The following is a 137,575-nucleotide window of genomic DNA, read 5'->3' on the forward strand; positions in this document are numbered from 1 at the left end:
TCATGTTCTGCTCCAATCAATTTGATTTTGATGTACACCTCAAATTTTATTCTTTAATGAAAATTAACCCACATTAATTGACCTGTGGATTGGCGCCATTAAAATTATTGTTGCAGTACTGACAAACAATTGATGTTGATTAACTATGTGAAATAATAATAATTAATTTTTTTTGTCTTGATACATCACATTCTCAACAAATATATTAATTATTAAATTTACAACTTCTTCTATACGCACTTTTCGAAAATACCTTATTCTTTATTGTAATAGTCATATTCATGCTTGGCTTACCAAAACAAAAATTCGACCGTAACTTTCTCTAATATTTGATGATTTCCATTTAAATCATTTTATATAAAATTTGAATACATAATACTTAATTAGATTTCTCAACTAACTTACCCAAAGCCAAAGGCTGCAATATTTGGGTTAATCAATTTACGTGTAACATGTGATTCCAGATTTTATACACATCAAACTTCATCACTTTAATTATTCAAAAATAAAAATTTAGAACTTTTTCATTTTTATTTCCTACCTCTCACCATGTGCTTATTTCAATAAAATATTACCCAGCTATTTTTAAAAAACGGTTTGTATAATGATAATTGTGAAAATTAACTGAATTTAAAGAGACATCATTTTTGCCCCCTCAGGATTTTTGCCCAGGTCTTCACTAATTCAAGGGAATGGATCCCCTGCTGTGTCAAATAGCACAGCAAGGGCTGCAGTGTATAAAACGCAAGATTTAAAACATGAAACGCAGCTATTTAGTTTGATATGAATATTATATTCTTTGCCTTCCATTTATATTACTGTTATTAAAATTTTAAAAGCAAGACATTCATTTTCTTCAATTTTGCTCGTAGCCTCTCACCATAAATTACTTTTTAAAGTTATTTTAATCAGTACTAGTATCTTTCCTTTAATATAATTTCGGTAATTATTTATTTTAGGAGTGATTGTAATCAGAATATATAAGTTATATTAATTCATAGAAAGAGAGTTTTTTTTTTATTGGATTTAATGAAAGAACGAAAATGGTCCATGCATGATTACTAAATCATTACCGAAAAATAATTTATAAAATAATTGATCGTGAAACCAAAATTAAAGATGACAAGTACTCCTTATGAAAACGAATGTTAACAATAAAATAAATGGAATGCAAAGAATATAATATTCATATCAAACTAAATAGCTGCGTTTCATGCTTTATATCTTGCGTTTTATACACTGCAGTCCCCTGCTGTGCTATTTGCCACAGCAGGGATCCATTCCCCTAATCCAACAGGAAAAATATACTAGTATTTATTTTTCTTTCTTACCAATTTTCTACTACATAGAGACAATATTTAAGCAACAAATAGTATTTGACAAACCTACCATTCTTAATGTCAAATGAAGAATATTAGTGCGATAAAATATGTTGTTCTTTTTCCACTAAAAGCTCGATGCATAGAGAGGTTAGGTAAAACCGTAAAAGCATGCACATTTGACGAAATGTCTCGACTGTATTAAAAGTTATTGAATTATAGTGTTTATTAATTTTTAATTACATGTCCAAAATTTATTTTAATTTTCCAGTAAAAAGTTGTGAAGGGATAAAAAGATAGTAGTATCATTGATGCATTATAAGGGCGAAACCTTGTTCTTGTTGAAAACGAATGTACCAAAATTATAAAGAGAAATTGGTCTCTAAAACTATGAACTTTGTCTAAAATTTGGTATTTCCCATGAACTTTGAAATTGGTATATAATATCACAAACTTTGCATTTTGTTTGGTATTTCCCATGAACTTTGAAATTGATATATAATATCACAAACTTTGCATTTTGTTTGGTATTTCCCACGGCATATTTATTACTATATTTGACTAACTTACGAGGCTTTTATCATACTTGACACAATTAAATCATCGTGGTTTTCAACATGACTTTTTATGCTACATGTTATGAATTTAAAAAGTGGTTTCAAATATTATAAAACATATCACGGTTGCCTATGTTAAATAAGATTTTGATGAAAATATCTTATTTGAGTGAGTTCGGGAAATACCAAACAAAATGCAAAGTTCATGATATTATATACCAATTTCAAAGTTCATGGGAAATACCAAATTTTAGGCAAAGTTCATGGTTTTAGAGACCAATTTCCCAATTATAAATAAACAAAAGAATTTTTAGGATTCTTTTCTCAAATTGGGGACTAAAATGTTTTTTTAAGTTCAACCTATAAAATAAACTAAATCAGAGTTAGGAGCCTCAAGGCTATATAAACTTAAAAAAAAATTGAGCTATAAACTTAGTACAAAAAAAAAATCGAGCTATTGATTTGAGAGAATTTTAAATCCACTATATAAACTAATAGTTTGATGAAAAACTATAAATCAATTACGAAATACATAAATTGATATCATAATATATCAGAAAAAAATTGACACTACAAATTTTTTTCACGCGCTACACAAACATATTACAAATACAGTTGTAGTAGTATATTTTATTACTCCTAATATTACCTACTGACAACTTATTAATTTCAAATATCAATTCACGTGTAAAGCCAAGACAATATTCAGCTGTCAGTTTTTATACTGTTAATTTGAAACAATTTGCATGAAAACGCATTTTAATGAATAAATCTAAAGCAAAAATACATAAAAACTCAAATTTCTCAACTCCAAATAGTGTCTACGAAATCTTGATTGAAAAAAAAAAATTGATGCAAGAAAAGATGGAACCCAGTTTCAATAAAATCAAGGTTTTGGAACTTGGATTCAATATGAATAAATGAATCATCAAATGATCAAAAAGTCCATATCCCAAGTCCATGACCTAATATTTACTTCATTTTTTCATTTTTCCTTTTCTCCCAAAATTTTGATTATATATAACCGTTTTCAGATTGTATATTTATTCTACAGCAAATAAGAATAAAAAGAGTAAATTAGAGCATATTAGGAGGGACGGATGAGAACGATTCAAAATGGTACATGATAGGTACGTAGGCAGAGCAGTCCTACAGGCTACAGTGACTCTGCAACAAATGTTGTGCTTAATAGACAAGGGACGGATGAGAACGATTCAAAGTGGTAGATGATAGGTATGCAGGCAGAGCAGTCTTACAGTGACTCTGCAACAAATGTTGTGCTTAAAAGATAGTATTTGATGCATACATTTATTTAATTATTGGAGACACATATTTGGTGTCGAAACTGAGTAATTTGGATTACATTTTAATTATATAGTACTTACGATAGTAATAATAATGACATGTTTGGTATGGGTGATAACTCATTTAGGGATGAAATTATTGAAAAAAAATGACCATGCTTCTAGTATTTGATACGAGTAACTATTTTCATAATTACCTTGAGGGTAGAAATGGAAATAAGTGGAAGTAGCGAGGCAAAAAAGTAATAAGCGAAACAACGATTTCAAGGAAGAAAAATGGAAGGCGATAGTATAGAAGATGAGTAAGACACCATTATAAATTTATAATTTGTGACCAAAAAACATGAACAAAGCTGCCCACAATTTTTCCATTTTACTAGTAATTTTTAAGTAAGTGAGTATATATAATTTTGGGTTTCACTGTCATCCATTAAAAACCCTGGATCGATCAAAAAATTCCTCGATAAATTCCTTCAAAAACACTTCAACACTTAGTGAAACTCACTTTTGTCTATGTCAACAAAACCAAAAAAATGCGCCCTTCTCTTTCATTCATCCATTCCTGTCGTTTCGTCTACTTCATTTGATTTGAACATAAAAATACCCTCTCTCTCTCTCTCTCTCTCTCTCTCCCTGCCCGGTTATATATGTGACATTGGTGGATACAACTTACCAAAATACATTGGAATTTAGGGCCATTTAATAACTCTCTGTTTCGCATCGAATCTGGAGGGTTTTGAGGTTCTTGGTGTGACCCTTCTCATAAAGGTACAATCTTTGGATGTTTTATGCGAAAAAAATCCTATCTTTTTGCTGTTTTCAGATGGGATTTTGAGCTTGTTCTGAGATCTGTCTGTGCTAGCTATTGCTCTTCTTCATAGTTTGACGATTTGTTTGTATTGGTATGGGGTGTTTGGTAATTTTCCCTTATTGCTGCTGATATTGGGTGTTTGGTAACATTGGTTCATTTTTTAGAGAATGCAAAATTTTCAAGGTTTGGTGTGAAATTCTTGAAGTAGACGTTTGTTAAGTGAATAGTAAATAATGTAATCTCATTGGTGTGTTTAGCCCAAAGGGCTAAGGGTCTACAGCCTCTCTTCTTAATGTCTTTTCCTCTCTCTATATTCTTTGCCTCTTTATTGTGTGGCTGGATTTCATCTTTTTGTAAATAGCCTATGAAATGTGATGTGTACTTGTTTGGAAGCTTTTCAACGCTTAGTGTTGCTCAAATCTATTTATTGCTGCTTTTTGTTGTAAATCTACATTATCTCTCTCTTGTTTTAGATCTTCAGTTTTTAATCTTTGCTCTGAACAAGGATATTATAGTTTTTGTTGGTTCAATCCTTCTCAAACGTTTTGGAATCTATGGAAATACTCCATATATGTTTCTTGTGCTAGTTGAAAGAGCTTTTTCATTTCATTGGTTATTCAAATTAATTCAATTCTAGTACTATCTTGTGAGAAGATGTTGGTGTGAAGTGAGATATCATTCGTGTTATTGGTTCTTTGTTTTTTGTACCTATAGCAATGTAACAGAAGTTATAAAGGTTCTTGTGTATTTGCTTATCGAATATTTCTTCCGTAGGCTAAACGATGGAGGAGGAAATCTCATGGGTTAGTCATTGTATTGACAACGTCGACAGTGGCACTGTGGGATTTGATTCATTCTCGGATCTTAATGAAGAAACCAACAGGGACGTTACTGCGGTTTCTATGGATCTAGTTCTTCCCGATGATCTACTGGAACGGATATTAACCTATCTCCCCATTGCTAGCATCTTCAGGGCGGGTTGTGTGTGCAAAAGATGGCATGAGATAGTGACATCAAAGAGGTTTCTTTGGAACAATTCTCATGCATTGTTACACAAGCCTTGGTACTTCATGTTCACGAGCTCTGACGAACCAATTGGTTATGCATACGATCCCATTCTCCGAAAGTGGTACGGTATCGACCTTCCCTGCATTGAGAAATCCAACTGGTTCATTGCTTCATCGAGCGGACTAGTCTGCTTCATGGATAATGATAGCAGGAGCGAGCTGTATGTATGCAACCCGATCACCAAATCTTGCAAGGGGCTTGATGAGCCTCCTGGCCCTAAATTTCCAGACTACAGTGCTTTATCGGTCTCAGTCAACAGAGCGACTCAAAGTTACAACGTCTCGATTGTCAAATCCAAGCAGGTCCCTGAGAACTTCGTGCAGTGGGATCTCTCCATCCATCTCTACGATTCAGAAACGAGGGAGTGGCTGACGGATCTGACAGAGGTTTTAACAGGGTGGAGAGCCGGTGACGAGAGTGTGATATGTGACGGGGTATTATACTTCTTGATCTACTCCACCGGAGGCGGTGGTCCCGACAACCGCCACGGCCTTATCATGTATAACCTCAGAAGCCGGTCGCCTTATGGCCTGCTAATGAGGAGTTTCATCCCAGTGCCGTGTTCTCTAACATGCGGCCGCCTGATGAACCTGAATGAAAAGCTCGTGATGGTTGGAGGCATCGGGAAACACGACCGACCAGGCATCATCAAGGGCATCGGGATCTGGCTTCTGAAGGGGAGGGAGTGGCAGGAGATAGCCCGGATGCCCCATAAATACTTCCAAGGCTTCGGAGAGCTGGACGACGTCTTCGCCAGCAGTGGGACGGGCGATCTCGTATACATTCAGAGTTACGGGGCGCCCACGCTTCTTGTCTTCGATTTCAACCAGAAGCAGTGGAAGTGGTCTCAGAAATGCCCTGTGATCAAGAGGTTCCCCCTTCAGCTCTTCACCGGCTTCTGCTTCGAACCGAGACTTGAAATCGCACCCTAATCGACATCTAACATGAAGCAGCCATTGTTTGTGTAAGTTCAAAATATGCTTAGGTGAATGCTATGATTAAAATGTCCATGCCAAGATCATTATTCTTTACATTCACAGATATTGATTCACAAGTGGTGAAAATGTCAACATTATTGTCTGTATTTTTTTCCCACTGTGTTGGTGTCCTAAATCATAGATTGAAGAATTATCTGTTTTTCATTTCTTTTTCCCCCTGCTGTGTTTCACCTATTAATGGGTAGTAGTACATTATTGGGTATGGATGGTGTATCAGACTATCAGAGTGTTGTTCAACCTTTCATTGTGTGTTTTTGTGTGAGATAGAGGTAGTTCCATTCACTGCACATGGGGCTGCTGTCCTCACTAACTCTCTCTCTCTCACTCCATTTTAATTGAGGCATTGAAAATTATAATAATTATTATCATGATAATTTATATTACTTTATTATTCAAGAATAATAGAGTAGGGGCCTATATCCAGAGACATAGAATGTGGACCATTTCCTATCGAGCTCCAAATTGGGCTAGTTTTAAATGGGCCCAACAACTTCTTAAATGGGGTTCACTCCATTTTAAACTAGTGCCACTTTCACCGATTTTGTTGAAAGTTTTAAGCCATTCTTTGTTACTCCCTCCGTCCCCAAAGAATATACACTTTGAATTTGGCACAAATTTTAATATAAAATTGATAAATTAAGACAGATGTAAAGAGAAAAAGTAATTAAAGTATTGTTAGTGGATAATGGTTGAATGGGTCCCATCTCATTAAAGAGAAAAAAATCTTCCAAAATTAGAAAATGCATATTTTTGTAGGACGGAAGAGTATTTAAGTTTGCTAATTTTATAAAGGTTTAATAGCCGAAAATACATAAATTTTTATTCTGTAGCCAATCCTATAAAATTGAATTTCACCAAAATTAAATTCTAAGATGCCATGTTAGAATGTCTAACTACATCGAAATAGTGTCATTCATGTCCTAAAATACATAAAAATTTCAAATTACAATGTACTAAAAAAGGTTCACATAATCAATCATCAAACCAAAATCATTTGACGTGTTGAACACTAATTTTATCATATCATCTGCGCCTTATTTAAAAATGTAATTTGACATACCTCACTTGATGTTATTTTAGGAGAATACTTGAACGTGGGAAAATTGACTACACACTAAAAAATTTATGTAAGTATTTTTTTACACCACATTCAAAATTAATGGTAAATATCTAAATTGGCATATATAGTTGGTGTATTTTCAGCTGTTAGCCCTTTTTATTATGAATTCAAAGTTCATGAAATAAATTATATCTTCACCCACTTGAATAATTTAATTTCGAAATTTTTATGACGCATTACACAGAAGTATCTACAAATAAGTGAGAACCCGAATTGAAGTTTAAAATATGTTGATGGTATTGTCAACAAAATACAAATTACGAAATGAGGAAAAGACCAAAACTTGAATTTTAAGAGTCGTATTAAATATTGTAGGCGTGGAGGAGTGACAAATTAATGACATTAATCACCCAATATCTACCTATCTATATGTGATCTGATTCTAGCATATGGACCACACTGCTAAATTTACATGCAAATTTTTTGGTTTCGACAAAAAGTTCACCACGCCTTACCTTACTAATAAAGTGCATAACATACCATCTCACTTAATTTTGTCATTGTTTTAGCTACCTTAATCATTCTACACGTGTTCTACCTCACCATGCTATTGAATTTTGAATGTTTTCTATTGAAGTACTCTTTTTAAGAATGCAATAATGCTATGCGGCCACAATGTGACTGGCCACACAATAACAGTTTTGTAAATAATTGAAACAAATAATATTATAAAATAATAGTGTTAGATAGTGCTCAAGTATTTTTACATAATCACCCTTATCCTTCCAATTTTGAAGAAAGAATATATATTTAATAAAAATTTAAATTTGAAATCAATCTCTCTATACTAATTACAACTCCATTTAGTCTGTTCCACAAGAGTATGTACTTTCTAAATTTTTTATTTCTTATTATTTATAATAAGGTGAGACCCATTCTTCACTAATAATACTTTATTTACTTTTTTATTTCTTTCTCTCTCTTACTTTGCCTATTGTACGTTAAAATTCGTATCTAACCAAAAAATACGTACTCTTGTGAAACGGAGGGTGTATCATTTCCATTATATATGTAGTTAGCACACAATATTAATAATTATACTATATTCTATAAAATTATTTCAGTAATTGATAACATCAAAACATGAGAGTGTACTACTAGTCATACGAAATTTGCAAATTAATACAATAATTTATAAACAATTAAATGTGATAGTAATTATTACTATTACTATTATTAATATTTATTAATGTATGCTATTTGTCGTTGACTTTATTATAATAACATTATTTTTTAAATAATCATCAATTTCAAATGTTAAACTTTGTATTTTACTTTATATCACTAAATTTATACTATTAATTTATCATATACTATTAGTATTACAGAGTACTCCTATTATTTAGTGCAAAACGTGACACACACTTTTCAGACGTGTACAATAAAATGAATTTAAATATTTAATTATAATATTATATTATACTACATTTATTTAATATTCTTAATTTTTATTATAAATAAAATTCCGAGAAAATAAGAGTAACAAGTATAAAGCGTCCTCCACCGTGAAGGTGTTTGATAAAATAAAATAAAATAAAATAAAGTATAAAGCGTTATCGAAAGTTGAGGAAAATATTGATGGAAGAATTAAGGAAATGGGTAAAATAGTCTTGAATTTTTTTATTCTTTACGAGTGCATTAAATATGATTGAAAAGTCAAATTATGGTCAGCCATGATGTGGCCATTTAGCATCACTCTTAAGAATGACCTAACTAAAGTTCGAAGGAATCATAGTGTCTGAATTTTTAATTTATTTTTAAAATTAAACTTTTATATGGAAAAAATATTTTTACAACATGCATAAATCATGTGCTAAAGTCGAATATGGATGCCAATTAGGATAGTCCAGTGGATTTCTGATCAATCCTACTCGGTGTGCAGATTAATAGGACTAGAATTTTATCAGGTTAGAAATTTTCAACTCTAATCCTAAATGTTTGAATTTTGGACTAGTCCAACGAATTGATCGAGTTGCTAACGATAAAATTAAATGCACAATAATGAAAATTACTCATATTATAGAATATAAGACATTTAACTATGAGTATTTGAGATATTATATGCCTAAACTCGAATATGAATAAATACTAACGAAGAATGACATTTAATAATCTTGAGTCATTGAATGAATTAAAAATAAATTATGACATGGATCGTGTCATTGAACATCTATCTAATTTAAGATTTGTAAAACTAAAATTAAAAACAATCACATGTCATAATATTTCAAAGCATGTTTTATAAAAATTATCATTGGTTGTTAAATCAGTTGTTAAACTTAACAAAATATTAGTAATATACAATAATACATTTAGGTGCAATCTATCGGACTAATCTATTCAGATTCCAAATCAGCCTTACTCAGATTGCGAACTAATCAGGTACATTATAATTTTACGAGGCCAAAATTTTATTACTACTATTACAAATCCAATAAAATTAAAATTATATATAATTAATCCATAAATTTTTTAGTAGTATCATCGAAAACCTAGATTAAATGAAACAATAGAAGCATGAGATAAAAGCCGAAACTTTGTGAACACTGAAGCAAGACAAAGCAAAACAAAACACACGTGTCGAGTGGCCAACATTTTCTTACACAAAACCTCAGAAATCGTTCTTCCCCAAAATTGCCGATAAATGTCCCATCAGATTAAGTGCAGCTGAAGATGGTTAGGATGAACCCCACCCTAAATTGCTTTGCTCATCCGTAGCCATCGCATCCGCATGCATTCAAAGCGTTTCAATAAAGCCACCAAATTTCCCCCAAGAGTGCTGCTGCAATAAAGCGTTCACATGAGAGAGAGAAATCTTTAAGCTCGATCGAAGAGAGAAACAGTGATCAGCGCGTGTGCTTCTGTCAGTCACTGCGTGTGCGTGTGACCAAGAAATGTCGCCGCAGTCTAGTACCAATAATTCATAGAGAGAGAGAGAGAGAGGAAATGAAGAGGGAGGAAAAGGTAAAGGAGGAAGAGGAGAGGGAAAGGGAAAGGGGTGAATTAATGGTGGAAAAGCTGAAGCGCGGGATTTCGATAGGGAAAAGAGAGGGAAAATCCACTCCTTCTCCCACGTGGAAATTCGGCTTACTTCAATCTGACGGAACCCTAATTCCAGATTCTAATTTCCCCCCAAAGTTAACAACACTCTCTGCTAGGAAATTGGGTGCAAATCTGTGGGAGATGGAGCCCCAGCTCAACATCAACAAAAATGGGCCTATTTTGACCAATCACACTTTGCAAGATTTGGATGAGGCAGCATCACTGTCAAAACAGGTAAAATTCTTCAAACCTTGTTGTTTTCTTGATTGATTTCTACTGGAAATGTTACCCTTTTTGTCTCATCTTATTTCTTGATTAAACAAGTGCATAATATACATTAATATAGATAAACATTATAACTATGGGGCCACAAATTTGCACTCTTTATGTTGTTTTATCCCTATTCTACTTTTGCAACAATTGGGACCCCATTTTGTTTATGATTTGGTGATTTTCTGCTGCTTAATTGTTCAACTTGCTCTCTGTATGTGTTTGAAAATCCGGGAACCTTTCATGCTTCGATCTCGTTCAACTTACAAGACTATTCACATCTTTCACTGTTTTGATCCTAGTTTGGAGCTTGAGATTGCATCCAATCTGACAACTTGTGGTTGTAGCCTCTATAATTATTCTTACTTGCTATTTGCACAGGAGAAGAGCGGTATTAGTTTTAGGAAGCAGCTTGCATCTTCGCTGGCGCAGGATAATGCCAGAGTCGATGAAGCAGCTCTGTCCCCTGCCAGCTGCTCTAGCTCAATGGAGGTGGTTTTGATTGTATACTAATTATATAGATTGAAATGGAAATTGCATTTTGTTGCTCTTGCTTGTCCATGTTTGGTTTTAGTGATCTTGGTTAATTTGTCTTTACTTGCAGATGGCTCTTCCGCGTAGATCTGCAGTTAGTCCATTAAGCTCTGTAGTGTCAAATGGAAAATTTGGAGAGTCGAGTTATAGCCTCAAAACATCCACGGAGTTGCTTAAAGTGCTAAATAAAATTTGGAGCCTCGAAGAAAAGCATGCATTGGATATGTCGTTGGTGAGAGCTCTGAAGAGGGAACTGGAGCAAACCCAGGCACGAAATCAAGAACTGATGCAAGAGAAGAAAAGAGATCAGAGTGAAATCGATCATTTATTGGAGCAAATGACAGAGTACAAAGTTGCTCGAAAGAGGGAACAACAACGTATCAAGGATACAGTGAAGTTAGTCGAAGACAAGTTAGAGGATGAACTGAAATTAAGAAGACATTCAGAGAGTCGTCATCACAAGCTGGCCAAGGAGCTCTCGCAGATGAAATCATCGTTCTCTAATGTCTTGAGAGAACTTGATCGGGAGAGGAAAGCACGGATGCTGCTAGAAGACCTCTGTGATGAGTTTGCCAAAGGGATTAGAGATTATGAGCAAGAAGTACGCCTCGTTAAACAAAAATGTGGCAAGGATCAGATTGGAAGGGAACAAAATGACCGATTAATTCTTCACATTTCTGAAGCCTGGTTGGATGAACGAGCGCAGATGAAGCTAGCAGATGCTAGCAACGTTTCATTACAACAATCTGCTTTGGACAAGTTATGCATCGAGATTGAATCCTTTCTTCGAGAGAAACAATCCGATCATTCTGGAACTAATGTTGATGTGTCCACAAAGACGCCCTCTCAGAGCCGTGCACTTCCACATTCTCTGGAGTCTTTTCATTTGAACGAGCCTGCAAGCGCTCCTTGGCAAGTGAACGATGAAGACGACTCTATTGGAATGACCAGCCATCGTCCTCATCTTTCTAGAGGGTATAGTTTGAAGCAAGCGAACGAGGAATTAGCCTCTGATGGTCGTAACAAGGAAACAATGAGACCAAGAGCAGGCAACGAGAAGCAACATTCACGGAGGGGATCATCAGATCCGTCCTGCTCCCATATTCAGCTAGACGATGAGAAGCATCACCAACAAGTGAACGAGGGATCAACGAAAACCAGAAACACAAACTCATATGACATGGGTCATCACCCGATGCCCAAGAAAGGCGAAATCTTGCAACGATCTACTCGGGAAGGAAGGACAAGAGCAAGTGATGCTGATATGAGTCTTGGGCATCGCGTGGACCCATCCAGAAAGTGGAAGTCTGAGGTATCAGCGGGAGATCCCGAGATCTCCGAGTCGTGTGGGAGATGGGAAAACGGTGCAAGACCAAATACGTTGAAGGCGAAGCTGATGGAAGCAAGGCTAGAAGGGCAGCAGCCTCGTTCTTCCAAAGGCTTGTCGAAAGTTGACTAAATCGAAAGTTGACTAAACAATGCCACATTTGTAGATTCAGCAACTATGTTCATGAAGAAATCATTTTGACAATTTTGATGGAGTACTCTGTAATAATGTATAAACAGTTGTGTAATTTTAGTTTTTTATTTAAAAAAAAAAAATACTACTACTACTAACTATTATCTGCAGAAAAAATAAGATTGGGCTAACCCACCGACATACAATTGGAAAGCCCAAGGCCCATAATATAAGCCTGAATACACCATATCTCGTGACTTGAAACTTGGAAAGTTTGGCTCTCTCTTTCCTTCTACACCGTCTCTCTCTCTAAAGTAAACCTTCTCGCTTTGGAAGAATTGAGCAAACGACTATTGTTGGATAGCAAGGGAGAGAAATTACCAAAAGAGGAGAAACAATCAGCCGTCGGATCTAGGGTTTTTACTTGGCCGAGATGCCGAAGAACAAGGGGAAGGGAGGCAAGAATCGGAAGAGAGGGAAGAACGAGGCCGACGACGAGAAGAGGGAATTGGTTTTCAAGGAAGATGGGCAGGAATACGCGCAGGTCATGCGCATGCTTGGAAACGGCCGCTGCGAGGCCACCTGCATCGACGGCGTCAAGCGCCTCTGTCACATCCGGGGGAAGATGCACAAGAAGGTTTGGATCGCCGCCGGCGATATTATCCTCGTCGGTCTCCGCGATTATCAGGTACTACTGCAAATTTCAATCTTTATTTATGTGATTTATTTTATTTCTTGATCTTGACTGTGGGGCGTCTTGTAATTTGGATGATTTTATCATCTGTTGATTAAATTAGTTGTCTCAGCTTTGTTCGGTTTCAAGTTTTTTTACTGTTATTGATCATTGTGCTGTCAAAATTTACTCTTTTAATTGTAAGTTTTACTCTTATATTTTGATGTTTACCTTTTAATTGTAAGTTTTCTGTTGAATACTGACGATCTGAGAGGAAGACTGTTTTATGAAAGTAGTGTGGAAAGTTTAAGTGTTTATGTTCTTTTTCTTACTTAAACTGCTGATTATTTATTTTTGTATCCATGAATGGAGATTTTTTTCCATCTTCGCGTTTATTCCTTTTTGTGATAGTGTTTGATTCTCTGTTGTGGATTTAGATGGAGCCTTGGTAGATAGTCAAAACATGCTTCTTTTTCATTGATATTATTCTATAAATCCAATTATGCTTGTTTTTTCTAAGAATAAGAATGCAATTATGCTTGTTGTTCCGTATTAGCTCCATCATCTAGTGTTGCTTGCTTGCTAGCTAAAGCCTCTGCTTTTGAAAGGTGTCTATGTCTATTTATACCCAAATTTGCAATGCTTTAAGTTCTAGATGGATTGAGTGGTAAAGAGGCAATAAGAAATTAAGACTGCTTACTGATGCTTGTTTATCATGTTCTTGCTTTTACTATCTGCTTGTGTGCTTATAGTGTCTTATTTGGTTTAATCTTTGTAAGTTGGGTTCGATTTGCTCACCTGACCTCTTTTTGGTTGCTACTAGGATGACAAGGCTGATGTGATCCTCAAGTACATGCCAGATGAAGCTAGGTTGCTGAAGGCCTATGGCGAACTGCCCGAGAACACGAGGCTCAATGAGGGTATTGCTGGAGGACTTGATGAGGAGGACGATGGCCCTGGTGATGATTACATTGAATTCGAGGACGAAGACATAGACAAACTCTAAAGAGCTTCTGAGAATTGTAATCCTATCTATTTTATTTTTGTTTCTAAGGTATAGCATTTTGCTTTATACAATAGTAAGTACTAAGTTAGAGGATTGTTATCTACTATGTAGTTTGATGAGAATTTGTGTGGATTTCTCTGTACTGTTATTTTGGTTGATGCAATAATAGTGAGATATATAATCCACATTGTCTCTCATCTTAGAATCAAATTCAACACAAATAAAAAAAAGGAAGCCATTCATTAGAATATGATGAAGGGAAAAATGCATACATATGTCCTATTCTATATTACAACACCAGATCTCTCTGATACAGCATATATTATGCATATATATATATATATATTAAGATGTCACTGGTCTGAGGCTGAGATGAATGTAATAAACACTGCAAGCTTCTATTCAGTTCCAGCAAGCTTCTTTTTTATTGATTCTATCTCTTCTGACAGTTCCTTTCTACTTCTCTGCAAGAGTGAAACATTCCTTAAGCTATGCATCAATTACCAGAGAATACAACTTAATACAAATGTATTTTGAGAGGATTGATTGGGTAGTGTACCTTGAAGAGCAGGTAACGGTACACAAACCACACGGTGTATCCAAGCCCGACCAACTCCATGATCTTGGGAAGCTGATGACGAGTATTCATAGAAACAAGCGACGTGTAAGTCAAAAGGGAGATAAATTAACCATGAGAAAAGAACCAACACAGAAAAATGGTGCAGCTACATGTTTTCCTAGCAGAACCTACCAATGGAACCCTGTTAATTGCCCCAACAACTGTGGAAGTTAACCAAATTGCAACAATTGATCCACCACCATACAGAATCACAGTAGTTTTGTTTTCAACAGCATCCCACTGATCAAGAACCATCATCAAACAGTGAGAGGTCAGAAGCATCAAGTATTGAAGAATTGTTGGGATAGTGTGTTATCTACCTTTTCTTTGAGGTCATTGAACAATTCATTGGTATCAAGAGAGCTCTCCTCTGATGAAGATGCCTTGACGAGGAGCTGGGAAGACCTCCTAGACTCTGTTTACAACGGCAGCACCCCAACTTCAGCAACAATTATATCAAGCCAAAAACTCCATTGAATATAATCAGAGCAAGTTAGTCATCACATTGAAAAGTACATTGCAAAAGTAATAAGTGAAGTTTAGCAAGTAGTGGTTCCTATCCCTACATCTTGTAACTCCAGGGAGAAGTCGAAAAGTTTGCAGGTCATGGTGCATCAAAAACAGCAACGCAAAAGTAGTAAGTGGAGTTTCTAATGCATCACGGCCTGAAATTTTTTGACTCCCCCATGGAATTTGATAATACATCAAACTATCTAATGTATCAAGACCTACAAATTGGTAAGGTTGGAATGTGGGTATTTTATTATACATTCATATACAATGTACAACAAAGTTGATTGATTCAAAAAGAGTTATTTTATGACTGAGCCAAAAAACTACACTGTTTTAATCAGTGATTTCCATGAACATTTTCAAGAAACCTTGCACAATTGCACATTATACAAAATTTCCCACATAATTAAAAAAATGAATTTTATTACTAGTTGTGACTGCATCCATTTTCAAGAAACAAACAAAACTAACAATATTCAATAATCCAAGTACATAATCCAAGTATAAAACAAACAAAAGACAGTCAATAATAAATACAGAGTAAAACTAAAATCCCCAATTCCACAACAGGTCAAGAACAATAATGATAAAGATTGGACCATTGAGTAGCTTGAAGGGAGTGGCGGAAAGGGTAGGACGTTGGGGCAAGGAGCAGAAGACGGCGGCAGGTCTGGCGGCGGGGAGGCGGTGGAGCAAGATAGGGGTGGCCGCCATGGAAGTGGAAGCTGCCGCTGCCATTTTGGGCTAAAGCTCAGGGAAGTGTGATTTCGGCAAATGCTAAGAAAATGGTGGCTTTTGCTAATATTGCTAAGCCTCTCTTTCTTTATCTCCAAACATTTTATCGAAAATGAAGTTTTAGGGATATCCACAACAATTTTCAGGGGTCAATGTTGACATGGCTCCATTGGCTGACACGTGGATAATTCAAGCTTTCTCATTGGTTCGTTTCCTATCTTGATAATATGGTAAATGAATTTGTTAATTAACATACTTCATTACAAAATTTGAAAAGTGTGATTTTTTTTTTAATACTAACAGTGGTTTTCAATTTCCTAGATAAAATAATACTATCAAGATATAATCTAAGATTAAGTTGAGAGATTATTTTAAGAGATTAGCGAGCACAAACTTACAAGGAGAGGAGCGCAGTCGAGAAGCTAGCGAAGCCGGACAAGCGCTATGATCGGAGTCCCTACGGCATATTGAGTCGGAGGAGGAGTTCCTCGCCCATATTCAGGACATCTGTTTCGCTTTGACTAATTATCTCATGATTATCTATTTAGAATTAAGTTGTGGAAATGAATCTTATAAACCAAACACACTACATATTTAATTTTGTGATACAATTTTGCAAACCGAACAACCTCATAGCTAACACAATCGTAACACCGCTAATTATAACATCTCGCTAACATTTTTCTTTAAATTGAATACACTTTGTATATATTTCTCCTATATACATATTTGTAGTGTACACACACAAAATAGAGGATATAAGTGGAAGTGAATTAACCAAAGCCACTAATCCAACTAACATTATTGGGATTGATCAAAGTGAAACAGTAGGACCGAACCAGCTGAAAGCCCATTAACTTTTGAGCTGAAGTTATTGGGCTTGAGCTCTGTAAATCATAAATATACGAGTTTCTTCTTTAATGATTTTCGATGGAAATTCCTCTGTATGTATAATAGCAAAAGACTAAGAGTGGTAGTAGTATCTAGTGTCTAATGTCTGATGTCTATGATATTGAATTATCCCAAGTCCCAAACAAATAAGTACAACATCATTCGAAATTAAAACTTTAGCAGGAAAAGTATATAAAGTATCTTTATTGGTAAATATACTCACATCATTTTTCTCTTTAAATTTTTCTAATACTTCTATAAATTTAAACACAACCATACGATGTTTCCCCTCTCAAGTCTCAAGTAATAATAGGAGGGAAGTAGAGTAACAACAGCCACAACATAAACGAGAATAATTATTGATTACTCCAACTATTTTGAAAAGAAAAAATAAGCACTTAATAAGCATTTTTTTTCCTTTTTAGAAAAGAGCATATTTAACACGAATTATTAATAGGCAGAAATTCAGGTAAATGATCTAAATAATGAGTAAGCATTAGATGATGGGCATATATATGGAGACAAAATCATATGCAGTGGTCTCACTATTTCAAGATATGGGACACGTCATCCCATTCCAACGATTCCTTCTCCGCCACGTCCTCCGCCGGCACAGTTCTCTCATCTCAATTCTAAGCATATGCTCCCGCATAAAATAAGGTTAATGAACTCATGTAAAACTAAAATATACTCCCCCGTCCCGGAGTATTAGACTCACTTCTTTTGGGCACATGATTTAAGGAATTGATATTTAAATAGTTGAAGTAGAGAGAGTAAAGTATGAGAGAGGAAAAAAGTAGGGGAGAGAAGAGAGAAAAAAGTAGGTGGAGAATAAAATAAGATAGATGCTTTTTGCTAAAAAACTCATTTTTCTAATATGTTGGGACATCCCAAAAGAGAAAGGTGATCTAATACCTTGGGACAGAGGGAGTACCATTTAACATAAATATGTGTATTCATTGATTTGCTTAAAACATAAGACCATCCGCATCCCTGTCTCTTATCCGTCTCTTAACCGTCTCATCTCTTAACTATTCATCGGACGACGACGACGGCGAGAGTCTGTTCGTGGTAGCGGGGCCACTTCCTCGGCTTCGGGGAGCTCGTGCGAACCAACACTGCTGCTGTACTCACCGGAAGAGTTGATCTTCGTCCGCTTCCAGCCTGATTCGACACCAATCGCAAACTTTTGCGATTCCTTGACCACGAGAAAGGCCCCCCACTGGTCAAACTCTTTGATCCCCAACTCTTTGTTGGGGTACTGGGAGAAGGTTTGTCTCCGCACATCATCCTCAGACATGCCGCTGCTTACCATGCGCATGTTGTTTTGGTAGAGGGCGGCAAAACGACTGAGCTTAGGCCTCAACCGGAGCCACTGTTTCCGGCATTGCTCGGGGATACGAGGCTTCGCCCCAGGCGGTTTGATGGTGCAGTAGGCGGCACTGATGCGATGCCACATTCGGTCAACATACTGGTTCGCTCCGACGTAGGGATCCTCTACAACATCGATCCATGCCTTCGCAAGCGCGACATTTTTCACACGGTCCAGATCGTCCTCCTCTCAGTCTCATCCTCACCCTCCTCCTCCTCTGCCCCCGTGTGTGAGGAAGAGCTCGGGACTTTGCCCTTGCCCCTACCCCCGCTCCTGGCCTTGGCCTTGCCTTTGCTCCTGCCCCTTGCAGGCCCCGCCTCCTGGGGAGTCTCACGGATTGGCGATAGCCCCAGATCCTCAAAAGAGAAAGTCTCGATGCCGGCGTACTGAATCTCCGGAACAGAAGAAGGGGAGTCATCGGCCAACAAATCTATATATGGCCGATAGACAGATTCCCTAGGCGTCCTTGGGCTCCTGTGCTGCATCGACCCACTCACCGACATATTTGGCGGCGTACCGCCCATCCCCACTGCCCCGGGCATCATCCCTCCCACCCTCGCCATATTTGGCGGCATACCGCCCATCCCCGCTGCCCCTGGCATAGTCCCACCCATCCCCGCCATATTTGGCGGCATACCGCCCATCCCCGCAGTCCCACCCATCCCCGACATATTTGCCAGCATACCCGCTGCCCCCGGCATCATCTGACCCATTTGACTCATCCAAGTGTACATATTGTAGAACATTTGGGGAGTCATCGCCGACATACCGCCCATCCCCGCCATCTGGGGATTCATCCCCGCAAAATTTCCCTCCGATCCGATGGGAATCGAGGGTGTGTTCCCTCCGCTCGTGGTGGGGGAGTTTCTATTGTACTCCGTTGTAGTAGAAATGAAATTTGTAGAGAGAGAGAAACTTGTCAACACAAGTGGTGTGAATGAAATGAAGTTGAGGGAGCCCTATTTATACAGTTTATTTAAAATAAAATAAAAAATAAAATAAAATGTCGGACGTCCGATCGGGACGTCCGACCTTCGCCACAGTGGCGGACGTCCGATCGGACGTCGACGGGAGGGGCGAGGCCATCGTAGGGGCACACGGGACGGGCGTGGGCGGTCGTCCCGCCCACTATGGCGCCCGTCAGGTCGCCCGTCCGCGACGGGCGAGTGGGAAGGGCGACGGTGGAGACACCCTAAGAGACATCACCTGCATCCCTCCATCTCTTAACCATCTCTTAACTATTCATTCAATTTAATTTTTTATTTTTAATTCCAACAAATTCAATTAATAAAAACACACTTCATTAAATAAAATAAAATTACAATTTAAATACCTAAAAAAATAAAAAAGACATAATTAAAAAACTAGAACTTACAAATTGCACATTTAAACTCAAATAAAAAAAATGGAGGCAATGAAGCAGAAGAAGGAGTTCTCTAGTGACGATCATCTAACAGTTGCCAAATTTTGCTTAAATGTGCTCCATTAGATCCTCCTGGAGTTAGGCGTGGGCGGTAGAATCATGTGTCCTTGCCCGAATAGACAACCGCTCTTGCAAAGACGGATGCACTCCGGTTCGAGGCGGACTACTTGCGGTTGAGCTTCCCGGGGTTTCAGGGTCGAACCAATTTCCCGCCTCAGGTCCTTCGTTGGCGACAATCATGTTGTGCAAGATTATGCACGTATACATGATGTCGACCATATTCTCCATAAACCACTGTCGAGCCGGGGCTTTGATAATGTTGAATCGAGCTTGGAGAACCCCGAACGCTCTCTCCACATCCTTGCGAGCAGACTCTTGCTTTTGCGCAAAAAGAGACTGTTTTTCGTCCGCATGCCTGTTGAACGTCTTCACGAAGGTTGGCCACTTCGGATAGATACCGTCGGCAAGATAGTACCCCATTTTATACTGGCGATTGTTAGCGATGAAGTTGATGGCTGACGCTTTACCATTCAGAACTTCAGCGAAGAGGTCGGAGTTGTTGAGCACGTTGACGTCGTTGTTCGAGCCGGGGACCCCGAAATACGCATGCCAAATTCATAGCCGGTAGTCGGCGACGACCTCGAGTATAACGGTAAGGTGGGTGCCTTTGTGGCCACTCGTGTATGACCCCCTCAACGCCACAGGGCAATTCTTCCATTGCCAATGCATGCAATCGACACTCCCGAGCATCCCGGGGAATCCGTGCACTTGTTCATGAAGTCGGAGCAGAAACTGACAATCTGCGGTGGTTGGCTTCTTCAGAAATTCGTCGGTGAAGGCTGCCCGGACGCCTTTGCAGAAGTTCAACAAACAAAGTCTCCCAGTGGATTCTCCGACGTGCAGGTATTCGTCGAACGAATCCTCCGTTTGTCCAGTAGCAAGCTGACGGATTGCCGCAATACATTTCTGGAGCGTCGTGTGGCTAGGACTAGGGCTGGGTCGATACGATATACCGTATCAAAAATTTTGCTTCGTTATCATACCGAAAATATTGATATGAAAGAATTTCATATCGTTATTGTTTCGAAAGTTTCGGTTTGGAAAAAAACTATACCGTTACCGTTTCAAAATTTCGGTATATCGTACCGAACTTCGGTATGCCGTTCTGAACGGTATATCGATATTTCGTACGATATACCGAAACTTTATACCATTTCGAATACCTGTATACCAAAAAATATAATTTCAAAACCGAAAAATAAAACCAAAATTAATATAATTTTAACATAATAAAATAAACATTGTCCACATCTTTATAATCAAAAAATATATAATTAAGTTATATGGATATATTTATGATTTAAACTTTTAATCTTAAAAAGTTAAATTATATTATTATTATTATTATTATTATTATTACTATTATTATTATTATTATTATTATTATTATTATTATCATCATCATCATCATCATCATCATCATCATCATTATCATTATCATCATCATCATCATTATCATCGGTATAAACGGTATAAATGATATGTATCGATAATTCGATACGCTTTGATTTTCGATATATTTCGGTATACCGATAATATCGATATATATCGTATATTCGATATAAAACGGTATACCGCGGTATAAGAAAATTTATATCGTTATCATACCGAAACCTCTCGATACGGTCTTGTATCGTACCGAAAGTTTCGGTATACCGAAAATTCGATATTTTTCAATACGATACGATCGATATACCGTTTTTTCGGTATATTTACCCAGCCCTAGCTAGGACGGCCAACAGCGTCGAACCTTTCTCTGAAGTACTCTTCCCGTCCTGCCAATGTATTCGCGATATGCAAAAATAGCGCACGTGACATACGGAAACGGCGACGGAAGTAGATATCTCCCCATACCGGGTTTGGACTGAAGTAATCACGTTCCAACTTTGCGGCGGCTTCCTCCCGCTTACGATGGATGTAAGTCCGGGCGTCGCCTTTGAGGAGGCGCGGTGGCTTCCTCCTCCCTACGTCGATCTTCTTCTAGCGATTCTTCCAATATTCGACGCATTTGCTCAAATGGATCCATAATGGATTAAATTTGGGAGAAGAAAAAAAATAAAGGAATGATTTTATAGAAGTGATTGGAGAGGAAAGAAAGAGAGATGAGAGAATAGATGTGTGTTTGTGTGTAAAATGGAGAATGAAGAAGAGTATATATAGAATAAAAAAAAAAATTAAAATATGACCGTTGAACGGTCATATTACCGTTTTTTTTTTAAAAAAAAAAATCGAAAATTTGTTTTTTTTTAAAAAAAAATGAATTATGACGTCATAATTCCGACGCCCACTCGCGGGTCGGCGAGTGGGCGTCACGCCAGTCGGGCGCGTGCCTCGCGAGCTCGAGGCCGGCCTCGCCGGGACGCGTCACGCGTCGAGACAGCTGCGTCTCGTCTCGACGAGACGTAGCCCGCATCGCGCAGCGATGCGGATGCCCTAACACATCGCAGGTTCAAAACTGGGCAGAAAAGTATTAGTATTAATTTTAGTGGAAGAGATCCTATTTGGACACGTGGTGCATTTGGGATTTCGAAATGTAGCGTGTGTTTTCTGAAACAATGTGTTAGACAAGATGTGCAAGGTCTTGACTCCTGCATCGCTCCACTGCAATTTTAGTGCATCCATAATGTTATTTATGTAACCATGAATCAGCAGGTGACACGTGGAAGATGAGGTGTCAAAGTTGCTGACTGGATTTGTTGAGTTGGTTAAGCTCATTCCAACGATGCATATATAAGAAAGGAATAAGCTGCAGAGTTTTCAGTTAGAATACACACACATCATCAAGAGGGGAAGAAGCATCGACAAGAGAGAGTTTTTGATTCTTCATGAGAGTTGGAGAGTTGATACTTATTTGTACTGTGCGATTCTTGAGTGAAGAAGTGTATGAGAGTTGTAATCTGATATCATAGTGAATCTTTTCTCCTCTGTCCGTGGACGTAGGCTCATTGAGCCGAACCATGTAATTCGCCGTGCATCTTTACTTGATTTCTTGGTTTTCTTGTTTCAATCGCAAGCTCCAACTTTAACACATAAAATCATGGAGAATCTCTAATTTTCATACCTCATCTGACTAGTTACTTCATCGTCTCTCACTTAGTGAAATATTTTTTCGACACAAAATTAAAGAAAATTGGAGTTTTGTTAGTTACTTGGATGAGAATAAAGTAAGAAGAGAAATAAAATAGAGAAAAATAGAAAGAGAATAAAAAAAAATGACTCATTTCACTTAAGGCATAAAAAAAAAACAGATCATCACTTAGCAGTTAGTACGAGACATGATGAGTAGTACGAGAGTCAAAAACCAACCATCATCATTTTTTTTAATTCACCTCTATTTATAATAATTTTCAATTTCTTCCTCTCTTCGTCTTTCAGCATGTGTCCTACTTTAATCTGATAATATAAGTTAGTCCACTGCTAAAAATAGTAATAGTAAAAAATAAAATGAGATAATTAATAAACACGGTCCAAAATTGAAAACTGTACCCATAATATAGAGGATAGATGCAGTATTTATTAGAAACTAGATGATTGAAATTTTGAGATATTATTAAATTAAATAAAAGGATACTACATTCTTTAAAGCTTGAATATTATCCGCCCAAGCTAATATAGAAGGAGAAATATGAACCCAACAAGTCAATATGGTTGCGGTGACTAACATGTCTCCATTCTGTTTAACTTTTATACTCCATTTGTCTTATAGTAAATGTCACACTTGAAAACTGACACAAAATTTTAGAAAGTGTTATTTTGTGTGTTAAGTGAAAAGTGAAAATAATATATTTATATTAATGTGAGAGAACTTTTTTTAAATTTAAAAATATAACATCTTTTATAGGATAAATTTAAAATGAAAGAATGGCATCTCCCATGGGACCAAAGAAGTATTTATTATTTTCAGATTAAATTAATGAAAATGATGGTGAAATGCATTAATCACTTCAAAGATAAATAAGCATACGAAAAGAGTAGCACAACTATCAGTATCACTAAGTAAAAAAGCGAGGGTGAAATAGTCTTTCTGTATCGGGGTAGAGTATCTATTTCTTCAAAACAGTGCATACAAATATGAAAGGTGAGAGGCGGTGGGCCCCTCCAATCCCCCGGATTCCAAAGGCTCCATGAAATCCAGTTAAATTGGCCAAGGAGAAAGGTTGAGTGAACACGTCACCAACACGTGCGTGGTTGTAGCAACACCCTGCGTTGATCTATCTCCAGCGCACACGTGTACGGCAGGATATGAACTTGGAATATATATTTTCCTGCCAGCGCATTATTTTGAGTGCCAGCTCAACGAACACCCACCAGCCAATTACTTAAAAATAATTATAAATAATCATAATACATAAAACTACATAATGACGTATATAAAAATAATCATAATTACTTGCAATACGTGTCAATTCGCCAGCAAAGCATGTTATGCGGTAATTATATTCCGCACTTTTAATAATCTACAAACTACATTTAAAAATTGGAAATTTTTGAATACTGACTATTCTGGACTATAAGCACATTTAATAATATTAACTTCTCCATTCATATGAGTTAGGGAAAAATATTCAACTTAATTGGAATACTAAAATAAATGTCGGAAAATCCAATAATATCCTTGTTTACTAATCTAAAACGAAAAAAATCAATTTCGAATGTATGCTTCTGCATAAATTAAAATAATAAAAATTAAATTTTGTGCTAATTGGTATACAATAAAAATTTATCGACGGATCTTTTCGATGTATGCTTCTGCATAAATTAAATAATAGTAAAAAATAAACTAATATGCGTGAAAATGCACCACGGAATAATGGAAATGGCGAATTAAATGAAAATCTCATCTCATCTCATGTCATACTTACTCATTTAGATATGATTTCGATGAAATCAAAATATTTTTGTACAGAGACACGTTTTGCGTGACGTGGCTTGTTGGCTTGGCCTTCCCTCCTCTCTTTTTCTCTTCCTGCTTTCCCTTTCTCTCTCTAGAACTTCACTGTGCCGAAACACATCTGTTGAGAGAGAGAACTGAATGCTATCATTTTGCAAGCATAAACTAGCTGTCCAAATCTCAATTTCGCCTCCAAAACTCCGAATTAACATTTCTCCAGGTACGTTCAATTCTGAGTTTTTTCAACTCAGCTGAAACTCTATCTAATTTGCGGTTCTATTCTGATCGCACTGATTATCTTGTTGTTTTCTGGTTGGAGCGCGTTTGTGTGTGAATATTGATCTTGGAATTTATTTTTCGTGTTTACATGTTACTTGGAATAATTAAATCTGCTGAATTTTCAAAGAGAAATAGTTGAATGATAGAACCTGTTGAATATTAGGATTATGGAATAGGTTTACTAGACCTCGAGCTTTCATTAGTATTTTATTTTTGAAAACCTCAGGTGGCTAAATTGCAGTTGAAACGAGTTTTTCATGGTTTCAGACTTTCAGTTATGGAATTTTGGTGTTAGAGGGTAGATTTGTCATTTCACACCCTTTTGTGCTTGGACTGCAGTCGGTAGTTTATTTTGCTACAGTTTGGGGCTGGATGGGATGATTAAAAGGACGGTTAAGCCCCTGGATTTTCTTCCCCTTCGGAATTTGGTGGTATAGTCATACCCAACCGATTAGTTACACTTACACCACTTTACACTGACTCTGTTTCATAACTACTTTAGGAATTTTGGAATTGAACTTAAAAACAGTATACCACCAATTTTGGTTTCTCATAATTCACTATGTTTCCAAAATTGTGTATGAGTGTAAAGTGTTGATTGAAAATGTAATATATCAAGAAATAATAATAGTATTATAAAGTCATTACCTTGTGCTTTTTACAATTTCGTGACATTTATAGGCACTTGTATTTTTCCACGTTGACTTTGTTATCTTGCATAAAGTACTGGAAAATTATTGTCAAGTCTTTACTTTTATTATCTTCCTTTAACTTTCATGATTCAGCCTTCTGCATGATTGTATCACTGTTGGGTAGCTGATCTCGGTGTGTTCTTAGTTTGATAACATTAGCTCAATGTCTTAGATATTTTGTACAGAATTGTTTTTTTGATCAAATCTGCTTTATTTGATCCTCCGGCATTATTTGTGATGGTCAACTATGTAGTGGATGTATAGGTCAATCATTTTGATTTGTGATATTAACTAATTTTTTTCTATTATGGCAGCCTATTGAATCTTGTTATATTGCCCGGCCATTATTGGGCGGAGTATCAAGAGTCGCTCCTGAACACATCATGGGAAACAGTGAAGAAGGGAAGGGTACCAAGCTGGAAAAATCAACTCCACCTGCAGTGGTGAGTATATATAGTAGAGTAACTGTTATTGCTGCAGCCCGTCGTGTAATGCTTCTATAAAGAAGGATCAAAGCATTTTATACAGATATGCTCGAGCCAGCTAGCTTTATTTGCTGTTTCCTTTTTCCTGAGGAGATTTAAATTGGTTTCCAATTGGCAGGATCAGAATAACATGCATATGTATCCTGACTGGGCAGCAATGCAGGTTAGTCTTCACAAATTTTCATGTACACAAAAAAACAGGTGCAATAGAAAAAATAATCAAGCTCTTTGTTAATGGTTATTGTGGATGTTTATCTATCAGGCTTACTATGGTCCCCGATTTGCTGTTCCACCATATATGAACTCGGCTGTAGCTTCTCCGCATGCACCACCCCCCTATATGTGGGGCCCACCACAGGTATTGCAGTTTTTCTAAGAATTGAATTGGTCTTATATCATAGTATCATACACTAGTGTGTTTGGAATATGTATAAAGCTCATAACACCAAATTGGTTTTCTCAGTCGTTGATCCCTCCTTATGGAGCACCATATGCTGCTTTCTATACTCATGGAGGAGTTTACCCACATCCCGGAGTTCCTATAGTAAGCTTTAAGCGAACAAGAGCTACTCCCTTTGAAGCTTCTACTGAAAAATTGTTTGTTAGCATTACGATATAATTAACACATACTCCGTATGTGCTTTTACGTGTAGGCTGGTACTGCTATGAGCGTGGAAACGCCAGCCAAGTCATCAGGGAATACAGATGGAGTCGTCGTGAAGAAATTGAAAGAATTTGATGGGCTTGCTATATCAATATGCAATGGAAATGGTGATGGTACTGAAAATGGAACTGAGCAAAGACAGTCAACAGACAGGTTTGTGGAGTTCAAGGGCCGCAATGAACCTTAAATTACTTAGTAGTACTACTTAACATAGGCCATAATTCTGTAGTTGAAATTAAGAAATGAATTTTTATGGTTTTCTGATTATTTTGATTAATGTATAACCTAAAATGCTCAAATTTGGTTATATGGACAGCGATGAGACTGGTGGTTCCAGTGATGGAAGTAATGGAGTCGCACCCGGCCGGGTAAGGGATCTATCTTACTAGATGAGAGTTTTCCTGTTCTTTTGTTATATGCTAGTTGCGTGTTGTCTTAAATGCATTGCTTATAATTTTATTCTGTTTTGTTTACAGGCTAATCAGAATGGAAAGAAGAGAAATGGACAAGGATCTCCGAAGAAAGGTAAAGCTTTTTTCGTCATCATTGTTAATGTACAGAGCTAATTGTACATATTTTGAGTATGTCAAGCCTGTGAGCCTCGCAGCTTTCAACCACAAAATGCACGAGCATACCAAATCTATTTGCTAAACCTGCTATAATGTGTTCTCAGTTTATTTTGATTTGATCTGTTGTATTTGATGCTTTTAATCAGAAGATGGGAAGGCTCCTGAAAGCAGTTTAGCTCCTCTTGTCGATGTTAGCCAAGCTTCTGGGAAGATGATGGATGTGATTCCTCCTGCTAATAAGCCAGTGAAAGCTATGAACATCGCATTGGAAGTCAAGGAACCTTCCCTAAGTGCAATTTCTAGCCCAGCTAGTGTTCCACTCCACTCGATTCCAAATGAAAACTGGATGCAGGTGTGCTCATCAACTTTCTTCAGTTGCGTGAAACTTCTATTATGCTATTTCTCAACATAATACTTGGTTGCAGAATGAAAGAGAGTTGAAAAGAGAGAGGAGGAAACAGTCCAACCGGGAATCAGCAAGACGATCAAGACTGAGGAAACAGGTATGACTCACCACAAAGGATTACAATCTATTGGAGAAGTCCTCTTAAGATATTGAGTTCCTTATCGCCTCTCTTGTTAAGTGATCGTCTTCCTTCGACACAGGCTGAGACTGAAGAACTAGCTGTCAAAGTTCAAGCACTAACTTCTGAGAACATGACCCTCAAATCCAGGATACATAAACTAATGGAAAGCTCTGGGAAACTAAAGCTTGAAAATGCTGCACTAATAGTACGTTGACACACGTGATTTCTTTACTTGCTTGTCAGCTGTCGATATTTTTTCAATTTCATAAATGACCGGAATTTGTAGGAGAAACTAAAAGAAACTCAATTAGGCCTGAGAGAGGAGGCAAATCCTCACAATATTGATGATCTGAGGCTGAAACCAGTGAGCACTGTGAACCTACTTGCCAGAGTTAACAACTCGGATTCATCTGACAATAGAAATGAGGACAGTAGCAATTCATACGACAACAGTAGCCGCCATGGAGCTAAACTCCGTCAGCTTCTTGACAGTAGTCCCAGGACTGATGCTGTTGTTGCCGGTTGACGCTCCATCCCTCCTTGACTTAAGCCGATCCGGTAACTTTTCGCATAATTCGTCGAAAACTACCTCTAACAACAGTAATAGAGTGTGGTAAGTAATCGTAAACGAGCTCCGCAAGTGTAGTTTCATTGCAACTGATTATCTCAGCAAAGCCTGGAATGTGTTTTAAATGTTCAGATTGCTGAGAAGCTACGTAATATTAGTCGGTGGTGACGGCGCTGAGCGTCTTCGTACTTCTAGAAGGAAAAAGAAGTGCATTTCTATAGGGTGTGAGAGTTTTCAAACTATAGATGAGATTCTGATAGTTGATAGGGAATAATGTGTTTGATTTTTAGAGATGATTGCGATAATTTGAGGCCCTTCGACTGAGTGAAGGAGATAATGTATAAAGTTGTTACCAAGAAATACATGTATTTTAATTTAACTAACTAGAATATTTTTAATTAATCACAACTCTATAGCACTAATTAAGGTATGGTCTCCTTTTTCAGACCCTCCATATGTAAATTAGTCGTTCAAAATAATACTTTTGTTGTATGTAAACAAAAAATACGTTGTTTGTAATTTTACAATCTGCATTATCATAGCATGCAGAAACAAAAATATTTTTTAATGTTTATATGTGTGGTGTTATAGTTTTAATCCCCACCATATAATATAAGGCAATATTTCCCTCCATTTTGGATTCGAAATTGCAACCCCCACTTGATTACACAAGTGCCCAATCTTTGAAATTTCGTTGTTACAATATCATTAAGATTTAGCCATATTTGTAACTAATGTTTGTGGGGCTAACAAAAGATGTCCAAGATTTTTGAAATCATAGTCTCTGTTTAATGTAGTACTTTGTCCTCAATTATTTTTGAGTAAATTAGATCAGCACTGCTTGTGTTTGCAAAAAAAACGAACCAAATCAAGATGCTAACCACATTTCAATTTTCATATATTTATGTATTTCAATTAAATTGATATGCGAAATTTTATCCGATTGGATGACTCCTAGATTGCTCATCGCTCGAAATGAGGTCAGCCTCCTCTCGTGTGCTAAATTGACCGTCAAAGGCATGTTAGGTTCTCCTCGATTCCATTGATCGGTTGTCTGCCTACTTTTTCATTGTGGTGAATCTCCCACTACACCTTTACTTGAATAGTTGCATGAAAGATCTCTTGTTCTCTTTGTAGTAGGTAGACATCACATTTATCAAAATGTTCGTTACACTTGCATCACTCATTTCACTTTCTATTGCATTGTAGATGACGCAAAATTTGGAAAATCGAGGTTGAGTCCATCGTAATGCACTCAAACCATAGAGTTGTGTGTTTAGGGACGCCTACATAGCTTACCTCATTGTACTTAACATTATCCTAAAATAACAATCATTTTGTTGAGTTCAGTGGTGAATCGTTGAACTCTTACACTACTGACTACTATCATAGTGCAGTTTTTGGTATATTGCTTTGCACGTTTCCTGATGTTCTTATGTGGAGTATTAATCAAGAGTTATGGCGACCTATATGACCTTACGCCTGCATGGTCAACTGTTGTAATATGTGAGACAATTTGTGTCATACGTGACGGTTGATTGGATGCGAATCGTGAGAACTTGCATGCACGTGTAAGGGACGGTCGAAGGGCCTTGCACGTGGTTTGGGCTGCCAATTTCTTCCTCGGCAACGCTTGGCGGCTCGCATAAAAGTTGGGGGCGAGCGGCGATCATAAATGCTCACGCGCTCCCTACATTGGTGAGCCGTGGTTCTAATTGCTCTATGGATGAATTTTTTGGGCGTTGTACCTCCTGCCCTAATTATCGAAAGTAGTTGTACATTACAAGCCGGCGCATTTTAGCACCGATTGTACAACTCCATGTACCTACACGTTTCCTTCTCCTCATATTTCGTCTTCCCAAAACAGCAAATTAAGCAACCATAAAAAAATGTCATAATAACTTTTTCAAATTTTCATTCTTTAATTGCTTCACATGAATGTTCCATTATTTTATTTCCAAACATCCCATGTTTCCACATTCCTGCTCGCTCCCTCAGGTTACGTTACTTCCTGTAATTGTTTGTTTTTCAATCTAAACTACGCTTGATTAGGTCCAAGATTGCATCACACTTACATTTTATAGACTGTGGGCTACTATATATTGTTCAAAGTTTCCGTCATTGTTTCTCACTGTTTTAGATTGTGCGTTTGTTTTTGGGCTTTCTGGAATCTGACTGCTTCATGCGAAAGACTCCACCTATTTTGCTCAGTTAATCCAGTTATTATTGTGCTCAAATTGTTTTTTTTTTGCTTGAAATTTGAGAAATTTTCAATTGAGGCTTATTCTGTTTCTTCAAATTGTTGTGGGCTTTTGGGGTTAGATTTGAATTGGGAACTTTGTAGCATTTGTGGGAAGGAGATTGCACCTGGTCAATTTCTGTGGCTTGTTTGGATTGCTGTAATTTTGAAGTTTGGCACCTTTTATTAGAATACCTCATATTTTGATTTGGGAGGAGTGTCGTATGGGATTGCCTTGGATCTTAAGTTGGGGGAATTATGCCAAGTGTTGAACATCTTGGTGAGATTGCTGGGGTGGTAAAGAGATAAGAGTTTATTTTGTAACGTCTTTCGGCAGGCTTTAAGTCTTCTCAAATCTGAGTGTACGGATGGGGCGGCATTTGAAAGTTTCGAAAAGTTGGGTATAAATGTGGTTCAGTAGCTGGCAAGATTATCACAATGGAGGCATTGGGACTTGAGGGGATAAGTCGATAATTAGCTGTCATAGTGACATTTGTATCTTTCGTTTCTGTAAAGGGGGTTATTCACATCCGAGGACTATATATTAGGAATCTAGGTATAGTTTTGCGACTCGGGACAAAACAAATATATCATTTTCTGATTTTGGGTGTAAAGAATGGGGCATCCTGCAGCCGTTTGGGACCATAGAGCTTCTCTTGAATTGACAAAGGACTGGAATGGAATCGACCAAGTTGTGCTTCGGAACCCTCAAGGGGCGTCTGCGCGGGTAAGTTTCTATTATTTCATGATTCTTGATGCGGAAATGGGGTTTATGTGTAGTTTCCATTCTTATGCCGAATAGATCTGTGTGATTCTTGAAATTCTTCCGATTATGAATATTTGAAAATTTCAGGTGAGCCTGCATGGAGCACAAGTTCTCTCGTGGAGGAATGATAGAGGCGAAGAACTTCTTTTCACCACTAGTAAGGTGTGGTTTCTATCATAATTAATAAGATATATGTGTGATATATGTTGTGCATATTCATTTTCTTCAGTTTCTAGTATATACAAGTACTTCCGTGTCATATCATCCTAGATTCGGTGCTATTGGTATTAAAACATGATTCAAAGATCTTAAAACTGAAGCTGTAATTTTGCATATCTTGAGGTTGCTTATTTATAAAGTTTACACTAAGCTTAGGTTGAATATCTGAGATCACCCACTCTAGAATTTGGACCAGCAGCTGTCATTATAGCTAGAACTGGTGATGTAATTCTTGTGAGAAATATTTATTTTGCAATGCTTAATTGCCCAATGAATGCTGTGGGGAAGATTTTGTTTTCAAGTTCCACTCGTTCCTAGAAAAAGGTTTTGACACTTTATTGAGCGTTAGAGAAAACATCAGCCTCACTCTGAAAGTTTAGAAGTTCAATATACTTGAATTTCCTTGTAATTGAATCATAGAAATATTTAATTCTTTTATTCATTTTTCGCTAATGAAAGCTGTATATTGACCTTCAATCTTTGCAGGGCATCTTTAAGTCTCCAAAAGCAATGCGGGGAGGCATTTCCATTTGCTTTCCACAGGTACACACCATCAATTGTTTGTGTATTTCGTTGTTATTTCAAGACTTTGTGAATCTGTAAACATATATAATTATATACTGTATTCTAACTTCATATCGCGTCCATGCTTTAGTTTGGTAACTGTCATGCGCTTGAGCAGCATGGATTTGCTAGGAACAAGAATTGGAAAATTGAGGATAATCCTCCTCCGCTGCATTCAAAGGACTCTTTTGGTAAATCCTTTGTTGATTTACTACTTAAACCCGTTGAAGAAGATCTGAAGTTCTGGCCTCACAGGTAAAAATTTTACACGTTTGGGCATTTTTATTTCATTCCTAACTCTTCTTAGCAGTGTTTGAACTCTCTCTCACTCTCTTTCTGGTCTTCTCTCAGCTTTGAGTTTCGCCTTCGAGTTTCTCTCTCATCCAATGGAAACTTGATACTGATATCGCGCATCAGGAATATAGGTTGGAAACCTTTCAGTTTCTCTTTGGCCTATCACACACATTTCTCTGTTTCTGACATTAGGTACATAGTCGGATATTTTGATTTATTCATTCTTTTCATAAATCATCGTTGAAACTTACTCTAATTTTCTAATATCTGTTTGCCCTTTTTTTTGCACTTCCAACAGTGAAGTCAGGATAGAAGGTTTAGAGACGCTGGACTACCTTGACAACCTCTCCCAAAGGGAACGATTTACAGAGCAAGGCGATGCCCTAACTTTCGAATCAGAGGTAAGTCTTCTTCCACCTCCAAATGTTGCAGTTGCAATTTGATTGTTAAGTAATCATATTCTAAATCATTGTTACTTTTTTTTTTGTGTCTATATGTTTCCCCATCTTCAGATAGACCGTGTTTACCTAAGCTCACCCAAGTGCGTCGCTGTTCTTGATCATGAGAAGAAACGAACATACGTTATCAGAAAGGAAGGGCTACCTGATATGGGTATGTATCATCACATCTTTTTCCTTAGTCAGCAACCTCCAGTTTGCGGCCTTAAACACAAATATGGTATTTTCATGTAGTTGTGTGGAATCCGTGGGAGAAGAAGTCGAAAGCAATGGCAGATTTTGGCGACGAAGAATATAAGCAGATGCTATGTGTGAATGCAGCAGCAATAGAGAAGAACATCACCCTGAAACCAGGAGAGGAATGGACAGGGAGAGTCGAGCTTGCTGCTGTACCTTCAAGCTTCTGCTGCGACGAACTCGAACCTCATCTCGACTACTTTTGATGCTCGACTTGTGATCGTTCGTTCGCTAGCTCACTTTATCGAAAGCCTGTGGTTTTTGGAAAATGGCTGATAAAAATTTGGTTTGTGTAGGATTTGAGGCATTTACATTTGCTCTCTTTTAGCTTTGATCAATGAGCTCAATATCATGCTTTTAAGCCACTCTGGTTCTGAATAAATCTATTTTGTGATGCTTCAGACAAATTGTAACATCAATTTGACATTTGGAACATTAACATTCGTGAAAAGTTGAATTTTCATATTAATAATTCTGTGTTACAATTTCTAACGCTCAATTGATTAGATCTGTCAAGAACCGCAAACAAATTATAGCATCAAATTCCCAAATCTCTTAAACATATTCTTTTTTTTTCCTGTCTCCTAAAAATAAAAATTTTTTATATAAGGAAAATTTTTTCACTCTATTAAGGTGGAACTCATTTTCTCTTCTTTCTCTCTTAGTTTTCTATTTTGTACTAAAACCGTGACGTTTCAAATGTTTCTATTTTTGGGGACGAGGGAGTAGTTACTAACGCTCAAATCTTACCTTTTAAATAGGAAGTCTACAAAATTGTTAAATAGAAAAAATAAGATGGGAAAAGATGGAAACTGTGAGAAAATATATAATTATCCTATCTTTTTATACTTCCACCACTCCCCTGCCTCTAGCAGATCATAGCTATGCAGCTCATTCCAAAACTTGGCTTGAACGCATTACAATTTCTATACACCTCTGCGAGACTCCAATTGCTTGGTGTTCTCCAGTAATACCTGTCAGATTGAAACGAACTGGTCGAGCGAAACAAGAAATCAAATTGAAGAGATAGCTTCAATGTGAGTGTGTATCACGCTTACCTCACGAATATAACTTGCCACTGCTTTGCAACCTTCTGTTGCTAGCTGCATGACAGTTTCAAATGTCTCCATTTGCAGTTTGGAGTCCATCTATCAGGAAAGACAACATATAAGTCAGTTCAAGGAAAAGAGAGTTATGCAGATTCAAGGGCTTTTGCCAACCAGAACAGCAATGAAGCCAATTTACTCGAAGGTATGAGCACAATCGAAGTCCAAGAAATGAAAAAAAAAAATAGTAGTGTATTAAAAAGGACCTGAAGGAGGGTGACTTTGTCTAACTTAGGCAGAATGCCAACAGTAACATCAGGTCCACCAGCACTATCTTCAACGTAGTTCAGATCTGCGTTTAATTTGCAAAACTCGAGGTTACTTTTGAATTTTTACGTGATAATAGGATCACATACACTGAACATATGTATGAAATTGAAATACATAACAAATTGATGAGGCTGTTAACTACCGAGCAGAGGGGTCCCGTTCAGAAATCCAGCACTGCAGGAGGTAACAATATCAGTCATAGGGATACCAGCATCAGCAAGGGCCAACGTTGCAGCATTTATGCATGCTGATCTTGTTCCTGAACAAATTAGATTGTAGACGAGCTATGGTTAGTGGATGACAATAAAATGCCCATGCCGTTTCAACACTTGACACTGGGACCAATGGAATGGAGAACGCTATTTACCTCCATCCGCTTGAAGAACTTGGACAAATATATCAATCTGCAAAACATGATTTTAAGATTAAAAGAATAAGAAATTAATTGAGGCCATCTAGACATAGCTTCCATTTTGTGGGCAACAAACCTGAGATCGAGGCATCAAGTGAGTCAATATGCATGCTTCCATCGTCTGACGAATGACCATAGATATCTCTGTTGATCGCCTGCACACCACATTGAATATTACCGAAGAAGTTAGTGAATGCAAAATGGGCACACTAGAAACAGATATCAACTCCTCGAGTTTAGAGAAAAGCATTAGCACGAAAGGCTACACCAGTTATGAAAAACCAGTACTACTATAATTATACGCCTATCATGGAGTACAATGCCTGTTATGTTAACACTAAGCAGCTAGGCTGTTTACGAGCAGGAGTTTGCACTAGACTTGCTCAACTGTTACATACCTGTCACCCTTAGGTTTCCTCATCCGATCTCCAGTACTGAAATTAGCCATGCTATACTCACAGCGTACCTGTCAACCATATAAGCGAAATTCACCTCTGTATGATCGCCATGGATAAAACACAAATTTTACAAACACGCAATGCGTAAAGAAAATTACCAGTGCCTGATCATTACTTTGCTGACTCCTATTTTGGACCTGAAACATATTAAACATCACAAATTCAATATCCAAAGAAATCTCTCTCAGTTTCTCAAACAAGTAAAAATCCATAGCACAAATAGCATTAGGATTTCGTATTCTATTACGAGCACAGAAGTTTATACATTCATACACAAGTAATCAGCATCAAAATAGCAATATTTTGGTGTTCATTATAGCACATTTCTGTGAAAAAAATATCTATTGCTCAAGAAAACAAAGCACCTCTCTGGGTCCATAAACAGCAGCAATGACTTTGGTGTTCCCCATCTCAAAAACAGCTGAGCTGCAATCAACATACAAATTCAATTTAGGTCAATCAATAGTGCACGAAAACATCACAAAAAGCAACTACAGATTTCCAATTCTTACCCGTCGGCTTTCGAAACCACTCCTATTTCTGCACGAAGCTGCCTCATCTGAAATCACCAACAATTCCATAGTCTTACAACATTGCCGTTAGACAGTGGCGAGTGGCCAACAGTTGAATGCAAACTTGAAAAGAGAAAAAAGAAAAGAAACCTCCATAGGACGGCGACCGTCCAATCGAAGACCTTCAGGATTAACAAACTCCATCTTAGAGAGAGACGCCGTGCGCCGCCGGAAAGGTTTTGTTTTTTACTGGTGAGAATGAATGCAGACCATAATATGGGCCGTTTCTATTTAAATAATATGGCCTAACCATTTTAGGCCCATATATAAAAACCCATATTCTCCTGGCCCGATTTATTACTTGTGTTGTTTTTTCTTGGCGTTTGCTTCTCTTTTTAATTTAATTTTTGCACACCAACAATAATGACTACTCCCTCCGTCCGTCATTAGTAGTCTTATTCATGGACGGTATGAATTTTAAGAAATGATAAGAAAAATGGGTGTAAAAGAATTAGTGGAATAGAGGTCCCACTTGTATATATTAGTTTTAAATGAAACGTGAGTGGAATGAGTTAGTGGAAGGTATGACTCTATTACCACTAGTATCACACCTGTGCGATGCACGGATTAAATATTTTAAAATAATAATTTTAAATTATAGGTTATTTACAAAAAATTTAAAACATTATAAAAAATGTATATAATAACTATGAATTATACGGCTAAAACATATATATTAAACATGAAATAATTAAGAATGAATCATAAAAATTTGGAAAGCTTTGATTCATAATACATGAATGGAAATTATTTGAAATAACATCATTTCATTAAGTTCTTCGAAGAAAAAAAAAATCCATGTATTATGGAGTACTAAATAAAAATACTATTCCTATATTATAATTAATTGAAAGTATAACATCTCACGAACTACTTTCTATACAAAAATTTCATAATTGTGAATAAATAAATTATAAATCAATATTATTAGACTAATTCAAATTAACTTATTACTATTTTGTTATTAATTGACACACTTAATAACAACAAATTTTAAAAATTGACATGGAATAAATATAAAACAATAGCTAAATGATTCAGGCAATATTAAAGTAAAACTTAAAAAAGAATTAAAAAAGAATTAAGTTATAATATACTATTTAATTTATAAGAGCATTAATACTTCCATAACTCAACTTATATAGATATGTGGAAAAAAAATACTGATATAGTATAATTTTCTATCATGGGACAGAGGATATAGTAATAACGTCTTATATAAGTGATCTAAAAAGATGGTAATATATATTAGTGAAGGCTATCGCTTAGCCAAATATATAACGGACCAATAATATAGGCAAGCTTAAACTTAAAAGCCTAATAGCTCATCTTTATAACAAAAGGAATAACGGCAAGCTTAAACTTAAAAGCCTAATAGCTCATCTTTATAACAAAAGGAATAAACTACAGTTCATCAGACTAATATAGTTATTGAAGAAGATTAGACCAAAAATATAAAGACCAATAATATGGGGAAGTCTAAACTTGATGAATAGCCTAATATCCAATCCACAATTAGTAGGACTATTAATAATATTATTATTGAAAAAGACTAAATATGAATATGCAAATTGGACAGGAGTATGGCAGCTGTGATGCTACACAGAAATTTCACCATATCATCGGCCTTCGTCCACGCTGTGCCTCTCTACCTCATTCTTTGTCGTTGTGAAGATTAAAAAAAAAAACAAATAAACAAAACAAAACACACAACCACAATGAAAATACAACAAATGATAAACATGAAATTGTACGAAAAAACGTCACTTCCTTAAGTATTGCACCAAACTTTTCGTGTAAACTTCACGGAAAAGTTGCTTGAATGCTAACGCCCTAAGCAAAAAAATATAATTAATGATTTTATATAATTTGCATACAAAAATAAAATAACTCATTAAACAACATACCGCACGGTAATGAAAAACACTATAACCCGATGGCATTGGTTATGGCTCCATGAGCAGTAGCTTCATAAACGTGGATGCAACGAACTTCGATAACAAAATAAATTGTGGAAGGCTCCAGATCATGGAGAAAGGTGAAGAATGATTCCATGATGTCGACCTTTTTTCATAAGATATGAACAAAAATATCAAACTTAAGTGTGAGGTAAGTAGGAATGTGTAGATAGTAAGTCTTCAAACGTCATATTTATAGATAAAAAATTAACCATGAGATGCTTTACAACTTCTCCAAATTAAAGTCATTAATTTGCACCTTTAAATGTGAATAATAAGTTTCAAAAACTGAATAATTAATTAAAAAATTGATTGATGGATGGAAACTATATACGGACACACATTAATTTTATAAGAGAATTTAATATTTTGATTTTTTATTCTATTCTCATAGAGAATTCATGATAGCAAATATGTAACGGTAAAATAATGATGAGCATTAATTTTTGATATTAAATTGAGTGTTACAAAGAAATGAAATGACATTTAATTAAAATAATTTTATATTACTCGATACTTATGAAATTAAAAGAGACTTAATCTTTTAATCTAAAATGGCAGATAGATGAGTTTTTGATTAAAATTTTTAACCTATGTAATACGCATATATACTTGTTTGGTTCTTAAATGAGAGTTAGTGATTTCCTATGTGCATAAAAATAATTTTGTACGTACATAAATTCTTTAATATATTGAAATAAATTAAGATACACACGCGGTGTGAAAATTATGTTAATTCATCAATATATTATATATACATGGTGGATTTCTATTTATTACTAACGCTTAACCCAACAAAAATTATTTCCCCATACAATAATGTGATTAGATTGTAACTGCCATTTTAAATTATCATAATTATTACTAATACAATTCTTAATTTTGAAAGAAGTTACAAATCCTATAATTATTATTAATACACTATATTGTTTAATACAAATATATTTTAAAAATATTCTAAATTAGTACTCAAAACACAACTTTTATATGATGAAGATGTATAGATAGATTTTCATTTGTAATACCCAAAATGATATATGGACAAAGAAGATGCTTATTAATTATGATTCCCACATTTATCGATTATTAAATAATTAATTATTGAATTATAAATGCTATATGCATTGATTATCATGCCCAATTATCAAATATTCAAATTAGTCCATAATTTATAAGTATTTCAGAATGAGGATAAAACTTATAAATATTTCAAAAGAAGGCCAAAACTCGCCTTTTATATATGTATAGATTTATGGTAAAACTGAACCGAGACTTCTATTCGCGGACGGAGGGAGTAGTAATATAGCTGTAAAAATATGTAGATAACTAGATACTACTGTAGTAGGAGTACTGAGGAGACATTGTTCTAAGTGCTAGGGACTAAATTTTGATGTATGAAGGTTGTCAATCGCATTATAATATGTGGCTCTTCACTGAATAATTCAATTTGCTAAATTAATATTCCATGCGTCTTATAGAAGCAGACTAATTAAAAATAACAAAGATTTTTTAAAAAAGAATTTTTTTTTAATGAATATGAATTATTTCTACTAGAGGTATATAGAGTATATGATATACAAAAAATAGAGTAGTATCACATTTTCTTTCGCAAATTCAGTTTGATTAGTCTACGTATACAATGACGACAGTCAAAAATTGATAATCCTCAAATGCTATATTTGGAAGACTCCACTCACCAAATCATCGTAATTAAAATCCCGAATCACCACGATTATCATATCTAATTATAACTACTTAATTACAAAAAAGGCAATATTGCATATATAAAATTATGGAGTAGGAAAATAGGAAATAGGAAATAGGAAATACGTAGGAAATAGGAAAACAAATAAAAAGTCGCACTATATTCTCGTTAGCGTCAAGAAGAAGAAGCAGCAGCTGAACCAGAGGAAATTAGGGGGAGAAAAAAAAAAGTAAAAAAAAGTCTTCTTTCCTTCTCTCTCTGTATTTCTTTCAACGAATTCGATCGTTCTTATATATACGCAACCTGGGTTGTCTTAAATTTCTCTTCATTGTTTGTGGGCTTCATTTTTTGCCCTTGAATTCAATTTGGCAGATCTGATTCTTGAACAATGGCTTCGAAACGGATCTTGAAGGAGCTAAAGGATTTGCAGAAAGATCCGCCCACTTCCTGCAGCGCAGGTGTTTATTCGCCCAATTTTGTTCCTTTTATGATTTGTTTATGTTTTTGCACGGTGTGTTGGTTGATCTGCGAAATATCGATGTTTGCATGTGGGTATATTTTTTTCTTGTGGGTTTGTCGGATTTCGTTGTTTCAATCCATTTTTACTGGCAAAATTCATTCTTGGTGGTGCTAATCTGTGGGCCGGCATCTCGATTAGTGGTGGTTTGGCAAGTTTCTTTTTCCCTTTTCACGTGGGCTTGAGTGATTTGTAGTTTTGGTCTCGAATTTTCCTGTTACATATAAAAAAAGAAATAAAAAGTTTTTGGGGATTACTTTCTTCTTTTGTGCACAATAATGGTTGGTGTTAGTTCTGGCCCTAATTTTGTGGTGATATTGCCAATGATGTTTATTGAAAAGGGGAAAGGCTAAAAAGAAAGTAATTTGGGGCTTTCTGTATATTATCTAGTGACATTGGGATTTTGATAAATTTGTGCCCAGTTGATAAATTTGTCCCGCGAGTTCAGTTATATTTGTAGAGGCTTATGTTGCATAACTTTTATGAATTGAAGAATTTGCATTTTTGGCACTTCTCACATGTCAATAATCAGATGTCCGTCTAAACATGTTGATTCACGAGAAGCTGGGGATATCTGTGTCCAAATAGAGAGGCTGGTAGTGAGCCGTACCAAAATTATGATGCATACTGTATTTTACCTGTCCAGTGACTAGACCAGAGAACTAGCCAGAGAGGGTTTTGTTAATCTTCTCAAGTTCAACGTCAAGGAATTGGGCATTTCTTTGATTCATTTTCTAGCTTTTAGCAATTACTGTATCTTCTTTGGTGTTTCAACCAGTTTACTACCCTTTCAAGTTTGCTCGTTTGGTTATGATTCTGATTCAGGGAAGCATTGGATTATGAAGTGGATATTTCTAAGTAGTTATCTAACTAACTGTGTATGGTTTTCTTCCTGATTTTCTGCTGGAAGTTCTTGTTTCCAGTTAAGCATTATGAGTTATTGTTTGCCGGTTTAGACTTCATACCAGCCGTATTGTTTGAACAATCATTGTTCAGAATTACCCTGATTATGCTTGTCACTTGCAATTGCGAGTATTTATGTTATTCTTTCAATTAATGGAGTTGTTATCTTAAGCTTCCTTCCTTCTGTCGACAGGACCTGTTGGTGAAGACATGTTTCACTGGCAAGCCACCATAATGGGTCCACAAGATAGTCCTTATGCAGGAGGAGTGTTTTTAGTCACCATTCATTTCCCCCCTGATTACCCATTCAAACCACCAAAGGTATGGCATTTTTGAATCATTTGTGGATCTATCAACTCACTCTTAGTTTAATTCCAATTGATCGTACTCTGAATCTCTGATACTCTGCTGCATTTGAATACAAAGATGAATTCACATCTTTGTATTTGGTGACATGAACTGCTGCACAAAAATTATCATATCAACTTCATCTGACTGTAGTTGAACAATTCTTTTGCTAAAGATGTATAGTTTAAGAGAAAGTAGTTTTATCAGAACTCAGAAGTCTATCTTAAATTTTCATCGCAGTGCAATAATTGTCTGCCATGTCTAGTAATGGGTTGAAATAATTTAGGGAATTATTGAAATTTGAAGTATCGTCTCTTATTCATGGTTTCTTGTTTTTGTTTATTTGAACCTGAATTAATGTATACTGGAAGGTTGTTATTTAACCCTTTGACGTCATACTATCTGCTTCAAAATATCAGGAGTTATATTGTTGGTTGTGTTTTTCAGGTGGCATTCAGGACGAAAGTTTTTCACCCCAATATTAACAGCAATGGGAGCATTTGCCTCGATATCTTGAAAGAACAGTGGAGTCCTGCCTTGACAATTTCCAAGGTATCTTTACATTTTCTACTAGTTTACTGTGGTGCATTTAGCCGGATGATAAATATCTTGTGAAATCAAAACAACATTCAACACACTGATATGCAATCGTGCTCTATTCCGTATTCCAAAAACAAATTCTTCAATCATCTCATACAACATTTGTGTTTCAATCAGTCTGTGTTACACAAGACTTCCCTTCAGTTTTAAGCGAGTCTAAATAATAGTATGTGTATGTTCAGGTGTTGCTCTCAATCTGTTCACTTTTGACGGACCCTAACCCCGATGACCCTCTGGTGCCTGAAATCGCACACATGTACAAGACAGATAGGTCCAAGTACGAGCAGACTGCTAGGAGCTGGACCCAGAAGTACGCGATGGGTTAGTCTGAGATGCCCTCCCGATGGCTTAGATTTGCATTTATGTACAAATTATATCGTTCTTGGCCATGTTCTTGGTTCGGACCCTGGTAAGAAGAGCTTGAAACTGTCAAGCAATGGTGGTTTGAATTGTTCATATGGAATGTGTATTCAAGAATGACTGGATTTCGTCAATTGATCTTTTCTTTTCTTTTCTTTTTTAATCTGAAACTGGATTTGGTTCATTGATCTTGTTTGATCAATTTACTCACTAGTTATTACTATAACATATCTGTGTGAACCTATTTCTTCTTTGTTTTTTTGTGATCTTTACTTGTTTATTCAAATGTCATTCGTTTCCAATTTTACTTGCGCCATTCTTGGTCGAGCTTGTACCCACTTGCTTTTATCGTCTCAAAATGATTTTTATTAGAATTTGAAAGAGTCACTAAATTAGTATTGGGATGATGTTAAATTGTTGCATATTGATATTGGTACAGGGAACTGGATTAGTAGTATTTGGAAACTGGATTTTTTTATAAATTTTTTAATCTGAAGAAAAATATAAGTTGATTCAGGTTCAGTTCTCTTTTAAACCTAGAATTTCGACTATGGACAAAACAAGTGAGTGAGACCATATAGCCATTTAAAATGTCTTGTTCAAGGGTGGTGGTGACTTTAATGAAAAAAAATACTAGGAGTACTAAATACTACCCCCTCAATTTTTTTTTGTTAATAGAGGCATTTCTGAGTGTAATATGTTGAATAGATGGTGAAAAAAGTAAGAGAGATGAAAAGAGAATAGAGTAAGAAGAAGAATTACTTTTTGCCAAAAATAAAAATGACTTAAATAACTTGGAACTTTCCAAATAGAAAAATGGCTCTATTAACATGGAACAGATACGGACGGAGTATAGATTTAGTAGAAATAGGAGAAGAGTGTCACTTAAAATTTTTATTAACGAACTAATTCTTAGATGCACGACCCACACTGGCACTCACAATTACTACATTATTGTTAACACATTTACTGAATTTTACACAATAAGCATAAACCACACAAAACACAAGCAAACCTCAAAAACCCCATAAAAATGCTCCCATTGCAAATCTTCTCTTATGCTCCACATCCCCACTCACATGTAGCCCATACTCATTTAGCAAACAGTCCACTTTCCACTCCGGCATAGTTTCGTACTCCGCTCTATTATATCTCGGGTAGTGCAACGGCATTTGGAACCCGCCCCGGTTGCTCACCACCTGCCCATTTGGACGACCGTCACCACCACCGAGACCACCAACATTTCTAGGGGGTAGAGATTCAATCCCTCCTCCCATCATTTTATTTTCTTCCTAAGTTTTGACTACCCTTCTTAGAATCAAATGAGAGATCATTTTGGACCTATTTATAGTCAACAAACAATGTGAACAGTTAGGTAAAGGAAATAAATGTAGATTTATTTTTGAAAAAACGCTTAAATTTTCGATATGAATTATAGTGTTGTCAATTTTTGTACTGGCCTTTGATTGACCCTAAACGTCATTTTACGTGCATGAAACATAGGTTGGGGGGCAAATGCAATTCACATGAGTCATAAATGGGAAACAAATTGAACAACTTTCCCCAAAATAAAAATATACTGCATATAGATATTAAGGTTTCTTGCTTTGTCAAATTATTATCTTTCATCTTAAATTTTATTTTTACCCGAAAAATATTTTATCTTATTTTGTACAAGTATCTGTGAGAATTATTTAATCCGAGTTTACATGAAGTTGCAAAGAACATTCAAAATTGAAAAATAAGTATACAAAATGACTTTGATATTAGTGAAAAAGGAAAGCTGGAAAAAACTGTAACCATCCCAATTAATAGTCAAATTAGCCGTCTAATTAGCACAAAGAAATGCTTAAACTTGTTAGCTAAGATGAAACGTTCAATGCATCTGTCGTTTCGTGTGTGGAATTTTTCGTTACATTTGAGGGATTTTTTCGATGTATCTATCAAGTCATTGGTATTATAACCGATATATTTCATCTAAGGGGTGTGATCAGTTGCTAACTTTCTAAAGTTGCTAACTTGTTAACTCATTAATGCAGTGTATTAAAAATGTCAACACGATGATATTAAAATGTCAACACATAATTTTGTTGAACTTCAATATAATGTGTTGATATTATATATTGACATTTTAATGTTCCCGTATTGACATTTTTAATACACAACATTGATGAGTTAACAATTTAAATAGTTAGCAATATAACACACCCCTTTCATCTAATATAGCATCTATGATACCCAGTTTGTGTAAAATGATCAGATCAGACATCTAAACTCAAGCCTATATACAATATCACATTTATAATTTCATTAGTATTCCTAATTATAGATTTATAAATTATAAGGTCCTTATCTTGGTTCATGAATTGTGGACTAAAGGATTTTAGGGGAAAACTCTCCCTCCAATAATAGGTGACCCTTTCTTGATATTGTCCACAAATCTTAGTATAGAGAGCAATAATTAATATGGGCAGCCAATAGAATTGATGCAAATAATTTGATGAGATTGCCCTTGAATGTAGGGCATATGGTATATGTACTTGCTTCTTTATATGAATTCAACAAAATTAAGCACCACACATTTTTTGGAGGCCATTTATAATGCAGCAGCAATTTGCAATGGAGTTGGTTGTACCTGGGAGAAAAAAAGGAGGCACTCCTCACATGGTGGCACAGTTCTCGTTGTCGGTTGTTATGGCCGCCCCCACCGGTGGTGGTGCTTGACGGAGAAATCACCCCGTAATTGCCCACCAAGACATATCACTCTTTCTCTCTCACATAGACACAAACACACAAAAAGGAGCTGTATAAACAATTGTGTAACAACTACTACAAAATATTCCAAAGTAGTGTATAACAAGATTAGATGTGGCTATACACCGATATAGACTTGGAACGGATGTTCTTATATGGTTCGTACACTCGAGTCTAACAAGATGAACTCGGATAGCAAGAATTTTCACGATCATGTACTCAGACAAGTTTTTAATACAGCTAACTAACTAACTAACTAACTTGCTCCTGTAAAAAATCATGTGGTGATTCTGTCTTAGTTCCATGTTTCTACAGGTTGCGACTCTACATTTTCCATCCTCTGAGGATTGGAAACTATTCCTCTCTGCAATTTCCTGAATGAAAAAAGGGATGATTCGAGAGGATTGAGGCTCACTTGAAGTTGAACTCTAGGAAGCTGTTCTTCGATTAGCAGAAACTTCATCCAGATTTTCAGGTGATGCTTTTGTCGTCAGAGGCAAGTCCACAAGCACGGTTGGAGGGGCAAAATACATGTGCAGTGACATCATGCAGATCACAATTCCCAAAAAGAGCTGCATGAGTTGATTATGTAAGACGAAAGTGGGAAGCACAAGATATGAAGAAAATCAGAGAGAATGTAAAACTCGCCTGAAGAGTCGGTTTGAAATGGAAAATGTACACAGATACCAGCATTGTCAATAACATGGCCATCGACGTTGAATACACCTGTTAATGAGGAAATTATTTTAAGCAATTGCTCCCATATTCTTAAAACTAAGTACATCAAATGACATTTTTCAGATAATTTAGCCAAATAAAGATTGAAGTAATAGGCACCTTAACAATGTTATCTGCATACTTCATCAACCACGATACTAGCAGTCCAGTTGAACCAAGATTTAGCACTACCAACCAAGTTGTTACACTATATCCATTGAAAAGGCGTCGCCACCATGGACCATTCTCGAATCCACTTCTGAAATCATCAGTAGCCAGTTTGGCCATGTTGAATATTGCACCAAATCTGAGAGGCATTCGCTACATCGCATCAATAAACAAATACCCTTAAAAGGCTCTTAATCTAAGTCCATACCCACAAATGAAGAAATAAAATGTAAATAGAAAACCCTTTGTCATCTCCACTTTCCCCCTTTACTACAGCAATGAATCATAGTTGCTTCATATATGAATATGTTGCCAGTCTGCTACGGCAGTTTATATGGAATAATTATATTAATCTCGTGTATGTAGAAACATTGGTCTGGTACTACGGCTACCAGAGAAAGAAACTCACGTGTATAATTGAATATTCTGCCAATATAAGCTGTCATTGTTCTTTTTCATCAAGAATTCCGTGTACACACCAGCCAGAGCAGAGAGACAAGCTGATAATACACCCAGCATGTATCCTTGAATTGGAGACGAAAAGAGCGACTCACAAGAAGTTTCTCCACAACCTTTGACCTGTGCCATCATTAGACAATAAGATTCAGACTACAAGGCAAGTTATGCTTACATGAAAAGCTATGCGACGAGTAAGGCTAGTGATCATAATTCAACTCCCATTCGCCATTGTGGTTTAAATTAAACTAGAAGAGTAAGTAAAACCGACGTACCTGGCTTGTGGTTGTTCCAATAGCCAATAGAACGATAGCCATCCACTGCAAATTAGAAAGCTTCCTCCTCAAAAATAGCCTAACACGGGAAATGAAATTATATGCCAATTGTAGAGCATCAACAACTACATAAGAGAAATCTGCGCATAGCTCCTATTAAACGAAGCAGCTTCAGTTCTTGATAATGATAAGTGATATGTATACGAACCAACGAGAGAAAGTGAATAATAATAAGCACCTGAACAGTATTCCAGTCGTAACAATCTTTAAGTTTCCCATTATCTGATAAGTGGAGGTATCAACATAAGTCAATGTGGCAAACTGCACATTGTTGTGAATGAGGTATATGATTGACGGAATCGGATACAACCGTACACTTCTCCAATCAGTCGTGATTTTAGGAGGAGGCGATGCCTGGCATTCTCTCCACAGCATCAAACTAGACACAATTAGCTGCACCCAACCAGAAACATGATACTAGTTAATGAAACTGCATAAACTTAAAGTAATGAACATAAAAGCACTAAAACTTCACACATAGTATAATCCCAAGAAAATATTCTGATCTTCTAATTTCATACTTTTACTCTATCAATAAGCAAAAATCGAAAGATTGCTAACACAAGTAGCCATACATTTCTAAGAATGAATGCACTTACCTTAAAAACTTCAGCAAGAAAAGGCACAGTAGCATAGTCATACTTGTACCCCCCATTACTCTGAGACAATGTCGTCAATATACCCTGCCAATTTCAACCAAAACGAACAAACCCTCAATCCAAAATCACATTTTTGGGGGCAATTTTCAACCAATCCACAAAATCAAGTCCGTATGGAACAAGTATTTAAAAGCTTGAGCTGTAACCAGTGAGGGAAAGTGAACCTGAGAGCTTGTGAGAACGGTGAGGAATGAAGCGACGACGTACCACTGCATCTTCTTCTCCCTTCACACTGTGAAATTGGATTCGGAGCGGATTTGATCTCGCGTGAGCAATTGCGATTGCACCCCTTTGATTTGAGAGTTTCGAAAAGAAACCCCTATACTTTGTATTATTGTAATTGTGCCGCGAATATTTTATTTGCATTAATTTAAAAATATTATTTGCAGTAATTCTCTTTAACCTTTATGATAATTTTAAAAAAATCTTGTCAATAATTTATATTGGATATATAGGTCGTAATTTCAAAATTTTAACACACGTTCCTTGTAGAAGTAGGGAAACCCAACGACATAGTAGGACTACATAACCTAGGACTAGGAGGATTCAAGTCATGGAATAAATAAACACTAGATTATAGAGAAATAGAATTACAATGCACTGGTCTGATTGGTATCCTATTGGGTATTCCATAACAGTGGGTCTTGCTATTATTGTGGGAGGTTTTCAAACTTCTTGTTGTTCGGCTTGTGATTGAAGTTTGACACGTGCACCGGGACGGAGGGAGGGGATGGCGGCTGCGCCATCTCCCTAGGCGAGTACGCAGCCGGGGTATTTGTTAATGTTTGTATTCATTAAATTAGGGTATGGCACTAATAAAGGAACAATGATGACGTGTAATTGAACATGAGAATATATAGAAAAAGAAGCGAGCGGAAATAACTTAGTTATATACAAATAATGAAATTTGGTCAAATTCTGATCGAATATGAAAATAGAATATTACTATATCATAGTATGAGCTTTCTATTTCACAATTGGGCCAAATTTTCCAACGCTTATGTGTATTAACGTTTAAAGAGGTGCCACTTATATGTATTAACTATAATAATAACTAAGCGATACATATTTATATAAAACGTGTTATACTTGTTTTTGAAATTAAATAATAATAGTAATATATTTCCTCTTTATTGTAATGAAATGATGATGTTTTAAGTATTACTCCTACTAAACAATATCGTAGAAATTTTCGCTGCCACATTACGATTGACTCCATTGGAATTAGCACGGGTGGAATAATTACAAATTGAAAGATCATGATTTAATATGTTATTTGCAAATTTATATATAGCACTAACCAAAGACCTAACTCATCCATATTCCAAATTATCACTATTTATTTCTCAATTCCACTTTGAATTTCACATGTTATACTACTCAAATCACGATATAAACTCTATCAGCTTCAAACAAAGTTTTTAACACCCGAATCAATGGAGTGCTCAAAAGTCATTAAATATTTAAATCAAACAATGATTGTACCAGTTCTTCACAGCCTTAGATGGCATACGCCATGGTTCGGCAGGAAGATACCTAGACACAAGTCAGACGCCATGGTTCGGCGTGAAGATTTTTTTTTTCTCCTCACTTAACTCAATTAACACAAATTTCTTAAAATCCCAAGCCCAAAAGAAAATGGAGCATGTTTTGTCTAACATTCTATTAATTGTTTTTTTTTTTTATGAGTTTTGAATGCAAAATAACTCAAATAATGGATTTTAATATGCCTAAAGGCTATCAATGTTTACAATTTAGAAAGATTTTTGTGTGGGTGTAATACGGCTCAGTTGGAGTATGAACATAATAAAAGTTATGACCGATTTATGAAAATTGCCTGAAATAGTAAAACCTATAGCGGGCTGGTAAATTTGCAGTCCATGAACGGAACAACGGACCACTGAACGAGTTCGATTGATTTTCATGATTTTTTATCTCACGGGAACAATTGCGATGGACGATGGTACCACTTGATTTGGGAGTAGGGAGAAGAAACCCCTATATTTTGCATCATTGTGACTTAGCCACGATTTACTAATTGGGATTAATATGTATCCAACAATGTAAAATCATCGTTGTTAATTGTTTTATAGTGAAAATGTAGCCATGGGCCCATAACTCTAATTTGATGATGAAGCACAATCAGTATTATAAAAATAATTATTGATTTTTTTTATTGAATAAATATAGATCCTAGTTTGGATGGTTAAATAAATAATGGAGTATCCTTCTAAAAATTAACACCCTTTAAGAGGACTGAAAGTTTCGTGATATCTATATCATGATAATTTTGGGATTCGAGAATAATATATGCGAGACGCAATTATAAAGTGTATTATATTTAAATTAGTTTTAATACTAATGTTTTGTTTTTCACATCTTAACCACTCTTCACCCAAAATTACCATATAAGAATAAAATATAATGGGTCTTTTATGTTTAATTTACCGTATCTTGTTATTTTATAGTGGGATATAGGTCCTAATTTGACGATGATGAGTAACTTACCAAATTTAATAGCATAAATTGAATTATTTATCATAACCTTGTAGAAGTAGGAAACCCAACAAGGAAACAACAATTACTGTATATATAACCTATATAAGTCATGTTATGCATGGTTTCTCCACTTGAATAAAATTGCAATGGACTTCATCGATTGGTTTGCAATTGGGTGTTTAATAGGAGTGGTTCTTGTTTTTATTGCGGGAGGCATTCGAATTTGTTGTTGTTCGGAGACGAGTTCTGTGGGGCCGGGAAAGAAGCAGCGCGTGATGGCTTGTGCTAGATTGAAGTTTGACACGTGCACCGGGAAGGAGGAAGGGGACGGCGGCTGCGCCATCTGCCTAGGCGAGTATAAGGCCGGGGAGTGGCGCGCAACCATATCTGAGTGCAAGCACCGGTTCCATGCTGAATGTGTAATGGAGTGGATCAAGCTTAAGTGCACTTGCCCCTTGTGCAGGCATTATCTTGTTTGATCGATGTACGTACAAAGTTCACTCAATTTTTTAGTATGACTATATGATAAAGATGTGCTCCTACAATATTTGTATACGTGAAATTAAATTAGGTTATGGCATTGATAAAGAAACAATAATGATATGTTATTAACCATGACAATATGAACAAAATTAAGCAAACAATATGGAAAATAGCTAGATATATTCTATAACAATTTGAGTATTAAATCACGAATATTCTATTTTTTAATTTTCCAACGCTTATGTGTATTAATTTTAATGAGACCATTCCACTTATGTGTATTAATTTAAGTGGATATGGCTAACTAAGCGGCACACATACACAAAATGACAAAATCGATGTTGTTTTCAAAATTAATAACAGTATATTTTCCTCTTTATTATGTTGCTTTGAGTATTACTAAACAATGTCATTTTATTCCGGGTGCCATATTATAATTGACTTCATCGGAATTAGTATGGATGGGAAAGAGGGCGACCATTGTAGAATCAACCTCTCTCACATAGGTCTAATTTGATGATTATTGATTTTTTTATTAAATAAAATAAAGATCCTTGTTTGGAGGGTTAAATAATTAAGTAACAGAGTACTATCCTTTTACACAACCATACCCTTTAGAGGACTGAAATTTTCGTATGATGATAATTTTGTGGGATTTCGAGGATAATGCATGTGAGACGCAATTAAAAGTGTATTATATTTACATTAATTTTAAAATTATTGCCGATTTTTGTTTTTCACATCCTAACCACACTTCACCAAAAATTACCGTACAAGAATAAAATATAGAAGGAAATAGAGATCCCCGACTTCACTAATTGTTACAATTATCAATAGGATCTAATTTACAAGAATTTAAAGAGGGTAACTTATCAAATTTAAAAGCACAAATTGAATTATTTATCACTGGCCTTGTAGATGCATAGTAATGTGATGCATGATTTCTCCTCTTAAGGCACAACACATCCCTAAGCACAAATACAGTTATAGGAGATTATAATTAATCATAAAACATATAATAAAATTACAATGGACTTGGGCGATTACTTTTATATTGGATCAATGCTAGCATTTTCTGTTACTTTTATGGTGTTATTACACTGCCCTTGTTGTTTTTCTGAGATGCCTAGAGAGCCGCAGCACGCGGTGGCTTGTGCCAGATTAACGTTTAACACGTGCACCGAGAAGGAGGGAGGGGACGGCGGCTGCGTCATCTGCCTAGGCGAGTACTTGGCCGGGGAGCGACGCACAACCATACCCGACTGCGAGCACCGGTTCCACGCTGTTTGTATTGCACTTGCCCCCTATGTTGGCATAATCTTGTTTGATGTACACAATTTATTCACTCAATTTTTTTAGTGTGAATATATGATCAAGATGTGTTCCTACAATTTGTAATTAAGAAACAACAACGACACAATATAATTAGACAACAATATAGAGAAAAAGAAGCAATATGGAAAATAGTTCGATAAATTCAAACTGGTTTGACAAAATTTTCAACTGGATGTAAATAGTAGTTTAGATGCTATGACTGGCTAAATGACTCGGATGTGTTCAAAACCGTATTGTTTTTGTTTACAAGTAATAGTAATATTTTTTTCTCATTAATGAGACGACGAGGTATTGTTTTCATCAGATGTTTTATCAATGTAGGATATTTTGACTACCACATCACCATTAACTTCACCGGAATAGCACGAATGTGACTTGCAAAAAGTTAAAACTTCTTATTAATATTTTATTTTGAATCTTAGAAACTAAAAAAATTTGACCGAAATTCATAATTGAATAATAATTATCCATATTCCAAATTATCACTGTTTTTTTTTAATTCCCCTTGGATTTTTCAATTTTCATACGCTACTACCTAAATTATGGCTTTCAATATCCATTCTGTTTTTAAAGAATTGAGAGAGCGAGAAAGTGGCCTTTTAATCTACCTCAAACAAAACAAACCATAATAGAACCAAACATGTTTCCGATTTGTTGGGAGTAAAAAATCATTGGAAAAAAATCATTCCAAAGCATTTCTTTTTCCAATTCAAATCCATCCAAGAGAAAACAAAGTGTTTGTTTTCTCTTGGATCTATCTTTCACAATCATCAAATTTCTGCATGCAAATTCATCACTCTTCCCATGAAACAACACCAATCCCTTCATCTAATCTAATATAACCTCCCCTCTCTCGTTCCCTCATCTCAGATTCAAGAAATGGAGCAATTCAGACAAACAGGGGAAGTTGTGGGAAGCTTGAACGCATTCATGGTGTTCCAGAACAACCTCTACAATCAAAGGCAATGCTCTCTTCTCGTAGACATGCTCGCCTCCGGCTACACGACGATCGCAGAGATGATGAAAACCAACCTCAAATACAAGGAGAAGAACGCCAAATGGAAGATATTGGAACAGCCTTTGAAGGAGCTTCTCAAAGTGTACAAGGAATGCGAATCCTACGTCAAGATGTGCCTCGAAACCAAGGATTTCATGGCCAAATCCATCACGTTGTATCACAACTCCGACTGCGTTGAGTTCCACATACACAACCTCCTCAGCTGCCTCCCTGCTGCAGTGGAGGCCATCGAGATGGCCGGACATATCGCAGGAAATGATCACGACGATATGCAGAGGAAGAAGACCGTCTACGCTTTTAAATACCACAAGGGCTTGAAGGATCCGAGGATCTTCCAGTTGATGTTCGGGCAACAATATTTGGTGTCTCAGGATTTCTGCAGCAGAATGGAGTCTGTCTGGGATGAGGACAGGCTTTTCATTCTCAAGAATCTCCGAGAACGTGGCTTGGCTTCGAAGGTTTCTGACATCCTTCTCAGCGACACAATGTTGCCTAGCACCATCTTGGTGAACTCCAAGGACTACAAGATTAGGAGGAGACTAGGGACCGGGAAGCAGTTCAAGGAGATCCAGTGGCTAGGCGAGAGCTTCGCTCTGCGCCACTTCCACACGGAGGGTGTTGAGGAGCTGCAGAAAGAGTTCGCCGCGGATATAAGCCTCTCCCATCCCAACATAATGCACACTCTGTGTGGCTTCTGTGATGCGGACAAGAAGGAGTTTTTCTTGGTTATGGAATTGATGCATAAGGACCTCTCCACTTATGTCAAGGAGCTTTGTGGGCCCAAGAAGAAGGTCCCGTTTTCCATCCCCGTGGCTGTTGACCTGATGCTGCAGATAGCCAGAGGGATGGAGTATCTCTACTCGAGGAGGATCCCTCATGGAGAGCTCAGTCCCTCCAGCATCTTGATCAAGCCACGGTCTCATGGGACGGGGGAGGGATTCGTCCAGGCCAAGATCACAGGTTTTGGCCTGGATGCCTCCATCCGGAGGCTTACTCAGAGCACGCCTGCAGACTCAGGGGAGCTGCCGTATATATGGTATGCACCCGAGGTTTTAGGTCAGGAGACGCAAGGGAATGTTGAGAAATGCGACGTGTACAGTTTTGGAATGGTGTGTTTTGAGATCTTGACGGGGAAGGTACCTTTCGAAGATGCTCATCTTCAAGGGGACAAGATGAGCAGGAACATTAGGGCCGGGGAGAGGCCGTTGTTCCCGTTTCATACGCCTAAGTTCTTGGCTAACCTGATCAAGAAATGCTGGCACACTGATCCGGCTCAGAGGCCTAGCTTCTCTTCTATATGTAGGATCATACGTTATACCAAGCGTTTCTTGGCTATGAACCCTGACTACGGTCAGCAGGAAGGGGTGCCGCTGCCTCCGTTGGACTTCAGTGATGTGGAGGCCACCTTCGTGGCGAGATGTGCAGCTTCCGACAAGATGCATGTGGTGTCACAGATACCATACCAGATGTTTGCTTATAGGGTTGTGGAGAGGGAGAGGGCCAGTGCAAGTCAGAGGGAGACCTCCGAGTCGGGTAGTGATGGGGGCGAGGAGGCACCCGCCTTGACAGTGGACGACTCATGGGCGGCGTTGAAGGAGAGGAGGATGAGATCACTGCCGTCCATTGAGACCGTGGCTAACAAGCTCCCACCAACAAGCAAGTCTTTGGATCTCAAGTCAAAGCCAGGTTTGAAACGCCTTCACTCTGAGTAGTATATCAAAATCTAGAAGAATGTATATTGACCGTGTTTTGTAACAGGGACGCCGAGAGGGAGGGTGTCGAGGCCACCGCACACACCCGTTGGGCGGCCGGCGAGGATGAATTCTGAGAGCAAGCTGGTTGTGGCGAGCCCAAGATCAAGACGGCGGCCAGGTGCTTCTTCGGATTCCGAGTTGAATTAGGACAGCAGGATCATCGGAAGCCAGTTTCGACGCCATTTTACACAGGTTTAGATAGGCAAATCAGGCTTTCTACTATTAGCAAAGTCCGATACCAACATACTTATGATGTTTCTGTATCTCAAAGTTTGAGGATGTTCTGCTACTCTGACTAATGCACTTGTACACCTGATGTTTGCCAACTCTTCTCCATTACCAGATTTCGTATATTCCATCAAATTTCAAATAGCAAAAGAAATGCATAATCACAAGGGCACTCAGAGAAAAATTCAAACAAGAGATCATCCAATTTTTTTAATCAAAATATAGCAATTCCAAAAGGTAGGCAGGTTTATTGAACAAAGCAAATGCCATGTACAAAAATACTACTAACTCACTTACTCACTCATCAAGCATAGACCTAAACAGCTAGTTTATGGCATTGTTCTTATTATTAGCTAATATTACTACCATGAAGGCAAAATCCATAGTAAAACCTATAAGCAGGTGATGTAGGGGTTCGCTTCTCTTCACGAAAGAGAAACGTCTTAGATCAAATTATTATCCTCGTCCAGCGAACAAAAATCATACTGTAAATTGAATGAAAATTAGAGCTCTATCTGCTGGCATCAGTCAGATATTCTAATCTCTACTCCCAGCAACTCTTTCACTTGTTCGTATGTCACAAATGCAATGGCTATTGATGGGACAACCTGAATAGAGACGGAAAGTGTGCATCAGGCAAAGCAAGCAACTCACTATTACTAAGTTACATTTGTCTAAGAATTGAATATTGCTGTTGTTAGTCACTATTATACAGAAGAAAAAATACACAAATCGCATACGCGGACCACAGTGGTGGTCGCATCGTGAAGGTAACAGGCTGTGACACTTGCTTCCCACAATGGGATTATGGGAGCACCAAGCACCAATACCATGCAGGATGCAGCACTAAGAGATTCTTTCTTTCTGTCCCTTAAGTCTTTTAATAATAATTGTGACTAGAAAAATACGAAAAACTATACCAAATTAAAGTGGAAAATTAAACCAAAAGCTCTATCTTATTCAGGTGATCAAAAGAAATATCAGAAAAGCATAAAAAGTAAAAGTAGACTGACCTTCACTGAATTGGGGACCAATCCTTTGTATAATGCTCGGAAGCCCTCATGTCTAACAGTTTTCCTGAAAGCATCAACCATGCCACTGTATTCGAGGGGAGCCTTACTTCTCCCATCACCGGTAACAATTGAAGCAGCATTATTCCACCCCACCATCTGCATTCTGCGGCGAATGACGTCAAGAGGGTAAGCAACAGTTTGTCCAACTGTGCCTGCTGCTGCCCCACATGCAAGCCTTGTAACTACACCCAATTCATTGTCTTCAACGAGACCAAATGGCTTAGATTTAATCAAGTAATCTTTGAGAGATTCATAAACAGCAAAGTTGAGGCCAACATATGGTACCTGCAAAGAAGTTGCCAAACCAACAATGTCAGAAAGGGGACCCGGACCAATCATGTATTCTTATCATGATAATATTGCCTACAGCCCATTAGCTAAATCATTTCAAAGAATTATTAATCATTTTTTAAAAAAATAACAGCAGTTAAGAAGATTTGGTTTGCACGGAATAACCAATGCGCTTGAGAAATTAATAACTTCATATAAACTAAAGTAGTTGAGCTAGAAACAAGGATTCAAGTAAATTCGTAATTCTATCACTTGATTAATACAAAATTAGTTGAGCTAGAAACAAAGATTCAAGTAAATTTGTAATTCTATCACTTTATTAACCAATCATGTATTCTTATCATGATAGCATTGCCTACAGCCCATTAGCTAAATCATTTCAAAGAATTATTAATCATTTTTAAAAAAAAATAACAGCAGTTAAGAAGATTTGGTTTGCACGGAATAACCAATCCGCTTGAGAAATTAATGACTTAATATAAACGAAAGTAGTTGAGCTAGAAACAAGGATTCAAGTAAATTCGTAATTCTATCACTTGATTAATACAAACTTAGTTGAGCTAGAAACAAAGATTCAAGTAAATTTGTAATTCTATCACTTTATTAATACGAAACTAGTTCAGCTAGAAACAAGGATTCTAGGAAATTAGTAATTCTTTCAGGTATATCAAATATCAATGCTCTTTAGAAACTGGGGATTTTACTTCTTAAGACAGAGTTGGTTGACTTGGTTCAACTGTATCATTTTTAATTGATACGCAATGGTTTTTTACGTTAATAGCCAATTGCAGCGGTCAAGGGTAAAATAACATTTTCCCCCTTATAATATAGAATGCAAAGTCTCGAATTAAATAAAACCTTTAATCCTTCATTATATCATAAACGGACAGAAAAAATTAAAGAAATTATCGCCAGTCTATTACTGTAAGACCTAAAGTATCTAGCATGGGAGAACTTACAACTCCAATGACAGATGGAAGCCAGCCCTTATACAGAGCACGGAAACCTTCCTCTCGAAGCACGGTTGATAAAGCATGAACCATTCCTCTATACTGATAAGGGGACTTGTCTGTCTGCAGAAGAGGATAAACAAACAGATACCTGAATACTAGTACAAGAAATAGCTTCCCAAAAGAACGCTCATTGGAAAAAAAGGACCTGCATTACCTGTACAGTAAGTCTGCCTCGGACCATGTCCATCGGGTATGTAGCAGACATAGCAATTATCCCAGCACATGCTCCCGCTCCGAGACGTAATAAAGGAGTCAATTCAGCGTCCTCTGTAAATCCAAGATAAAGAACACAGGCATATTTAGCAAGTAGCCAAGTAGCAACTCATACATCCCTGAAGTTTCAAGTTGCATGGAAGACGGTGGTTTACATAGTAACAGGCACTGCTTTCACAACTCCAACTCCTTAGAATGAAATTAAACTGGAAGTACAGACCCAAATATAACTGTAACCTATATGTTGGCAGACAATCATTTTATTTTATACATATATCGCTGAGTTCTTAAGACAATATGCTACAACACATGGCTGGTGATAATAGATTAAAAACTGAGTATATTTTTAGATCATTCTGATTATTAATTTCTTGCTTACAATTTCATTGCACTGATAATTAAACCCTAAACCCAAAAATGAGATCCAGCATATCAATATCCAAGAAAAAGCGAAAAATACAGTAATATAATATACTGAAACTAAAACTTTGAAATATTCCACGTGCATGATAAGTTGATAACAAAAACATACCGTTCCCAGGTTGCTGCCGGTACAAATGCAATATACCCCTATTCCAACATAAAATACGAAGTCAATCCATGCAAGTATGGTGATCAGTGTATCAATTAATGAGTGATAGCTATGAAATGCTGGCATCAATGAAGCATAAGCCAAGCTATTCTTTTACATAAAGCAGTGGCATAGTCTGAGTTTCATGGTTACGTAATATCTTTCAAAAAGACTAGTCTAATAGTGCAAGATATCCAAGGAAAATAAAGGCTGCAGCATCCTGTCATCACATAAACACCACTGGAGATGCAAAACACCAATAGTAGGACCATACTTGGATGCTTGCTCATAGCTGAAGAACTTCACGGCCGAGTTCGGGACAATACGAGCACAATTTGCGCCATTTCCTTTAAACAGTCCTCGAAGACCCTCAGTTCTCCATATATACTTCAAACCTTGAACAGTACCAGAATATTTTATGTTATGCGGATTTTGAACCTGTCAAAGAACATTAGTTTTCCAGGATACATTAGCTCAATGATGGATAATTCCATATATATGAATTCGAGACGGTCAACAGTCGCAGAGGCAAAAAAAAAAGGAAAAAGTAAAAATAGCCTCAAAGAAACCAAACATAATTCACTAGACATGATCAAAAGAGCATGTCTTTTGAGAAAGGTTAGTGTTAAATTATCAAAATACCAATGGAACGAGATAAGAGAATGCTGCTTAGTTCAACATGGCTAACCTGGAGCAAAATTTTCAATCGCTCCAATGGAGCTACAGCAGTCCGAGACCTGTGACAATCAAGCAGCAGAGCACAAATCAATCAAACCAAAGTCAACATTTTCCACAAATTAGATATTGTTTGCAAACTAACAGAGTACATTGCTCATGAATACACATACATATCCGGCTGCTCTGTGTCTCAAAATGATGAATAAAAAAGGGAACATAGAAAATGAAAATTCGGATAACCTATCGACGAATAAACACAACGTAACAAAGATCAGAAACTTACACTCCTCCTGCGACGCCTCCGGCGATGAGAGATTTGCAAATGCTGTAGACTTGGTACTTAGAAGGCTTGATTTCTGCCTTCGCAAGCTTCGCCTCCTCAGCCAGATTAACGATCTTGGACACCGCCGAGTTGTTCGCTTTCACATCTTCAGACGCCATTAAATCAACTACTCCGCGAAATGAATCGATCCAAAATTATAAATAAGAAAGTGAAATTACCACCAACAAAAACCCTAGGTTTACGAAGATCGAATCGAGGCAAACATTCTACTCGCGGAGGACGGTGGTGGTGGTGGTGGTGGTGGTGGCGGGAAGCGAGAGAGTGGAGAATGAATGGGAGAGAGAGGCGGAACAAAGAGAGTGAGCGAGTGAATGACGGCTACTTGGACATCACCGGAATTTAACGAATCTTGAGATCAGAGAATCTCGTGTCTCGCTTCAACTCCTTGTACATTGTGCTTTAACCATAATACGTTCGTGTTTTTCTTTTTTATATAATTTTCCCTTTTTTCGGTATACACAACGAACTTCGTCGTTATTTATTTTATCCACGTATAAATAAAAATAAAAATAAAAATAAAATAAAATAATGATTTACGAGCTTGCTTAAATCAATAATCTCTGATTCTAATGCGATTTCTTTTTGCATAATCTACTCAAGTAGGGTTTGATCTCGTCTTTTTTTCTTTCTTTTTTATACTCCTATTACGAAAAAATCTATTAATATACTTATTTTGATAATTTACGTATATCGCGTATAAGAAGTCCTTCACAAATTAATTAGTGTGCGTGGCATGATACCAAAATTTCATCAAAATGAGTAGATATCAATTGTGTGGGAACACTAAAATATCATTTCGTTTGTTATATCCACCAAAATAAAACTATGGATATTTTATTAAACTCAATACTTCATCATTTTTTGTGTGCACATATAACTCAGTAGCATAATTAGTGTATTACTAATAATAAGTGTTTTGGCCTTTTTTATTGGTATGGGGTGGGTGGAATGGGATAATGATAGGGTCTCTTTAACACATTTGGTTTTCAATCAACATAGGATGTACTACCAATTTGGAAGAAGTATTGTACTACAAGATTCGAAAATGCAAAAAATAATAATAATAATTATAATAATAATAATAATAATAATAATAATAATAATAATAATAATAATAATAATAATAATAATAATAATAATAATAATAATAATAATAATAATATGATACTAGTTTGGTGATTATAGTATACTTGATGTCAACGAAATTCAGTGTATCAATTTTTGTCACATTCCTCGTCCACAAATAAATTTTCTAATTTCTATCATAAGTTACAGTACTTCGTATTGTAACATGTGATAGCGACCAATGACTATTAATACTGTTTATTTTATCAATAATTGTCTCTTAAGTACATAGTCGTCGTGCATTTTAATTCTAAAAGGGATCGTTGACTATTTAGAGAAATTAAAAACAAAAGGATTAAAATATAGATTAATCGGACTCAATGGGGACTCCATAGGTTTAATTGATTTGATGAAGAGTAATCAAATCAAGATAAATTCTCCACATCACATGTACAGTGCAGTAGCCAGCAAGTGTTTCTTTTATGGAAGATAATATGTGCATTGTATTGTTAGATGGAGTAGTAGTACTTTTTTATATTTTACTTTGGGCTAAGTTTTTAATGGCCTTTGAATTTGGATTGATTTTTTATTGGGTTAGTTGATTATAGTTATGCAATTCTATTTATTCACTAAGTCGGTTTTATTTTCAATTTTATTGGACTTGTTATTTACGATTTATAAATTGTTTGTTTTATTTTAATATGATTATATAATTTAAATTTTACTAGGAAAATTTAATAAAAATGATTAACAGAAAAATAGAAGTGTGGCTGAAATTTTGCGACAGAATGTCAACTGTGATTCAATATGAGATACTGACATGATTGATAAATTACATCGTTCTGGATGGATATTACAAGATTAATTCCAAAATAATTAATTTTCATTGAGAAAAACATCGTAAGAAGATTTTTAAGGGAATACTTTATAATATAGATAAAAAAAATTGGTGATTTAATGAATTCAAATAAAAATACTTAGTTACTTTTTATAATACCGTTTCAAATCTTGTTGGGCCTATAGGCCCAAACTAGCACACACATCAGTTTATACAAAAGTCTTATTACGGCATATTAAATCGAATAACTTTTGGAATGTAGTAATTCAAATTGTGTGTTTGGAACTAATTTGTGTTTCACCCATTTAACTATTAAATTTTTTTTGTTAAAACAAACTAAAATATGCAATTTCATTATTTGCTGATTTTGGCCACTATTTTGGCAAAAACTCTATCATCTCTCATATTTTACTCTCTCTTCCTCCTACTTACTCTCTCTCACTTTAACTTTTATTACATCAATATTTTAAATCCTCTACCCAACAGAAATGTCTATATTGACTTGGAACGAATGGAGTATGTTCTAGTAACATTACTTCTGAACATTTGCAACTTTCTCATAAATGTAAACATTTGTACCAAATAAATAAAGAGTGAAAACAACAGTACTACTATTATATATATTTCGTACCGAATACAAACTTATGTTATTTAGTTCACTCAAAACCATATAATCTAACACAACGAGACCTTATATTCTCATGGTGTCCAGAAATTTGCCCTGGAGTCTCCTAGAGAAGAAGCCATTAACATACTCCTTCATTGATATAGTCCTAAATATTGGCATCTGATTACCCAAGAGAGCTGGAGATGGGCCCACATTTGCATCAAAATTAGGGTTGAAAAACATTCCTAGTGAAATTCTCTCTTTCTCAGAATTAACTGTTGCCCTATGCTCAATGCTCTTGTACAATCCATTGCTCAACACCTGCAAATCACAAATGATCGAGGTTTGTCAATGAACCAAGTAAATAAGATTGGAAAAAAAAAAATGTTCCAATGATTAATTAAGGTATCTTAGGCTTAGCGAATTAGTCCACAAAAAATTGACCGGAATTGTAAATTCTTAATCAACGTGTATGAATGAGTCGACGTCAATAATTTAATACTAGTATTGTTCTACTTCTCAAATAAAATGTACAATAATAAGTTTAATTTTTGGTGTGGTCAATCAATTATCAAACTTGGCACATTTTGTAAAATGTAGACATAATATATCCATTTTTAGCAGAAAAGAACGTTATATATATCTATGACACGTAATTGCAATTTACCTTTAAATGTCCCATTTAAATTAAGTCATTTCCTCTTAATTTTAACAAAAAACAAAACATAGATCTAGATTACTCTTCTACTTTACTCTCCCAGTTTATCCCTCCAATTAAATCCGAGTTTGGTCAAAAATGGAATATTTATCATTGATGAGATAATGAAAGCTGATATTTTATGTTATGAAAGAAGCATTGACCATTTGACCTCAACAATGTCACCCAAATTGACCACCAAAGCCTTCTTCAAGAACTTCACAGGCATCCAAATTCCATCCTTGTTGATTTGGAGGAGGATGGTGACGGCGCTTCCATCCGAGTGCGGCATCAGCCCGATAACCTTGTCCGGCTCCGGGCACGGTGGGTAGTAGTTCATCCTCACTGACTGCATCCCATCCTCGAACATCTCTTCCATCTCGTTCACATCTATCTTCAGAGCTTCCGCAATCAATCCCAGAAGCAATCAAAAATACTAGTAATTAAAAAATTCAATTATACTAATACTTAGCTAAGAGAGTAGGGGAGCTCGGGGAAGAGATGAGGCTTCCTCCGGTGGATGGGATTGGTGATCATGTAAAAGCGATCACCCCATTCAACCTTGTGATCGCCAATCAAATTCTGGCCATAACCCTCGAATTCTCCTGCCCTAATTCTATATCTCAGCCTCTCCTCCAATGGCAGTGCGTAGAACTCATGAACCATCCACCCCGTGATTCACCAGCTGCAAGTGCAACCAACAATATTGGACACATGTACCACTAATTTCAACTACATAATAATTCTTAAAAACCTGGAAAATGCCCATTCTTTGCATGCGGAATGGAATTTTTGGAGTTCGCGAGCCTTGGCTTTGCCGCAGGAGAAGAATTTCTTCATGTCGATGATCGGAACACACATTTCTGACTGGAAGGCGTGTTCTTGATCGACAACATATTCTTGTGGGATTTCTTGGATTTCGGCTTTGACGAGTTCCTGGACGCTGATTAGCTCAGAATCTGCCATGTTTAGAAATGAGATGCAATAGAAATGAGTTTCTTTTACGTTTAGTGGATATGTATTTGTAGATGGGGGAGAAAGGGAGATGTATTTATAATGTGATTGCATTTACATGGACGTCAATCTTAACCCATCACGATTCAACTATTTATTTCACTTTTTTCAGATTTTCTTATCTTAATTTTGGGTATAAATTGTCTGGACAATTTTTATGTAACTTTGAATTGCATTGTTCCCATGCATAAGTTTTGCTAGTATCAAATAATTAATATAGCTTATTTTGTAATTTAAAATTTTGTTATAGTGAATCTATATGCAATTGTTTTTGTTTCAATATTTTATGCTTTTTACTTTTAGTTGGACCTAAGTTATGGGATTTTCATCCGACTTCTGTAGGGAAATGTACAAAATTAAATATGGATAATGAAAGTGTAACTCCCTCCATCCATCAACACAAGACCTAGTTTAACTAGATATGAGTTTTAAGTAATACAGAAAATAGGGTTAGTGGAATTTGGATCCTACTTTTATAAAGTATATAGGAGTATAATGTAATTTGAGAAGATAAAATTAGTGGAATGTGGCGTTCATTAACAAAAGTAGAAAAAAAGTAAATTGAACATTTATTAGTGCACAAAAGAAGTATTTATTTAATAAATCTATTTTTTAAGAAACGTACATTTTTCACTACTCCCTCTGTCCCATAATAGATGTTACACTTTCTTTTTTAGTTTGTCCCACAAAAGATGTCACATTTCCTTTTTTGGTAAAAGTTCTCTTTCACAGTAATATAAATATACTACTTTCTCTCTCCACTCAACACACAAAACAACATCTCCTAAAATCTCGTGTTATTACTCTAGTGTGCCATCTTTTATGGGACGAGGGAGCATTACTTTTATGGTTACTTCATATTTATATTTTTGCATTTCAATTTTATTTTACAACAGTACTAGTAATTTATAAATTAAATGATCCTTGTAAAAATTTATGACATGTTACGATAAAAAAAACGTTATTAAAAATATGCCAATATTTACCAAATGTTAGGAAGTGGGAACACTCATGATACACTGCATTATCTGTCATCTGAAAAACCACATTCTTATTTTTACGGCTCTTCCGAAGTAAGAAATCGGGTTTTCCAACTTTAGTGAGAATTGAGAAATTATTTGGCTTCGTACTATTGATCCCTGCCATACCAAAATATTACTAAGCAAAAAATGAATTTGAAAAGCGTATCTTTTCTCTCAATTAAAAGGTTACAATTATTATTGAAATAAACACATGTTAAGTGTAATTGAAATATACACATGTTACACGTGACATATGAATACGAAAATTGTTGTTTTTCAAATTTCTATTGTGTTGTTCGCAATATCAATAGTGCCACTATTATTTACACAATTATAGTAGTAAAATGTTTTGTTCAAATTTATGTACGTGCAAATGCAAAACGTGTCGGCATGCAAACATGAAATAAATTAAAAAATGAAAAATACAGTTAAATATAATTGGATGCAGCTTTGACTAATAGACATCATTGATAAGTATAGATAGTATAAGTATAGATAGTAGTACTACCACATTGTACCATCTCATTTGTCCGTCTGTATTCTGAATCCAATTAAAATTTGTGGCTATTTCGCTGTTAAAAGTTTGGTGACTGTAATCCCATCAATTACCTAGTAATGGAATACTACTAACTTTGTGATTCATATTATAGAAGTAAATGTTCAAAAATCTTTGGAGTTGAATGGCCGTATAGAAAGTTAGCAATAACTCATAGTGGAGGAAGCAGTGACCAAGGACATCAGTGACAGGTTCAAATTGTTTTTTACTCTTCAAGTGGTGATGAATATTTGCGACTATAAGAAACTTTTTTCAGAAAGAAATTATCTAAAATATAACTATTCCATAAGACATGGCCATGTTTGGTTGCCGGGATTCTGTCTGGGAAAGTAATCTGATTCCTTAAATTTTAAATTCTTGTGTTTGTTTCGATTTTTTAATCAAACTGGGAAAGTAATCAGAATCTGAGAACAAGGAAAGTTAATACAACTTTCCAGGATTCTGAATCCTAATTATTCTTAGGTATTCTTTTTTTCAGTTTTAGGATTCTTACATATTTAAGCAATATAGTATAGTTTTTTTTTATTATTATTATTATTGTAACACCCCAAAGAAATGACCTTAGTCAGAAATTGATTTTCCGATTAGGAAACCGGAGAATCAGGACTCTTATCGAATAATTCGATATTGAAAATAGTGGTGATTAATAATATGATTAAAATGTTATGAGAGTGAAGATTTTGAAATAGTACATTTATTATAAAGAATGGAAATGATATTAAAAACTAGTACTATAAATTATCTTCAAGATGTTTTCGCATATTAATTCGAAACCGAGAAGGAAATAAATTAAAATATTAAAGTATATGATTAGAAAATGATTAAATGAAAATTAAGTGTTAGAAGATAATATAAGGTTGAAAATGGAGAGATTAGAAGACATATATTAAGAAGTGTAAAACTTGTATATCAGGTGTTTTCGGTGATTGTTTCGACGATGAAAATAGCCAAATTAATCAAATATTATTATAAGTTAAATGTGAGAAAAAGATTGTTCATTTAATTTAAATATAATTGATTCTGAGGGGCGTTTTTTTTATGGGAAAGCCTTAGACTTCAAAATTGTGTAGAAACTAAAAGAGCAATCTAGAAAGAGGGATACACATTTAAATAATGCCATTTGTCCACTTTAATAGCCATATATTTAGAGAAGATATTTTAAGCTTACATATATATAAAAAAGTAACTATTTTTTTTTTCTTCCCATTTTTTCACTCCCCAAACCGTCAGCCACCACCTTGATCCCAAGATATGAATTTTTTCCATCAAGTTTAACTATGCTTTCGTCGATTCGTCTCACCAAATGTTTAACCGAAGCTTTATCAAGGTAATCCGTGATTCCTAGCTTATTTTTTTTATGGTGTAAAAACTTATTAGACATTGAGGATGAGGGTTTATTGATATACATTAGATTTTGTGGTATGAATAGATAGTGATCTATTTTTTTTCTTTAGTTTATTGATATATATATGGTAAATGGTTTGGTTTAATCATGTTTTATTCAATCATTTAGAAGCTTTTGAGCTCTAATACGAAATTGAAGATATACATTAGATTTTGTGGTTTTAGTAGTTAGATGTTCAAGCTAGACCAAGTGTATGGTTTATGAGATGTTTAAACATGAATTGAATTAGAATTTGATATAAAATTTTAAAGAGGATTAAATCCCTTGTTTTTGGATGACCTGTTCCGAATTGTTTGGAATACATAGAAAAGTTAAAACGTTCGTTTAACGATTTTTAAAATATCTTTGATGGGTCTTGTAGTAACCTGAATAATTTGGAGATTTTAGGAATCCATCTACTATGTATGTAAATTGTTTTGAAAAACGTTGCCAGAACTGCCAGGTTCTGGTAGCTTGTGGAAAAATGATGATATCTCCTAGGCAACTAGGAAATTTCGAGTGAATCTTGGTGTGCAACTATCAGCACGGATACATCTTGATGAACGAAGTGAAATGGAGAGCATATAACTGGAGTGGCTCTAGCCCTAATGATAAAAGCAGCAGGAATGGATTTTCTAAGTTCACGAATGCTCCAGCATATGCTTGTATTGAGGTAAGACTAGGTGTGATAGGTGAATATAAAGGGTTGAACTTAGGAAAATTTTCTCGTATAGCAGATGCACATGACCATGGTATTTGGTGCATTGTGCGCAAATGTTGGGATGATCAATTGATTGTTGTTCACCAATATCTCAATCATAGTCCGGATCTTTTGATGCTCATCGCCTACTTTGTGTCGAAGGAGTTTGTGGTGATTAATCTGCAAGGTGCAAGTGGTGTGGTTCTTGATGCACCAGAGGTTCCTATAAAGCTTTTAAATTTTGAGGGACCGTATCAGCTGTTTGATTCCGAATTGGCCTATACTGGTGTGAGCTGGTCTATGAATCATTTGTAGTTTTGAACAAAGGGGTGACAAATAGAGCTTATATGCTAGAGAATGATCACTCGTTTCAGATGAAGATGAAAGGGCATAATGAAATTGCGCTTGCGTTACTTATAGTTATTTTGACTTCCACCTTGAGGGCAAGGTGGATTTCAACCGTGGGGGAGTTGATAGGGACTTCAACTCTGATACGAGTCTCTTCTTTCCAAGCCATCAGCGTGCAGCCAACCACAGCTCTATGCCGTCCCTCGCAGCGGCAGCCCGAAGTCTTCTCAAGCCCAACCCATCAAGGAAGCAAAACCTAGATACTAAATCAGCCGCATAGGAGGGAAGATAGATTGATTAGCATATCAATTTAAGATATTCCATATCTTTTATTATTTCATCAATTATTCATGTAATCTTATTTCAAGTATTTTCTCCTATAAATATAGGAGATTGTTTAGCATCAAAGCATTGAGAAATAAACTAAACGTTATTCTCATTCTCGGCGTGAACGCCACGCCACCCCTAGCACCTCAACTAGGGTTTATCTTTTTCTATATTTGTTCGTTCAAATCGTGGTGCTCAGGCTTTATAGGTCAAGGACCTATCAACTGGTGCTTTCATTGAGAGACTCTCCCTCCGTCAAAATCCCACGCACATCTCTTTTTCCCCTTTTGAAGCATTGTTCTTTCCTTTATACCAATTCACGACAGTTTCTATTCTTCCTCTTGAAGAATAAGCCTTCAACTCTCTATTGTTCAAGATGACTATCAACCCACATGCGAAGGATTCGCCCGACGACGTACATGAGTTTATCCTGCGAGAACTTGGCATCCTGAGGAGACAGTTGAGCGAGGCCATCGATCGCGAGCGCTTATTGTTTGGCGTTGTGGCACCTCGTTTTTCTGGCGAAAATCCCACTGAGTGGATCAATGGTATTGAGAGGTATTTTGATTTATCCTTAACTATTGAATCCGATCGCCTGGAACTGGTACCTCTGTTAATCGATTCTCCAGCGTCCGAATGGCTCTCTTTCTTTCAAGAGAACAACCCGGAGGCATCTTGGCAAGAGTTTCTGTTGGCCCTTCGTCATCATTTTGCCCCAGATTTCTGTGAGGATGATGTAGACCAATTTTCGGAGGATGCCTTCAAGCTAGCCCCACAGTTCGCTGCATCCCACGCCGAGTCCCTCACTAACGGCCCCCCTACCCCCAAGGACGACGTCGTAACTGGCGTGCTGATCAACTTCGCCGAAGATGATGTGTTGTCGCCAGTGGTTGTTCCACCAGCAGCAACATTGCTAGCCGCCGATTCCAGTAAGGAGGTCTAGCCCGAACCATTTGTTATCGTTTATGACAGCAAGGCCATGAAGTTGTCGGACAGCAAGACCACTGCTATGTTGGACAGCAAGACCACTGCTATGCCAGACAGCAGGACCATAGCTTTGCCAGACAGCCCGGCTACCGCACAACACGATCATTCCTTGCTCACATATTGTGAAGATGTTGAGTTGGGCCGTGCATCTCGTCAATTGGGTGTCGAAACTAAGGTTCGCATATTTGACCCAGGAGCTTTTGATGGGGTCGAATTCATCCATGTTGAACCTGACAAGATGATTTCTGAAGATGCATTGGATGGAGGTCTTGCATCACAGATTGAGGAAGCGAAATTCGTTCAATCTACAGCTGTGCAATCATCAAATGGATTTACTTCTTTAGGTGCTTCACAACTACTTTCTACTTTCGAGCTTGGACAGGGTGATGAAACTGTTTTGTCCCATGGTAAAGAAGGAAATGGATAAGAGGCTGATGGAGATTACACACAACCAGAGAATACTATATTCTTTTTCGTTCCTGACTCTACGGAATGGTGTCAACATGTGAGATTGGATGAGACTGTCATAGAGAAGGCTGGATTTGTATCACCTGTATCAAAGCATATCAAAATTGCAGAATGCTTCGGCAACTTGGTTAATATTTCGGCATCGGTTGGTTCTAGGATCAGAACCACTATTCTAGGGAACGAATTTCAGAGGCAAGCTGTTAAAGGGGTTGATACTACTGAAATGTATGGTGCTTTCTTCGTTGAGGGAGAGACACATCCTGTCAAAGTGAAGAAATACAGTGACGCTCTCCGAGAGGCCGCAACCACTAGGAATTACCAGAAAGGTCTTCGCTTGGATCCCGAGCATGGTGTTCAGTGGCTGGAAGTGGAGGAAACGCGTTCAAGGTTTGTGGGACGTCTAGAAGTTTTGGTTTGGGGCATTTACTGATGTGCAACTATCAGCACGGATACATCTTGATGAACGAAGCGAAATGGAGAGCATATAACTGGAGTGGCTCTAGCCCTAATGATAAAAGCAGCAGGAAGAGATTTTCTAAGTTCACGAATGCTCCAGCATATGCTTGTATTGAGGTAAGACAAGGTGTGATAGGTGAATATAAAGGGTTGAACTTAGGAAAATTTTCTCATATAGCAGATGCACATGATCATGGTATTTGGTGCATTGTGCGCAAATGTTGGGATGATCAATTGATTGTTGTTCACCAATATCCCAATCATAGTCCGGATCTTTTGATGCTCATCGCCTACTTTGTGTCGAAGAAGTTTGTGGTGATTAATCTGCAAGGTGCAAGTGGTGTGGTTCTTGATGCACCAGAGGTTCCTATAAAGCTTTTAAATTTTGAGGGACCGTATCAGCTGTTTGATTCCGAATTGGCCTATACTAGTGTGAGCTGGTCTATGAATCATTTGTAGTTTTGAACAAAGGGGTGACAAATAGAGCTTATATGCTAGAGAATGATCACTCGTTTCAGATGAAGATGAAAGGGCATAATGAAATTGCGCTTGCGTTACTTATAGTTATTTTGACTTCCACCTTGAGGGCAAGGTGGATTTCAACCGTGGGGGAGTTGATAGGGACTTCAACTCTGATACGAGTCTCTTCTTTCCAAGCCATCAGCGTGCAGCCAACCACAGCTCTATGCCGTCCCTCGCAGCGGCAGCCCGAAGTCTTCTCAAGCCCAACCCATCAAGGAAGCAAAACCTAGATACTAAATCAGCCGCATAGGAGGGAAGATAGATTGATTAGCATATCAATTTAAGATATTCCATATCTTTTATTATTTCATCAATTATTCATGTAATCTTATTTCAAGTATTTTCTCCTATAAATATAGGAGATTGTTTAGCATCAAAGCATTGAGAAATAAACTAAACGTTATTCTCATTCTCGGCGTGAACGCCACGCCACCCCTAGCACCTCAACTAGGGTTTATCTTTTTCTATATTTGTTCGTTCAAATCGTGGTGCTCAGGCTTGATAGGTCAAGGACCTATCACAGTAACACCCGGAGCGGATCTCCTAATCCACATTCCCTACTCCAACCCTAATACACACTCTCACAACTTAATAAAATAATATTATAATATATAAGTGATGGTCAAGTGGTGGTAGTATTATTTTATTAAGTTGTGAGTGTGTATTAGAGTTGGAGTAGGGAATGTGGATTAGGAGATCCGCTCCGAGTAACACCATATTTTGTGTTGTTTCAAAAAAAACACTAAAAATGGATTTGAATTTGGTATATGGTTGGAGAAGATTTCTACATCAAAACTCATTTATGGAGTACGGTTGAAGATGTTCTTAGAGTTGTTAGAATCGTAGGAGTACAATCTTTAAAAATTTCAAAAGAAACTTCTAAACATATCCGAAAATCATGAACTCATGCAAACATATATGGGTAAATACTAGTATGCAATGACGGATCCAGGTGGGGTCGGCCGACCCCACCGACCTCCGAGAACCTTCCAGAATTAGCCGTCAACCCAAGGCTGCTCTGGCTCCGACCCCACGCTATGGCTGCTTCGATGACATGGAAGAGAGAAGAAGAAGAGAATAGAAGAATAGAGACTAGGGGAGGTTAAATAATTTCACTAAAGAGAATAAGTTTCTTGAAAATTTTGAAAAAGAAGAGACGATAATGGAGAAGAAGAGCGGCGCAGTGCTCGAAATTTGTTCTAGTAAAACTAGGTAGTACTACTTTTATTTTAATATTGATTAATGCGGCGTAATTTTATTTCTTTGTTTAAGTTTAAACTTGAGTAATACAGTCCAAGTAATTTCGTGTAAAATATTTTAAATTTTGTCAATTACTACTAAGCTAGTATGATTATTAATTTGATTTGATTTGATTTTAAGTTTAATTTTTATTTGTAGTTGCAAATAAATTACAAATAAAACTAAATAGTAAAACTTAAACAGTTAGCAAAAGCATATTTAGAAGAAACATTAAAAAAAAATTAGCAGTCTAAACAACTAAATTTTATAAAGTTTTTTATGTGTTTTTTCTATTTTTAAAAATATGCTACTCACACTTATTATTTAAGTTGCCAAACAAAAAATAATGCAATATTTAAATTTTACTAATATAATATATAATAATCATATAAATATTTTATTATATTTATTAATTATTTTTTGACTCCACGATTTAAATTTTCTGGGTCCGTCTAGTATGATTTATATCAAAACTCTCACTAGTCAATGCCAAAAGTAAATGAGTTTTCTTTCAAAGTTGGAGCCATTTTACAACTTTCACGAAATGTGACATTTTCTTATTTGTATAAAGTCCATGTCATTTTTACATTTTGGGCTATTTTTTCAAATATTCACAGAATTTAGACCATAAATTACAATTAACTTTTAAAATTATGAGTTCTATAATTCTGTAAACTAGGTCGTCGCAACATCTAAAACACAATTGTTGATCTAATTTGTATTCCACCCTTAAACTATTCAATTTCTGTATTAAAACAAACCAAAAATGCAAGTTCATTATCCTTTGATTCTATCTAGTGGAGTACTCACTCACTAATTTAGAAACAGTTTTTACACACACACTGTAAAAATAAAATCATTATAACCGAACTGATTGTGACTTTTAATTATTTAGACAATTTATTTTGAATAGTAAATCGTAATTGGCATAAAAATAAACATGTGATCTCCATGAATTACGAATAGTGACAATGCGTTTTTTGGTTTTAATTGACAAAATATTCCTTTATTTGTTCAAATTATTGTTGTACTATTATTCTAGGTACAACGAATATGGATACAAATTTGCAGAGGACAAATAAAATTTCAAAATTTATTTGGCTTTTTTTTCATTCTTATTTGTGCATATAAACTACTGACAAATTAAACATTTGCTGTAGTTAAATATGAGTTGAAGTTTATTGCTCCATGTAAAATTTAAATTGTGCATAATTATAAACTAGTAAATTACATAACGAAATAAAATTATATCAAATACAAATAAAAATGTGACAGATTCGATTTGAAAATAATTAAATATGTAGCCACCGACTATAAAGTGCTTTTCTTTTAGTAATATGGAGGACTGTTGCCTTGTCATTTTTCGAATGCTCTATAAAAGAAAATAAGATTACAATTTGATTTATGTGTACAAAAGTTATTGCATGAATCCAATTATTTGATACAGGAATTAAGTTTTAAAAGTGAATATTTTTATTTATTTTACTTTTTCTTACCTTTTGGTGGCATACTTGATTTCAATCATTTGATAAAGATGTATTTGGGGGTTACTTAATCTTCCTATTTGATACAGGAATAAAGTTTAAAACGTGAACATTTTTATTTTTATTGTTCTTCCCTTTTGGTCACATACTAAATTTCTTTGGTGTAATATTCCAACTAACTTTGGTTAATTTTGAAGACCAAAACTGCGTCGCAATATAATTAATTCCAAAAGGGTAGACGAAGAATAAAATAGGGGAAAATGTGAATAAGCGTCGCATCATTCGCCACTAATTTATTTCGAATTCTTTTGTAGAAGTATTTTTTTAGGTGGTTTCGTTTATATTTGGTAGCCAATAAATGGCCGGTGCTAATTTCAATTTATATTGAAATCTCCGTCCAAATTTATTTTCAACGGGTGTTCGATTTATAAAATTGTGCTTCGGATTAAATATATAGTGTATTTAGTTTATGAGATTCAATCTCACAACTCAATCCTAGATGGATAATCATGGGATAAGTACGTAGTCGTAGCTAACCCCGTATGACTAAAATAATCTAACAACTCGATCTTAGATTATATTTTGATATTATTTTATCTAGGACACCACCTTAGTTTATTTTCAACATTATTTTTAAACAACACTAAAATTTAAAATAAGAATAAAAATTACTAGTACTACTAGTTTTAATCCTGGTATGATCACTAGGATACTCCCATTCGTCCGCGAATAATTGTCATATTTCTTTTCGGTATGGGTTCCAAGAAATGTTAAGAAAAGTGTGGAAAAAAAGTTAGTGGTACATGGGCTTCACTTATTCTCCCTCCGTCCTCCATTAAGAGTCACACTTTTCCATTTCGGTCCGTCCCCAGTTAAGAGTCACATTTCATTTTTACCATAAATAGTAAGTAGGTCCCACATTCCACTAACTCAATTCACTCACATTTTATTATAAAACCAATATAAAAAAATGGATCCCACATTCCACTAACTTTTTCAACCAACTTTTCTTTACATTTCTTAAAACCCGTGCTCGGTCAAAGAGTGACTCCTAATAGGGGACGGAGGGAGTATTTATTAGTTTTAAATGAAATGTGAGTGGGACAGTTAGTAAAATGTGAGACTTATTACTATTTATAGTATAAATGAATCGGAACTCTTATTCGTGGACAAATAAAGAAGAAAATGGAACTCTATTCGCTAACAGAGGGGTAAATATATATATAATGATGCATCTCCTATTATTAGATGATTGCAGCACCAAAGTCTTAATCCCCGAGAGGCCAAAATTTATTTAAATTTAATTATATATGAGTGTTGTTAGTTTAACTATGAGTACAACAATTTATCCTTTAGACTCAGTGTTTAATTTTTCAAGAAAAATATTTTTTGTTTTAACATATGTATCAATTTTTTTTATTGTGTGATGACATTTGTGTTCTAAATAAAAGGAATGTCTATATATAGTTATTTACAAATATATGTATACTTAACTACATTCTCATTGATTCATACTCTTGTTAGATTTACTAGATTATTTTCAATAACATTGATTATTTATACTAAGTACACGTACATCAAGAAAGTGAAATATACTCCATAAGATTAAAATATTCAAGAAATTATCGAAATTTGCATTGGATTTTATGACGACACTTCCATTAGAAAACATAGTGTGAAAATCAGAAAATTAATGCAATGGATTATCATGCTTAAATAATATAACTTCATGCTTGTCTCATGTTTAGTTTTTTGAATTAATTATTGCCCAATGGCCCAAGAGGTTAGGTTTGCAAATTGCTAAATTTTAATCCCACACAAGTCTATTTTGTATTTTAAATTATTGATAGGGACCAAAGCCCGTAGCTATGCATGCAATGTCAGTTTGTATAATTTATATTTAACTTCTAACGTGCATTTTGAAATACATAAGTGAACGTACTAACCAGTTAATCCAATGTATAAATAGTGTATGTATTTTTGTGTTTTTGTATATACAATTACGAAAAAAGTAAAAGATAATTTTAATAGTTTCACGCTTGTCACACACTGAATAATAGAAAAGGGGTGGTTAATAAAAGATCCCGTGGTTAGACTTAGGTTAGGCCATATATTATTAGTCATATTTAATTTAAAAAAAAATACAAGTTGCTTACACTAATAAAACTAAGTATATTTATGTATGAAAGTATTAAATATCTCGGATGGTTGATTCTGATATTTCCAATCACGTCCAACGCCATCTTGCTATAAATTTATGTTCAATGTGTAAAATGTAAATATTGGATCTATTTTAATTAATTTGCATTAATAATTTAATATATCATCTCAATCGAATATTATCGATATTAGATTTTCACTTTACGAAGATAAATTACAATTAAACATGTACACAATATTTTTCAGACGTACACGATAAAATTTTATGATTTGTATAGTCTATTTTGTAAAAGCTTATTTTTGTGAATTATTTACTATTACTCATGTCGGAACTAGGTTGTAGTAGCATTTAATTTTACTAGTTCTTGAATAGATAGTGGTAAGACACTTTTTTATTGAGTTATAGGTACGATGAAAGGACAAGTATAATAATGAAATAAATTTACTATGTATACTCTTTTTGGCCAATACTTTTTTTTATAATCATTTTTAAAAACCAGTTACTATAATTTATTCTTTAATAATTGAACATTATATTTTTTGGATTTAGATCCTCCGCTGTTGCTGATAACACAATAGGGAACGTTGTGGCCGATAGCACAATAGGAAATGCTGTGGATTTATAATATTAAAATATTAATTTATTTTATTATAAAATAATTTATTGTATGTGTATATTTTGGTACATCCCAGTGTGCACAACAAGGGATCCTTGCCCATATCTTTGAGTCCATCCACATTATCGGATATGCGTGGAATGTATGGACCTTGCAAGAAAGTTAATCAATTTGTTGATGATCACGATAATCCAACTATTGACCTTGCAAGAAATTTAATCAACCTTTCACACTCTTATTACCCTGGTTTTGCCTAGTTATATGGGTTACAAATAACATTTCTCTCATCTTGAGTTGTGTACGAAATTAATAGTGAAACCTCTAATTTAACATCGCCTCATATACAGATATACATCTTGTCAAATTTGGATAAACAATTTATGAATTTATCTCGTTTATAATCACAATTACATGTGCGCTTATTTTCAAACAAAAATTCCAACTTAATATAGCTTACTAGGTAGTTAATTAATTATACTTTGTACGATTGAATTTTCAGTTACTAGATCATATATAAGGCAACATATCTGATTATGAAAGATCATGCTAGATGTACTTATTATAAAAGTGATGCTTTTGTTTTATCTCTCACACAAATGTTGAACAACTAGAATTCTATATTAGTTATAGTTGGGCTACGAGTTGGCGATTCGAAAGCTTAATATATGAGTATGTATTTACATTATTGTCGCTTGTAAGGTTACTGACCTTTTTAGTGCTACCAAATTATTCCAATATTAAAATACTAATAATTACTATTGCCTTAGCAGTTTTTAGTTAATGTAAATAAAAATATCACTACAGAGATCTATATAAGATATGATAACATTTAAGATATTTATTTTACTATTTTGGATTTTTTATGCAATTTTTCCATCCCTTTAATCATACCTCAATGAAAAAAAGATTGAAATGCCCTCGAGTTGCATAATGGTAAAAAGAAATGGACAAAAGACCTGAAATAGTAAAAAAGCACATGAAATGTGATTATAAGTATCTTTATGTAGATCCCTATTTTTGAAATTCATGTACACATGGCGTTTGAAATGTCACACATAGATCCTAGATCCTTAAGTTGTACTCCTTCACTCTTGTAAATATTATTTTCTTGGACAAGTAAATATGATTATAATTAAAACTACATCATAATTAGTCTAATTTATTTTTGTACTCTATAAATGACTAGGTCCAACTAAATTCCATGCATGTAGTAGTGTTGGTCAGTCTTAATTACTATGTTGCCCAATGTATACGTATGCATGTGATGTGTGGTGTTTTTGAATAAAGAAAAGCCTAAATTTGTAATCCCTACTTCCTAAGATAAGCGAGTCATATTCCTTTTTATGATGTCCCACTATAAGTGAGTCATTTTCCTTTGTAGCAAAAAATCATCTTTCTTAGTAGTAATACTTTATTCTCTCGTTATTTCTCTACTTTTCTCTCTCTTATACTTTCTTTTCTCTATTTAACTATTTAAATATCAATTCCTTAAATCATGTGCCAAAAAAAATGTTTCGCTTATCTTTGGACGGAGGGAGTATATATTTTTTTCCTTGCTGAGATGGACAATCACTCCTGTTGTCTATTGAGTTAGGAATTAGGGTAATATAGATCAAATCTACCATATAATTTATTAATATGTTTTTGGACTTTATATATGGAGTATATATAATGTGTGCGCGGGCGCTTTAGTGTATGTATGTGTGAAGCGTGGTGTTTTGTTAATGAATCATTGAAATAATTTTCTCATAATTTATGCATGTTTGATAGCTCATTTGATGTTGTGTAGTCTAGAATATATCATAATTTAAAATAGACAAGTTTCTATTCATTGTTTGGGGAGTTGAGACCATCCACTTGATTTTCGCAATAAATGGCGTTTTCTATCAATATTCACAAAAAAAGGGAAAAAAAATGAGGTCTCACAAATATAATACTTATAATAGGTTCAATAAGTTCGTGGGGACAAAATAAATATAGCAGATGTAGAAATTTAAGTTTCTTCCATGATTCGTGAGCATTGTTGGCTGTATTGTAATTTATGGGTGTGATTAATTGCAAAATTCTTAAGTTGTTAACTTGCTAACTCCTCAATGCAGTGTATTAAAAATATCAACACGATGACATGAAAATGTCAACATATAATTTTGTTGAACTTCAATATAATGTGTTGATATTATGTGTTGACATTTTGATGTCACCGTGTTGACATTTTAATATACTGTATTGATGAGTCAGCAGAGTTAACAACTTATATAGTTGGCAATATAACGCACTCCTTGTAATTCAATAAGAGTATAGATTATGAGTGGGTCATCAAATTCTCAAATATGTATAAGAAATTAATTATATAGTAACTTTGACTTTTTTTTATGTAATTTTTAAGTGTAATGATCTTAGTAAAAATTTATGAGATGTACGATAAAAGGTAGTATTAAAAATATGCCAATTCACTAAATGTTAGAAATTAGAAAACACGGATGTAATTAATGTGGTCACAATTGATGATCTGCATTATTGGTCATCCGAAAAATTACATTATTTATTACTATTTCCATATTATTCTTATTTTTATAGCTCTTCCGAAGTAGTAGTACTTCGTAAGAAACTGGGTTTTCCAATTTTACTGACTAATTATTTGTCTTCCTAGTTTCTACTATTCAATGCTAATAGACCTAAATTTTATCAAGCAAAAAGTGAATTTGTAAAGGGTATATAATAATATTCGAAAACTTGCATTATTTTCTCACCAAATATACGGTTACAATTATAACTCAAATAGACCCATGTCACACATACGTATACACTTATTTTAGAATAAATGAATATGGAAAATTGGGGAATTGTTGTTTTTCATTTCAAAGTTTCATTTATGTTATTCATAAACTGCCACTAATTATTATTCATTTAAATATAACATATTTTGTTTAAATTTATTATTTATGACGAGCAATACGTGTCGGCAATCGTCATGCAAACTCGAAATAAAATTTAAAATGGAAATATGACAAATAAATATAATTGGATGCAGCTTTAACTAATAGACATATCATTGATAAATTGATAATATATTGGACCACCTCATTTGTCCATCTTTATTTCATATGCAATTAAATGTCTCATAAAAAATTGTTTCTATTTTCGCTGTTAAAAGTTTGGGGACCATAATCCCATCAATAATTAATAACCTCCTTAAAACAATCTATTTATTTTGTGGTCTAAAAGTATCTAGTACTAAAGTACATTTTGGTTCACATTAAAAATTTAAAAATAATAAATAAATTTATTTTCTTAAAAAATGATATAATAATAATTTGACGATCTATTTTGTTGCTTGACCCCATTGCTTAACTATATTTCCAAACCAGGCCCTCAGGGCCGCCGATTAAGCCTCCACTTTTCACATTTAAATGTGATTACATATAGGAGTATTTATATAGGAGAGTGTTAAAATGAGCCCCCTTTAGCCTATTACTCCTTTTTTCTGTAATTACTGAATTTGGCATGGAAAATTATTGAATTGCGTGCAATTTCAATGAACTATTAAAATGAATTTAATGTTGTGAAGTCAAACAACGTTATAACAAGCTAGAAACAACCCATAATTAATGCAAGTTGCAAATTGACCCACTAACACGACCTATTTTTCTGCTTGACCCTGATACTTTATTATATTTCTAAACAAGCCCTCATGAGCCAATTAGGCAATTATACTTTATACCTCTATTTTTCACATTTAAATCAGCTATATTTTCATAAATACATAATTAAATGCGATTATATATAGAGAGAAGATGGTTCGAAATAACTTATCATCTAACTTTAAGAAAAAATAGTAAATTTGCCACAACCTTATGTATATGGATTTGGATGTCTATTGGCCTATATTTACTGATACAACACAACCTTGGATTTGTTTCTACTTACAAGAAAAATCAATTTAGATTTTAATATGTGACATCATTCATAAAACTTCAACATCATTCATGTGGCCCCTATATTTACCCGACGATGCAAGTCTACTTATATAAATAGTATTTTGAGGTATAGTAAGATTATAGTAGTTTAAAGAATCTAACGTTTGTAAATTTACTTGCAAATGACGGCTGATAGTGTTGGTCCGAAAATAATACTCCGTTTTCTTTACTTAATAGTAATCTCTAAAATCAAATGAGATTTTATTTCATATATTAAATAAACGAGAATATAATAGAAAAGGTGTCAAAATAATTTGCTCCGAGATTCAAAAAATCGTAAATCCTCGGAAATAATCAATGTCAATCCGAATCTATATTTTTTTTTATATTTTCACATGACTTTTAAAATATACAATTACAACACCATTTTTAATATTTATCTTTTGTGTATGCTGTTGGAAGATATACTGTAACTAAAACTAAAAGGCGAGAGTAATATTACATCATGTCACACATAGAATAAACTTTGTCAATAAAATTCCTTGTGTTCTGCTAGAATTTACAAGAATCCAATGGAGAATACTAGAAATTAGATAGTCGATGATTTGTAAGATTAAAAGACCTCAAAATAGAATGATTTTGATTATAGATTCCTTTCATTACGCCGAGAAATCAACATTATGTGCAATTTATTGCACCTCCCATTTCACAAACGTGCCACACGCAGTGTTGTAGCCAATCGTATGGCTCATGATCTCTAGTAGTAATACATTTATTTTTCTTTTTTCACTACTAGAAAATTGTAATTTTAAAAGAATGTATTTTTATTAAAATTCCACGCATACTTCATCCAACTTAGTCCATAGTGAGTAGAACAATCAAATGTGATGTGATGTGACCAATTTCTTTGTTTCTTGGTGCTATGAAAAAGATTCTTCCATTAGATAGACACCCAATTGATACTCCCATTGTTGTTGTTGCCTCATTTTTCCAACTGCCGAATTCCCTCCCTCTCTCCCATAAAAATCCAATCTTTTTCACCTATAAAAAATACCCATTTCTCTCTCTTGAGTCTTGACACTCTCCTCCAGTTAAGTCTCACCTCCCCCAAAAACAATCAACTCAAACATAACCCCCCTTTGGCCTTTACCACCCTCATCTAAACCGTTATTCCATCGAAACACCCGCTTCCCTTTTCTCCCTGCTTCTCTCTCTGTGAATTATGGTCGGTCGGATTTCCTTTTACTAGGTGGGTTTTGCTTCTCCGGCGAGATACTGGAATTTTTTGCTATATCTTTGGTGGAAATCATGATTTTTTTTTTTCTCGGTGGCAGTCATTTTCTAGAGTTTGTGGAGCTCTATATCTCTTTTGTGGAAGTTTACTTTATTCGACTTGTGATTGAGGGCAAATGGGATTTCTCGTGTCTGTGATATTGCGTGATGAATGAATCAAGTTTCGATTTTTTCTTTGATTTCTTTCTCCCTTTCGATTTTTAGTGCAAATTGCGTGTCTTTTTCATGCATTAAATGTGACTGCGAAACTTCCCCTGATTTTCGCTCACTAGCTTGGGACTTGGTTTTATAAATCTTTGAATCTGATTTTTATTTATCTGGAGAAGTAAACTGTTAGTTTTATTCTTCTTTTTACCATATGTAATTAGGGAGTTTCTTAGCTAGAATTTACTACTATCAATTACTAGCTTTTTTGTTGCGCTTTAATTTCTTATGTGTTTATTTTCCCTCTTTGAGTTGACCTGCATCGAAACATTAACAGCTTTCCGCCTAATAAAGTTATAAATATCTTGTACTACTCAATGATTGACCATGTGTATTTTTTCACTGAATGTAGTATAGCCTCATTTATTATGTAGGTAGTTTCATTGTAGATTTAGACCTATATAAGTGTATAGCGTATTCTCTTTCAAGTATACTGCTTCTTAGATTGTGATTTCTGCTGAAAGTTTGCAGCTTTCTTGATTCAATTTGTGAAGATGCTGGAGAAAATGGAGGAGAGATTTGATGCAGAAGCAGTGATAAATGAGTTCGAGTCGTTGTCGAGGGATGCAGGGACAGTTCAGAGAGAGACTCTGCGGAAAATCTTGGAAGAAAATAGTGGAACAGAGTATTTGCAGAGATGGGGTCTCAATGGCAGAACTGATCCTGATAGCTTCAAGAACTGTGTTCCCATTGTCTCCCACTGTGACTTGGAGCCTTACATTCAGCGGATTGCGGACGGCAACAGCCCCTGCTGCCTCACCGGGAAGCCGATAACCACCATCTCCTTGAGGTGGAGCTTTCACTCACTTTGACAGTATGTTAGTGAAATTTCTTACTTTTAGTTTTGTTGCAGTTCGGGTACCACTCAAGGGAAGCCTAAGTTTGTGCCTTTCAATGATGAATTGATGGAGAGCACGATGCAGATATACAAGACGTCGTTTGCATATAGGAATAGGTAACAAAAACTAATGGTGTGGCTATGTGCACAATGGTGTTTCTTGTTTGTTTTTTTTTGGTGATGTAAAGGACTAAAGGTTAAGCTTGCCTTGTCACAATATGGAAAATTGATTATCCTCTAATTATATAACTGTCAGTTTTGCTGTCCTTTGCCAGTTATTTCCCTTTCATTGATCCCCTTTCTTTGAATTTTCTGCTTTGATGAATTCATGGTTATTGTTGTTGAAGACAGCTTGCTTTTGAGATTGTGTTGAGATATTTACTGTTGTAGTTATGTATGTACACACTTGGATCTTCGCCCCGTTGACTAGCTATGGTATTGGTGTGGTAACAATTTATTTGTGTAGGGAGTATCCAATTGGGAATGGGAAAGCGTTGCAGTTCATCTATAGCAGCAAGCAGTTCAAGACGAAAGGCGGGCTAGCTGCTGGAACAGCCACAACCAATGTCTACCGCAATGCACAGTTCAAGAAAACGATGAGTGCAATGCAGACCCCATGCTGCAGCCCTGATGAAGTGATCTTTGGACCAGATTTCCATCAGTCGTTGTACTGTCATCTCCTATGCGGACTGATTTTCAGAGACGATGTTCAGGTCGTCTCATCCACGTTTGCGCATAGCATAGTCCACGCCTTCCGGACCTTCGAACTAGTCTGGGAAGAACTTGTCACTGATATCCGTGAAGGGACCTTGAGCAGCCGGATTACAGTCCCAGTGATCCGAACAGCTATGTCAAAGCTACTTGTGCCGAACCCTCAACTGGCGGATACCATTTATAGAAAGATCTCGGGGCTAAGCAACTGGTACGGCCTAATCCAAGAACTATTTCCGAACACCAAGTACATATACGGGATCATGACCGGATCTATGGAGCCGTATCTGAAAAAAATGAGGCATTATGCTGGCGAGCTACCTTTGTTAAGTGCAGATTACGGAGCTTCAGAGGGATGGATCGGAGCGAACGTCAACCCCAAGCTCACCCCAGAGATGGCCACGTTCGCTGTGCTTCCTAATATTGGCTACTTCGAATTCATCCCTTTGAGAGAGGATCTAAACCGCCAAGGGCAAGAGGCGAAACCAGTAGGGCTCACCGATGTCAAGATAGGCGAGGAGTACGAGATCTTAGTCACCAATTTTGCAGGTACACACTCACACACATTCATTCAAATTATTATGCTATTCAAATCTTGAAACCGTGCTTACTTCTCGTACCATATCATCGTATTATGCGTATGCTTGCTAATAGTTAGGCACTAATCAAGCTCTTTGACCCTTCTTGATGCTACATTTCAAGTTTCAATAAAAATTGGTAATTTTCAAACTCCAAAAAAACTGTCTTCAGTCTTGCCATGTGGTTGTTGGATAACGAGGCGTCATCTTAAACATTTCTGCTGGTTTTGTTGCATCCTCAACTCTATCGTCTTGTGTGTTTCTTAATTATTTATTTGTTATCATTGAATTAATCTGATTATATATTAAATGGTTCACATGATAAAACCAGCTGGATGAGAGAGGCCTCAGAAACAATACTTTGTTTCATAGAACTGTCTCACACTGCACATGCTTCTTGTTTAATACGAGACAAAACATCGAAAGTGTGTCAGTATTTTTTTAATCCATTTATTACTTTAGCCATAATTATTGGGGGAAAACAAAAACACTTCTTTTTAAAATTGTTGAATATGCTTTCTGCTGCATCTGTTGATTATTTTGTTATCTGACAATAAAAACATATTTAAGCTGTTTCCTCAAACCGTGCATCTTGCTTCAGTTTCTTCGTCTTCTGCTCGTGTTTACAAATCGAGACCGCTTTTATTGTATTTATATTGAAATGTAATATTGCCATGCTTTATCCATGGAGCATGCTGTGAATAAACAATGTTCATGGTATTGGTAGGTGCCCTTTTTTGAACTAATGGAGAGAAAAAGTTGTGATGTGCAGTTGTTGACTGTCTCTAGTCGAGGTCTGAACACGTTTCTACCTCGATGGTTGAAGTCTTTATACGTTGTTTGAACTTATACGCCTTCTGTTTTCTGGCTAGCCTGACATAGGATAGATATTACTATATATGTTGGCCTTTTTGCTACAGATGATTGCACGAGAACCCTATCTTCGTTCGATCTTTTCATGTTCGTTGCATTTGAGAAGGGATTGAATTGCAGAATGCTGTGATGAGATGAAATCAAGAAAAGTGTGATCTGTTGGAACGATGCTCGATCCTCATTCTCATGCTCGTGTGTCGTTGCAGGGTTGTACCGTTACAGGTTAGGCGATGTGGTGAAGGTTAAAGGTTTCCACAACTCGACTCCGGAGCTCCAGTTCATCTGCAGGAGGAATCTCCTCCTTACCATCAACATCGACAAGAACACTGAGAAGGATCTGCAGCTCGCGGTGGAAGCAGCGGCCGAGCTGCTGGCGGGGGAGAAGCTCGAGGTTGTGGACTTCACCAGCCGCGTGGATCTCTCGACGGATCCCGGGCACTACGTCATCTTCTGGGAGATCAGCGGGGACCCCCAGGACGAGCTCCTCCAGGAGTGCTGCAACTGCCTCGACAGATCCTTCGTGGACGCGGGGTACATGAGCTCGCGCAAGGTCCGAGCCATCGGGGCGCTGGAGCTCCGGATCGTGAGGAAGGGGACCTTCCACAAGATACTGGACCACTACGTGGGGCTCGGGGCCGCCGTCAGCCAGTTCAAGACGCCGCGCTGCGTGGGCCCCACGAACGACACCGTGTTGCAGATCCTGTCCGTGAACGCCGTCAGGAGCTACTTCAGCACTGCGTTTTAGTCTGTTGGATTGATGATTCGTTGGGGGGATAATATGCTGTTTTTTTGTTTTTGTGTAGCATAAATCTTATTAAGAATATTTATCAGTTCAACTGTATAAAATCAACAGTCGTAGTACAAAATCTTCTGCTTTAGAATTCACTTTAATATCGAGGATAAAATGCAACTAAATTGATAAGACGTTTCTCCTGCAACCTAAGTCATAACTTTAAATATCAAGAAATCACTTTAATTTTCAATCTAATTAAGGTTCGGGCTCGAGTTTGGGCTTATCTGGCCTGGCCCAGAAAATGTGAAGGTAGATGTCGAAAATGAGTGTATATAAACCAAAATAACCCGTTCAAAAACTATAGGCCCGGCCCAAAACATCTGGTCGTTCCGACCAGGTTGCTTGACGTTGAGTATATATAGTATTTACATAGCATGTGGCAGCTTGATCCAATCTAAACTCAATTGAACGTTAACGCGACCATCATAAACACGTGGCTTGTATTTGTGGAATGAAACACGAGATTGAAATAAGTCGCTATCGAACAAAGGAATCTATTGATTGCGGACCAAATTGATGCAGTTGATCTAACAATCTTTCTTTATGTTGCCACACATTATTTTAAGCAGTCTGATTAAATTATCGAACTAATTATGTGAACCTTAATTTTTTTTAATTTAAAAATAAACAATATATTACCACAAAAATCATACAAGTTTGTTAAAGGCCTCACATTTTCATCACCACTCACACTCACATGTTTTATGACAAAACACCAAAAACAAATAGTATTATTAAACACATCCGATCTGTCACTTGCTCTTGTCCCACAAATTTTATCCCTTTTGTTATTAAATGCAACGATTATAGACTCACTAATTGTCCAATAATTTGTTAGCCAGCGCAAAAATATTCAAATTAGAGTGAGAAAAAAAGATTATATATATACATACATACACATAAATTTGATTTGTAAAAGCAAATGAGATTTGCTGAAAAGATGAATGCAAATCAAGAAGAAGAAGATGATGGAAAATCGATGAAGATTTGGGATTGTGGGAGCCCTTTATATGATGCATATGAATTAGTTGCATTGAGCCATGTTGTTGAGAGGAACATCATGATTCTGCCTTATCTAAGTGGGTCCAGACAGGAGGAGACAGCGGTCTCCTCGACGGCGTCATCGGTCGAAACGACGTCGGAGAGGTCTTCGGTGCTGGGCTTCTTCAGTAGGAAGGTGTGGAAGAGGAAGAGAGATGGAGAGAGAGAGCACAGGGCAAAGAGGCACAAAATTAGTGGGATTTCTAAGATTTTTGCATGGAGAAAATAGTACTTCACTATCTATTTTTTATTTTAATTGAGGAATTATGTTTGCAACAACATGGATTGATCATTGTTGGTTTTGGTTTTTGAAAGTTGATGTTTTGATCCATCAAGAATTTTGATTAATTGTTATCTCTCTGTGTACTGGTGGGGATCTAGTTAAGTGGGATTGATCCTATCATCTTAGTCCACGTCGGCTAAGTTTTTTTCTAATGTTAATATCTAATTGTGTATTTTTAATTGCTTCGTCAATGCATTTAACATATATAAAATGAAAAATGTAGTTGAATGATTCTCTCGACAAAGATTAAATATACAAAAGAAAGAGGCTCCACTTAATTTCAAATTAAAGAAAAATTTGAATGTAAAATTTGGAACACACATTGTTGTTAGTGCACCATCATTTAGTGGGTTTCAAAATGGAGGGGCCCTTTTTGAGATAAGGCAATATTTCGTAGTGGAAAAAAATAATATCTTCATATACAGTAATATATACTAGTATAGTATTTGTATATGTGAATTGATATACATAAAACATCAATTCATCTTGATTTTGGGTTTTATTATGAATAATTCAGTCTAGAATAAGTCAAAAGGCGTATTTAGGGGTTGAAGTTTTATGGATTAAAAATACTAGCCCAATATAATCTCATTATTAAAGATTTGGGGGCCCAAGTATATAGGCTACCATAACAAGTTAACAATTAACATCCTAACTGGAATTTTCAAAATGGTTTAAAATCCTAATAAAACTATCAACGTTAACAAACGGTCATACAAAAGTATAAATTTTAAATATAATTTTGGTTTAATGCAGAACCGTCTCACACTAAGTTACTTTTTAATAGTGGTTAGTACTAAAAATAAAACCGAACTTCCACTAGATACTCTTAAAGTTAAAAATATTGACGAGTTCTATACAAAAGTTAAGAATAAAAAATTAAACTCTTTTAAATTTAGGGGTTAACGTACATAGTCATAATTTTGGAGCCAATTCTGAAATGACAAACTTTCAAAATTACAAAAAAATCGTAAAGAAGTTTAAGAAATATTATAAAATAGCTCAAACTTTTATGAAAGTTGTTAACTTATATGGTGTGAACTTTAAAAATTAGTACTACTCCCTACAAAGAAACCTTATGATTTATGAATATATGCGGAAATTATGAACAAACATGTCTAATGTGTGAGTATAATACATCGATACTTGTTGCTCACAGATGACTACACGAGTTTTCTTTTCAAAATTTTAGCCATGTTTCCTAATAATCACTGAATTTAGACCATTATTATAATTAGATTTTAAAATTATGAGATCTATCATTCTATGAACTAGGTCGCCGCAACATCTAAAACATAGTACTATTTCTCCACTAGCAAAGGCGTGATTGGGACACAATTATTTTTTTGTCAACAATTTTGATAATGGAATTTAATTCGTCCTATTATACTTTTCATATTTAACAATATCCTACCAACAATCTGGAGCTCTATTTGTTTAAATCTTTCATAAGTCATTGCCAAACTGTACTTAGTGTTTGGCATCCATATGTCATCATTATAATAATTACATCCATAAATAATAAACCATTTGACTTGTATAATCATTGACTTTTCAATTGAATTGTAAAAATGAGACCATACAAACATATCCCTTGATTCTTGTCTGTTGTTAATATATAGTATAGTACAGTATAAATATTACAGTTGTAATATTAAACGTAAAATTAGCTTTAGAAATATTATAAAAACTTACAAGAATCTCTGCACATTTCTACGCAAAACTCTAGTTGTACGGTATACTATTTTTAGAAGCTTATATTTATTTTTGTGAAAAATATATTTTCCTAGAAGTTAAATTTGACCAACATGCAAGTTTGAAATATCATTCCAATAATATGAAATTAGGTATTTAGATGGGTTGTTCACGTGAGATGAGAGAGAGACATTTTTTTTGAGTTTTCATAGGGGTATCTGTCTATAAAAATAGTTTTATTTGTGGATGACACAAGTTTTAATGAGAAATTTGTAAAGTAAGAGAGATAAGGAGAAAGAATAAGTAGAGTATAAAAGAAGGGAGAAAAAATGGTAAAAATATGAGACAGATCCTTTCTATTTTTAAAAATGAAATTATTTTTGTAGACATCCCAAAATTTCAAAACAAGACTATTTCTCATGGATGGAACGAGTAATTACTCAAGTAATTACTTTGAGTTAGGCTAGTTTTGGCATGAATATAGTAAATACTAGTAGTAGTTTTGAATTACGAGTTGACTTTATAATGAATATCAATATTAAAATTTCATACTAGTATTTATTATAAATTCGTAGGCTTCTAAACAGAGTATGAAATTTTTATATGGGGTTAGTAAGAGATGTCATCAAATGCAATAAGGTGAGGTGTAAGATAGTGATGTAAGAAAATAAAAACAAAATTTAGTTGGTCGTCCATGAGTTCTATGGCTACGATGATTTTATATTATAAATTAAATTATTCTTGAATACTAATTTAATCTCAAACAAAAACTTATTTTACTATTTAAAATAAAAAAATGACAATCTTACTAAAATCACGCAGTATAATTAACAAATTAATGAGTGGGCCTATAGGATAATTTTCGTACAGATTAAATTAATTCCCATTTATTTCAAAATGAATCGCTATTAAGAAATTAAGTGTACAGTTCCATAAAAGGATATCATCATTATTATTTTTGCCCTCATTTAATATAATCCAATAAATACGTCTAGTCATTTTGTGGAACAATTCAAATGTAAAGGAATAATATTTATTTTTCATTGAAATTTACAGCTCATTTCGGTTTCTGAATTACATTTTAATCCTAGTGCTTATTAAAATAAATTATCTATGAAATTTTTTGTCGATAAAACAAAAGACTCAAATCAAGAGTAGCGCACGCGGTTGAGAAACTTTTCTATACGTCAAAATTCCCAATATACGAGTAATATGTGATAAAATCTAGAAACATAAAAACATTTTAGTATTTATGAAAATTTTGAACTCCTACAATATTTATGATATACGACAATAAAGTGTAACTCAATTAATAAGTCACTCGCTCTTAAACTAGTAAGTCAAAGATTCGAGGCATATCATATCAGGTGTGTGTATTCTAAATTTAAAAACATTACAGTAGGCATGACGCACTCAGTCTTAAAATTGTAAGATTTTAGATAATAGTTATGCACCAGCTACTTTATTAGCGTGTTTTATCACACGGGCAACACACTTATTCCAATGCATTTATTGCATACGTTATATATTAGCTACTGTATTAGCCACTTTATCACACCGAGCAAATATACTTATTCTTATACCTTTACTACTTACTACTATTAACCACTTTGTCAAACGAGCAACACACTTATTCCTACATACGCCGGCTACTTTATTAACCAATTTATCCAATGAACAAAAATATTTATTCCTACAGTAGTACTATTTCGAAAGGAAGAAATGACACTTTGTTGTGAGCAATCATGCTTCTTAGTTGTCATTATTTTGGTGAATCGCACCTAAGTTTCACAAAAAAGTACACAACTGCAAAATCAAGTTATATCCAATCTATATGTTTAACCAATGCAAACCGTTTCATCATCTCATATGTGTTTTGGTATATTCTATTTAAGTTACTTCCTCCGTCCGGTATTAGGAGTCCCGGTTAACCATTTTCATCCGTCCGGCATTAGGAGTCCCGGTTAGACATTTGAAATAAAAATATTATAAAATAAAATACTAAAAAACACAAGTTTAAACACATCCAAAGAATAGAGCAAATAATAATGCAAATGGATCTCACATTTCATTATCACATACTCCAATTATTACACACTCAAACATTTCTTAAAATCTGCAACCAACTCAACCGGGACTCCTAATGCCGGACAGAGGGAGTAATACATTTTCGTTCTTCTAATAAAAAAAAATTGTTTGTGCAATAATAATAATTAATTTTATATGGTATTCTTATACAATTATACTCACTATATATACACCTACATGCGTATTAATGGAGAGATAGAGGGCGGTGTGAGAAATTCGGAAGGAAAAATTTGTCCTATTATTTGACAATTTCACCAACTCATGTCTAGCTCATTTCATCGTCATCCAATCATCCCCTAAATATTCTTATATTGAGAGGATTTCCCTTAATTCAATTTTTTTTTTCCAGTTTTCAACTTCTGATTTTCGTGTTTAATGCTTTTTGGCTATTTTTAATATGAAATATCCTTTTCTTGATTTCAGTCCAATTATTAATAGAAGCTTAATTAATTTGACGAATAAATAGTTGATTTCATTGGGCGGCTCAAAATATTCTTATTCATTCTGGTATTCAGTCTTTGTTTTTACCTCTTAACGATTTGTTTGGAAAAGAGTAATATTCACAGTGCTACAAGACTGTTAGAGTGTTAGTAATTTTTCTCTCTCACTCTCTCTACAAACACATCCAGCCAAAATGAAACCAAAGCACAATCAGTTCATGCTCGCTTTCCACTCATGATGTTGCAGAAACCTTAGATTTTTCCTCAGAATCTCAGAAAAGTGAAAGGAATTTCTGCTTTCCGTGTTCAGCAGTATAATTGACTCTCCCCCCTCAATTATTTTCTGCAATTCTTCTTTAAAGTTTGCATCTTTCATCATTATTCTTTCTTTTCTTTCCGTTTCTTTTTCTAACCCATGTCTGTTTTCGCGTTTTCAAAATTCCCAGCAGAAAATTTTCCAAGCCCTGTTGCCATTTCTCTCCAAGATTCAATCTTTGAGAAGAAGCTCTCCGTTTCCCGCATTTTGCATGCTTGATATGCTTGGGGGTTGTTGTTGAAGGTTGCAGGAAATTTTTAGAGAGAGAGAGAGATAAATGTCTGAAACTGCTAAAGTTCGTTTAGTTCGTTGCCCCAAGTGTGAGAATTTACTGCCAGAGGTCACCGATTTCTCTGTTTATCAATGTGGCGGCTGTGGTGCTGTCTTAAGATGTAACTCTCTCTCTCTCTTGTTTATAGCATGTTTTATGGGGCAAGATTTGTATTTTGTGAAGTGTTTGTTCATTGGGAATTAATTTGTTTGATACATTTTTTATATAAGTAGATAGTTGTTAATGGTGAAGAAATTTAGGCTGATTCAAATTGATTGATTTCTCTTTTTTTTGTTGCTTGTTGCTGTGTATTTTGACTTCATCAGCCAATAATAAAGGTGTTGACACATTCTCGGAGAAGTCTGATGTGGAAAGGATTGGCAGCAATCTAGACAGGCTTTCTGATAGATATGAGAAAATGATGAATGTTTCTGAGAGGAGAATGATGGAGATGAGTGATGGCTCTGAGCCTGATGTGAAGTCCAACGTTAGTACTTCGAGTCGGGTCGAGAGGAGGGGAGGAGCTCTGCTTGAGAGGGCTGAAACTGGTAGGAGTGGTTTAGGTAAGGAGGAGAATTGGGATGTTGGGAGTGATGTGATGAGAGATAGGAGGTTGAATGAAATCCAACGGGCGAAAATGGCTCAAGATTTTGAGGATTTGGCGCTGTCTCGTGACAATGAGGCCGGATTGAGGAGGCAGGGCAGGGCTGGGGATGGTCGGGTTGGGGTTAGGAGTGAGATGGAGGGTGCTTGGAGGGCTCATCGAGTGGATCCGGAGGGGGGAAGGTATCGAAAAGATGGTTCGTTTGACCATCTATCCGCTTCTAGTTATGATTTTGATGATCCATCTAGGAGTAGGAGTGGTGTGGTGGATGGATTGAGCAATGCTGAATTTATTGGGGATGATCGGGCCGAGCTTTTGAGGCAGCTAGACGAGATCACGTATAAGCTGAGTCGTTCAGGCGATCTGAACGACAAGGGTAAAGACAAGGCTCCCCTTGATAGGAGGATGCATCATGAGGCGATGGTGATGCAAAGCTCAGCTAAAAGGCTGCCTTTCCAGAATCAGTACACTGAGCCACCTCATTTGATGCGCAGGCAAGGAATGGGAGAGAATGGTTTCTATCCTCCGAGGTATGCTCCAAGTCCTGTTCAAGGATATGGGAATCCACCGAGGCCTCAGTTGCGCCCATCTGAAGCTCAAGGCGCTTTTCAGATGCCACCTCCTCGTGGATATGTGTCCGGACCTTACGTGGATGATGGTATGGCGTATAAGGATAACATGGAAGCGTATCCTCCTAATTTCAGCCGGCACCATCCATCTTGCTCGTGCTACGATTGTCGAGCCATGAGGCAAGTTTCTAACCCGATGATGCAAGCTGCGTCTAGTGGTAAATACTCCAATTTCGCAGATGATCATGGTTCGTTTGGTCACTACAACCGGAGAGTTCATGGCCAACCTCCCTCGAGGCTTCGCACCTCTCAAATTCATGCGAGATGGCCTAATGATGTGAATTCTGAGGCCGATGGCTTCACACGTCGTCGTCCTGCTAGAGCCCATTTGGCCGGTGGCGGAGTGCACTGCAGCCCATTAGCCGGTGGTGCCCCGTTCTTGACCTGCAACAGTTGTTTCGAGGTGCTGATGCTGCCTAAGAAAGCTCTGAGCAGGAATGGCATCAGGCAGAAGCTCAGATGTGGGGCTTGCTCTTCACTAATTTCTTTCGTAGTTTCAGGCAAGAACTTGGTCGTCTCACTCGACGTGGAGGCCAAGAACGGCCCTCTAGAAGCTGACAACGGCCGTGATGTGCCATCAAAACCGAGCCAAACTAGGACAGCCTTTTCATCCGTGGACTATGATAGCTCCGGTTATGATTTCCATTCCATGGATAAAGAAGTTGCACATCCCAGAAGAGATAGCAAGCCTATTGAAACTAGGGCCCGTCGTTCTACATCCACGTATGCTTCTGAAGCCGAGGAAGAAACACAAGATTCAGCAAGAGAGGATAAAGGGCCTCAACCTCCTTCAGGCTCCTCTCTGCAAGATTACTTTGAGCATTCAAATAAGTACCATTTGGTGAAGGATTCAGACGAACGAAACAGAAGTGGGCGCTCTGAACACGTTCTTCCGTTGCCAAGCAAGACGGGCGCTAAGCAGATTTCGAGGAAAGAGTCCACAGCTACAGAGATAGATATATCGTCAAATGAGTTCTCCAACACAGGTTCTACCTTTGAGTCAAGTGAAGCAAGCAAAGGTGGTAGAGGAGCTGGCTCGTTCTTCGCTGGAATAATGGAGAGTTTCAAGGATCCACATAGATCGGAAGAAGCTGCTAATGTGACTGTCAACGGCCATCTAATATCAAACCGGTTGATCAAGAAAGCTGAAAAAGTAGCCGGACCGATCCATCCCGGGCATTATTGGTATGCGTTCTCTTATGCTAGTCTCTCTCCACATATCGCGTCTAACTCATTAAGTTTGTATAATTATTGCCCTTGACCAGGTATGATTTTAGAGCTGGATTCTGGGGAGCTATTGGAGGGCCTTGTCTTGGCATGATTCCTGTAAGATTTTTTCTCCATTCTTGTAGTGGAAATACGGAGTTGAACTTGAAGGTGTGATCATGCCCTAATTCATGCTCGTTTTAACGTGTTGTTGCAGCCGTTTATACAAGAGTTCAACTATCCTATGCCAGAGCATTGTGCGGGTGGAAACACGCACGTATTTGTTAATGGCAGAGAGCTGAACCACAAAGATCTGAATCTGCTGGTCGGCAGAGGTCTCCCAAGGGAAAGAGACCGATCGTACATTGTGGAGATCTCCGGTAGAGTCCTAGATGAGGACACTGGCGAGGAGTTGGAAAGCCTCGGAAAGCTTGCTCCAACGTGAGTATATATATTCACCCTCTCGCGTTTATTATGTTAGATCACTTGTGCACGATAATCACCTTCGTGTTCGCAAGAACGCTTTCTAGAACTCACATTCTCTCAAATTCAAGACTTTCCACTCTACACATTTTTCAACCAATGAACCCTCTAAATATCATTCAATTCTCAGAGTTTTGCACATGGCATTGAATTATATTGCATCAACTCCATTTTGAGGTGCGCTTTATCTTTTACTAACTCGATATATTCGACAGCATTGAGAGGGCGAAGCGCGGATTTGGCATGAAAAGTCCACAAGCCGTCGCATGAACACTTTTCGAGTACAAGAATCAATCAATTGCATGATCGCCTCTGAAGAAAAAGGTTAAGATTGAGAAGCATGGTTCATGCTGTTTATGTTTGAGTAATTGGTTCAATTTCAAGAAAGGCGTATTTTGACAGTTTTTGCAAAAGTTTTTTATGTTAAATACTTTTCCCTTTTTCCTTCTCATTTTGTACATGCAGACGATTAATTTGGCGTTGTTTCCTTTTAATCATTATCATTTTTTATTTAGAATCCTGCAAAAAAAACAAGAGATTCTATGGAGTAGTTGATTTCTTATGTTTATTTGCATAGCAGTTTTTTGACTAAATGCAGTGGACGTGTTAGTCTCTTTTGCATTTTCACCCATTTATTGCAATTCTTCACTTTAGATTATTAGTAACTACTGTAATTTAAGACTGAGGTTCATTTTATTCTCCCAGTATTTTTTTTACCATTACTAATACTACTACTTTTATGATGGGATCATTCTTCATTTATAATACTCTCACCATTTCTTGTTAAAACTCGTATCACTTCCAAATATTTATATAATACACTAACCATTTTTTATTAAAACACATTTCACTTCCGAATAAAATTATTGTTGTATAATACTCTCACTGTTTATTATTATAACTTGTATCACTCCCAAATAAAAATATTGTTTGTGGTTGGAGGAAGTACTTGACCTCCTTTATTGAGGATCAAATATAAGGAACCAGAGATCATATTTCTCGTCCTACAACTTCACCGTTTGTAGACTAACCAGACACAATCTGGACGGATCAGAACGAGGATTTCGACTACGGAAGGGATATGAACAACAGACTTGTGAGATAATGAGAAGTGTTTAACTTGAAGAGTTTCAGTGGGCCGCTGAAGTAGTTCCAAGAAACAGGGTGGGGTGGTTTCGAGCTGCTCGACACAACCGTGCTTTTGCACCTCAAACCAAACGGTCACCTAGGCATGTACAGGATGTTCTAACCATATGAGAGGAATATAAAGCATGCACAAATTCAGAATTGACTGTTTGAATTGGTGTTTAACCCTTATAGATTTTTGGAATGATTTGATGATACAAAATGCTCCTTAGAAATCAAAGATAATGTTAAGCCAGTTTGTACACTTACATATTCTGATTTATTTGCTGCCTCTACTTGATTTTCTGGCTATCCAGGTGGCAAAACTCAAAGGGACTTAAACACAAACAGAATTGTATAGCGAACAAGATCAGTTTATTCAACAACGCATTTTTGAAGGAATACAGCAACTGGAGTGCATCCTTTCTGCTTCTACTTGGTTTTAGTTGCTAGTTCTTGTTTCTTTTCATCTCCCTTGTGCAACCAACCCTGCGTAATGAGGAGTAGAAAACAGATGTTCAGTGAATATAAAGCTTGATGAAGTCAGGGGCACGAGAACAGTACATGACAATGGAAGAACTGTAAGCCATAAAGAATCGAACATTTAACCATCAAGGGAAGATGAAGGGATCTCAGTCAACAAAAGAAATGTTTAGTGAAGATGACATTAACTAAACTACATTAGCCAGATTACAAAGTGAAAGATATTATCGGGTCATTGTTTAAGAAATCCATTTCTCATTTCTCAACTTCAACAGCAAATGCCAAATAGTACCAAATGATCATGAGTTTGCGCAGGTGTTTTATGATTGAATAAACTCACAGCCAAGGATATGATTCGGGCATCAACTTGAAATAACTACACAGTATAACCCCTTCTTTAATTTTTCCCCTTCTCATTTCTGATCCCATGTTACTCTACACTAAAAGCTAGAAACATTCAAATAACCAATTACTCTTCGTATAATCAAAAGACAATCAAGTAATTTAAAGACATCAGCAGAAGGTGGAGAACCACTTAAAAATAATCACATAAATTCAATCCAACCTCCTACTCTAGAATCAAACAACTGACAATGGAAATATGGTGGTGCAGAATATAAACTTCAAAAACTACATAAATTTATTGAACATCACATATACTTCACAACCTAATAGTAATAGCATAAAACATAATACCTACTTTTCAGAAAATTAGCTCCATTAAAAATCAACCCTAAGAATCCTGCAGAGCACTACAAGGCCGATTCCAAAATTCCAATATATTGATCAACCAAATCGTTCTGTATATGTTGGCTATAAAATCACAAAATAGGATTCTCCAAATACCACTTCCAGTCCAAGGAAAATCTCGAACAAGCTATTATCATACAGATCCAGCAACTAAATCCTAAAACGGAAACAAATTATTCGATTTTTCTCTTCGCATAAAGAACAGAAAATTAAATAATTTTCTTCGAGGAAACCCACAATACCACACAAAGTGGGTCAATTTTCAATAAACGCAGGCCAAAATGCATTACAATTCAAATATCGAAACCCTAAAAATGAAAATCTTACGTTATCAACGAAGATGAGATCTGCGACCATTACAGTGCCGATTACTCCGGCGATGATCGAGGTCGGGCCAGTAAGCAGACTCCACTTTCTGTAGATCATTTTTTCCTCTCTCTAGTTTTCCGTCTAGTCCTCGAGCTGTGGATAATGGAAAGCTTATGTTCTGTTGCAAATGGAGAAACAGCTTGTAAGGATTAGGATCCTAATTTGCTGAAAATATAATACACAATTGGGTACGGGCCTTGAATTGGCCCAAATTGCAACGCCCAAATATACATGTCTGAAAATGATGAAGGAGATAGTAATTTACTCAAATAATAATTACTCACTATAAAAATTCATCTTATTTTGCCACCTAGATCCGTTACAATTACTCCATTTTCAATTTATAAATATTACTCCCTTACTTTTGATACCTATAGCCTATAGGTGTTGTGTTGTTCACTTCATTACATAAGAAATAGTGTAATCAAGATAAAGATAAAATTTACATACTCCACATCAAATTATTTTCATTAGAATTGTATATCACAAAATCTCAAAATTTACATATTTAATCCACAAGTAAAATTTAAAAATGTTAAAAGTTCACGTATTTAAATAAAATAACTCTTTTAAAAATGCTTAAAAGTGACAGATAGGAGTATTTATTTACAGACGTTGGCACTATCATATCTAAATCATTACTCAATGTCAACGGTGCTGCGAATCCAAATGATATTTATAATCCTTGTTAGTTGTTAGGTCGTAATTAAATGAGGCCAACGCTGCAATTGCATTTATTACTTATTAATAGAAATATGCGTTCATACCAACTACCATGAACAGTGATTTTCTATATCTCTAATTACTAAGATATTCGAAAAAAAGTTTTAAAAAATTCCTTTTTCGATTATTTTTTTTTTAAAAATATTTTAAACAAATCTTAACTCCTCACGTGTCAAATATTTGAATTTAATTCCATCTCATATAACATAATAATTTTTATTAATAATAATAATAATTTTGTTAATATACACTTATACTTATTGTTTGTTTAGAGTTCCTTGTATATAACTATATATATAGAGAATTGAGAAACTAAATTTTGCAAACAAGAAAGAATAAAAAAAAAGATGAGTGTGAAGGTGTGTGTGACTGGAGGTGCTGGCTACATTGCCTCTTTTCTCATCAAGCATCTTTTAGAGAGAGGCTACACTGTTCACGCCACTCTTCGAAGTCTAAGTATGTTTTCGAATTTTAATTATTTTTTTCTTAAAATTATACTTAATCCTTGCATCTACTATACTAAATTTCTATAATTTTGATTTGCAGATGATGATTCGAAAGTGGGACTACTAAAAGGCCTTGATCATGCAGAAACAAGTTTGAAATTATTTGAAGGCGATATATATAATCCAACTGATTTTGCAGCTGCAATTGATGGATGTGAGTTTGTGTTTCACATAGCTACGCCGATGCAGCATCACAAAGGCAGTCAGGTTTAATTTTAATCCAATTCGATTTTGTCACATTTTATTTTTGTATTGCACAAATACATTAATTTTATTATTCTTGATTTTTTGTTATGTAAACTAGTACAAGGATACTGGTGAGGCTGCAGTGGCTGGAGTGAAGATCATAGCTGAAAGCTGCATCAAATCGAAATCGGTGAAGAAACTCATCTACACCGCTTCTGCTATGGCCGCGTCGCCCTTAAAGGGCGCCGCCTCCGGCTACAAAGATGTCATGGACGAGACTTGTTGGTCTCCTCTTGATCTCCCCTATGAAATGTACTTTGTAAGTACAAAATCTAGATGCTACCGAGTCCTTTTTATGTCACACCTTAAAAACACATTAATTTAGAAATTTACGAATATACCCTTTTACCCTCAAATGTGTTGTCTAGAATCTAAATTCAAAATTTTATGCACATGAAAAACTAATGAAATTGTTTTCATTTTGGGAAAGGATTATATAAACTCGAAGACATTGGCCGAGAAAGTTGTGTTGAGCTACAATGGTCTAGGGATCGATGTGGTGAGTCTCGCGTGTGGGCTCGTTGGAGGCGAAACGATCCAGCCTTTCCTCTCCTCGAGCATTACCGTGCTTATAGCACAAGTCATGAATGATGCCACATTGTACAAAGGTTTGAGAGAATTGGAAGATTTGGATTCCAAGGTTCCAATTGCACACTCACAAGATGTGATTGAAGCACACATTTTTGCAATGGAAAATTCAAACATGAATGGCAGATTCCTTGTTGCTAGTGCTTTCTTGAAATCAGCAGAAATTGCATCTCTCATTCACAAACATTTTCCAAACATCAATATCCCACCTGAGTAAGCTATATGCATAATTTTTTTTTTCTGAAAATAATTTTCATTTATATATATTTTTTAATATTATTTAATATTTCAGATTGATTGAAGATACAAAGAGAGAGACTAAATGGGGCTCAAGAAAGCTACAGGAATTGGGATTCGATTACAAATGTGATGCTGACAAGATAATCTCTGACAGTATTGTTTGTGCTAAGAAATTTGGCAATGTGGTTTGATTATTAATGTTGTTGGTCATAATTTAAATTCACCAATTAAATAAATGTATCTTGGCTATAAAAGACCTAGTGTATGTCTCTTTTTATTGTATTTGTGCCTTTTAAAATTTGTGTTTGTTGTGTCTTGCAATATTAAATAGTCTACTAGTATGTTGTTTACTGATTGTATCTTCATTTTTATCTTTCAGTTATTGTTTCTTCTATACTAGTAGTACAATATTAAACACTACTTAACTAAGTTAATTGGTTGGTGAGGAAAATAAAAAAATACTGTAAACAATAACAAACAAGTTGAATTAATCCGAGATCTGACATAGGGTTCGTCACATACAAAAATTATTGCAATAAAAAATACAATTTTCATTTTTCAATGTAGTTAAGTCAATGGTATCCCATATATACTCACATAAATATTCCAACGCTCTTTGTATATATGATTGGGAAGATATATAGTGAATTGTTCCTCCCTATAGTCTCAACGGCCGACGTTGATCCCAGTTATTTCACGGTCATATTTAGTATTCAGAGTTTGCCTCAATTTGCTACCGTGAGAATTAGCAGAAGAAAAGGGAGATCGATGAAGAGGAGTGTGAAGGTGTGTGTGACCGGAGGTGCAGGCTACTTAGCCTCTTTTCTCATCAAGACTCTTCTTGAGAGAGGCTACACAGTTCATGCCACTTTAAGAAGTCTAGGTATATATATATATGCTTCAAAAATATTATCTTTATGATTTATTCTTTAATTTTTTCGATTGGTTTAAAGGCGATGCTACGAAGGTGGAGCTGCTAAAAGGACTTGCTCATGCTGAGACAAGATTGAAACTGTTTGAAGCTGATATATACAATCCAACTGATTTCGAAGATGCAATTCAAGGCTGCAGTTTTGTGTTTCACTTAGCCATGCCTATGTTGCACTATTCGAATAGTTCTAAGGTTACAAATTTGAATTTTTTTTTTTATGTAAATCTAACTTACTAGTAATATTTTTCGTTTCATCTATAGCGAGGTGATTCATCATTTCATCAACGGATTATGTTTTCTTTTGTTTTAGTACAAGAATACTAGTGAGGCGGGAGTGGATGCGGTGAAGATCATAACTGAGAGTTGCATTAGATCGAACACGGTGAAGAGGCTAATCTACACTGCTTCCATTATGGCGGCGTCACCTCTAAAAGGTGACGCCTCCGGCTACGAGGACGTTGTGGACGAGACTTGTTGGACTCCTCTCAATCTCTCCTACCAAATGTACTCTGTATGTAGTCTTTCTTAAATTATTCGCAACCACTACTTATGGATGGTCGGATTGGGGGTGCTCGAGCCCCCCCCAATCAGCACATTTTTATTTATTTATTACTGTTTTCATGTTATGACAGGACTATATAAGCTCGAAGACCCAGTCAGAGAAAGAGGTGGCACGGTACAATGGGAAAGGGATAGAAGTGGTGAGCCTTGCCTGTGGGCTCGTTGGAGGTGAAACACTGCAATGTTTCACCTCTGCGAGCATGGCTGTGCTGATTGCACAGGCCATGGATGATGGGACATTGTACAAAGGCTTGAGATGTGTGGAGGATTTGCTGTCCAAAGTGCCAATTGCACACATAGTGGATGTGACTGAAGCACACATTTTTGCAATGGAGAATTCAGACATCAATGGCAGATTTCTTGTTGCTAATGCTTTCCTCAAATCAGCTGAGATTGCATCTCTCATTCAGAAACTTCATCCAGACATAACCATCCCACCAACGTAAGATTAAGTCATCTCAAAAATTTTATTTTCAATATTGAAAATTATGGGATCCTTTATTTTTTCAAGAAAATAAGTACTGTTGCTTTTGATTTAGGTTTGTTGAAGATACAAAAAGGGAGACCAAATGGGGTTCAAGAAAGCTGCAAGATTTGGGATTCCAATACAAATATGATGCAGACAAGATAATATATGACAGCATTGTTTGTGCCAAGAGACTAGGCAACATTGTTTGAATTAAATACTATACTACTTTGTCTGTAATTTCATTTGATCAAATTCAAATGGGAATAATTTATTTGAATTCACAATGTTTAATCGAATTAGAACCTCCTCTAAAATCAAATTACAAAGCATCAATCTTGATTCAAGACTATCAGCAACTCTAGGCTCAAACAAACAGGACTAAAACCTAAAGTATATTACATTTTGTAAATAAAAATGTGGGAGTAGAAAGAAGCAAAAAAAGAGTGATACTACAAGTTATTCTTGAAAATCTACCTAAGTTCTTGAAAAAAATTCTCTTGGTCGGCATCATCTCTTGAAGATGCTGGCTAGGATCACTACAATTTCAACTGCATAGTGAGGAGATCTCTAGAAGAATTCGAGGGCGTCTAGGAAGTCATGAGAGTCGAAATCCACTGCACCAATGGTGATATCAATATCTCCCAATGAGAAATCTGTGACTGGTGTTGGATTTGAGATGATCTCACCGAAATCTGATTCCGAGCTCTGCAAGCTGTGGCCAATGCCAAAATCATCCACAAGGCATGGCGATGGCGAGAAGTAGGATTCAGAGGTGGCTGGGGAAAGGAACAAGGGGGAGTAGCTCGTTGTGATGAACCTATTAGGCTCTGAGAAGAACTGAGGTTCCACATTTTCACACTCAATTGGAGTGGAAGGGAAGGAGAAGCTTTGAAGATCCTCCTCCTCTTTGGAATCAATTAGATCCCGGTTCTCAGTTTTAACAAGGCTAGGCCCATTGCTAACGAGCACCGCTTGCTTGGAACACGTTAGGCTACCCTGTTCCTTCCTTTCCTTGCCCTGCCTGCAGCTGTGGTTCGCTCGGTATATGACCTCAATGACCGTCGGATCCTCATCTGCTCGCTGCACTTGCTTCGTTGCTAAGCACCCTTGCGTGTTGCGATGAGTGCATCTGTAATAAGCCCTGCAAAATCCATTCAAGCAAGAACATCAACATACATTCAGACAAAAAAACAACTAAGGATGACTCCCTACTGCCTAGATTGATCAGCAATAAATGAAGGTAGCAAGTAAAACAATCACATCAAGTATATTCATGCATCTTGACAAAGCAAGTAGCTTTGATGAATTTAATGTCCTTTATTTTAATGCTGTGTGTAGGTCCAAATTTCTGCTAAACTAAGCAAGTGGCAAATTCAAAACAACAGAACCACCACCAACTTGCCTAATTTTCAGTACAAAAGAATTAAATGATTTAGGTTGTCTGTGTTGGTGGCAAATTTAAAACAACAAAGCATCAACTTGCTGATTTTCACTACAAAATAATTCAGCTATAGATGCAATTAGGTAACACCTTTCCTCATTGATGAAAAAGTCAGATCAAATCACACCACTAAAACATGTCCAAAATGACTTCATCTCATCTAAAAATCACACATCCTCAAAGTCAAAACTTCCCCCCTTCCCCACAAAAAAATCCTTCACCTCTAACCTTGGATCACTCACAACATAAACCCATCCAAAAGTGACTTCACCATCAAAAAACACACCTCCTCAAATTCAAATCCAAGGAAAAAAAATCAATAAAATTATCAAAACTTCATATCTAACCTTGGATGAGTAGCCCCCAAAATATCTTTCTGCCCATATTTCCTCCAATTATAGCCATCATCAAGCTGGGCTTCACCCCCTGCCCCAGAACAAACACGCACGTGCTTACTCCATCTAGGCATAGTCTTCCTACATTAGCAACAAAATTCAATCACACAATCCTTCAACAACCTTAATCAAAAGACTGAAACTTGCAATAATCAAAAGCTAAAAAAAAAAAAAGTTAGTTACCTTTTCTTGGAGCTGTGATCAGACCCTTCGCTTCTTGGAGAGCCCTCAATCGAAATCGACGGCTCAGATAGCTTCCCAACAGCAATCTTTGGAGAGGCGCCGTTTCCAATCAGAGCAAGAAGCGTCATTGCATTCTCGTACGAGGAGAGAATGCTCTCCAACAAAACATCGCAAGCCTCTGTTGAAGCCGTGGAGGGGTCAAGCTGCCTCTTCAGCTCATTCGCGAGCTTCTTCCCCTCACTTAACACAGTTATTACACTCTTCTTCTCCGGAACTCCAGCCTTCTCCATTTCGAAACAGAAGAGAAAAAAATCAAGTCTTTCGTTTTTGGGGCTGGATTCAAGAAAAGATGGGTTTTAAGATTGCTGAGTGTTGAAGATCATAATGCAAACTGGGTTTTAATCTACTTCGAAAAGGGGTTGTGAAATCTTTGTAAAGGTTTGATCTTGATCAAGAATTTTGGACGTGGAGAGAGGGAGATGGTGAAGTTTTTGTTGTGTTTTAGTGATGATGGAGTGAGGAAAGAGAGGCTGAATGGATGTGATTATAAAGGGGGAAAATTGTTATGAAAAAGTATGTGAAAAAGAAAATATTATTGAGTGGCAAAAGGTACATGGATTTTTGTTTTTAATGTTGATTATTATAATGATATAATGTGGAAGGAGTAGAATTAGATATCAAGATTGTAGCTGACCGTTTCAAAGGGTGGCCACACACTATTGCAGCCCATTAGAACATCTCCAATGCTAAATAGGCCAGCAATAGGCCAACCATTCTCTCTTCCCTGCCACATCAGCAATACTAAAAATTCACATATCATATCAGATTTAGTCCAGCCATAGGCCAAGCCACAATAAAAATAATTCAAAATATACTACATTTACGGAATTAAAATCACGATTAAATTACCGAATTAAATTTACGAGACATATACGAGAAAATTCATTAATTTTATTTAAATAAAAAAAGTACATTAACTAAAAATCAAAAAAATTACATAATAAAAAAAATCCGGGCTACCACACACGAGCCACCGCCCCACTCTACTCCTCACTAATTTATTAAAAAAATACATTAAAAAATGTTAGTATGCCTTGAATCCGTTATAGTTTGCCACTAGCCGAACGGGGGACATGTTTCTGTTTTAGGTCTTAATTTTGTATTGGGCTAGTTGTTGTTGTCCATCGCTAGATGTTGCTCTTGTACAGAAATTTAGAGATAGAGAAAATCGCGTTTATATAGTTTTTCAAAATTTTAAAAAAAGAATTAAATTTAAAAAAAAAAGAATTAAAAAAGTTTTTAAAAAAAATTAAAAATCGTCGCTGGCCGATCGGGCCGCTACAATGACGGCTAGCACATCGGCCAGCCACACGCAATCGGCTAGCCTTGGCCGGTTTTTTCGCCGAAATTCGGCTAGCCTGCTCCAATGGTTCGGCTAGCCGGTCGCTAGCCTACCATTGGAGATGCTCTTATTTAAAAAAAAATTGATGTTTATTAGTGATCTTTGTTTGATGTTTTATTATTGAAATTGGGAAATACTGTTATTTAATCTTAACCAACTTGTCTTTCTAGATTTAGAAAGTGGGGTTTTTTTAATATTGAAAGTGGGTTTATATAATTGAGATGAGCAGAGTGTATAAACTAGCTTTATAGTACGGACGGAGTATTTTACATAGTGAAAAATGTTTGGAGTTAGTTATAGATTTTTAAAATATGGAAATACCCTCATAAATCCAAATCAACACGTCAAATTGAAAACTTTCATAAAGTAATTATCAAATTTATCAAAAATTATATCACTCCTCACATATTAGATAAATACTTTTTCCGAGATAATTCGTGTAAATACTTTAGTAAAATACAAAATCATTATTATGTGTTGCTCGCCGAATTGATTGACATCAATGCGTTTCTAATAAATGTTTGAATTTGCTAGTTTCCTTCTACAACTCTTCTTTGAAAAAACCTTATTTTTCTTGTCGAATAGAACTTTTTCGACTTTTCGTGGCAATTTCTTAGAGAGATAGAGAAAGAATTCATAGCCATGGAAATTCAATAGAAATTGGGTGGACAAACGATACGATAGTAAGAGTGATGCTACTCTACTCTTATCTACAAAACATGAAACAATAGAACTTTCCATGAAATTAAATAAATAAAATTCCAGAAAGTCAAGCAAAATGTAGCAATCCACCAATCTTCTAACATCTTTCCGCGTGGTTTCGATTTTCACTAGCATGATATTTATTCCGTGTGAACACATTCTTGCAAATAAAATATTATATTCCCCCATACCTATAGTGATGATGACTCAATATGTTGACGTCAGATTTTATGTAGTAATAATTATTTTTCAAAAATATAAAAAATTATGTATATGAGAGACAATTAAATAGAGATAATAGTATTTTTCAATTTTAAAAATAAATTATATTCGATAATCTAAGTTAAAAATTCTCTCTTCATACCATCCATAAATTAAGCTAACATTTAGAAATTTGACAAATCTCTAAAACTTTGTATCATATCTTTTGAAGAGCTTAGTATTTTGAATCATAATTTTATCTACGTTTAATTAATGAATGAAAGTGTCTATATTTGCACTGAAAATGCCTAGTGGTTTCGTAGAGTAAAATTATTTAATTTTAATTCTAGAATAAGATTTTCTAGTTTATTGTACTACTATAGTAGTAGTAGTATTATAAAAGGGGGCGGCTTTCCAATTTTGTAATCATTCGCTTAGAGTACCCTATAATAGACTTGGATTCTAAAAGTATACACACTTCGATTAATTAGGATTATTACTAGTAAAAATATTAATATCTTAATAGTTACACGCAATTCTATTATTAAATATTACTAGTATTTCGCTATCCGATATATTATTAACATACAGAGAAATTAACATATACTCCTTAGATTATTCAATAAAAATATTGACATTTTCTATTTTGGTTCATTCCATAAAAATAGTGCATTCTATTTTTGATAATTTCATTTTTTTTAATAAGATGAACCTCATCATTCACTCACAATATTTCACTTACTTTTTCTTTTTATTTATCTCTTATTTTATAAATTATGCATTAAAATTTATATTATTTTAAATATTTATATTTTTATAGGACTAATGAAGTAACACACGATTAATAGGATGATGAATCTCTATTGTGATTTAAATCACAGCACATAATGTTGTGCATACGCATAACTTTAGGAACAAAACGCAGCATCCTTTTTCATTCTCTTATTTTAATATTTTCATCCATCTCTTTCTCTTTTTTTTAATATATTAATTCTTTTTTTATACTTTAACATACTAAAAAATATTATGAAATGAGTCCATATAAAATATAGTGAACTACAAAAATGGTCTCTGGACTATGGGTTTATCTTGCCCATATCTTGCCCATAGTCCATGGACTTTAAAAATATCGCCAGTAGTTCCTGGACTAAGGGTTTATCTCAAAATGGTCCTTTTGGCTTTTTTTTATACGAAAATACCCTTTGATATTATTTTGGGGGGTTTGGACAATTTGGTCTTTTTACACTTTTACATTTTAAATCTGATATTATTTCAGTTATGTACTAACTTTGATATTATTTCAAAATTATCATTCTACTTCCATTTTGTTATCCTTCACTGAATTTGTTTTTTTTATTTCAATATTAGATTTAATTTTATAAAATTAAATTTAATATTTAGATTTTTAAATATCAAAAAAAAAATTAATGAAAACTATTAATTCACACTATAAATATTGATTAAAACTATTAATTTTTGTTATTTAATATAATATTCAATTCAATTGAAGAAGTACAGAAAAATAATATTAATCATGATGGAAAAATAAGAGTTATTCTATTTAGCCTCTGTTCGGTTGTTATAATTGTTTGTGATTAAATATTATGAAGTTGACTAAAAATTTGATCCTACTAAAATTTTATATATGAGTATTTTTGTTGAAATTTTCTAGTAAATTTTGATTGTTTTCAAATAAATAAACGAAAATTATATTAGTCTTACATTAGATGCATATTTATTTCAGAATAAATTGTGTTATTATAATCTATTTATGATTAAAGGTATTGTATTAAATATTGATTAAAACTAAGGCGTTGTCATACCTTATTGATTACATAGTGCTATACACTATCAAATATTGATTATAACTATTAATTTTTGCTATTTAATAATTTTTATAATTAAAAAATTTATTGATATTTAAAAATTAAAATTTAAAATTTTGTAAAATTAAATCTAATATTGAAATAAAGAAACAAAGTGAAGGATGACAAAAGGGAAAAAGGATGATAAATTTGAAATATTATCAAAATTAGTACATAACTGAAATAATATCAGATTTAAAATGTTAAAAGTGTAAAAAGACCAAACTGTCCAAACCCTCCAAAATAATATCAAAGGATATTTTCGTACCAAAAAAAAGCCAAAAGGACCAATTTCGAGATAAACTCTTAGTCCAGGGACTACTGGCGATATTTTTAAAGTCCAGGGATTATGAGCGAGATAAACCCATAGTCCAAGGATCATTTTTATAGTTCACTTTATAAAATATAGGTATCATTCATAAAATAAAATATTTACCTCAAAAGTATGTTATTTCAAACTGATAACTGAAAACTACAATTGATATTTCAGATTTAACAGCTTCCTCAACATTCTCTTCCATTCTCTTTTTCTAATATTTTTATTCTTATTTTGTATTTTTAAATAATGAATAAAATATTAAGTACATTTATCATTCTTGAATAAAATATATAGCTTAAAAATATGTTATTCTTAATCATTTTCTTTCGGTTAATTACTGTTTTATATTTGTAAAATCTGAAACTGTTAAATGTAGTTATCAGTTTTGAAATAACACACTTACTTATGAAACAATATTTTATTTTATGAATGATAATTATATTTTAAATGGACTCGTTTTTTTCTGTATTTTAAAGTATAAAAACTAGAATGGATATATTGAAAAAAAGAGAAGGATGAAAATATTAAAATAAGAGAATGAAAAAGGATGCTGCGTTTTGTTCCTAAAGTTTTGCGTATTAAGCACAATATTATGTGCTGTGATTTAAATCACAAATCACAGTAGGGAATCACCCCGCACAACTAATCATTAACGTAGTTTTCCAAAGTAGGTTTAATACTGAATTATATGTATATATAGATCTACTTTCATAATTAATTAAAAATACACACTTGATGATATACATATATTAATTGTTGCCTGTTGGCACTTGGCATTGAGTTGTACATACAGAAAGCTTTAAATTCGCAACAATGGGACGCACCTCAAAATCACGCATCAAATATAATTAATTTTTAGCTTTTTTATTACTACTAATTATTATTAGTTGAGAATTAAAGTATATAAATACGTGGTTTCCATGTGAAATGTCATGACACTTGAGCTAAATTACGTTCCCAGTTGCATATATTGCCAATATTTAAATACACATTAATAGGTTAGATTCTTGTGAAAACTATATTTTGAATCGGGCAAATTGCCTTTTATTTAAATACACATCTATATGATTTGATTCTCGTGAAAATTACTAGTATTAGAAACATATGAGTAAATCTGAATAACTTGTTCATTGCCACTTACCATTTGAAAACTACACCGAGTTGTCTAAAAGTGACCACTCGCCAAATCAAGAGAAACAATATATCGGATTGCCCAAAAGTGACAACTAGCCAAATCATAGACCGAGAGTGCTAAGAGGACCAATCTAACACCGAGTTGTCCAAAAGTGACCACTCGCCAAATCAAGAGAAACAATATATCGGGTTGCCCAAAAGTGACAACTAGCCAAATCATAGACCGAGAGTGCTAAGAGGACCAATCTAACACAAGGTATTAGTCACCTTCCCACTCTCGGGTTTACCACCACAAAGAGGGACCATTTGATGCAATCCTTAAATCCGTCATCAGTTAGGAGACTTTCGATCTTAATCCGCAAATTCGATTGAGCATGATTAGTCGAATTCCGTCAAAGGCGGATTTGATACACTTGTGGTAAAAAAAAATACTAACTTAAATTCATTTAACTAGCCAGATTGACATTCTAATCTTAATTAGGTGCATCAACTTTTACTCTTTGTGCCAAGTCTCGATTAATACTTCTTTGAATATACTAGGTAGTTTATTCAAAACCAAATATTAACGTACCAAGTATTACTACTATAGTACTAAAAATCTCTTATACTTGCAAATAAAACTACATCCAGTAATAATTTCAATCGAATGAGTAAATGTCCATGGTGATTAGTTATTGACCTTTTCTGTAAACGTGTAGTAGTAAAAGTGGAAAACATATTTTATATTCTAACAGTATAAGTGTGAGTGTGACATAGGTCGGGTTGAGAACAGAACAAATTTCCCAATATACCATACTCCTATTTATTATTTGAACATTATCACATCCACCTTTCATAAAATAATAATATGAATTTAATAGTATAAATTCTGTAAGATGTGTGAAGTGTGAACAGCCAAATTCTGTAAGATGTGTGAAGTGTGAATTGTCACAGTGGGTCCCACAGAACCACCTTGGACATATTTACTCAATTCCCTATTGTATTCATATTGTTTTTTTAGTTGTAGTAATATATTCAAATTCCAAGTGAAAAGTATAAAAACAAATGCACAAGGGAGGTGGGTCTCTTTCTCAATAGTACTATTCAGCACCTTATCTCCACTTTTGCTGAGTAATAACCTTTGAATGATTCTAATTTAATATTCTCTTTATTTCTTAAAAATTGGAGAGTTTGAAATGACACATAATAAAACAAGAGAGGCATAAAGAAAAATTATGTTTGAAAAATTGGTTCCACCTAATAGAAATGGAAAGTTTCTACTTTTTAAAATGGACCAAAATAAAAAGTGTTTCTATTTTTAGGAAACTCGGGGCGCATTTCTTATTATTCTTTTTCTTTCTATAGGTCTCCTACTTTGTCAATTTCGTATTAATCAATAATATGAAATTACCATTATAACTTGGACTGAAATTATATTACACACACTCAAAGCATTTATCGTGATGTATATGGAAAAAAGAATATCAAGTATTAATGTGCATAGAATTAATACTTGATATTATTTTTATGGGACGAAAAAAATACTACCAGAATATAATATATTAAGAATATTTATATATTAGTAATAATAATATGAAATTACCATTATATACTTGGATTGGAATTATATTTACACACACCCAAAGAATATTAAGTATTAAAGTGCATAGAATTAATATGACCAAAATAAAACATGTACACCCTAAGTCCTAAAAAGTTTGTCACATTTAACCATTTTTGTTTGTTCCATAAAATTTATTACTTTATACTTTTTACCATTGTTTTTGTTAATGGACCTCATACTCCAATAACTCATGATCGCTAATATTTTATTATAGAACTAATATATAAAGATATAACTCATATTCCACCTATTTTTTCTAACTCACTTTCCATTATATTTTTTCAAATATGTGCCCAGTCAAAGTGTGACAAAATTTATAAGACGGAGGAGTAGATGATGAATTATAATGCAAATGATATGAAAAGCTCCTATATTAAAGCACTCCCTTTGTTTCTTGACAATTGATACGTTTCTTTTCGGCATTGAGATTAAAAATAGTGTATTAAGTGGATGGTAAAAAAAGTAAAAGCGAATAAAATAAAAGAGAGATTACATTTTAACAAAATTAAAAATGACTCAATTGTTAAAACTCTTTAAAATAAAAAAATAACTTAATTAATATAAAACGACGGAAGCACTGCATATCAAATATCAATTTTTATAAAATAACTCAATTAATATGAAATGCGGGAGCACTACGTATGAAATATCGGTTTTTGAATTTGTTGTAATAAAGGTAAAATCGTCAAACGAGCTCTTGGATGAAAGGATGATTGAAAATGATTAATTTCATGGGATTTCACACGAGTGACGCAGTCGCAGTCTATGTTTGTATACGTGTGGGGTTCCTGCATCTAATAACTTTCCACATGCACTTTCTCTCTCTTATTTCTCCTATCTCTAACAGTCTAACATACCAAGTCAAAAATAGTTAGAGGGCCAATAAATAAGTTTTAATTTTTGACGTGTTTAAAAGCAAGTTTTCAATACTCGTTGTTAGTTGCTATAACAATATTGCCAAAAAAATGTGCAAACTTTGGTAATTAGTATTCCTTCCATTCTAGTTAAGTTTTTTTTTTTATATTATTATTTCTCTTACTTTACTCTATCTCCACTTTAATTATTTATTTATTATATTTATAAAATAAGTACAGAAAAAAAGTGTGAGAAATTTTTAGGGACAAACAATAGTTATTTATTACTCCCTCCGTCTCATTCAAGATGGTCACATTCTTGAGATGCACAAGACTTTAGGAAATGTTGTTAGGTGAAATAAAGTAGAATGAAAAAAAGTTAGTTGAATATTTTAATGAGGAGAGAGGAGAGAGGAGAGAGAAAGTTATTTCCAAAATTGGAAAGTGGTCATCTTGATTTGGACAAACCAAGAAGGAAAAGTGTCATCTTGAATGGGACGATGGGAGTAACATTTTTTCAAAACAAGTGTTGAAAATAAAATGACTCAACCATCGCGGAACGAAGGGAGCAGCTTAATTATAGCTAGAAAATTGTTAGAAGGTTAGATAGGATCGAGACGCTTAATTAATGTCTTAATGACACAAGAGTTACTTAACGTTTTAAATTTGTAAAAAGTAGGATTTCTAATTTTCACAATAATAATTTCACAACTTCTATTTTTCATTTTCGATCATCACAGTATCACTTTCTTTTTTGAAACGCTCAATTATTGCAGTTGAATGTCACAAACATGTACTTCCTTCGCCGCACAATAAAATCTATTTTAACTATTTTGGTCCGTTCAAAAAAAAATTCATACTCCCTCCGTCTCATTTTAGGAGTCCCGGTTGAGTTCGTCACGAATATTAAGAAATATAAAGGAAAGTTGGTGAAAAAAGATAGTGGAATGTGGGTCCTACTTTTATATATTAGTTTTATAATAAAATGTGAGTAGGAAAAGATGAGTGGAATGTGGGGCCTATTACCAAGAATGAAATATTCCAACCAGGACTCCTAAAGTGGGACACCCAAAAATAGTAAACCGGGACTCCTAAAGTGAGACGGAAGGAGTATTTCACTTTTACTATAAATGAAATAGGTCTTATATTCCATTCACTCATGTCACTCACAATTTATAGGAGTATATAAAAGTGATATCAATACTCAAATTCATCTGCTCCCCACATTCCGTGAATAGCCACGATATTGAGGAATATCCAGAAAGGCATTTCGGGTATCGTTCTAATTTTATCTCTGTTTCCGTATGTAGAAAGGAGGCCATTCCACTCTGCATCGTCGGATCACTAAGGCCATCCCTGCTCGACAGGTGGGTCTTGCGACTTAAGGGCCAATCTCCGTCCGCCTGAGAAAACCTTTGCACGCCTTCGTTATCTTTTTAGGAGGCCTACGCCCCATAGAAACTGTCAACCTGAGACTATCCCTTGGCCTGTAGGTCCTGACATAAAGTTATAATTCTTTATCAGAATCTAATATTGTTAATCGAGTTGCGCGCTTTGCAGAAATATCTCTCATTATCATAGCGGATCTTCCAAAAAAAAGAGTTTGTGTCGAATAAAGTATATACTTCGACTCTCTTGTGCAAGAACTTTGGCGCGGAAATCTAAGGGGTCGCAATCTCATTCATTTTTTTAAAACTTATACTTGTAGCATAACATAAATATTTATTTTAGAAAAGAAAATATAGAAGAACATTCTATATTTGTTCGAAATAGGATCATCTATTTCCTATAGAACCTATCACTAAAATCCCCTCCACAAAATTTTTCCTCCATTATTTTATACATTTTTTAAAATTCATGTCGAATAAACTTTGATCTCTAGTATGGGATGAGGGTGCTTTTTATCAAAAAAGTAGTACTACTTCCTAGCTCACAATTATTCATCTACTCAAATATTCATTTCTACACTAAAAAATACCATAGTTTATTAAAATCTTCATTGAACTCAATGTGATATTCTTTTAGTCGACGAAGGGAATATAATTTATTAAAAGATTTTTATATTTATGTTTATCAATTGAATCGAATATTTTTACGTGCATTGCACATTTTCTACTAGTCCATGCGAATTCTTTAAAGGAAAAGAAAATAGCTTATTGTCTCGACTGAATATAACGTGAATTTAACGTATATAACTTGTAATTTTAACTGAATTGGATGACATACCAATTTATGATTATTATAGTAGTATATCAATTAACAAACCAATATCTCAAAACCTTATGGTGGCGACGAAATCAAACAAACCCAAGAATGACAATTCTACGGAAAAAGGGTTTTCAGTATAAAAATAAATAAAAAGGTGACAAAAGGCAAGTCATTAGTTTGAAAATCAAAATGTATGTAATGTGGTTTTCTGAAAATGACGCAATTATCAAAAGCAGTAATCATTTATAAATAAAACGCGTACAATTTTTGGCTACGATATATGACTCGGTCCAATAATAATTGTAAGACATGGTACTACTAATTACTGATCGTACAATTGCCTCTTTTTTTCTATGTGACAAATTTGATATCATTATTGACTATTCGATTGTGACATCTAAGATTATTCCACTCGTATGCAATAAATGGTATACAAATTAAATAAAAATAACCATACTCATTTGTAGAGACAAGGATTAGTATGCTATACTAATTTTCAAACTAAATCAAGTTGGACTTAAAATCAAATGTTGGATTCGGCACATTTTGTTGCTACAATTGCAATTACACAATTACTCTCAAAATTTGCAATTACTCGTGTGTTCAAATTTCTTTCCATTTATTGAACACTCCTATTTATGTGTTCCAAGAGAACCGGAACACGAATCCGCAACCATTACCAACGATTTTCGCCTTTTCATTCCATATCCGTAGTCGACTGTTTCAAACCGAAACCACAGTTCCAGTTCCAGTTCCAAAACAAAACTCAACCTGACAACTTTGGATCACCAATTACATATGCAAATTTTGTAAGAAATCAAATTTCAAATATTTTACGTTCTTCCACTACATTTACATCTTCAAAATCTCCAAACTTGATGGAAAGAAAAGTCTACAACTTTCAATCTTTGTATAAGAAAATCCAAATCCAATTAAGAAAAAACAAACATTGGAACTCATTTTATGAATTAAGAACTGTGGGCGATGATATGAAATCACAAGTCACAAGATCCGGGGTTTGGCGATATTTGCCTTCCTCGTGGAGCATTCAATAACGCTTCTTTCACCATTTCCGTAAGTTGTGAATGCTTAAGGCCCTCAAACTTTCCTTCTTGAGTTCGACATTACCATATCGAGTACTTCAAGATATTTCTTCAGCAAATATAATGTCAAAAACATATTGCACTGCACGAGCGAAAGCAAATACTGGTGATTGAGTATCAAACTCTACAATATTAGTTAAGCTTATGAACATTTGAACCCATACTAAGAATCCTGCAATGGAAATTCTGATTTTAAGAATTTACAAATGCGTCTGCTAGAAAGTTCAGTTACCTTCGTCTCGGGGGATATTAGGTTGATCTACCAAAAGCTGTTGAAGTGCCCCTAAGTCAGCACTTGCACTGAAAAGATAAACCCACCAATGAACTCAACTCATCAAAACTGAAAGAGCGCAAATTTTTAAAGAGAAAATAATGAAAGCAAACACATGACATGAACAAAGAACGCATCATTCTTAGAGTAAAACGATCAATAAAAAGCAGCAAAGTTAAAGACTAAAGACCGGATGCAAACTTCCTGAAGTCAACTTGTTTGAACAAGGAACTACACTTACTAAATCGTACGAGGAGTAAAAGTCGCAGAGAGAGTCAACAACAAAGCATGATATCAATGATTAGAGGTTTGATTTAAGTTCATTCTTCATTCGCATATATCAAGTTTCTAGCTTGTCTGAACCAACATAGTCATAATTGATAGGACCGGGTATAAAAAAAAGCATACTTGATTGTTTAACATAACATAGTCCAAACTAAAGACACTACTATACCATCATTCCAGAAGGCCATGGAAGGAGGCATAGGTTCTCGCTAGATGGTATTTAGACAAGCATTAACCTGGGTTTCAGTGCAAGGGCGGGGAGCGCAGATACCAGAGATAATTTAAGAAGGTACCTGATGACAAAAAAAACCATCAAACACCCAAAATAAGTTCAGAGAAAATTTTCTTTTCATGGAGAGTAATTGGTTAATGCATTCCCTAAACAAAAAGACTACGAATCATGAGAAAAAACAGAGCCTACCTTTAAGTATAATTCCTTAAAGATCGTACGAGATATCATGTGAAACTACTACTAGTCTAAACGGCAATTATGTCAATTTTAGAGCACCAGCCGTATGTCTACAATACTGAAGCTAACTATTAGTAATAGCATTAATCTCCCACAAGATGTCTCATACTGGAAATAATTATAAGAACAATCTACAGCTTCAACTACAACAGGAATTTAAAACTAACTTAAATTCAAATTTCAAAGCATAACAAATAGGTCCATGTATGATCAAGGCTTGATTAGTGTTCAACTTTTTGGGAAAAGAAGGTAAACGAATAAAAAAACATAAGCGGTAGATAGAGTTGTGATATCCTTACTCTGATCGATGCATTTCTTCAAGAAGTCTAAGTCCTTCTATGCAATCTGCAAGAGTTGGTTTTACTCCAATCTGTTGCTGCAGTTGTTTTGCAGTCATCTGGGCAGACCCTACTTTCGCAAGCTGCTTGCTATCACGAACCACCTTCTCAAGGGAAGAAACAATCCCACCAAATTCTTTCCTAAACAAAAATTTACCCTTTAGGCCCACCATTCCTTGCAATATTAAACAACTTGCTCACTCCACTTATCAAGGAAAATGCAATGCTAATCAAGGATTACAAAATGCAGCACAACAGCTGAACCTATGTGTAAGTTATTATAATCAAGAAGTTTTGTTTCTTATCAAGTGATTTCCATTTTAAACCAACAAGAAACATAAACATATGCAAAAACAGCTTACTAAGAAAAATAAAACAGAAATCAGTAACAAAAATAAATAGATGGCACTACATAGTGTTGTTGATGGAGAGGAGGATAGTTTGAAAGGAATCCATCTGCTTTGCCAGCACAACACCTTCTATGCCCTCAACACATCTCAAAATTTCATAGTTTTGCAAATTTTGGATCGCCTAAAACATCAATTAATCAATAAACATTTCCAAAAAATCGAACAATTAAATACTTGAACTGAAGAGAACGGTACCTGAAGCCTCTGGATGATGGCAGATGCATTAGAAAATTGCGAAATAAGTCGAGACTGAAGCTCTTCCCATCGGCTAGTTTCATCCTTAATTTTCCGGAATTGTCTCTGATATTTTTTCACTATTGACTCCATCCTTCCCAGCTCAAACTCGTTCCCTTCCAATCTAACAACATATTAGTAAAAGAAAAGTTATGGGATTACACAGTTGCCACTTTGGCGGGAAAAAAGTTGATGTGTTGGGCAAAAGACTGACTTCTTCAGCATTGCATGAATTTATAATCATGATATTTAAAGTCATGACTCATGAATTTTTGGAGAAATCACAATTCGAACTCTTGCACAATTTTATAGTCATGAATCCCTATCCGAACTCATAATACCCAAATTCAAATTACTACTATGAAATACCCCCAATTCAAGTAATAAATTCAAAACAAATGGTTTGAGCATTACATAAAGCCAATTAATTTGAATTAACCCCAATTCAAGTCATAAATTATCGCCCCCGGTTCAAGAACAACTTTTTTACTTTTTTAATCTTTCAATTCAATGTTAGAATACAAGAGGAATAATATTATATAAAAAATTCTTACCAATTTTTCGCAATAGGTGTGGAGCTTAAAGCTTTTCAATATTTCTTCATGGAGGATGCAGAAGGGGGGCTGAATAGGGGGAGAGACAGAGGCGTGGTCGGCTGGCGTTGGAGAACTCCGGCGTGAACGATGGAGAGTTATCCAAACCTTTTTCAATTTGGGCTTTTTCTTTTTTATTTCCTCAAATTATTTCATTTAGGCCCAAATTATAACACTCGTATGCCCAACTAAATTTTAATACTCCAATTTCTATTCTTATCAAATGTGACATTATATACTTTTATTAAGTAATTAAATATATTAGTGAGTTTAGACCCAATATACTGATATTGTGTCTTATTTTTAAAAAAAATAATAATACCAAATTAGTGTTAAGAAAATAAAATAGGTCGCTAATTTTTAGGCCGTCGGCGCAAATATTATAGGCGAAAGAGTGGCGGCGGCCGTGTTAGCTCTAATTTGCAAAAACAAACTAAAGCAACCATAAATTAATAATAATAATAATAATAATAATAATAATATATCATAAAGTCTATAGTTTATAACATTTTACGAGATTGATTAAAAATGAAAATTCATGCATGTATTGATGATAAGTGATGGTGGGATCCATTACTCATGTTTTTGCGTGTGTTAGTAGGAGATGTAGTAACTAGTAGGGGAGGTTATAGATAATCTTTATTGATTCAATAGATACAATTGATTGACAATAGATAGTACACAGTAATCAGCATTTGAGTAGGAAAAAAAAAATACATGTAAATTACAAAGTAAAGGGCAACCATATCCATATGCCCCTGCATTAAAATATCCAACCAATTCAAATATTAAGAAAAAGAAGTACTCCATCATGAGACATCAATTCACACCAGCTGCCCCTGCATTAAAATATGTAGTCGTATATCATCAAATATCAATAAAGTTTGATTTGGAAAGTATGCTCATGAACTCAACAATTAAATCACTAGAATACATCTAATTGGACCGGGTCGGGCCTTACATCTTGCAAATATAGGCTTTGCACATAACTCTTAAATTTGGGATCTCCCAAATTTATAAAACAAATGCTCATAATATTTCTATCAAAATGATATAGATATTATTGTGTCCTTTTCTTCCCATCTAAGGCCGCCGCATTATTAGGGTCAACTCTATTAATCAAGTGATTGTCACGTACACAATTGCAAACAACAATAGAATACAAACACTATTTTAGAGTTTTAGACAACCAACTACAGATACTACTATAAAATACTAGTAGTATGTGAAATCGATTAAATGTAACACATATAACACGACGTTTACCAAGTACTCCTAATGCAATAGCAAATAGTACTACAAATAGAATATAGCTACATCTAATAATATAATTAGTATTATTAGTCGAATATGTGTAGCGGTGGGGCCCGATCAATAATTTTGTCTTCTTTGTTCTTTCCAACACCATTTATTCTCATCAACCAAAATCTTTCAATCTCTGTTGCACTTCTTCCTGGAACTCTTCCTGCTATTAAATCCCACCTAATTAACAAAATACCATCATAATTATAACTTAATCACATTCATATACTATACAAACAAACATCTTTTTATAATATGGAGTAGTAAATAATTAGTAGGACTACTTCTTACTTGTCTCCCACAAGCTTGTGCATTCTGCATATCATATCTTCTTCTTGTTCTGTCATCTTTATCAATTCCCACTCAACACTGCTTGCCTCTGCATCAACAAATCAAGATTTAGAGAGAAAAAGAATTAAAGAATAAAAAGAAAGAAAGAAAGAGAGAGAGAGAACCATCTTGAGTTGTGGTATGCTTCTGATGAGTTCTACACTTATCCATATGAATAAATTGAATAGTACAATTAACTTGTGCAACATGCTTTGGAAGTCGACTGATATATATAGAAAACCCAAAAAAATCATTGTAAAATACCAATATTATTATTCTATAGTTTTATAATAAAGTAGGAGTATTTAATTTGGTGAGATTGGGGTAGAAAGCTGTTGCGACCAACCAAAATATGTGGTGACATGAAATTTTATTTATTTGACTGACTGTTGTTGCTAAGTGCTAACCATTCCGTTCTGGGATTCAGCAATCTATTAAAATTTGGAGCAATTTATTAGTAGTAATAGATATTGTACCTCTTTCATATTCAAGTTTTTTTGGACAATTGTTATAACACAGGATTACTGAAGTCCTATCTACATACGTGTCGTTTCTTCATTTGATGCAGAAAATAAAGACTGCGGATATTTCTATTTTTTGGATAATTTGGATTTGAAATAAATGGATATGGATGAGGATGAGGAAAATTGCATGTCTCGTACGCTTGTGGATTAGAAATTTCATGTACTAGTATATTGCTTTCATAATACTCACCTTGTCTTCTAAAAATAATTTTTCTTCAAATAATACGAATTTTAATACAAAATTGAGTCTCATCCTATTATAAAAAAATAAGTTTTCTGAAATACAAATTCTATTTTTTTGGAAATGGACTAAAAAAGAAAGAGTTTCTATTTTTGAGGACGTAGGGATAATTAACAAACTTGAGAAATAAATACTAGTACTACTACTAATAAATAAATAGTAGTACTACTTATTTAGTAAAGTTTCTATTAATATTTTATAATCTAAATTTTTAGTCCAAATTTTATTCATCAATGACTTACTTTTTCAGATGTGAAATTCAATGTAAAAATAAAAATATTTCGACAATACATTTCTAATAATATGTGAGATAAAAATTCTACTTCCGCTAACAAAAGGCAAAAGTAAAGTTTTATAACAACAATTATCATTCTTTTCAGAGATATTTTTAAATTTTACATCAGACTTAAGTGAATTTAGTTGTTAGGTAACAAAATTTGGACTATGCTATGTCGAACTCTGGAGAACCGAATTATTAGCTATTGAAATTTGGGCAATTTCAAATTCCAAACCTTCTAAAAAATAGTAATGTTTAGTTTATACTACACATAAGTTAATTTTTCAAATTCTCAAATATTAGTATTGTTAAACATTAATCATGAAAATATAAAATTATACAATAATGTACTTAAATGTTATCAAAGAGATCATAGGCCCAAAGGTCTGAATGTGGGGTCGTTTCCTGATAATAATATGCAGTATAATTTCGAAGGTGTATCTATTTATAATAGAGATTAATAGGGCCCATTTCCTATCATATTAATATTGATATAGACGAGGAAATAGACGTTGAACATATCTTCTTTCAACCAGTCATTTTTGGATTTGTGCTTGCAATTAAAAACAGAGATAAAACGTAGTACAAATTTTATACTCGTCATGTTATTTCAGATCCACGCAATTACTACTTATCATCTTACTATTTTATTTAAATATTTAGATGTGTTGGTTGTCATGTAACTAATTAAAGGTTTCCTAATGGTCAAAATTGGATAGATATGAATATGATCATTGATTTGATTTATAGTCATGACCCACTTCATTTATTGGTAATTTTATAAAATTAAAAACCCAAATTGTACGAGCTTGAAATAAAACAATTAAATGTACCGCTGATGTGGAGACATACATATGTACTGTTTTTTTTTTTTTGGTCAGAGTTTTTTGTTGTGATGCGGCTACTTGGGTGAGTCTAGAATATTGTTGGTTTATTATGGTGTGCTGTTATTGTTGTTTTGGATATCTGCTCGTCACTGCTTCTTCCTACTATACACTTCGCTCTAGGTAATTTTTAAGTGGACATAAATTTTAATACATAATTATTAAAGTAAGATATAAACAAAAACAAGTAATTGAAATATTTTAAGTAGAGAATGAGTTTCACCTTATTAGAGAAAAACGAATATCTTATTAGAGAAAAACGAATATCTTATTAGAGAAAAACGAATGTCCAAATTTATAACGTATATATTTTCAGGGATAGACTAAAATAGAAAAAAGTACATATTCTTATAGGACGGGAGAGTAGTAAAATTTATTCAAGTTGTAAAACTTAGATGTTATTGTTAGAAGAGATTTTGGGTTCAAACCATCTACTCACTCCGTTACATAGTAATAGAGTCATTTCCTTCTTTAGTAAAAGTCAACACATTTTTTCACACATATTTTACTCTCTCTTACTTTTTTCTCTCTTCATCTTTCTACTTTTTTTCATTTTTCAATTTATTCTCCATTTACTTAACTCGCCTAACAATTTTTCTTAATCTTCGTGCCGAAAAAAAACGCCTTCATTACTATGAAACGAGGCTAAATTCTATAAATATGTGATTCTGAAAAACTGCTTCATGGATATGTGGTTTTTTTTCTCTTTCTATCACTGGGTGTTACGCATTCTAACTTATAATATTTTGAATGAACAATCTGACATACGAGCAAAAATTCCATGGTCTTGACATACCCAGTGGCAATATGACTTGGTATGTCCAACTAATAATATTTTGAGAAATGGAATTATGAAAGTATTATGTGAATTAGAAACTAATTAGTGTATATATAAATAGATTCATTACTTTTTAATATGGAAATTTCTCCCAAAATTGCCGGAACTTATACAATTTTTATACTGATATGCAATTATAGTACACACTCTAAATTTGGGATCTTATGCATACCTTTATATATTTTGATTATGTTTTACATATGAACGAAAAATCTTGAAATATACTTAGGTACAAGTTTTTTTTATATTAAAATTACGTACTCCAACAAGTTATCAAACCATCCATCTCATCATTATCAATCAAATTAATTATTTGTATTACAAAGACTTTATGAATATTTCATAACTTCGATGATTTTATTTTCTTGTTTTGAATATTTTTTGAAATTTTGACACGCTACTGAAAATGCATAAAACAAGTTAAAATCTGAAATCAATTAATAAATATTAAAACTGTATAAAATTTAATTTACGGTCATATTTTATTAATTGTGTAGATTTTTAGTTTATATATAATGTGTAGAGGAGGATGTAATTATATACGTGTATGTATATATTAATGCAGATGAGGAAGGTTTAGAAAATTGTGGAGAAATTTCCATATTTTAAAACAATGGATCTAATTAGCTTCACAACCATGCACATGAAATATAATAGACTAAAGTCTTTTTTTGGTCCTTAACATATTGCGATTTTTTTATTTTGGTCCAGAACATTAACTTTTGAATTATTCGGTCCTTCACAAATAAAAACGGGTCACATTTGGTCCGAATTTGACGGAACTGTTAAAATTTAACGGTCAATGGATTTTAATTACATTTTAACTGAATTAAGAGTTAATATTAGAATTTTAAATTTTTTTTAAAAAAATGAGGAAAATGCAGCAGGAAATTGCTCTCAAATCGGCGTGGATTTCTTCGCTGAGGGAAAATTTGATGAATGCTCCGTTCCAGCATGGCGATTCCGTTCACAATTAACAAAATTATTAATACAGCAAGGAGATCTAGCACATTGAAGCCTTAACGAAGGAATTAACCCTAAATCAGAGGAAATCGGGATTACTACTGAAGATGCTAGCGAGATAGGAGGACCAAGTTCGCCCTAATCCGGCGGCGCCGATGAGTCCTTCGAGCAAAACGTTACCGGTGGCATGAACGCGATGAAATCCCCTAATTCGAGGCGGAGGAAGGAGGAGGATCCACCACCGACGGGGATCTCGACGGCGAATTCGGTCTAGCAGAAGACGAAGAGGAGAGCGGAGAGGCCGGAGACTGCGTAGGAGGCGACGATCGCGGGGCAGGCAGTGTCGCGCATCTCCAATTCGGTAATGCTAAAGATGCCGGAGCCGAAGACGGAGCCAGATCAGGTCCTACCAGGCGAGGCACTTCTTCATCTCGTGCTCGGATTGCTTCTTCGCCTCGATGAGCTCGTCGGATTCGGAGGCGCGGCCGAGGAGGCGGTCGCGGAGGCAGCGGTGGGGTAGCGGAGAGGTAGGCGGAGAAGCTCTGGAAGGAAGGCTCCGGGAAGAAGTCGTGCTTGCTGAATCGCGATTTTTCTCTGGCGGTGAGGGGAGAGATGTGAGGTCGTCGTGATTTTGATTTTGGTTTGATTAGTGTATCCCATTTGTGGAAAGTGATTGAGATTTCTTGTAACACAAGAGTAACTGGAGGAATTGGTGGATTTGGTGAAGAATTGGTGGATTTGGAGAGGAATTGAGTTATGGATTTGCATATTTGGATGAATCTTTTTTTCTTTTCTTTTTTTAAATAATTAAAATTCTAATTAGATATTAGACATTAATTAAACATAATTATTAACTTAATCCGGCCAACATCGAATTAAAATTCGTTGACCGTTAAATTTTAACAGTTCCGTCAAATTCGGATCAAATGTGACCCATTTTTATTTGTGAAGGGCCAAATAATTCAAAAGATAATGTTCTGGACCAAAATCAAAAAATCGCAATATGTTAAGGACCAAAAAGGGACTTTAGTCAATATAATATTTTTAGAGTTCTAGTTGTCAAAATGTTATTAGTAAGTCATATTGCCACTTGGTATGTCAAGATTATAGAATTTTGGGTTGAATAGACTTATACACATGAGATATAGTATATAGTATATGAATGAATGCTAATTACTCCCTCCATCCCCGAATAAGAGTTACTAATTTTCATTTTGGTCTGTCCCCAATTAAGAGTAGCACTTCATTTTTACCATAAATGGTAAGTAGGTCTCACATTCCACTAACTCACTTCACTCACATTTTATTATAAAACCAATACAAAAAAGTGGATCCCACATTCCACTAACTTTTTCAACCAACTTTTCTTTACATTTCTTAAAACTCGTGTCCGATCAAAGTGTTACTCCTAATGGGGGACGGAGGGAGTAATATACTGCCAAAAATACATTGATTTAGCAAAGTGAACTTAGTAGTAAGATGAACTATGTTCAAACGCATGACCTAAGTAATCACAAAGGTAGTGTAGTGGGGTAGTCATATAGTACTCCTTCCGTCCTAAAGTAAGAGTCACTCTTATTGTGGACACGAGTTTTAAAAAATGTAAACAATAGTGGGTTGAAAAAAATAGTGGAATATGAGACCCAGTTTTTAATAGTGGTTTTATAATAAAATGTGAGTGAAGTGAGTTAGTGGAATGTGGAAATATGGTAAAAATGAAGTATGACTCTTATTGTGGGACGGACCAAAATGGCGAAGTGTGACTCTTATTGTGAGACGGATGGAGTAGTACTACTAAATGTTTGAAGGGGTTCATGGATCTAGAGATGCCCAAGGTTTTCGGTTTCGGCGGTTAACCACGGAACTGTAACCGCCGATTCCAGTTTCGAACCGGAACCGTGACATTTTTTACGAACCGGAACCGCGGGCCTGTTTCGGTTCAAGATTTTACTAACCGAAACCGTCACCGAACCGCGGGTTAACCGGCAGTTTCACGGTTCCGGCAAGGTATTCGAGGCGTTAGCCGTTGGCAGCCAAGGAACAGCTTTTTCAGACGGTTTTTTGACCGGAACCGGCGGTTAACCGCGAAAAACCGTCGGATTTGTTCGAAATTCAATTATTTATTTATTTATTATTTTTTTTAATCCCAATTTTTAATTCAAATTGATCCATCCCCCCCCCCCCCCCCCCCACCCATTTTTATCTATAAATACCCCCTCCTATCCTCATTTACATTCACCCCATTTCATGTTTTTTTATTAATATTCCGACGACACTTGTTAATTATACACATTGTTGTACTCTCTCCGTCCCAAGATAAGTGACTTGTATTCCTTTTTGGGGTGTCCCACTATAAGTGACCTATTTCCATTTTTAGCAAAAAGTCATCTCTCTTACTTTATTCTCCACCTACTTTATTCTCTCTTCTCTCCTCTACTTTTCCCTCTCTCATACTTTACTCTCTCCACTTTAATTTATTTAAATACCATTCCTTAAATCCTGTGCCCAAAAGAAGTAGGTCACTTATCTTGGGACGGAGGGAGTATATGTTTTGAAAATTGTATTGTATTGTTGTCCGTTACCATTCAAATTCAATAAAATTGATATAATTTTCACCTTATTCGTCTTATTTCAATTTAAATTATCCATTGTCTTGTTCCAATTTATTGTATAAGTCCAAAATTCAAATTACATAGCAAAAAAATATATATATATTTGAAAAACCGCCAAACCGAACCAAAACCGCGAGGAACTGTCCGAAAACCGGCGGTTCGGACCGAAACCGCCGGTTTTTTACCAAAACCGGAACCGTGAAATAGCCTCAAGGTTCGGTTCCGATTCCACATTTCCCGAAACCGAAACCACCGGTTTACGAATCGTGGGCATGTCTACATGGATCCACTAATTCGAATTTTGGGAAGATTTTTATATAGAATTAATTGAGTCTTTACATTGACGGTTTGATTTGTTAGAGAAAATAATTATGAAATGTAGTCAGAGTTGTAAGATTATTTTAGTTAGAGGGAGTGACTGAGACTAATTATCACATACTCTCTCCGTCGGTGAATAGGAGTCTCATTTCTTTCTGGCACGGGTTTTAAGAAATGTTAAAAAAAGTGGGTGGAACCGTGGAAGAAAGTTAGTGGAATAAGTGTTTCATTTGTGTATATAGTAGTATTAATTAAAATGATATGTGAGTGAAATGAGTTAGTGAAATGTGGGGCCTCTTTATCATTTATAGTAATTATGAACCGAGACAACTATTCGCGGATGGACCAAAATGAAAAAGTGGGACTCCTCACATATAGAGGGAGTAATTATCTATTTAGGATTGACCTACGAGATTTAATTTCATAAACCAAACAGAATAATGTACATATTTAATTATGATATAGTATAATTTTGCAAACGGAATAATGTTACAATTAATTAATCAATCAATCCTAGTATTTGATAAAAGTTGGTTCTTTCCAATAAAATCGAATTTCACTAGACCATGTATATTAATATAGGTAGTGATTAATGTAATGATTGAAGCAAACCAACATTATTGGAAGATGCACCTGACCAGACCAAACCAAACCAAACTAAACAAAACTCAGATCATCCTTTGTCCAATAATCGACAAGCAGAAGATAAAATGGATAACTCTAATTCGATTAAGGCTAATTGCTGATGTGAATTCTAACTCTAAGAGGGTTTGCCAGACCTTCACAGTTTTATGAACAAATTCGATTAGGGCTAATTGCTGATGTGAATTCTTGCGCTCTATTGATATAGAGTAAATTACAGTGCCTTACTTGATTGTTTTAAATTGATTATGGAGCCTAAATTCTTGATTACCTTGCACAAATTGCCGCCATCAGCCTGTTCTATTCCATTTTTTCTGTTCGGTTCTTCACCCCCGCGCCAGAAATGTAAATCCTATGCAAATTTCGGTTTATCAACTGGCTGTGGAAATTTGAGCAAGACTCCATTTTTGGGCCACAATTTAATGAATATCGCACAAATTAGGGCTGCAGAAAAAGAGGCGTTTTATGGCGTTGCTGAAGAAGGTGTTTATTCACTTGGTTTCAGGTAGACTCCCGAGGCTGAGATACTTTACCTCGAGGAGATGAAGATGGAAATTGTTGGTGATGTCGATTGATAAGCGGATTCTGCTGGAGAAGATTGCTCATTTGAAGAGTGATTTGGGGCTTCCATTGGAGTTTAGTTTAGGGATACTATTAGTTTCAGGGCCTGCACATTTGGATACTGATCTTGCAGTGTCTGAAGTAGAGCTTGCACAAGAGGAGAATAGATTGTGAGAGGTGGAAGAGAGAGATTTGTTTATTGATCGGGTGCCTAGGTTCAATACAGTTATGCCTTGCATTTTGCCTTATTCTGATTTGAGGTCTGTTTGCCCAGGAAAGGAAAAACATGCTTGTGGTGTTGTTCTTGAGATCTTGACAAGAGAACACCTTTTAACCCATTTCCGGGAGGAATTTAGATTCTCCCAACAGCTAAGAGGCATGTTGATATGTTCTACATTTCTCTCAAGGGGGATAGGTGAAGCTTATCGTGATTCTGTATAGATAGAGAAGGCCAAGATGCTGCTTATCAAGGAGAAGCTTCGCGCACTTGTTAATGTTCCAAGATTCCCCAAGAGAAATGCTGCCAAGGACCGCCTCAGGTGAAGATGAAGGAACAGGGCAAGAAGACATATCAGATGAAGAGTGATGATGATGAAGACGTGCCATTGCCTAGAATAGAAAGGAGTATACCAACTGGTACACTTAATGGCACCACGAAGAAGAGTGACGATAAAGTTCTTGCTCCTGTTTTACCAGATGGAACACCAAGAGAATGCCGGTAAATATGATGTTATTATTTCCACATATCAAGAGACCTAACTCAAGGTGCTATATCAAACAATAGCCTTGTTAAAATTTACTGTTGAGGACTCATTATCTTTTAGAAGGATCAATATTCATCAGGCATTCCAGTACTGCTCAAGAATATGAGAAATTATAACACGGTTACTGCTTGTTTTGATCTCGTTATATATCCCTTCCAATTAGTTTTTTTTTTATGAATTGTATTATGTATAACTTCTTATCCATGTGAAAATGCATCTTATTTTTAATACACATAATCATATAATCTTGAAATTTATCAGTTTACCTACTTGCTCAAACCAGTGCATTACATTTCATTGTTCAAATAACTATTCTTATTCTAAAGTAAATGTCCACCTCATTATTCTCCATATGCTATAATGGGCCAAAGTCGTACAAACGCAGATATATGGTTTGCACTTTTGTTAAAAGAATCAGAAAGTGTATCTTGTTAGTGGAATTTCATTGATTGAGGATATGGTTCGATAAATGCTTTAGTTGACATTTGAAAGGGCAAGCTATTTTCCTGGTAGATGATTGATACTTGATATGGAAGTTTCTGCAAGATTTCATGCTAACTCAAGATGACCATGCTAACAAACATATATTCCTCTGATGCTCTACCTTAGCTTTGATCTCAATGAGTCATCTTATCCGACTGATTATTGCTGTTGGTTTTTCTATTTGCTCCGCACAAAATGGATACGATCTTGTAAAAAAAAACAGATTATCCTGTGTTGGCTAGTTTAATGGCTTGTTCTGTTGCTCAACTTTATATACTTTATTTCAAAAGTAGACAATAACATCCATTCAGAATAAGATATGGAGTAAAATGTTTACATGATTATAAGCTACATCTGGCACCAATAATGCGCATACCTTTGGAAAAAAGTGCTATCTATTTGTTTAGGCTATTAGTTAATTTTAAATTGGGGGACCTCAGAATTTGATAACATGGTTTTTTGTCAGTACCTAACACGGATTATCGGTCTTTTAATTTCCCATATTATCTTGCTTTTCTATTGGCTGCTCCGTTGTACGGAAATCATAAATTATAAACTGATGAGCAACCATGCATATTTTGGCACTGTATATTATTTCTTCTTGTTGAATTGATATCAAACATACTTCTATGGATTATATATGAACTATTTCCTCAATACCATGTGATTCCCGTGTTACTGATATCTGTAAGGAGCACTGTAACCTTTTTGTTTGTGAAAGTGCGGGGACCTCAAGATTTTGGAAAAGGGAGAATACTTTGGAAAGGAAATAACCTACTTTATCTTTTGTTTTTCTTTTTCCACAGTGCTGGTTATGTTTGTTTCAGGAAGAGTTTTTTTCTAAGTGAAAGGGAGTGCCATGCAGACGAGGTATTCCACGTATTATTTGACAGAACACAGATTTAGCAACCAGATTTGATAAGATTTTAGTGCTGCATAGTTTAACATATCTGTTTCTTTCAACAGCAGGCAAAAGTATGAGACGCGGCACATCTGAAGTTTCTCACAGATCTTTGAGCTCTAGACACATATAATATGTAGGTAAAAGCAAATTATTTTGAATGTATCCATCCACTCATGCAAGATCAAAGGGTCGAAAGGAATCGAACGTGATAAATAATTGAGATAGATGCCTGAGATGCTTCATTCTTGGCTTTTGAGGGTTGACTTCTGTGTCTGAGGGCCATATCTTTTCTCCTGCTCAGATTAGGAACAATATCATGAATCAGACGAATCTGTTTCGGCCATTCATGTCTAGTGCCTAAGATATTGAGGCCCCACCACAGTTTCTTTTTCGAGCCCTAGCAATTTCTCTCGACCTTGTGGCTATAAATAGGCTTCTCCATCGTTGTATAATGCTTATACCCTCATCCATAGCTTACTTCACTTCCATTGCATTAGTCATTAGATATAAGATTCCAAAGCTATGATTGCTATTCTCCCTCAAGGGCTTCTGGCCCTTTGCATGCTTAGTTTCTTAGATTCTAAAAGAATGTTAGTGATGGAAGATGGCCAGGGGGCAATTGGGGGAGAAGTAACAATCTGTGGCTTTGCAGCTTTGCTCGTGGGTTTTTTCACTTGTCTACACCACTGGAGCTTTTGTTGTCTCTCTCCCTCGAGGGTTTCTGGTGTAGTCATAATCAAATTATGCCCAGGATCCTCAGGGTGGGGGACAACAGAATCTTGCTGTGGTTCTCTGCAGCCTAGGAGATGAAGTTTTAGCTCTCATCTCTGTGTGTGTGTTGTCTGCATGCCTGCTTTTCTGATGGATGTTTGAACAACTGTCTTTTAAGAACTGACTGTTGTTTGCAGGAAACGTCGCTGTTCTCGTGGAAGAAGACAAGCAAGCACAAAATGTTGGACCGATTGCAGGATTCATGTATGATCAAGAATGGGGAATTTCTGAAGTGAAGTGAGAAAGATCTAGCTGACCTAGTCTCTGTTGATTCTTTTTTTTTTCTTGATTTTCTTGTTATACAGAAAGGTTAAAGAAGCTGGAATTTGGAATTTTGTAGCTTTTGCAGATTTTGTATAGCATCCCTAAAAAGGACGTGCCCCATTTGTTTTATACTCCCTCCATCTCCGAGTAGAAGTTCCAACTGGTTTTGCCACGGGTTTCAAAATCTGGCTGACTGCGTTATGTATAGAATAATTTAGTGAAATTCAAGTTTCACTGATATAGTAGTTTTACAACAGACACGATGCGAGTGAAATAAGTTATCGGAGTGTAAATAGATAGAATTGGTAGAATATGGATCCTGAGAATATAACTTCAAATAACAAAGATGATACTTTTATTATGGGGCAAGGAGAGAAAGTAGTTACTATTTGTTTATTAAGTACTGCCTTGGTCTATGAAATATAGTCCTGTTTTATAATTTCATTTTGGAAAGAGTTAACATTAGCTTCTGGAACTCCATGGTAATGGGATTTTCTCCGAAGAAACTCCATCCAGATGGCTTTGGTTGATGAAGGGTGGAGATTCAAATCTTCTCGCAAGGGCGGGATATCTAGATGAAGCATGGGATTTCATGTGTCAGATGCCAATAGAGCCTGATTCAACGGGGCGCTATTATTGGATCTTGTTGAACCCATGGTAGCCTCACCAGGGAGAGATTGCTGCAAAACAACTCTTCAAGTTGGAACGAGAGTATGTGTTGCTGATGAACATGTTATCATCTAGCATCTGAAAACAAATCATGGGATGCTTACCAAACACCAATTGTTGTTACCAAATCAGAAAGCATCAAAAGATCACATTTCGTATATGAATAAAATATATAAAAAAATTAAAGTTAAATATTTGAATTTCAAACTGTATAAAATTAATCAGAATTTAATTAAACTTAAATCAATATTTATCCTATTCTATTGAAGTCTATATATAGGAGTACTATGTTTTTTAGAGTATATATTTGAGTTTGTTTCACTATGGTTATTCTTAAGGGCTTCAGTTCAGCTATTAATTATTTCAAATTATTAACAAAATAAACAAAGTATTGCTTTCGATCTATTTTCTGAAGAATTCTAAATCCATATTTATAAATTTGTTAGTGGTCAAACGATAAAGTAGTTCTTAAACAATGGATAACCCAAAAATGAAGAAACAAGACAAACTAGTCAAAGAAAACGATACTAATAGTAATAGTTGATCCAAGCATTTCATCTCCACCTACAAGTTTACAACTAAATGAAAGTGCAAATTCGACAAAACTCACCTCTAAATAGAAGCACAAAACATGTACTCCACATAACACATATATACATATACATCTACCCAGCCATTTGCAAATAGCAGGAGATGCTTTGTACATGGATGCATTCTTCATCTGCTAACAATAACTTGCTCCATCAAAAAAACATACAGAGGCACAACAAGAAGGCCTTCTTGAAATGGCGCCGTCTGCATTTTATTATCAACGAAGACTGGGTGGCTGGCTGGTTGAAACTAATCCTCTCATCGCCATTCTCTCTGAGACATCAGCCAAAGACTTGAGGTTGCAGTTGATCAGGGCTTTCACAAAGTAGCATGTTTCGTCTTGAGTATTCCCATCCGGCACATCCACAACAAAAGATTCGATCACTTTTGTCCCCACCCTCCCATCAATTACATCGGGATGGACTGTGATTATCGATGAGTAGTTCTGCAATATCCCGCAGTTTTTAAGCATTTTGATCAATCTACTAATCTCCGAATATTGAAGGTTCTTATCGATCGAGCTACTATCAAACTACCCTTGGGTCACATACTCCAAAACATGATAAATAAAAAAAAGAACAAGATTGTTACCTTAAGTCTGTGATCACCACCAACAAACTTGACCCCAAGTATGTGTTCTTGATCATCGAGCATTTCCAACCTCTCGGTGCTCGTCGTTGCAGGGAGTCCCGACTTCACATTTACCTCTCGAACACTTCCAATCTTCAGATCACCTTGCACAATGCACCGGCTAACAAAGGGCTTGTACTTTTGTGGCTGATCGAATCTCCTAACCAACGACCAAACCTAAACGAATACATAGAAGTCATACCTAATTCAATTTGGAAGCCGTCTAACTATGTACAAGATGAATTGCATCTATTCACATAAAAATAAAGAGCTGAGGCTATTTTCACCCTTTTTCTTCCCATTCTAAACATAAAGGATTCAAATAGCCAACAAAACCAAATCCCTAAATTTTAAATTAAGATAATCTAACACCCAAACAGAGACCCCCTCCCCCCACTAAAAATTTGAGCTTTTCACCTTAAATTCATCATCAAAGCTAAAATTACAGTCAAACCATAAGTTTTGATCAAATCCCACATATCTCCTTAAAGATTTGACCTTTTCCCCTTATAATCTTGAGAATTGACAATGGAAGATCTAAATTCACCATCAAAGCTAAAATTCCATAAGTTTTGATCAAAGCCCACATCTTTGATCTCACTCAAATCTTTTCACATCAAATAATAGTAAATTTCAAGAAAAAAGAAATCCAAAGACAAAAGCAAATTCACAGCTAAAAGTCTAAAACAATCCCCAAAAACACACACACCAACACGTGCTAGGTGAGAAAATTACAATGTCAACTGGCGCCTTGATGTGGTTCATCACGCAAGAAGAGCACTGATGGTCGCTGGGCTGGTGGCTGTGGTACCTACTCACACACACTGCATCCATTTTTCCCAAATTCAAGAATCAAGAAACTCAATCAACAAAAAAAGTTGAAGAATCGATTTTGGGGGTTGGAAAAAGGGATTAGCAAAGAGGTGAGAGTGCATGCATCTAACTCTAATATTTAATGGGAGTCTTCGTCAGCTAGCACCGACCCGCCCCACCACCACTTGATCACCAAAAGCGCTCTACATTCACTAAACTAAATTTAACTAAATTATCTTTACAAAATGTTTTTATCTCAACCATTTGACATTTATGGATCGTGACACTGACACCACCTTTATTCAACAAAATTATTTGGATGGACGAACAATCGGATTCTCTTATTGGTTAATGGATGGCTTTTCTAGTCACTTCCACATAATTACAAAAGATTTTTATCACATACTGGAATTTTATGTTATAAGTATTTAAAGAAAAATATTACTACTGGTATTTCTTGTGAGATACCGATCGATATCTTAAAACTCCATTTACAACGATTCTTTTGACCATTGACTTCACTTATTTTAATAATTACTCGTCCAAAAAAAAATATGGGCCTTGAAAACTGCATAATTATTAATGTAAATTGGTAAAATAAAAGAAATGTAGAAAGAAAAGATAATTGAAATTTTGTTCATGCAGAATGGGGCTCACATTTTGAAAAATAAAAACATAGTAATAACAAATATAGATATGGACTAATTTTATGGGATGGATTAAAATAAAAAAAAATTAAATTTTTTTTATGATGAATGAAGTTGTATAAAATTAGTAAATTATACTAATAAAATAGAAATAGACGAAAAATTATAATATTATTAATACAAGAATGGGTCTAACATCGTTATAGTAATTTATGAAAAACATAATATAGCAAATTTCTGTGGATGAAACGAAAATGACAAAAACATGCCTATTAATAGTAGATGGTAATATGTAGATTATTAGATTTGGCATCATATGCAAAATATCGAGTTATGTCCCGACAAATTACAAAAATAAAACTTGACCCCATTCGTTCACATGACTCATAATAAAATTACAAAATATAAAAATCATCCAAATCTAGTGGTGGCAAAATGAGTAGCGGGTAATGGGTAATTCCCATTTCGATCCGCTACCCGCCGGGTATTGGGTACTCACTACCCGACGATAACGGGAAACGGGGCGGGATCGGGTAATGCGTTTTAGAGTTTTACGGGTAGCGGGTATACCCACTACCCGCGTGGGTATACCCGTTAGTCCCGATAATACCCGTTATTAATAGTATTAGCATATTCCATCTTTTAATACTCTCTCCGTTCCATATTAATAGACGTGTTTCAAATAGTTAAAGTGGAGAAAAAAACAAGTAAATAGTTAAATAATAATAGCCTTATACGCACTCATTTTGAAAAATTAAAAATATATAGTTAGAATGGAGGAAAAATAAAGTAAGAGAGATAATAATGTAGAGAAGAGTATTTCTATTATTATTTTTTCAAAATGAGTGAGAAAATGAAATGCCTTTATTAAGGTGGAACAATGGAAGTACTTTATCTAAGAGTTCTTTTGAAACATTTATATATTCCAACGAACATACAATTGAAAACTCACCGAACTAGCTATAGAGTGTTCCCTAACTTTTATTCTCAATCTATTCAACGTTTACCATCGATATTAATAAAGTAAATTAGGGAACATTGACGCGGTTGTTATGGTTTTCAAATTTTTTATTAGGATTTCGGGTCGGGTACGGGATACCCGACACGGGTATCGGGTAATCCCGGTATGTCGCGGGGCAGGTATCAAGACAACAATTTGGCTAAAATCGGGTACTGATACCCGCGGGTAACCCGTTTCGCCACCCCTATCCAAATCGAATCCTGGACAAGGGGCAAAACAAAATAAGAAAGGCAACTAAGACAATAATTCACCGAGGCATTCTAGTATTGGTACAAAGGGTTTGAGGATAAGGAATCAAGAACCACAAATGATGATAGAATTGATTATTATGCGCCCTAGCTCTTTTCCTTTGGCCAATTGCATTACTTTGTTTATCAAGAAAGTTAGGTTTCATGTGATTTGGGCAAGCCTTTTGCATTCATGGGGCCTAATGTAGTTTGTCTCTTTACTTTGGTTGTTGAGTGTAGTTGCAATCCTTGCATGGAACACTTGTCACTCGTCGTGGGGTTGCTCCAACTTGGGAAGTATATTTGACCAAGTCTATAGGACACTTGTCGCCCTCTTGGTTTTTTGGTGAATTTTATTTAATTATCATATTGTTTAGTGACCAATGCAAGAAAAAAATATTAATAGGGACGCCCTTCCTCTCTAGTGAGGGATTAAAGTTCCACTCATCGTTATGTTTGTATTATGACTGATACCACAATACTTGAGGTGTGGCTGTCGATTTGTTAAACAAAATAATTACGGGATGTAGTTCAAGATTGAGTTTTGAGATTATTTTAGTTAGATAGAATGGCGATGACTAATTATGATATGATTATTCATTTAGTATTGAGTTGTGAGATTCAATCTCATGAACCAAACACAATATATACATATTTACCTGATATATATAATCTTGCAAACCAGACAGTTTCCGTGAGTATTGTTTTGTGCAATATATATGTAAGCGCGTATGTATGAATTTAACTATTAGGAGTATATGATAAACTTGACGATGTTATAACGGCATTTATGAAAAAAAAAATATTCTATCCATCCACAAAAAATAGTCTCACTTTGTCATTTTTGGATGTCCACAAAAAAAAAATAGTCCATTTCTAAAAATGGAAAGTTTCTCTCTCATACTTTGCCCACTTCACCTCTCTTCCATATTTTATTCATTTTTTTTCCATGTCTCTCTTACATTACCAATTTTCATTAAAACCCGTGTATGTGTCGTCCACAAATAAGACTATTTTTTTATTAATGACATTTATAAAAAAAATAAATACTTAAAAGTTGATAAATGAGTTCCATGGCATATTTTTCTAATGACAGATTCGACATGATCATATGATTATGTTAAATAGGTAAAAGCATATTACTACTATGTATGGGTTGTGTGTTACAATATCATAATTGCATATTAGTTGTCATTTTTCTATATATGTACTTAGAAGAATATATCTCAAATTTGCTTTGTTTAAATATGGTGATTTTTGTTAGATGGATTAAACAGTTTATAGTTGCAGATATTTTCCACTTGAGATTGAGATTTGACTAATGTTGGCTTACTTAGTTGACTGTAGAAAATTTTCTAGATCTATAGCAAATACATCCACGTCATAACACGTGTAAAGGTTTAGCACATATGAAAGTATATGCTTTTATTCTTTTGGTATATATTTGTTATTTAGATTTGAACTTTAGTTTAATGCCATTCATAATTTATCGTGTCGTTAGGGCATCTCCAACCATTCCACTAAACTCAAACTCATTTTAGTGTAAATCTCACACTAAATATTGATTTTACTCCAATCATTTACACTAAACTTAAACTTAAAAGAATATTCTCTATATTATGTCTTTTTTACTCACAAAAATTTTGAGTTTTGGTTTAGTGTAAACCAAAAGATAGGTAATTTTTTCTCAAAAACTAAAAATAGGATTGGTTTTTGAGTACTATTGGAGCTAAATACCTATCTCATTTTAGGTTTTAGTGTTTAAGAGCATCTCCAACAGTACTGCAAAACCTAAAATGCAGTAGGATAATCTCTCCAACAGTACTGCAAAACCAATCCCATTATAGGTTTTTGAAGAAAGAATACCTATCTTTAGGTTTGCACTAAAAGTATACCAAAAACACTTTTCATAGTTTGAGTAATTGCATTCAAGTCTAAATCAATTCATATTTAACAAAATAGAAGAAAAGAATGATAGAAGAAGATAAGGAAGAAAAATTAAAATATAGAGAAAAAAAAACTTACACATTGCAGAAAGTGGCGTGGAGAAGATGAAAATGTGAATTAACCTAATTTAATCTTATTAATATTTGATTTAGTTATTAAATGGGCTGGCCCATATTAATATTGTATTATTCAATATATTGGAAAAAAACAATCTATTATTTATATAAGAGCGTCCCTTTTTTCCTACGGAACCCAATTTTATTATATAGTTTAATTACTAACGGTACATATAGTATGAAAATAATTATTTTATTAGTTAATTAAATACTATACCGACATTAATATATTCAAATAAAATATGCTATCAAATATAACAAAAATAGTTAAACATTAGTAATTAAAACAATACATAAAATAAAAATAGAAGACTAATAATTAAAATTGCAACAACTAATAAAAACATAATCTAATAATAACCCGGTAAATCTTATATTATATTATTATTTAATTTAATTTAAGATATTGACAAAGTGTCATGGGGTTAGTGTGTAATTTAGATAAAAATATATAGCTATGATTGAAAAGTTTAAAAAGTTAGTGGGTGAAGAATATTCTTTTGGGTTTGATTTTAGTGTAAATGGTTGGAGCAAAATCAATATTTAGTGTGAGATTTACACTAAAATAGGTTTGAGTTTAGTGGAATGGTTGGAGATGGTCTAAGCAACACCACTATAAAGTATACATTGTAAAGTATATTTTTCATAGCTATAAAATTATCAATATTTGTGAGGACGAAAGCCCGTACCATCAAGTGCGCAATAAAATTAATTTTTTGAAATCTCAAATCTTAGAGACAACAAATATACATTAAATGAAGGTGATTTTGACTTTTGAGTGGAGAAATATCATTACACTGTATCAAGTAAAAAAGAAGAGACATTTCATATCATGCTTTATTAAGGAATTAACCCAAGTTACAGAGCATATCTATTAGGCATGAGAAAACGTGTCGATATGTTACTACCCTCAAAGGAATTTCACATGGATGAAGAATATATTGTCGCCATATTATGATAGTATTAGGTAAAATGTAAATCCTTAATTTACCAAACTTGCAAAAGTTATCCATCTTCGTTTTAAGGCCTTTAATGTGCTGACAAATTCCAAATGTGAGTCTCAATTGGTTGACTTTGAAAATATGATATTGAGGTAAATGGATTTTTTAGAATAAGATTTTTTTTTTGGTTTTTCTCCATTTATCAACTTCTTTTCTTATTTACTTTCAAAATATATAAATGGATCAAACTTCCCCACCTAAGATTTAAAACTCATATTAAAACACTAGTCGCATATCTTCTGAAACTTGCCCCGCCCTACTCCTTCTCCCCTTTGTCGAACGCAAATAATTCTCAAATTAACGAAAGTAAAGAAGCAAAAGATACAAGAATTTAAAGAAACGCAATAGACTTACGACTAGTATGGTGATGCTAGCTCCAATTAATCACAAAGCTACAATATCCCATAGCCTCATCTCCTCATCTTTATCCTGGTAGCTTGCTTTTGGTTGCTACCAC

At 35.1% G+C, this 137,575-nt stretch overlaps 22 protein-coding genes, 1 long non-coding RNA gene and 1 pseudogene across 39 annotated transcripts; 14 read left to right on the forward strand and 10 right to left on the reverse strand.

The window, feature by feature from the left end:
• Nucleotides 1-3,599: 3,599 nt before the first annotated feature.
• Nucleotides 3,600-6,301, forward strand: HWS (Galactose oxidase/kelch repeat superfamily protein). 3 transcript variants are annotated; one of them, XM_048089798.2, is made up of 2 exons: nt 3,600-3,948; nt 4,766-6,301. In XM_048089798.2, the coding sequence occupies exon 2, from the start codon at nt 4,774-4,776 to the stop codon at nt 5,989-5,991; it is 1,218 nt and encodes a 405-aa protein (XP_047945755.1). In that variant the 5' UTR covers nt 3,600-3,948; nt 4,766-4,773; the 3' UTR covers nt 5,992-6,301. The 3 variants fall into 3 exon arrangements, with proteins under 3 accessions (XP_047945755.1, XP_047945757.1, XP_088925877.1); XM_048089800.2 differs by lacking the exon at nt 3,600-3,948 and adding an exon at nt 3,990-4,433; XM_089069751.1 differs by lacking the exon at nt 3,600-3,948 and adding an exon at nt 4,443-4,658.
• A 3,442-nt stretch (nt 6,302-9,743) lies between these two features.
• LOC125196785 (uncharacterized protein At5g41620-like) lies at nt 9,744-12,597 on the forward strand. 2 transcript variants are annotated; one of them, XM_048095409.2, is made up of 3 exons: nt 9,744-10,453; nt 10,871-10,981; nt 11,094-12,597. In XM_048095409.2, the coding sequence occupies exons 1-3, from the start codon at nt 10,124-10,126 to the stop codon at nt 12,480-12,482; spliced, it is 1,830 nt and encodes a 609-aa protein (XP_047951366.1). In that variant the 5' UTR covers nt 9,744-10,123; the 3' UTR covers nt 12,483-12,597. The 2 variants fall into 2 exon arrangements, with proteins under 2 accessions (XP_047951366.1, XP_047951367.1); XM_048095410.2 differs by lacking the exon at nt 10,871-10,981.
• A 172-nt stretch (nt 12,598-12,769) lies between these two features.
• On the forward strand, nt 12,770-14,346 carry LOC125196787 (eukaryotic translation initiation factor 1A). Its single transcript, XM_048095412.2, has 2 exons — nt 12,770-13,170; nt 13,979-14,346. The coding sequence occupies exons 1-2, from the start codon at nt 12,916-12,918 to the stop codon at nt 14,159-14,161; spliced, it is 438 nt and encodes a 145-aa protein (XP_047951369.1). The 5' UTR covers nt 12,770-12,915; the 3' UTR covers nt 14,162-14,346.
• A 36-nt stretch (nt 14,347-14,382) lies between these two features.
• LOC125196786 (protein CURVATURE THYLAKOID 1A, chloroplastic-like) lies at nt 14,383-16,125 on the reverse strand. The gene is made up of 5 exons (XM_048095411.2): nt 15,893-16,125; nt 15,101-15,195; nt 14,913-15,020; nt 14,721-14,792; nt 14,383-14,625 (listed from the first exon to the last, which is right to left on the reverse strand). The coding sequence occupies exons 1-5, from the start codon at nt 16,029-16,031 to the stop codon at nt 14,560-14,562; spliced, it is 480 nt and encodes a 159-aa protein (XP_047951368.1). The 5' UTR covers nt 16,032-16,125; the 3' UTR covers nt 14,383-14,559.
• Nucleotides 16,126-24,672: 8,547 nt separating this feature from the next.
• Nucleotides 24,673-28,832, forward strand: LOC125197844 (common plant regulatory factor 1-like). 4 transcript variants are annotated; one of them, XR_007172261.2, is made up of 14 exons: nt 24,675-24,885; nt 25,284-25,375; nt 25,951-26,079; nt 26,240-26,284; nt 26,384-26,479; nt 26,585-26,665; nt 26,775-26,938; nt 27,102-27,153; nt 27,262-27,310; nt 27,501-27,706; nt 27,780-27,857; nt 27,961-28,086; nt 28,168-28,494; nt 28,582-28,832. XR_007172261.2 is itself a non-coding variant. In XM_048096359.2 (13 exons), the coding sequence occupies exons 1-13, from the start codon at nt 24,807-24,809 to the stop codon at nt 28,405-28,407; spliced, it is 1,434 nt and encodes a 477-aa protein (XP_047952316.2). In that variant the 5' UTR covers nt 24,673-24,806; the 3' UTR covers nt 28,408-28,832. The 4 variants fall into 4 exon arrangements, 3 of the variants coding, with proteins under 3 accessions (XP_047952316.2, XP_047952315.2, XP_047952317.2); XM_048096359.2 differs by having other exon boundaries at nt 24,673-24,885; nt 27,504-27,706; nt 28,168-28,832; XM_048096358.2 differs by having other exon boundaries at nt 24,674-24,885; nt 28,168-28,832.
• Nucleotides 28,833-30,042: 1,210 nt separating this feature from the next.
• Nucleotides 30,043-33,698, forward strand: LOC125197845 (putative glucose-6-phosphate 1-epimerase). 3 transcript variants are annotated; one of them, XM_048096362.2, is made up of 9 exons: nt 30,043-30,447; nt 31,321-31,415; nt 31,542-31,616; nt 32,160-32,216; nt 32,329-32,492; nt 32,589-32,723; nt 32,830-32,932; nt 33,044-33,143; nt 33,224-33,698. In XM_048096362.2, the coding sequence occupies exons 1-9, from the start codon at nt 30,384-30,386 to the stop codon at nt 33,430-33,432; spliced, it is 1,002 nt and encodes a 333-aa protein (XP_047952319.1). In that variant the 5' UTR covers nt 30,043-30,383; the 3' UTR covers nt 33,433-33,698. The 3 variants fall into 3 exon arrangements, with proteins under 3 accessions (XP_047952319.1, XP_047953157.1, XP_047952320.1); XM_048097200.2 differs by having other exon boundaries at nt 30,066-30,447; nt 31,026-31,415; XM_048096363.2 differs by having other exon boundaries at nt 30,066-31,415.
• A 254-nt stretch (nt 33,699-33,952) lies between these two features.
• Nucleotides 33,953-36,278, reverse strand: RRP41 (3'-5'-exoribonuclease family protein). Its single transcript, XM_048097203.2, has 11 exons — nt 36,135-36,278; nt 35,985-36,031; nt 35,838-35,898; nt 35,571-35,609; nt 35,413-35,480; nt 35,091-35,169; nt 34,970-35,006; nt 34,745-34,861; nt 34,539-34,624; nt 34,285-34,374; nt 33,953-34,200 (listed from the first exon to the last, which is right to left on the reverse strand). The coding sequence occupies exons 1-11, from the start codon at nt 36,186-36,188 to the stop codon at nt 34,153-34,155; spliced, it is 726 nt and encodes a 241-aa protein (XP_047953160.1). The 5' UTR covers nt 36,189-36,278; the 3' UTR covers nt 33,953-34,152.
• A 3,633-nt stretch (nt 36,279-39,911) lies between these two features.
• Nucleotides 39,912-42,679, forward strand: LOC125199001 (ubiquitin-conjugating enzyme E2 28-like). Its single transcript, XM_089069648.1, has 5 exons — nt 39,912-39,935; nt 40,080-40,165; nt 41,321-41,448; nt 41,923-42,027; nt 42,258-42,679. Exons 2-5 carry the CDS (start codon nt 40,096-40,098, stop codon nt 42,399-42,401), a joined length of 447 nt encoding a protein of 148 aa, XP_088925774.1. The 5' UTR covers nt 39,912-39,935; nt 40,080-40,095; the 3' UTR covers nt 42,402-42,679.
• A 2,560-nt stretch (nt 42,680-45,239) lies between these two features.
• LOC125199000 (CMP-sialic acid transporter 1-like) lies at nt 45,240-47,835 on the reverse strand. 2 transcript variants are annotated; one of them, XM_048097196.2, is made up of 9 exons: nt 47,689-47,835; nt 47,465-47,548; nt 47,181-47,258; nt 47,044-47,087; nt 46,806-46,884; nt 46,484-46,653; nt 46,027-46,213; nt 45,838-45,915; nt 45,240-45,761 (listed from the first exon to the last, which is right to left on the reverse strand). In XM_048097196.2, exons 1-9 carry the CDS (start codon nt 47,737-47,739, stop codon nt 45,618-45,620), a joined length of 915 nt encoding a protein of 304 aa, XP_047953153.1. In that variant the 5' UTR covers nt 47,740-47,835; the 3' UTR covers nt 45,240-45,617. The 2 variants fall into 2 exon arrangements, with proteins under 2 accessions (XP_047953153.1, XP_047953152.1); XM_048097195.2 differs by having other exon boundaries at nt 47,044-47,258; nt 47,689-47,834.
• Nucleotides 47,836-50,169: 2,334 nt separating this feature from the next.
• On the forward strand, nt 50,170-50,502 carry LOC125199007 (RING-H2 finger protein ATL80-like). Its single transcript, XM_048097206.1, has one exon. It carries the CDS (start codon nt 50,170-50,172, stop codon nt 50,500-50,502), a length of 333 nt encoding a protein of 110 aa, XP_047953163.1.
• A 2,067-nt stretch (nt 50,503-52,569) lies between these two features.
• On the forward strand, nt 52,570-54,964 carry LOC125199014 (uncharacterized). Its single transcript, XM_048097208.2, has 2 exons — nt 52,570-54,545; nt 54,618-54,964. The coding sequence occupies exons 1-2, from the start codon at nt 52,721-52,723 to the stop codon at nt 54,758-54,760; spliced, it is 1,968 nt and encodes a 655-aa protein (XP_047953165.1). The 5' UTR covers nt 52,570-52,720; the 3' UTR covers nt 54,761-54,964.
• A 59-nt stretch (nt 54,965-55,023) lies between these two features.
• LOC125199006 (mitochondrial adenine nucleotide transporter ADNT1-like) lies at nt 55,024-59,405 on the reverse strand. The gene is made up of 8 exons (XM_048097205.2): nt 58,964-59,405; nt 58,691-58,739; nt 58,277-58,440; nt 57,964-58,001; nt 57,373-57,485; nt 57,165-57,278; nt 55,855-56,199; nt 55,024-55,449 (listed from the first exon to the last, which is right to left on the reverse strand). The coding sequence occupies exons 1-8, from the start codon at nt 59,119-59,121 to the stop codon at nt 55,366-55,368; spliced, it is 1,065 nt and encodes a 354-aa protein (XP_047953162.1). The 5' UTR covers nt 59,122-59,405; the 3' UTR covers nt 55,024-55,365.
• A 2,115-nt stretch (nt 59,406-61,520) lies between these two features.
• LOC125197842 (oxoglutarate-dependent flavonoid 7-O-demethylase 1-like) lies at nt 61,521-62,915 on the reverse strand. Its single transcript, XM_048096357.2, has 2 exons — nt 62,403-62,915; nt 61,521-61,854 (listed from the first exon to the last, which is right to left on the reverse strand). The coding sequence occupies exons 1-2, from the start codon at nt 62,607-62,609 to the stop codon at nt 61,618-61,620; spliced, it is 444 nt and encodes a 147-aa protein (XP_047952314.1). The 5' UTR covers nt 62,610-62,915; the 3' UTR covers nt 61,521-61,617.
• Nucleotides 62,916-65,999: 3,084 nt separating this feature from the next.
• LOC148929375 (uncharacterized) lies at nt 66,000-70,423 on the forward strand. Of its 2 annotated transcripts, none has more exons than XM_089057218.1 (2): nt 66,000-66,149; nt 66,670-70,423. In XM_089057218.1, exon 2 carries the CDS (start codon nt 67,958-67,960, stop codon nt 68,522-68,524), a length of 567 nt encoding a protein of 188 aa, XP_088913344.1. In that variant the 5' UTR covers nt 66,000-66,149; nt 66,670-67,957; the 3' UTR covers nt 68,525-70,423. The 2 variants fall into 2 exon arrangements, with proteins under 2 accessions (XP_088913344.1, XP_088913343.1); XM_089057217.1 differs by having other exon boundaries at nt 66,004-66,149; nt 66,661-70,423.
• A 9,992-nt stretch (nt 70,424-80,415) lies between these two features.
• On the forward strand, nt 80,416-84,813 carry LOC125194255 (jasmonoyl--L-amino acid synthetase JAR6). Of its 3 annotated transcripts, none has more exons than XM_048092376.2 (5): nt 80,416-80,680; nt 81,393-81,718; nt 81,782-81,883; nt 82,233-83,026; nt 84,135-84,813. In XM_048092376.2, the coding sequence occupies exons 2-5, from the start codon at nt 81,423-81,425 to the stop codon at nt 84,671-84,673; spliced, it is 1,731 nt and encodes a 576-aa protein (XP_047948333.1). In that variant the 5' UTR covers nt 80,416-80,680; nt 81,393-81,422; the 3' UTR covers nt 84,674-84,813. The 3 variants fall into 3 exon arrangements, with proteins under 3 accessions (XP_047948333.1, XP_047948332.1, XP_047948334.1); XM_048092375.2 differs by having other exon boundaries at nt 81,400-81,718; XM_048092377.2 differs by having other exon boundaries at nt 81,423-81,718.
• A 5,522-nt stretch (nt 84,814-90,335) lies between these two features.
• Nucleotides 90,336-94,339, forward strand: LOC125197387 (extra-large G-like protein, putative (DUF3133)). Of its 2 annotated transcripts, none has more exons than XM_048096124.2 (6): nt 90,336-90,580; nt 90,715-90,976; nt 91,182-93,273; nt 93,354-93,414; nt 93,512-93,735; nt 93,993-94,339. In XM_048096124.2, exons 2-6 carry the CDS (start codon nt 90,862-90,864, stop codon nt 94,045-94,047), a joined length of 2,547 nt encoding a protein of 848 aa, XP_047952081.1. In that variant the 5' UTR covers nt 90,336-90,580; nt 90,715-90,861; the 3' UTR covers nt 94,048-94,339. The 2 variants fall into 2 exon arrangements, with proteins under 2 accessions (XP_047952081.1, XP_047952082.1); XM_048096125.2 differs by having other exon boundaries at nt 90,718-90,976.
• A 771-nt stretch (nt 94,340-95,110) lies between these two features.
• LOC125192641 (uncharacterized) lies at nt 95,111-96,786 on the reverse strand. The gene is made up of 2 exons (XR_007171442.2): nt 96,463-96,786; nt 95,111-95,391 (listed from the first exon to the last, which is right to left on the reverse strand). It is a non-coding gene; the product is annotated as an uncharacterized LOC125192641 (long non-coding RNA).
• Nucleotides 96,787-97,568: 782 nt separating this feature from the next.
• LOC125195330 (NADPH HC-toxin reductase 2-like) lies at nt 97,569-99,157 on the forward strand. Its single transcript, XM_048093494.2, has 5 exons — nt 97,569-97,683; nt 97,774-97,940; nt 98,038-98,238; nt 98,410-98,780; nt 98,860-99,157. Exons 1-5 carry the CDS (start codon nt 97,575-97,577, stop codon nt 98,996-98,998), a joined length of 987 nt encoding a protein of 328 aa, XP_047949451.2. The 5' UTR covers nt 97,569-97,574; the 3' UTR covers nt 98,999-99,157.
• Nucleotides 99,158-99,450: 293 nt separating this feature from the next.
• On the forward strand, nt 99,451-100,977 carry LOC125196772 (NADPH HC-toxin reductase 1-like). Its single transcript, XM_048095392.2, has 5 exons — nt 99,451-99,690; nt 99,761-99,930; nt 100,049-100,249; nt 100,371-100,741; nt 100,839-100,977. Exons 1-5 carry the CDS (start codon nt 99,576-99,578, stop codon nt 100,975-100,977), a joined length of 996 nt encoding a protein of 331 aa, XP_047951349.1. The 5' UTR covers nt 99,451-99,575.
• A 41-nt stretch (nt 100,978-101,018) lies between these two features.
• LOC125196774 (putative WRKY transcription factor 53) lies at nt 101,019-103,345 on the reverse strand. Its single transcript, XM_048095393.2, has 3 exons — nt 102,788-103,345; nt 102,557-102,685; nt 101,019-101,909 (listed from the first exon to the last, which is right to left on the reverse strand). The coding sequence occupies exons 1-3, from the start codon at nt 103,075-103,077 to the stop codon at nt 101,336-101,338; spliced, it is 993 nt and encodes a 330-aa protein (XP_047951350.1). The 5' UTR covers nt 103,078-103,345; the 3' UTR covers nt 101,019-101,335.
• Nucleotides 103,346-113,867: 10,522 nt separating this feature from the next.
• LOC125193147 (uncharacterized protein At5g43822-like) lies at nt 113,868-117,781 on the reverse strand. 3 transcript variants are annotated; one of them, XR_007171539.2, is made up of 7 exons: nt 116,740-117,781; nt 116,147-116,309; nt 115,954-116,072; nt 115,503-115,682; nt 114,904-115,027; nt 114,411-114,478; nt 113,868-114,260 (listed from the first exon to the last, which is right to left on the reverse strand). XR_007171539.2 is itself a non-coding variant. In XM_048090891.2 (7 exons), exons 2-7 carry the CDS (start codon nt 116,276-116,278, stop codon nt 114,217-114,219), a joined length of 600 nt encoding a protein of 199 aa, XP_047946848.1. In that variant the 5' UTR covers nt 116,279-116,301; nt 116,740-117,781; the 3' UTR covers nt 113,868-114,216. The 3 variants fall into 3 exon arrangements, 2 of the variants coding, with proteins under 2 accessions (XP_047946848.1, XP_047946847.1); XM_048090891.2 differs by having other exon boundaries at nt 114,971-115,027; nt 116,147-116,301; XM_048090890.2 differs by having other exon boundaries at nt 114,971-115,027.
• A 139-nt stretch (nt 117,782-117,920) lies between these two features.
• On the reverse strand, nt 117,921-118,811 carry LOC125193160 (MYB-like transcription factor ETC3). The gene is made up of 3 exons (XM_048090909.2): nt 118,536-118,811; nt 118,372-118,459; nt 117,921-118,260 (listed from the first exon to the last, which is right to left on the reverse strand). Exons 1-3 carry the CDS (start codon nt 118,579-118,581, stop codon nt 118,119-118,121), a joined length of 276 nt encoding a protein of 91 aa, XP_047946866.1. The 5' UTR covers nt 118,582-118,811; the 3' UTR covers nt 117,921-118,118.
• Nucleotides 118,812-125,957: 7,146 nt separating this feature from the next.
• Nucleotides 125,958-129,585, forward strand: LOC125194242 (protein WHAT'S THIS FACTOR 1 homolog, chloroplastic-like; annotated as a pseudogene). The gene is made up of 4 exons (XR_016128814.1): nt 125,958-126,988; nt 128,324-128,387; nt 128,484-128,558; nt 129,330-129,585. The product of XR_016128814.1 is annotated as a protein WHAT'S THIS FACTOR 1 homolog, chloroplastic-like (transcript).
• A 1,049-nt stretch (nt 129,586-130,634) lies between these two features.
• Nucleotides 130,635-132,365, reverse strand: LOC125194243 (abscisic acid receptor PYL3-like). The gene is made up of 3 exons (XM_048092359.2): nt 132,082-132,365; nt 131,308-131,523; nt 130,635-131,161 (listed from the first exon to the last, which is right to left on the reverse strand). Exons 1-3 carry the CDS (start codon nt 132,178-132,180, stop codon nt 130,934-130,936), a joined length of 543 nt encoding a protein of 180 aa, XP_047948316.1. The 5' UTR covers nt 132,181-132,365; the 3' UTR covers nt 130,635-130,933.
• Nucleotides 132,366-137,575: the final 5,210 nt, after the last annotated feature.

This window comes from Salvia hispanica, chromosome 4, assembly GCF_029641045.1.
Source record: "Salvia hispanica isolate PSC_SH4W2 chromosome 4, Shi_PSC_v1, whole genome shotgun sequence".
NCBI lineage: Eukaryota > Viridiplantae > Streptophyta > Magnoliopsida > Lamiales > Lamiaceae > Salvia > Salvia hispanica.

Bases quoted from the DNA above. Each gene is read 5' to 3' on its own strand.
- HWS (XM_048089798.2), top strand. From the start codon at position 4,774: ATGGAGGAGGAAATCTCATGGGTTAGTCATTGTATTGACAACGTCGAC.
- LOC125196785 (XM_048095409.2), top strand. From the start codon at position 10,124: ATGAAGAGGGAGGAAAAGGTAAAGGAGGAAGAGGAGAGGGAAAGGGAA. The intron at 10,454-10,870 runs GTAAAATTCTTC...CTATTTGCACAG, and splicing joins CAGCATCACTGTCAAAACAG to GAGAAGAGCGGTATTAGTTT. The intron at 10,982-11,093 runs GTGGTTTTGATT...CTTTACTTGCAG, and splicing joins GCTGCTCTAGCTCAATGGAG to ATGGCTCTTCCGCGTAGATC.
- LOC125196787 (XM_048095412.2), top strand. From the start codon at position 12,916: ATGCCGAAGAACAAGGGGAAGGGAGGCAAGAATCGGAAGAGAGGGAAG. The intron at 13,171-13,978 runs GTACTACTGCAA...GGTTGCTACTAG, and splicing joins TCGGTCTCCGCGATTATCAG to GATGACAAGGCTGATGTGAT.
- LOC125196786 (XM_048095411.2), bottom strand. From the start codon at position 16,031: ATGGCAGCGGCAGCTTCCACTTCCATGGCGGCCACCCCTATCTTGCTC. The intron at 14,793-14,912 runs GTAGGTTCTGCT...ACTCGTCATCAG, and splicing joins CAATTAACAGGGTTCCATTG to CTTCCCAAGATCATGGAGTT. The intron at 14,626-14,720 runs GTACACTACCCA...TCACTCTTGCAG, and splicing joins ACCGTTACCTGCTCTTCAAG to AGAAGTAGAAAGGAACTGTC.
- LOC125197844 (XM_048096358.2), top strand. From the start codon at position 24,807: ATGCTATCATTTTGCAAGCATAAACTAGCTGTCCAAATCTCAATTTCG. The intron at 26,285-26,383 runs GTTAGTCTTCAC...TTTATCTATCAG, and splicing joins CTGACTGGGCAGCAATGCAG to GCTTACTATGGTCCCCGATT. The intron at 26,939-27,101 runs GTTTGTGGAGTT...TTATATGGACAG, and splicing joins CAAAGACAGTCAACAGACAG to CGATGAGACTGGTGGTTCCA.
- LOC125197845 (XM_048096362.2), top strand. From the start codon at position 30,384: ATGAATGTTCCATTATTTTATTTCCAAACATCCCATGTTTCCACATTC. The intron at 31,617-32,159 runs GTGTGGTTTCTA...CAATCTTTGCAG, and splicing joins TTCTTTTCACCACTAGTAAG to GGCATCTTTAAGTCTCCAAA. The intron at 32,217-32,328 runs GTACACACCATC...TCCATGCTTTAG, and splicing joins TTTCCATTTGCTTTCCACAG to TTTGGTAACTGTCATGCGCT.
- RRP41 (XM_048097203.2), bottom strand. From the start codon at position 36,188: ATGGAGTTTGTTAATCCTGAAGGTCTTCGATTGGACGGTCGCCGTCCT. The intron at 35,481-35,570 runs GTAATTTTCTTT...TATGGTTGACAG, and splicing joins AAAGTAATGATCAGGCACTG to GTACGCTGTGAGTATAGCAT. The intron at 35,170-35,412 runs GTATGTAACAGT...TGTGGTGTGCAG, and splicing joins AGGAAACCTAAGGGTGACAG to GCGATCAACAGAGATATCTA.
- LOC125199001 (XM_089069648.1), top strand. From the start codon at position 40,096: ATGGCTTCGAAACGGATCTTGAAGGAGCTAAAGGATTTGCAGAAAGAT. The intron at 41,449-41,922 runs GTATGGCATTTT...TGTGTTTTTCAG, and splicing joins ACCCATTCAAACCACCAAAG to GTGGCATTCAGGACGAAAGT. The intron at 42,028-42,257 runs GTATCTTTACAT...GTGTATGTTCAG, and splicing joins CTGCCTTGACAATTTCCAAG to GTGTTGCTCTCAATCTGTTC.
- LOC125199000 (XM_048097195.2), bottom strand. From the start codon at position 47,739: ATGCAGTGGTACGTCGTCGCTTCATTCCTCACCGTTCTCACAAGCTCT. The intron at 47,549-47,688 runs GTTCACTTTCCC...TGAAATTGGCAG, and splicing joins CCGTTCTCACAAGCTCTCAG to GGTATATTGACGACATTGTC. The intron at 46,214-46,483 runs GTGAGTTTCTTT...AATGCCTCTCAG, and splicing joins CAGAATATTCAATTATACAC to ATTTGGTGCAATATTCAACA.
- LOC125199007 (XM_048097206.1), top strand. From the start codon at position 50,170: ATGGACTTCATCGATTGGTTTGCAATTGGGTGTTTAATAGGAGTGGTT.
- LOC125199014 (XM_048097208.2), top strand. From the start codon at position 52,721: ATGGAGCAATTCAGACAAACAGGGGAAGTTGTGGGAAGCTTGAACGCA. The intron at 54,546-54,617 runs GTTTGAAACGCC...GTTTTGTAACAG, and splicing joins GGATCTCAAGTCAAAGCCAG to GGACGCCGAGAGGGAGGGTG.
- LOC125199006 (XM_048097205.2), bottom strand. From the start codon at position 59,121: ATGGCGTCTGAAGATGTGAAAGCGAACAACTCGGCGGTGTCCAAGATC. The intron at 56,200-57,164 runs GTAAGTTCTCCC...ACTTCTTTGCAG, and splicing joins TTCCATCTGTCATTGGAGTT to GTACCATATGTTGGCCTCAA. The intron at 55,450-55,854 runs GTCAGTCTACTT...GTCTCTATTCAG, and splicing joins TGGTCCCCAATTCAGTGAAG to GTTGTCCCATCAATAGCCAT.
- LOC125197842 (XM_048096357.2), bottom strand. From the start codon at position 62,609: ATGGAAGAGATGTTCGAGGATGGGATGCAGTCAGTGAGGATGAACTAC. The intron at 61,855-62,402 runs GTCAAATGGTCA...TGTGATTTGCAG, and splicing joins ATTTGGGTGACATTGTTGAG to GTGTTGAGCAATGGATTGTA.
- LOC148929375 (XM_089057218.1), top strand. From the start codon at position 67,958: ATGACTATCAACCCACATGCGAAGGATTCGCCCGACGACGTACATGAG.
- LOC125194255 (XM_048092376.2), top strand. From the start codon at position 81,423: ATGCTGGAGAAAATGGAGGAGAGATTTGATGCAGAAGCAGTGATAAAT. The intron at 81,719-81,781 runs GTGGAGCTTTCA...GTTTTGTTGCAG, and splicing joins ATAACCACCATCTCCTTGAG to TTCGGGTACCACTCAAGGGA. The intron at 83,027-84,134 runs GTACACACTCAC...GTGTCGTTGCAG, and splicing joins CTTAGTCACCAATTTTGCAG to GGTTGTACCGTTACAGGTTA.
- LOC125197387 (XM_048096124.2), top strand. From the start codon at position 90,862: ATGTCTGAAACTGCTAAAGTTCGTTTAGTTCGTTGCCCCAAGTGTGAG. The intron at 93,415-93,511 runs GTAAGATTTTTT...GTGTTGTTGCAG, and splicing joins CTTGTCTTGGCATGATTCCT to CCGTTTATACAAGAGTTCAA. The intron at 93,736-93,992 runs GTGAGTATATAT...TATATTCGACAG, and splicing joins CTCGGAAAGCTTGCTCCAAC to CATTGAGAGGGCGAAGCGCG.
- LOC125195330 (XM_048093494.2), top strand. From the start codon at position 97,575: ATGAGTGTGAAGGTGTGTGTGACTGGAGGTGCTGGCTACATTGCCTCT. The intron at 97,684-97,773 runs GTATGTTTTCGA...TTTGATTTGCAG, and splicing joins CGCCACTCTTCGAAGTCTAA to ATGATGATTCGAAAGTGGGA. The intron at 98,239-98,409 runs GTAAGTACAAAA...ATTTTGGGAAAG, and splicing joins TCCCCTATGAAATGTACTTT to GATTATATAAACTCGAAGAC.
- LOC125196772 (XM_048095392.2), top strand. From the start codon at position 99,576: ATGAAGAGGAGTGTGAAGGTGTGTGTGACCGGAGGTGCAGGCTACTTA. The intron at 99,691-99,760 runs GTATATATATAT...ATTGGTTTAAAG, and splicing joins TGCCACTTTAAGAAGTCTAG to GCGATGCTACGAAGGTGGAG. The intron at 100,742-100,838 runs GTAAGATTAAGT...CTTTTGATTTAG, and splicing joins GACATAACCATCCCACCAAC to GTTTGTTGAAGATACAAAAA.
- LOC125196774 (XM_048095393.2), bottom strand. From the start codon at position 103,077: ATGGAGAAGGCTGGAGTTCCGGAGAAGAAGAGTGTAATAACTGTGTTA. The intron at 102,686-102,787 runs GTAACTAACTTT...TTGCTAATGTAG, and splicing joins GATCACAGCTCCAAGAAAAG to GAAGACTATGCCTAGATGGA. The intron at 101,910-102,556 runs GTTAGATATGAA...TGGATTTTGCAG, and splicing joins TTGGGGGCTACTCATCCAAG to GGCTTATTACAGATGCACTC.
- LOC125193147 (XM_048090891.2), bottom strand. From the start codon at position 116,278: ATGGAGTCAATAGTGAAAAAATATCAGAGACAATTCCGGAAAATTAAG. The intron at 115,028-115,502 runs GTAAGGATATCA...TTTTGTCATCAG, and splicing joins GAAGAAATGCATCGATCAGA to GTACCTTCTTAAATTATCTC. The intron at 114,261-114,410 runs GTAACTGAACTT...TCGCTCGTGCAG, and splicing joins TAATATCCCCCGAGACGAAG to TGCAATATGTTTTTGACATT.
- LOC125193160 (XM_048090909.2), bottom strand. From the start codon at position 118,581: ATGGATAAGTGTAGAACTCATCAGAAGCATACCACAACTCAAGATG. The intron at 118,460-118,535 runs GTTCTCTCTCTC...TTGTTGATGCAG, and splicing joins GCATACCACAACTCAAGATG to AGGCAAGCAGTGTTGAGTGG. The intron at 118,261-118,371 runs GTAAGAAGTAGT...TTTGTTAATTAG, and splicing joins CACAAGCTTGTGGGAGACAA to GTGGGATTTAATAGCAGGAA.
- LOC125194243 (XM_048092359.2), bottom strand. From the start codon at position 132,180: ATGGATGCAGTGTGTGTGAGTAGGTACCACAGCCACCAGCCCAGCGAC. The intron at 131,524-132,081 runs GTAATTTTCTCA...GTATTCGTTTAG, and splicing joins TCAAGGCGCCAGTTGACATT to GTTTGGTCGTTGGTTAGGAG. The intron at 131,162-131,307 runs GTAACAATCTTG...GGGATATTGCAG, and splicing joins GTGGTGATCACAGACTTAAG to AACTACTCATCGATAATCAC.